The 121,896-nt window shown below is 35.7% G+C and overlaps 7 protein-coding genes, 1 long non-coding RNA gene and 2 pseudogenes across 11 annotated transcripts; 7 read left to right on the top strand and 3 right to left on the bottom strand.

Annotated features, from left to right (window-relative positions):
* The first annotated feature begins 1,332 nt into the window (after positions 1–1,332).
* LOC126703310 (exocyst complex component EXO70B1) lies at positions 1,333–30,659 on the top strand. Of its 3 annotated transcripts, XM_050402277.1 has the most exons (3): positions 1,333–2,797; positions 23,939–24,598; positions 30,196–30,659. In XM_050402277.1, exons 1-3 carry the CDS (start codon positions 1,685–1,687, stop codon positions 30,406–30,408), a joined length of 1,986 nt encoding a protein of 661 aa, XP_050258234.1. In that variant the 5' UTR covers positions 1,333–1,684; the 3' UTR covers positions 30,409–30,659. The 3 variants fall into 3 exon arrangements, with proteins under 3 accessions (XP_050258234.1, XP_050258233.1, XP_050258231.1); XM_050402276.1 differs by lacking the exon at positions 30,196–30,659 and having other exon boundaries at positions 23,939–25,197; XM_050402274.1 differs by lacking the exons at positions 23,939–24,598; positions 30,196–30,659 and having other exon boundaries at positions 1,340–3,919.
* A 3,269-nt stretch (positions 30,660–33,928) lies between these two features.
* LOC126704336 (SNF1-related protein kinase regulatory subunit gamma-1-like) lies at positions 33,929–37,371 on the bottom strand. The gene is made up of 4 exons (XM_050403327.1): positions 37,174–37,371; positions 36,648–36,923; positions 34,761–34,924; positions 33,929–34,226 (listed from the first exon to the last, which is right to left on the bottom strand). The coding sequence occupies exons 1-4, from the start codon at positions 37,369–37,371 to the stop codon at positions 33,929–33,931; spliced, it is 936 nt and encodes a 311-aa protein (XP_050259284.1).
* Positions 37,372–46,600: 9,229 nt separating this feature from the next.
* On the top strand, positions 46,601–47,950 carry LOC126703318 (uncharacterized). The gene is made up of 3 exons (XR_007648012.1): positions 46,601–46,711; positions 46,819–47,135; positions 47,247–47,950. It is a non-coding gene; the product is annotated as an uncharacterized LOC126703318 (long non-coding RNA).
* Positions 47,951–49,908: 1,958 nt separating this feature from the next.
* On the top strand, positions 49,909–86,121 carry LOC126703311 (exocyst complex component EXO70B1-like). Its single transcript, XM_050402278.1, has 3 exons — positions 49,909–50,562; positions 55,891–56,663; positions 85,385–86,121. Exons 1-3 carry the CDS (start codon positions 50,009–50,011, stop codon positions 85,924–85,926), a joined length of 1,869 nt encoding a protein of 622 aa, XP_050258235.1. The 5' UTR covers positions 49,909–50,008; the 3' UTR covers positions 85,927–86,121.
* On the bottom strand, positions 58,572–60,675 carry LOC126703317 (SNF1-related protein kinase regulatory subunit gamma-1-like). Its single transcript, XM_050402282.1, has 3 exons — positions 60,403–60,675; positions 59,618–59,781; positions 58,572–59,089 (listed from the first exon to the last, which is right to left on the bottom strand). Exons 1-3 carry the CDS (start codon positions 60,604–60,606, stop codon positions 58,792–58,794), a joined length of 666 nt encoding a protein of 221 aa, XP_050258239.1. The 5' UTR covers positions 60,607–60,675; the 3' UTR covers positions 58,572–58,791.
* Positions 74,294–77,085, top strand: LOC126703315 (conserved oligomeric Golgi complex subunit 7-like). 2 transcript variants are annotated; one of them, XR_007648011.1, is made up of 5 exons: positions 74,294–74,532; positions 76,037–76,147; positions 76,234–76,353; positions 76,449–76,550; positions 76,659–77,085. XR_007648011.1 is itself a non-coding variant. In XM_050402281.1 (5 exons), the coding sequence occupies exons 2-5, from the start codon at positions 76,100–76,102 to the stop codon at positions 76,776–76,778; spliced, it is 369 nt and encodes a 122-aa protein (XP_050258238.1). In that variant the 5' UTR covers positions 74,301–74,532; positions 76,037–76,099; the 3' UTR covers positions 76,779–77,085. The 2 variants fall into 2 exon arrangements, 1 of the variants encoding a protein (XP_050258238.1); XM_050402281.1 differs by having other exon boundaries at positions 74,301–74,532; positions 76,037–76,126.
* A 1,148-nt stretch (positions 86,122–87,269) lies between the features above and the next one.
* Positions 87,270–88,677, bottom strand: LOC126704335 (SNF1-related protein kinase regulatory subunit gamma-1-like). Its single transcript, XM_050403326.1, has 3 exons — positions 88,660–88,677; positions 88,314–88,477; positions 87,270–87,780 (listed from the first exon to the last, which is right to left on the bottom strand). Exons 1-3 carry the CDS (start codon positions 88,675–88,677, stop codon positions 87,483–87,485), a joined length of 480 nt encoding a protein of 159 aa, XP_050259283.1. The 3' UTR covers positions 87,270–87,482.
* Positions 88,678–90,913: 2,236 nt separating this feature from the next.
* On the top strand, positions 90,914–92,563 carry LOC126703314 (uncharacterized). Its single transcript, XM_050402280.1, has 4 exons — positions 90,914–91,079; positions 91,160–91,339; positions 91,413–91,810; positions 91,894–92,563. The coding sequence occupies exons 1-4, from the start codon at positions 91,013–91,015 to the stop codon at positions 92,425–92,427; spliced, it is 1,179 nt and encodes a 392-aa protein (XP_050258237.1). The 5' UTR covers positions 90,914–91,012; the 3' UTR covers positions 92,428–92,563.
* Positions 92,564–114,876: 22,313 nt separating this feature from the next.
* On the top strand, positions 114,877–117,060 carry LOC126704334 (exocyst complex component EXO70A1-like; annotated as a pseudogene).
* A 4,714-nt stretch (positions 117,061–121,774) lies between these two features.
* The window catches only part of LOC126703312 (exocyst complex component EXO70B1-like), a 2,321-nt pseudogene continuing 2,199 nt past the window's right edge, over positions 121,775–121,896 (top strand).

Raw genomic sequence — 121,896 nt, 5'->3', positions numbered from 1 at the left:
GTGTGGATTCCAATTAATTCAATTGGTAAAATTTTTTATAGTTAAATAAGAGATATGTGGTTCAATTCAATCCTCGTTTACATCAAAAACCAATTGATATCTTAGTTTGATAATAAAAAACTATTATAATTATGAGCAGACATCATATATTAAAACTTTCTAAAAAAATATTCACAAAGTTATTACTAACCAAAACAGGATAAACTTTAAGAACTCAAATATCACATAAAAAGGAGACCCATCTCCCCAGAGTTAAAAAAGAAGCTTCGAATTGCAAGTTTGCAACGCAAGGCAAGAATGAGATACCAACCATAACCAGAAACGAAAAAATAATTCACAATAAGACAACAGTAGATGAGTAAGCATGGGGCCCGACCCAATCCCATCCAACAATAGTTAATAAAACAGATATTTTTTGGTACCACTATCACTAGTAATCTAATACATCAGCTTCCACGCAGTTCAATTTGTAAAGTATTTGTAAACCGTCTTGGAGTTCAATTGTATTTCAAATGATTGGTACTTTGGTTTCAATACTCATTCTTTTCTTTATGTTTATTGACTTTTAGTAAAAGAAAAACACTAAAAATGTTAGTAGCACATTTTAAATTTGTCTGATTCATTTTAGACATTTATTTTAATTTTCATTTAATTGAGTCTTTTAAATATTAAATTTAGGTTTTTTTTTTGGATTCATTAAAAATTTGCCATTAAATATGCAATTAACTAATAAATTTTTCTTTTAAGAAAAACTCACATAAAAAATCTAACAAATATTTTTATTAATTATATATTTTTTCCATGTGAGATTTTTTTTTTAATAGAAAAATTGAAAAGAAAATCTGAATTGAATATATTTACATTTATATTTATTTATTTTGGAGAAATCTTCGTACGCATTCGACTTATAATCTCATTGACAAGTGATTCCAGTGAGACAAATGCTTCATAAACTTCATAAATTAGGCGCAAGAGGTACCTTTTCCTTCCTCTTTATCTTTGACTAATAAACGAGAGATTTAAAATACAAATTTAAACTTAAACCAAAAATCCAATACAATCTTTAACACTAAACCTATCTAAAATCAAATACAAAAACACAAATTAAAAAACCCACAAAAGAAAATCCTAACATTAAGAGTACGTTTGAGAAATGATAAAACTCCTAACTTACTTTTGCTACTATTTATCGGTCTTGTTACTCTTTTTAGTCTTATTCAACTAGCTTTTTAACTTCTTTTTTGGTTAACTAAAAAATTTCATTATCATCGTGTTGCTTCCGAACGGATTCCAAGCCTATCTATAAAATAAGTAGGACTATATATACAAAAACCCCACACGTTACTCCCGCATTCACTCACCACTTTCCTTTTTGTTGAAAATCACCACACAACACCTCACCTCTACCTTCCCAAACCCCCACAGCCGGCTCACCTCACTGCCTTTATTTTCTTCACAGTTCATTTCACTTCTTCAAAAACCCCAAAACACAACACACCAAAAAGAAAATTCAAAAAAAATGGCTTGGCTTTGTTCTACTTTTCTCTATTATTCTTTATTCTCTATTCCCAAATTTTTCTAACACTAAAAAAAATCCAAAACCATCTTTTCTTTTTCTTTCTCTCTATTTATATTATTTCTCTCTCTTTGACTCAAACCCTAAAATCCCAAAAAACTTTCAACAATGGCTACCACGACGACGACCAGCATCAACACCGGCGGCGAGGACCGAGTCCTCGCCACGGCACAGCAGATCGTGAACAGTTTGAACAACACGCCGAAGGAGGTCCGGCAGGACATGCTGTTGATTCTGTCGAGCTTCGACAATCGGCTCTCGAATATCACGAGCTTGATCGACGGCGACGGTGGGTCGAAGAGCGAGGAGGACCGGTTCGCTCTGGCGGAGAAGGTGATTCTGCGGTGGGATCCGAGCTCGGAGGGTTCGAGGAGGTCGTTGAATTGGGAGGACTCCGGTGACGAGTCCAACGAGTATTTGTCGGCGATTGACGAGATTTTGAATCTGATGGACGAGTTGTCGGTGAGGTCCGATTCGGAGATTGTGGATCGGGCTTATTCGGCGATTCAGCACGCGATGTCTCGGCTTGAGGATGAGTTTCGGCAAGTTTTGATTCGGAACACTGTTCCTCTTGACGCTGAGAGACTGTACGGTTCGATCCGCCGGTTTAGCCTTTCGTTCCCGGTCAGCGGTTCCCGAATTATCACCGGAGAAGATGATGATGAGGATGATGATGAAGACGGTGGTGAATTCGAGAGCTTTTCGGAGGATGATCGGAGCTCAAGGTTTCACGAGCGTGGTCCGAGCTTGGACGACAACGCTTCAGTCGATTTGATCGATCCCAAAGCTGTGGATGAGCTCAGAGAAATCGCGACTAGAATGATTAGGTCTGGCTTTGAGAAAGAGTGTATTCAAGTCTATAGTACTGTTCGTCGCGACGCTTTGGATGAGTGTCTCGTGATCTTAGGGATCGAGAAGTTGAGCATTGAAGAGGTTCAGAAAATCGAGTGGAACTCACTGGATGAGAAGATGAAGAAATGGATTCAAGCTGTGAAGATTGTCGTTAGGTTGATTCTCAGCGGTGAGAAGAGTCTCTGTGATCAGATATTCTGTGGCGCCGATGAAACCAAGGAGATTTGCTTCAACGAAACCGTGAAAGGTTCCGTGATGCAGCTGTTGAATTTCGGTGAAGCTGTTGCAATCGGGAGAAGATCGCCTGAGAAGCTCTTTAGAATACTCGACATGTATGATGTGATGGCTGAGGCGTTGGCGAGATTGGAGGTTTTGGTTACTGATGATGTCGTGATCAGTGAGGCGAGAGATGTGCTCTCCGGGCTTGGTGAGGCTGCTTGTGGGACATTTGCTGAGTTTGAGAACGCGGTTCAGAGTGAGACCTCAAAAAAGCCTATGCAGAGTGGTGAGATTCACCCACTGACACGGTACGTGATGAATTATGTGAAATTGATTGTGGATTATAGTGAAACTCTGAACTTGTTGTTGGAAATTCGTGAAGATGATGATCAATTAGTGCCTTTACGAAATGATGATAGTGATAGCTCAAGATTGACTCCAGTAGCTAGGCGGTTATTGGTGTTAATAACCTCTTTACATTCCAATCTTGAGGAGAAATCAAAGCTCTATGAGGATGGTGCACTGCAGTATATTTTTCTGATGAATAATATTCTGTACGTAGTGCAGAAGGTGAAAGGTTCTGATCTTGGTGGGCTATTAGGTGATAATTGGGTTCGGAAGCGACGTGGGCAGATAAGGCAATACGCTACAAGTTATCTTAGAGCTTCATGGACCAAGGTGTTGCATTGTTTGAAGGATGAAGGGATTGGTGGGAGCTCGAATAATGCCTCGAGGGTGGCTTTGAAGGAGAGATTTAAGAATTTCAACGCATGTTTTGAGGAAATCTATAGGGTTCAAACTGCTTGGAAGGTCCCTGATGCTCAACTCCGGGAAGAGCTTAGGATATCTGTATCAGAAAAGGTGATCCCGGCTTACCGCTCATTTATGGGAAGGTTTGGGAATCAAGTAGAGAGTGGAAGGCACGCTGGGAAATACATAAAGTACACAGCAGATGATTTAGAGAATTATTTGTTGGATTTGTTTGAGGGATCACCGCGAGTACTGCACCACATGAGGAGAAAAAGTACATAGGATAAAGGTGGACTCTTGTATCAGGTAAGAGCCCAGCTCTCATGAAGGACTAGATGGAGAAGAGTGTGCCTGTTAAATGTAGCTTGGTTGTATGATGCTTATTTTTGTTGTTGTTAATGTTATAGACATGGGTTTTTATGAATGTTAATTGTCGTCCATGCTATATACTGTAATAATTTATTGTACATGTACATGTGCTATAGATTTTAGTTTTTGTATGTGAATCCCCATTGCTCTGAAGTAACTGTGTCTATACTTTATTGGGCGTCCTGTGGGCTTCTTGACTGTATTCTTGCTGTTTTGGCATGTTTGTATTTTTATATCAATTTTGTTATTGCAATTGTATTGCTGAGTGTGTGCTAGTTAAAGAAAACCATTCATTATTGTGTAAAATGGGATTTCACAAAAATTTAGTACTGTAGAATGTAGATTACCTCTTCTTCTTCTTCAATGTAATTGAATGGGACATCTGGCTTATGATTGGAGCCAGGCGATAATAATCAAAATGCGCAATAATTTCGTATTATTTCCAGAAATATGAGATATTTGAACATTGATACTAATTAACAATTTATTGAATATGATATTAAATGAGTGCCGAACCAAGAAGGATAGAATAAGAGTTGGGTGATTTGTGAATTGTGTAGAGTAGCATTGACAAGATTTGAGGGAGTAGATTAGGAGGGTTTTGTCACGTGCAACAAAAGTTAATGATTGCATCGATACGGAAGTTATCTGACACAAGTTAAGGGCTCTCCCTGAATGAAAGGAAGGCCATTAGGTTAAGTTTGTGGGTAAAAATGAGGCTCACCTATTTAAGGTAAAAATGTTGTACACTACGATATGTAGGATATTTTTTTCAACAGTAATAAAAATCATGTTTAATTTTACTTTCTGCTTCCTAACTTGCACAATGTACTGGTAATGACAAATGTATCCATCTTCTAGTGTAATAGATATCCAACAGAAACAGATGCAATGCACTGTCCATCCATCTAAAATTTTCAAAGTTGCTGCTCAACACCAGATGCTCATGTTAAAACATTTTACTAGTTATTGTGTTGAGATTATGAGCTTTAAGTGCCTCAGATGCAGAATCAGTCTTGGAGTTTGTGGAAGAATCATTTATCTTAAATTTTTGTACTTCTTAAGGCATACTTGTTAAGCTTATTTAAGGCTCATAAGTACTAGTAAGAGGAGCATGAAGCCCTTTTGCATGTTGAGAAGATTTCTCAAGGGGTGTTGATGAATAAGGAAGCTCATAGGACTAACTACATAATTTTAAGTGGGTGAGGATAGCTTGGTAGACACTAGAAGAAACATCTGAAAATGATGGTGTGCCACTATGATTATGTCAATAGGAGATGATTTTTTAGCGATATGGTATTAGAAATTTTAATCTTGCCAGGATCGGACTTCATAAGCAACATGGATTTTTTGAAAGGGTTTACGTTTGGGGCTGCATGTGTTTTTCTCTAACGTGGATGGCATTCTCGTCAAAGTGGCGACCACAGGTGTTAAGTCTTGTGTCTGCAGAGGGATATAATTGTGTCCAAACTTGTATCTATAGGCAATTATGCATCCCTTGGGAATGGCTTATCTGTTAGTGAACAAATATGTCTTATCCTAGAATTGTAACCTTACCCAAAAGCTATATCTCTTTACGGAAACAAGACCACACCTAAGAAGCAACTCCATCTATCTAGTGGGTGTCATTAGATGCATGAGGGTACACCATATTATGCTGTGATCACCCATCAAGACCATACATCAACATGTACCATTGGGTTGCCTTCGAATTTTTTGATCGAGATCAAACTAACTTTTGAAGTTGCTTTCTATGGCGTTTGGATGGCACCAGTGATTATGAAAAGGTGGTATTAATTGAAGAAGCGTTTCTATGTTCTGTTCCAGAATATTTGAGTTATTCATGATAGATTTGATGTCAAGCAGTATTTTCAGAAAACTCAATAAAATAAGTATTAGGAGATAACTTCATTCTAATGGAATCCACTTGTTAAATATTCTCATCTATCTATAAGAGAAATCATTAGAAGTTACAAACCTAAATAGTTTCATAAACCAGTTTGTAGATGGGAAATTTAGTCAAAGGAGGAAAATGAAGGCAGTCAATACAAGTTACATGGAGAACAGAGGATTTGGTGAGGAGAACAAGTAATCAATATTTCCCACCTCAAGTTGATCTAGGTTTCTATTCTTTTCAACCTCTAATTACAGAAGTAAAAAATTACTAAATGTGCAGACTTGCTCCTACTTTGTAGTGTGGCTCATGAGGTGTAATATTTTCCTTGAGTTTGTGTGTGGGGTGTGTGGGTGTGTGTGTTTCACCTCTACTTACATAAGAAACAAAAAATCTAAATATGCAGAATTTCTTCTGCTTAGTGGTGCAAGTAGTGAGGTATAATTTTTTGTTCAGTTGTGTGTTATAATTTTTGTGGAGTTGTGCGTGCGTGTGCACATGCGTGTGCACTTGTTCTCCAGTATCCTCTAACTCAACAAGAATCTCCTCCTCTAATATCATTGTGAAGAGTGTAGTCGTTACTTTAAGACCTATCTGTTGACACAAACACTACACATGCCCTAAAATGGTCATGTATTGGTACAGAAGCATTGCCTGTGTGTAAATTATCAGTAAAAATTGTGTACACAATACACACATCTGATTTACACTAGAATTTTGAAGCTTGGGATAACCATCTAATCAACTACAAAGCAATCAACAAGGAGGAAATCCAATCCATTATTTGGTCTAAAAGTCAATGAGTATTCTTCTGTGTTAACAAAGTGCTTTAGTTATGAATGAATTGGACTTGCTCTACTATTTAAATCATGAAACCTTAGGTGTCACTACAGAAGCCGCCCCAAGCATATTTTAGCAGTGGATTATATGTATTTACTGTTTGATCTTATCCAATAGCTGTCCTTTTTGCCAGTTTTGGCGGGAAACTATGGCAAATATGTGGGATTGTTGTCGTTTACTAGTCATTGATTGATCTGCTCCTGTATGCAGTTTCAGTTGATGGAAGGTACAGTAGGAATGAAAGGCACATTTCCACCATTGGTTGTGGTTTAAATGCAAATTATGTTTCAGTTATTTAGAGGTAACTTTTTAAATGTAGCTCCACAACTTGCAAGTAATGCTGCTACTTTTGGATGGATCTAAATTTGGTGATGAAAGATGAGCGGGCTCTGTCCTGTAACTACTTCCCAGCTGACAGTGTTCCCAAGTGTTTGGAGCCAAATAACCCCACATGCTTCTAGACAAGCGTGATCTAAAATTTCCATGTCTGGTCTGAAACTCATGGATCTTATATGAGGGTTTGGACTTCAATGTTAGTTGTCGTAACTTAATTCGACATCTTATCTATTCATTATCTTTCCTAGCCATTAGCTATATTGCAGGGTCCGCATGGCATGACCCAAGGGGGCCTCCTTGCTGCATTTGGTGTTCCTTCCATTATTGTAGGACTAGGTTTGAGTCTACCAATTGTTTGCCTAACCATGAGCAATTACTAACATCTTATCTATTCATTATCATTCCTTGCCATTAGCCATATTGCATGGCCCGTATGGCTTGACCCAAGAGGGCCTCCTTGCTGCATTTGGTGTTCCATTATTGCAGGACTAGGTTTGAGTCTACCAATTGTCTGCCTAACCATGAGCAATTACTAACATCTTATCTATTCATTATCATTCCTAGCCATTAGCTATATTGCAGGGCCCGTATGGCTTGACCCAAGTGCATTAGGTGTTCCATTATTGCAGGACTAGGTTTGAATCTACCAATTGTCTACCTAACCATGAGCCATTACTAATCTCATGGACCACCCTCTCATATAGTGTTTGTTGAATTGTTCAATTGGGCTTAGGCAGAAGACCCTATTTTGGTCCTTATAAGAAACATAATTTTTTTTTTAAAGAAAAAGAAACATAATCTTAGTTGTTTTAGATAGATTAACGGTATAGTCTCTTGTTGTCGGTTTGAATACCATCTAGAAAATATGGTGATAGTAAAAACAATTATTTATAAGTTTTAAATTTTATAATATCTATTAAAAAAATTCAAATTTTAAAGCAATCAAATGATAGCCACCAACAAGGCATTATGAGGTCGTGGATTATATGCCCCTAATAATTAACAAAACACAAGGGAATGGTATGGAACTCAATTGTTGGTAGCCCCAGAAACTAATCCATCAGAGTTTTAGTCTATGTTAAAAGGACACAATTTCCTTCATCCACTTAAATGGCAACTTAAAAGACAATTCATGTGTATTATAGTCACATGACCAACTTAATGATCATGTAATGTGTTTAATTGTTTTAATGAATGTGATTTTAGTACACGAGAATGGTCTTATAAATTAACACATTATGGGTTGGAGGCTCAAACCCAATTTGGAGGAATTCTCAAGTGAAAGTTAAGTTTTGCCTTTTGGTATTAAGATGTCCATTGAATTTGACCATTAAACTCCTATAGCTAGACAAGCCCACCTTTTTAGGTTTCTATCAATTTAAAACCTTGGACAACAAAAATGTCCATTGAATTTGACCATTAAACTCCTATAGGTAGACAATCCCACTTTTTTTAGGTTTCTATCAATTTAAAACCTTGGACTAAAAAAATGTCCATTGAATTTGACCATTAAACTCCTATAGCTAGACAAGCCCACTTTTTTAGGTTTCTATAAATTTAGAACCTTGGACCAAAAAAAAAAAAGGCTGACTTTCATCTTCACGATATGGGTTACCCCATGAGGATATGTATTGTCTTTTATAATGATTATGAGCTAGGGTGTCCAATTTGTAAGGGAGAGAACTACGTTTGATGATAGTTTCCGTTGAAATTACGTTGTCTAGTTTGGTAGTTTCTAGTGCATGCCTTGCTTACTACCTAGCCTTAGAATGCAAATTATTAATTTCAAGCGAAACTCGATAACTAATTTTGCAACACAAACCACTGTTATTTCTTTGCAAATCAGAGTATGCTAACCTCATAACCCTCTCAAAGGAAGAGAATCTGTACTGATCATGAAATTCATAAGATAATTAGAAAGTCAAACTAAATTGTTTGGTTAGTAACTATTGATCATACATTTTTAGGTTGCATTGCTGCTAAATTAGAAGTGTGTTTTCTTCCACAACCAACAGAAGCATCATGAAACTTTTTAGAAATTACCTTCAAGAATAATCTTTCAATGCAACTGACATCCTCAAGTGCATCAACATCCTCAAATGAACCAAACCATGCCTATATGAAGGTCTGTGAGTGTTGAATGTTCCACAATGACCATGAACATAAATCATTGTTTATGAGCTAGTTCAAAACTTTGGTAAATCCGGTCTCCGCAAACTCAACAATGCAACTGAGATCATCAAGGGCATCAACATCCATCACTAGTGCATTAAGAAATTTGTGTTGGGCTATCACTATTATCTAGACACAAAAATTATGATGTACTTTCAGTACAAGAAACAAAAAAGAAAAAAGAAAAAAAAAAAAAAAGATACAAAATAATGGATACAACGAAAACATTCAAAGATCCATACTGTTACATTGACATCCAATTGTCTACAAAAAGCTCTGGAAGCCGGTAGCCCTCACAAATAATGGGCCAAGAATGCAAATAAAGCCCACACACCATAATAAACACCAAAAAAGAGAGATCCTCCAAGCACGAGGACTAGCATATACCCCCACAAGAAAGTTCCCTCGCTTTTTCGTTTTCTGTTTATTCTGAGTTCTGACTATGTCAAGTAAGACTAAAACCAAACCCCTGAAATTATTGCCAGGACCACGAATACTAGCATCAACAATGGTTGCGAGACCAACGCAGTCCCGCCACGGCTCATTAATTCCTCATTCTATTTCTATCTTCCAAAGCTTCCTTTCTCTTTCAACTTCTCTCTTTGACTCAAACCCCAAAAAAAGATCTCTACGACCCCCATGACTGACATCAACACTGCTCAGCACATCGTGCAGAGTTTGAACACTCCAGTGAGGGCCGATGAAGACAACGAGGACAATTTGATCGATCCAGAGGCTGTGGATGAGCTCAGAGAAATCGAGACTAGAATGGTTCGCCAAGTGTGTAGAGAAAGAAGTATGTCACTAGTAGCAGGGTCATTTTTTCCATCAGCAAAGTCGGAAGCTGGTAGTGGCAGTTGGGATTGGAATGAAACAAATCCAGATTCCCCTCTTTAACATTTCATCACTCTTCCCATCCAACAAGTCTGAGACTGATGATAGTAGTCCAGAATTCTCTCGTTCTAATTCTTATTCCATAATGTCAATCTTCTTACCAGCCACAACTCCAATAGATAGTCCCGAAAACCAGGGCCGGCTGAAGCTATAGGCGAGCTAGGCAACCGCCTAAGGCCCCAACTTCTAATAGGGCCCCCAAATAGTAATATAATATATTATATAATATTAATTTCCCATTTTTTTTAAATGGCCCCGTTTCTCACTCTGAACCTAACATGAAGGCAAAAAAAAAAAAGAAAAAAAGAAAAAAAGAGGCCTGTGAACTGACGTGAAGGCTAATCCCAATAGCCGTTTCTCACAATGAACTGACAATCCCAATTCCCATCATCTGAAAAAAATAAAAATAAATAAAAAAAAGTGCCGTTTCTCACACTGAAGTGACACTATTCCCATCCCCAAATCTTTTGCTTGCAGAAAAAAAGATTGCAAAAGGCAGAAATCTTTAGCTTATAGGCAAATCCGCAGAAAGAAGAAACAGATAAGAAAAGGCAGAAAAAAGAAAGAAGAAAAAAAAAAACTCTCACTCTCTGACTCTCTCTCCATCTTGATTCTAAAAAAAAAACACTGTTTTTAGTTAACTTACTCATCAATCGGTGTTAGCAATAGACTTGGTGTGTTCACAGAGCTTCATTTCAGGTTCTTTTCTGCTTTCTCTTCCTTTGCCTCTTTCGTCTTCTTCAGCTGCTGGGTGTTTGAGTTTTTTTTTTTTTTTGAAGAGGAGCTGCTGGGTTTTACTCTTTCTTTTTGGCTTTAGATCTTCTTTAGCTGATGGGTGTCTGAGTTTTTTTTTTTTTGAAGAGGAGCGGCTGAGTTTTTGCTCTTTCTTTTTGGCTTTAGATCTTCTTCAGCTGATGGGTGTCTGAGTTTTTTTTTGGAAGAGAAGCTGCTGGGTTTTTGCTCTTTCTTTTTGGCTACAGATTTCTCTAGAAGCCTATCTCTCTATGGAAGGGTCAGAGCCCTTAAAGATGTGAAGTATTGTTTTGCTTTCTTTTTTTTTGGTCAAATGGATACATTAAAAGAAAGACTAAGGCAGAGGGATAGTGGTCTCTAGCTTTTGATAAGGTAGAGGGATAGAAAGCTTTTGGCTTTACACGTTTTGTTTTATTCTTCTTTTTGGCTTTACACGTTTTTTTTTTTTTATTATTTTTATTATTTTTATTTTTTTTTTATTTAAGAAATCAGGTATTATTTTGATTTTGCTTTTGCTTTTGGTTTTGGCTTTACACGTTTTGTTCTATTCTTCTTTTTGGCTTTACACCTTTTTTTTTTTTTTTTTTTTTTTAAGAAATCAGATTTAGTGGAATGGAACCATGAGGGATAGTGGGCTCTAGGATAGTAGGATGGTCTTAGTTTTAGCGTGGATCAGGTTGGGTCTTACACATTTTGCTAGTGGGTTGGGCTTAGTAGATTCAATCTTTTGCAAAAAAAAAAGTTTAATGCTACACAAAAAAAAGAGTATTGATAAGTGATAACAAAATTATAAATTTAGAATAATTTACTTTGTATTAAAATTAATTTTAATCTTTTTTTTTTTTTTTTTTTATGCAGGTTTAAATTGTAAAGTGATCATATTAAGTAGAGCTACAATTGTGCTTTTGATAAATCAGGTTCTATTGTTTTATACATTAAATTTATATTATTCTAGTTAAATTGTTATTTTTTTTTTATTATGGATTGTGTTTCATTTATTCATAAATATTTTTTAATTACAAATGTCTACTAGAAAATATCCATCTGGATATGAAAAACTAAAAAAAAAAAGACAAAGAGAAGAATTAATTGAATCTCAAAAAGGAGCTATGGACAAATTTATTACTAGTAAAAAACAAAATTTTGTAGAAAATTTGAGTGAAGGTTTCATAAATGAACAAGAAATTCATCAAAAAGAGTTGGAAGATAATGAAAATATACAACAAAATGATAATAACGAATATAGTCATGATAATGTTCAAACATGTAATGTCACCATTCTTGATAATGAAGCTCAAAATAATTTAGAGGAGAGTGAAAATATTAATGATCAACCTAATTATATTCCTACAAATATTTTTGATCCAAGTCAATGGAAAACTATTGATATAAAATTGAGAGATTTGTTAGTAGAAAATGGTCCAATAAGAGTTGATGATCTAAACTTTCCTATAGATAAGAACTCTAGACATTTTTCTACTACGCATTATATTCGAAAATTACCAAATGGAGAGAAACATGATAGAAAATGGTTAGTGTATTCGAAAGATCTAGATAAAGTATTTTGTTTTTGTTGCAAGTTGTTTAATTCAAAATCTAATACAAATCAACTAGCTAATGGAGGAACTAAGGATTGGAAAAATATTAGTTCTATTCTTAAAAATCACGAAACAACCAATGAGCATATTACTAATATGAATACTTGGATTGATTTAGAACTAAGATTATTGAAGAATAAAACAATTGATAAAAATGTCCAAGAACAAATTAAGAAAGAGAAAGATCATTGGAAAAAAGTGTTACTAAGAATAATAGCGGTGGTAAAAAATCTTGGTAGAAATAATTTGGCATTCCGAGGAAAAAATGAAAAGATCTATCAAGAAAATAATGGAAATTTTTTAAGTATAATTGAAATGATTGCAGAATTTGATCCAATAATGCAAGAACATGTTCATCGTATTCAACATGGTGCAATCCATAATCATTATCTTGGACATAATATACAAAATGAAGTGATACAATTATTAGCAAATGAAATTAAAAGTAAAATTATAAAAAAGATTAAAGAAGCAAAATACTTTTCAATTATACTTGATTGTACCCCCGATGTAAGTCATCAAGAACAAATGACTCTCATACTAAGATGTGTGGATATTTCAGTAAGTCCGATAAAAATAGATGAACATTTTGTGGAATTTTTAAAGTAGATGATACTTCTGGAAAAGGTCTTTTCAATGAAATTATAAGTGCAATAGAAAATCTTGAACTTGATATTAATGATGTACGTGGACAAGGATATGATAATGGGTCTAATATGAAAGGGAAAAAACAAGGGGTACAAAAAAGAATTCTTGATATAAATCCTAAAGCATTTTACACACCATGTGGTTGTCATAATCTCAACCTTGTCTTATGTGATATGGCTAATTCTTGTCCTAAAGCTATATCTTTTTTTGGAGTAGTACAACGTATATACACACTATTTTCTTCTTCCACAAAGCGATGGAAAATTTTACAAGATAATGTGACAAGTTTAACTCTTAAGCCATTGTCACAAACGCGTTGGGAAAGTCGAATTGAAAGTGTGAAAGCAATAAAATTTCAAGTTCTAGAAATAAGAGATGCTTTGTTACAATTGGCAAACACAAGTGAAGATCCAAAAACAAAAAGTGAAGCTAATTGTTTAGCAACATATGAGATTGAAAGTTTTGAGTTTTTGCTAGCTATGACTATTTGGTATGACATATTATTTGCTGTTAACTCTGTTAGTAAAAATTTACAATCAAAAGACATGCATATTGATGTTGCTATAGATCAATTAAAAGGTCTCATGTCTTTTCTAAAAAAATATAGAGAAGATGGATTTACATCTACTATGAATTCATCCAAAGAAATTGCAACTAAAATGGAAATAGAGCCTATATTTCGTGAAAAACGTATAATTCGTAGGAAGAAACAGTTTGATGAGAATGTCAATGATGAGACAACACAATCCGTTGAAGAATATTTTAGAATTAATTATTTTTTATATATAGTAGATCAAGCTATTTCTTCAATTGAAAGTAGGTTTGAACAATTTCAAATATATGAAAATATTTTTGGTTTTTTATTTAATTTTGAAAAACTAAAATCACTAGATAATGATAGTTTGAAAAAAAATTGTCTTAATCTTGAATGTTTTTTTACACATGAAACTTATTCAGATATTGATGGCTTAGATTTATTTTCAGAACTAAAAGTTTTAAAAGAAGTTTTGCAAATAAATGATAACTCTCCAATTAATGTACTAAATTATATAAAGAAGTTAGAATCTTTTCCAAATGCATGTATTGCTTTTAGAATATTACTAACTATACCTATTACAGTTGCTTCTGCAGAAAGAAGTTTTTCAAAATTAAAACTAATAAAATCCTATTTAAGATCAACTATGTCACAAGAAAGATTAAGTGGATTAGTCATATTATCAATTGAAAAGGAAATGTTAGCGGAACTTGAATACAAAAATTTAATTAGTAATTTTGCCTCTCAAAAAGCAAGAAAAATAAATTTTAATTGAAAAAAATATATGAATTTATAATTAAATTAAATAAAAGGCCCCATTTAAAGTATTCGCCTAGGGCCCCCAAATTCATTGAGCCGGCCCTGCCGAAAACTATGAAATAATTGTTCGAAGTTGTTCCATACCCTCATATTCCATAATGTCAATCTTCCCACCCGCCATGTCTGAAATAGACAGCCCCGATAATTATGAAATAATATTTCGAAATCCTTCCATACCCTCATATTATCACTTCTTCCCACCAGACATGTCGGACACTGACAGTTATGGATCATCAACTCCTAATCATCAGCTTTCTATACCATCATTATATTTCCCACCCAATGATTCAGAGACTGATAATAGTAGTTCACTAGTTAATGGAATTTCTTTGGATGAGCGTGTTGTGATCTTAGAGATAATGAAGTTGAGCGTCAAAGAGGTGCAGAAAATCAAGTGGAATTTACTGGATAAGAAGATGGAGAAATGGATTCAAGCTGTGAAGATTTTGGTGAGGTTGATTCTCAGTGGCGAGAAGAGTCTGTCTGATTAGAGTTTCAGTGGCGCTGATGAAACCAAGAGATTCGCTTCAATGAAACCGTGAAAGGTTGTGTGTTGCGGTTATTGGATTTTGGTAAAGCTGTTACGAGTGGGAGAAGATTGCCTGAGAACCTCTTTAGGATACTGAAAATGTATGATGTGATGGCCAAGGCGCAATTGGAGGGGTTGATTAGTGACAATGCTGTGATCAAAGAGGCCGGAGACGTGTTCATGGAGCTTGGTGAAGCAGCCAGTTGGACATTTCCGGAGATTGAGAATGCAATGTGGAATGAGTCCTCGGTGAAAGGTATGCAAAGCGATGGGATTCACCCACTAACGCAGTACGTGATGAATTATGTGCAATTGATTCTGGATTATAGTGATACTATGAACTTGTTGGAAATTGGTGAAGATGATGATGATAGTGATAGCTTGAAATTGACTCCGGTGGCTAGGAGGGTGTTGGTGCTAATTTCATCTTTACAGTCAAATGTTGAGGAGAAATCGAAGCTCTATAAGGATCGTGGACTGCAGTATATCTTTCTGATGAATAATATTCTGTATATAGTAGAGGAGGTGAAGGGTTCGGATCTTATGAGTCTATTTGGAGATGATTGGGTTTGTGAGCGTTTGGGCAGATAAGGCAATACGTGATGAATTATCTAAGGGCTTCGTGGACCTACCCATTGTATTGTTTGAGGGATGAAGGGGTTGGTGGGAGCTCGAGTAATGCCTCGAGGGTGGCTATAAAGGAGAGATATAAGAATTTCAATTTGTGTTTTGAGAAAACCTACAGGGCTCAAATTGCATGGAAGGTACATGATGATCAACTCGCAGAAGAGCTTAGGCTATCTATATTGGAAAAGCTTATCCACGCTTACCGATCATTTATGGGAAGGTTTTGGTGTCATTCTACAAAATACGTAAAGTACAAACTAGAAGATTTAGAGAGGTATTTGTTGAATTTCTTTGCGGGATCAAAGCAAGTATTGCAGAAAAAGTACATAGGATAAAGGAGGACTAACTCGTATCAGGTAAGTGCCCAGCTCTAATGAAGGACTAATTGGAAAATAGTGTGCCTGTTAAATATAGCTTGATTGTATGATGTCCATACTTAGTTTTTTTTTTTGGTTGAGTATCCATACTTAGTTGGACACCCTATGGGCTACTTGATTGTATACTTGCTGTTCTACCATGTTTATATTTTTATATCAATTTTGTTCTTGCAATTCTATTGCTGAGTGTTTCTGTTAGTGTTTTCTTTCAATGGTGCATGTTTTCTTCCACAACCAACTAAAGCATCATGGAACTTTTTAAAGATCGTCCTCAAGAGAATAATCTTAGGGTTACTTTCTCTCTGTCCCCCTAAATGTGATGGGTTCACAATTAATCCCCATAAAACTATAAAATTAAGCAATGACGCAAAATTGATTGATGTGGGCAAAATACTCCATGTTGTTAACAATTTCCATCAATTTAAAAAATTTTAACAAAAATTTCTGAAATTGAGCAATGTCCAAATTGTGAATTTCTCCCATCAAGAGCTTGTGAATTTTCTGTTTAATTTTGTATTGGTAAAAATTGTTAATGGCATATCATCAATCAATCAGGAGGTTGATTTCTTTATAATAGTGTAGTGGGGGCTTGAAGTTGGCACCAAAGTTTTGGGGGGCAGAGCACAATTAACTAAAAATATTAAATATATAAATATATCAACCAAGTATTGAATGCTTGGTTTATTATTGGGATTATCCTATTAGTGACAACCTTGAAAACATTGCGTAATAATCTTTTTAGCATATATAGAAAATGAGTATGGAATATTGAGATTGAAATGTACAAATGCTGATGAAGAACACTCTACATGAAGCTCATGGATAACAGCAAAATATATATGTATATATATATATATATAAGTTATCTCAGTCACATTGGAGGAAAAAAATCTACATCCACAAAAATACTTGACAATATTTTTCATATCAATTGAGTACCTACTACTTACAATTTTTCACATTAGTATGTGTCAAATTTTTTGTGTCCCTAGATTTTCTTAGAAAATCTAGAAAATTAATTACAAGTGCATGCCTATATTACAATCACCATAATCAACCCATCTCCAAGAAACCAAAGGACAAGGGCAGAGATCATTACAAGTAAAAGAAAAATTAAAGTACCAAAAAAAGGTCAATCAATGTTATTTTTGATATTAAGGACCTGTTTGGTAATGTATTGTTTGTATTTTTTTGGAAATACGTGTGGGTGAATAAATATGTAAAAATACATGTAATGTTGTTTAAACATTGGAAACTAACAAACGGGCCTTAAATCCTATTTTTTGGGGGCAGTAGTAGAACACCATAAAAGAAATCGCCAATATATATCCTGTTGATCTTCTCGGAATCAAGAAGCTGAATCAATTCTTTATTTTGTGGTCTCTTTTGCACGTAATCTTGTCATTCACTAATGGAGAGTTCTCATGATGCTTCTCTAGCTAACTTCTAATATAATAGCTGTGAGAAAGTTCTTTGTTGTGATAGATATGTTATACATGACAAATGCAAGTCACAGGAGTCATCTTGATTGAACACTTTGATGCTAACTGATTCATAAAATAAAAAAACAAATTGACGAAATTGCATACTTCCCTAGCCTAATTCTTTTATCAATAACATCATATGAATGTTGATTTAGACAAGGACTTCTAATGAGGTAGAAGACTTATTATCAGTGGTGGCGACTTGAAATTTTTTTTTATTATTTGTTTACCCTTAAAAAAAAAATAGGACCACCCTCAACCAAAATTAAGAACACCTTCAAAAAGAAAAAAATATTTATTTGCTCTACTTTCAACTTTCAAGCAAAAAAAAAAAAAAAAGCCCATATAAAAATTTTGAACTAAAATCTAAAAAAAAAAAAATTTGTAACAGAACAAGCCCATCAGGAAAAAAAAAAAGCCCAACATCAATCTTAAACAGCAAATTACAAAACCAATCTAAAGAAAATAACAAGGTAAAGCAAACCCAACATGTTAGCAAACCTACGAATTCTCAAAAAAAAAAAAAAAAAAAAAAAAAAAAAAAAAAAAAAAACCAAAACCCAATATACTTATATACCCGATTACAACCTTACCTAAAGAAACAAGAGCATGGGTTTCTCTCATATAAGAACCTCAGGTCCTCTACAAAAGCGACTCAACAATGCTGCAACAACCACACCCAGAGCAGTTGACTGCGAGATCGAAGATTCCCTTGCCTAGATCGGAGATTGGCGATGGCGAGATCGGCATAAGAACTTCAGGCAACATCAAGGTATTTCAATTCTCTCTCTCTCTCTCTCTTTTTCTTTATCTCATCTTTGCTTTGAGTAGGAATGGCAACGGCTTGGGTTCGAGGCGGGTTTTTCTATGCCCGAACCCGACCCGCGGGTCTACCCTTGTGACCCGAACCCGACCTGTTTAATAAACAGGTTATTTTTTTCACCCCAAACCTGCCCCGTCAGGCCCCGTCCCCTCATGCCCGTCCCAGACTCAGAAACACAAATTACAAACGCACAAATCTCAAATTTATCATTTTCTAACCCAATATCACATACACAAACACAAATCCTAACACAAATCACAAACACAACTTTCAGATTTATAATTTTCCTTTTCAAAATCACAAACCAAACTCAAATTTCAGATTTATGATTTTCCCTTTCAAAATCACAAACACAAATCCTAACATAAACACAATCACAGAAATCATAAACACAAACACAAAGTCACATGATTGAGACGAACTGAACCTAGAAAAAAAAATGGAGAAAAAGGTGGAGCGAGGCCGTGAGAGGGAAGCTAAGCGAGGCCATGAGGGGGGTGGCTGAGTGAGGCCGTGAGAGGGTGGTTGACTAGCAAGGAATCGATGCGAGATGGGTGAGGGAAATGAGAGGGCTCAAGGTTGTGTGAGATCGGCGAGAACGAAACGGAGAACGATGAGAAAGTCAGAGAGCTGAGCTTGACTGCTTGTGGCCGTGTGAGTGAGAGAGCTGAGAGTTGAAGAGCAGCATGTGAGTGAGAGAGTTGAGCTGAGAGATGAAGAGGGAGAGGCGGCGTGTGAGAGTAGGGTGTTACAGAGTTTAGAATATATTTATATCTAGGGTAAGGGGTTTTAATTTTTTTTTAAAAAATATTATATATGTATACGGGTCAGGTCCGGGTCGGGTTTGCATAATACCCGAACTTGACACAAACCCATTTTGGGTTTTTTTATTAAAACCTAAACTCACCCCACTTGCTTCACGGATCGGGTAAAACTCACCCCATTAAAGTCGGGTCGGACCAGGTACCCGGGGTCGGGCCTATCTTGCCATCCCTAGCTCTGAGCCTCTAACTGAGAGTGGCGTTCTCTCTCTCTCTTTTTCTTTATCTCATTGTCTGCCTTGTGACTATTTTTTTTGATAATGCTGTGTATTGACTTAGACTTAGACTTACTGACTATTTTTTTGTCTTTTGAAATCTCTCTTTTTCTTTGCTTTGACTTAGACTTAGGCTTTCCTCTGGTTCTCTTTTGGCTATATTGGCTTTTTGTGTAAGTGTATATATGTAAATATGTAATTGTGTATTTGTGTTGACCGTTGATTGACTATTGTCTCTTGAGTGAGGGATGGGGGTGGGGCCGTGGCATTGGATTGAGGTAGTGGTCTTGGTCCACTTAAAAGCAACACCCAAAGCAACACATTATTAAAAGACCCAAAAAAAAAAAAAAAAAACTACGTTAGGCAGTGGGTTCAGTCAAGTGGATGATGTAGTGTATTTGTATTCTTTACATTGTGCAAAGCCAACTAAACAGTGAGGTGTGTGCTAGATTGCTTATTAATATTTCAAATAATTAATAATTAAACAAAAATAATTAATAATTTTACTAATATTTCAAATGAACTTATAATTTATTGTTTATTTTTTTGCTAGTTATTATTGACAAATATTTGATAAAGAAATCACATACCTAAGATTAATTTTTTGTGTAAGATTCATCTTCATCTTCTAAGCGGATTTGTGTTAACTTTAACTTAGAAAATCTTTGTTCAGATATGAATTTGCGTGTTTTTTGGTTGTTGTTGGCGTCAATATATGAATTTTTTTATTAGATTTTGTAATTTATCATTTTTAAGGAACACCCTGAAAAAAAATTCTTGGAGCCGCCACTACTTATTATGCACGGTAATAGACAAGAAGTCAGTTCATTAGCCACTCATGTGCGCAAAACAAAAGAACTAAACCATGCCATCTATATATGGAAGGTCGTGGATGTTGAAGGTTCCACAATGACTAAGAACATAATCAAGTTTTATTGTTTATAAGCTCGTTCAAAACTTTGGCAATCAATTCCCACAAACATAACGCCATATATTTATCAATCAAAATAGCATCCTCAGGTACATCAACATCCACCATGGTGCACTAGTAAGAGTTTTGTGTTGTGCTTACTATTTGAACAATATCATCATCTGGCCTAGCGTCAGATTTTATTTCTATAACTGGACACAAAATCAAGGGTGTACTAATGAAGAATTTTGTGATGGGCCAATACTATTTGAACAGCATCAGCTGGACTAGAAATTATGTACTTTTAAGTACAAGAAAAAAAAATGGTACAAAATAATGGATACAACGAAAACAATTCAATAAGAAAGCATCTCTAGTAGGCTCTTTAAACCCATCTTTATAGAGCAAGCCCCAAAAAAATCAGCTCTAACAGCCTCTTTAAAATTCAAACTTTTGCAAATTATTATTAGAGTTGCTACAGTAGACTATGAGAGCACTATTCACTCTCCGAACGATTTTCTCATCTTAAAAAAAAACTCCACGGTTGAATAAAATAAACAATTTTTTCTCTTTCCTCTCTCATCCTCTTTGTCTACTCTTTGCTTCTCATCCAGTCATCCTAACTCCTTTCTTTCTCTCTCTCAAATATATCTAAACGGAGAAGATGCACAATCAAAACACAACACAATCTTATTATCAAAAAACTAATTAAAAAGTAGAGAAGCCGATTTGACCCAATTCGGGCCACATGCACAGAGTTTCAACAAGTCAAACCAAAAGAACACGCTTCCACATGGACCACATCTCTGAAGACCTTCTCGATTTACTGTTGGAACTCGGAACTCGGACAACTCGACGTATTCGGAAAGCAAAACAAGCCCAATTGTCTACAAAGAGAATTGGTGGGAGCCTCACAATTAATGCGCCAAGAATGCAAATCAAACCCACAAATTATAGACCACTGAAATTTTTTTATCTCATTTATATGTCTGACTAAAGCAATACCTAACCCAATCCTTTCCAAAGGAAAGTTCCTGCGTGTTACTCCCTCGTTTCCTCACCATTTCCCTTTTGTTAAAAATCACCACACCAACCAATCAGTTCATTTCGCACCCTTTTCTGCTCAGCTTCCTCCGAAAGACCATTTATTCAGTATTAAACCATTACTCTCTACTTCCTTTCTCCTCCAATTTCTCTCCTTGATTCAAACCCAAAATCATGGCTACGACTACGACAACTATCATCAACACTGGCGGCATTGCGAACAGTCTCAACACACCGACGAGAGCCGATGAAGACGACGTTTCCGTCGATTGTGGAACGATTGGCTCAAGCAACGACGAAGGGTATATCCAAGTCTACAGAGAAAGAATACTAGTAGGAGGGTCATATTTTCCACCAGAAAACTCGGAATCTGGCAGTGACCGTTCGGAATGGAATGGAATGCTACATGACATTTCATCACTATTCCCAGCCACCAAGTCTGAGACTGATAGTAGTTCACTATTCTCTCGTCCCAATTCCAATTCCATAAAGGCAATCTTCCCACCACACAGGTCAATAGACGATAATGGAATGCAACATGACATTTCATCACTATTCCCAGCCACCAAGTCTGAGACTGATAGTAGTTCACTATTCTCTCGTCCCAATTCCAATTCCATAAAGGCAATCTTCCCACCACACAGGTCAATAGACGATAATGGAATGCAACATGACATTTCATCACTATTCCCAGCCACCAAGTCTGCGACTGATTGTAGTTCACTATTCTCTCGTCCCAATTCCAATTCCAATTCCATAATGGCAATGTTCCCACCACACAGGTCAACAGACGGTTCCGAAAATGATGAAAAAATTATAGCTCGAAATCCTTCCATTTCGTCATACTTTTCAGACACTGCCAGTTTGGATCGGGATTATTCGGCAATTCAGCACGCAATGTCTTGGCCAGAGGATGAGTTTCGGCATGTTTTGATTCGAAATACTGTCTGGAAGAGCCTTTGGTTTTCGAAATACTTGCTGAACTTGGACAACAACACTTCGGTCGATTTGATCGATCCCAAAGCTGTGGATGAGCTTAGAGAAATCGCGACTAGAATGATTAGGTCTGGCTTTAAGAAAGAGTGTATTCAAGTCTATAGTACTGTTCGTCGCGATGCTTTGGATAATTGTCTCGTGATCTTAGGGATCGAGAAGTTAAGCATTGAAGAGGTTCAGAAAATCGAGTGGAATTCACTGGATGAGAAGATAAAGAAATGGATTCAAGCTATGAAGATTGTCGTTAGGTTGATTCTCAGCGGTGAGAAGAGTCTCTGTGATCAGATTTTCTGTGGCGTCGATGAAACCAAAAAGATTTGCTTCAACGAAACCGTGAAAGGTTGCGTGATGCAGTTGTTGAATTTCGGTGAAGCTATTGCAATCGGGAGAAGATTGCCTGAGAAGCTCTTTAGAATACTCGACATGTATAATGTGATGGTTGAGGCGATGGTGAGATTGGAGGTGTTGGTTACTGATGATGTCGTGATCAATGAGGCAAGAGATGTGCTCTCCGAGCTTAGTAAGGCGGCTTGTGGGGCATTTGCTGAGTTTGAGAACGCGATTCAGAGTGAGAATTGGAAAAAGCCTATGCAGAGTGGTGAGATTCACCCACTGACACGGTACGTGATGAATTATGTGAAATTGATTGTGGATTATAGTGAAACTCTGTTGTTGGAAATTCGTGAAGATGAATGTGGTCCGAGCTTCAATGACAACGCTTCGGTCGATTTAACCAATCCCAAAGCCGTGGATGAGCTCAGAGAAATCGTGACTACAATGATTAGGTTTGGCTTTAAGAAAGAGTGTATTCAATTCTATAGTACTGTTCGTCGTGATGCTTTGGACGAGTGTCTCATGATCTTAGGGATCGAGAAGTTGAGCATTGAAGAGGTTCAGAAAATCGAGTGGAATTCAATGAATGAGAAGATGAAGAAATGGATTCAAGCTATGAAGATTGTCGTTAGGTTGATTCTCAACAATGAGAAGAGTCTCTGTGATCAGATATTCTGTGGAGCCAATGAAACCAAAGAGATTTGCTTCAATGAAACCGTGAAAGGTTGCATGATGCAATTGTTGAATTTTGGCAAAGCTGTTGCGATCGAGAGAAGATCCCATGAGAAGCTCTTTAGAATACTCGACATGTATAATGTGATGGCTGAGGCGATGGTGAGATTGGAGGTGTTGGTTACCGATGATGTCGTGATCAATGAGGCAAGAGATGTGCTCTCCGGGCTTAGTAAGGTGGCTTGTGGGGCATTTGCTGAGTTTGAGAACGCGATTCAGAGTGAGAATTGGAAAAAGCCTATGCAGAGTGGTGAGACTCTATTGATTGTGGATTATAGTGAAACTCTATTGTTGGAAATTCCTGAAGATGAGCGTGGTCCGAGCTTGGACGACAACGCTTCAGTCGATTTGATCGATCCCAAAGCTGTGGATAAGGTCAGAGAAATCGTGACTACAATGATTAGGTCTGGCTTTAAGAAAGAGTGTATTCAAGTCTATAGTACTATTCGTCGCAACGCTTTGGACGAGTGTCTCGTGATCTTAGGGATCGAGAAGTTGAGCATTGAAGAGGTTCAGAAAATCAAGTGGAATTCACTGAATGAGAAGATGAAGAAATGGATTCAAGCTGTAAAGATTGTCGTTAGGTTGATTCTCAGCAGTGAGAAGAGTCTTTGTGATCAGATTTTCTGTGGTAAAACCAAGGAGATTTGCTTCAACAAAACTGTGGAAGGTTGCATGATGCAATTGTTGAATTTTGGCAAAGCTGTTGCGATCGGAAGAAGATCCCCTGAGAAGCTCTTTAGAATACTCGACATGTATGATGTGATGGCTGAGGCGATGGCAAGATTAGAGGTGTTGGTTACTGATGATGTTGTGATCAATGAGGCGAGAGATGTGCTCTCCAAGCTTGGTGAGGCGGCTTGTGGGACATTTGCTGAGTTTGAGAATGCTGTGCAGAGTGAGACCTTGAAGGAGCCTATGCAAAGTGGTGAGATTCACCCACTGATGCGGTATGTGATGGATAATGTGAAATTGATTGTGGATTATAGTGATACTCTAAACTTTTTGTTGGAGATTCGTGAAGATGATGATCAATTAGAGACTTTACGAAATGATGATAGTGATAGCTTGAAATTGACTCCGGTAGCTAGGCGGTTATTGGTGTTAATAACCTCTTTACATTCCAATCTTGAGGAGAAATCAAAGCTCTATGAGGATGGTCCACTGCGGTATATTTTTCTGATGAATAATATTCTGTACGTAGTGCAGAAGGTGAAAGATTCGGATCTTGGTGGGCTATTTGGTAATAATTGGGTTCGTGAGCGACGTGGGCAGATGAGAATATATGCTTGGAATTATTTTTGGGCTTCATGGACCAAGGTGTCGCATTGTTTGAAGGATGACGAGATTGGTGGGAGCTCGAGTAATGCCTCAAGGGTGGCTTTGGAGGAGAAAATTAAGAATTTCAATGCATATTTTGAGGAAATCTATAGGGTTCAAACTGCTTGGAAGGTACCTGATGCTAAACTCCGGAAAGAGCTTAGGATATTTATATCAAAAAAGGTGATCCCAGATTACCGCTCATTTATGGGAAGGTTTGGGAATCAAGCAGAGAGTGGAAGGCACACTGGAAATTACATGAAGTACACAGCGGATGATTTAGAGAATTATTTGTTGGATTTGTTTGAGGGATCACCGCGAGTACTGCATGAGGAGAAAAAGTACATAGGATAAAGGTGGACTCTTGCATCTGGTAAGAGCCCAGCTTTCATGAAGGGTACTAGGTGGAGAATGAGTGTGATTGATTGTATGATATTTATTTTAGTAGTTGTTAATGTTAAAGATATGGGTTTTTATGAATGTTAATTACTTAATTGTCGTCCATGCTATATACTGTAATAATTTATTGTACATGTACATGTGCTATATTTTCTCAACCAAAAAAAAAAAAAAAAATGTACATGTGCTATAGATTTTAGTTTTTGTATGTGAATCCCCATTGCTCTCAAGTGACTTTGTGTCTATACTTTATTGGGCGTCCTATGGGATACTTGACTGTATACTTGCTGTTTTGGCATGTTTGTATTTTTATATCAATTTTGTTATTGCAATTCTATTGCTGAGTGTGTGCTAGTTCAAGAAAACCAGTCATTATTGTGTAAAATGTGATTTCACAAAAATTTAGTACTGTAGAATGTAGATTACCTCTTCTTCTTCAGTGTAATTGAATGGGACATCTGGCGTATGGTTCGAGCTAGGTGATAATAATCAAAATGCACAATAATTTCTTATTATTTCCAACAATATGAGATATCTGAACATTGATACTAATTAACAATTTATTGAATATGATATTAAATGAGCGCTGAAGCAAGAAGGCTAGAATAAGAGTTGGATGATTTGTGAATTGTGTAAGAGCATCCACATCAGTCCTTCTAAATTTTCTGTCTATTTTACACGAATAAACCTACTCTTTTTATTTTACACTATCACTTTTATAAAACACCCACATCAGTTTATCTATTTTACAATATATTTCAATAAAATATTTATTCTTCTCTATTTTTTTATTATTTCTCTCCACTCTGTTACCTATATACCGCGCGCTCTCTCTCTCTTTTCAGAACAGATCACCACTCTCTCTCTCTCTCTCTCTCTCACCTTCTCTCGTTCTTTCTCAAAAACAAACTCCGGTGATCCACGAACCAAGCTTCACGACTGGCCAATCCATGAACCAAGCTCCACAACCCGTTCCTTTCTTCACCGGCCGATCCACAAACCAAGCTCCGCCAACCCAGATCCTTTCTTCACCGGCCGATCCACGCTCCACAAGCACCAATCTATCTTTCCGATCCACAAGCAACGATCTATCTTTCCGGAGACCCAGATCCTTTCTTCACCGGCCGATCCACGCTCCACAAGCACCGATCTATCTTTCCGATCCACAAGCACCGATCTATCTCTCTGATCCACAAGCACCAATCAGTTAGTAACTCCGATCAGGCAAGACCCATACCCATGAGCTCCGATCAAGCGAGACCCACGAGCTCCGGTCATTCCAGTCAAGCACCGAACGTTCCGATAAGCACCGATCTCTCTTTGTTGTTTGTCCGTTTGGGTTTGTTTGTGTATTTCTGTGTTTTTTTTTTTTTTTTTTTTTTTGAGCAAGTGTATCTTTGTGTTGATTTGTCTGTGTGGATGTGTTTGGGTTAATTTTCAGTTGATTTTGGTTAATGCTCTGTGCTAGGGTGGTTATTCTGGCGCGCTAGTTGTTGTAATGGTTGAGAGAAGTAGTTTGATGGAAAGAGAAAATAAAATAAAAAAATCATTTACACGTGAACAGTAACCGTGTATATTTACACGGTTATTGTTGATTTGCACAGCCGGGTGTATATTTTGCACGATTTTAGTGGGTGTTTTTTTGGCCAAAATATGTAAAAAGGCCTGCTATATGTATTTTGCAAGAGTATCCATGGACTGACGTGGATGCTCAGGTAGCACTGACAAGATGTGAGGGATTAGATTAGGAGGGTTTTGTCACGTGCAACAAAAGTTAATGATTGCATCGATATGGAAGTTATCTGACACAAGTTAAGGGCTCTCCCTGAATGAAAGGAAGGCCATCAAGTTAAGTTTGTTGTGGGTAAATGTATCCATCTTATTCTAGTGTAATAGATTTCCAACAGAAATAGATGCAAAGGTTTGTCCATCTGTCTAAAATTTTCAAAGTTGCTGCTCAACACCAATTGCTCATGTTAAAACTTTTTTCTAGTTATTGTGTTGAGATTATGAGCTTTAAACGCCTCAGGTGCAGAATCAGTCTTGGATTTTGTGGAAGAATAATTTATCTTAAGATTTTGCACTTCTTAAGGCATACTTAGTAAGCTTATTTAAGGCTCAAAAGTACTAATAAGAGGAGCATGAAGCCCTTTTGCATGTTGAGAAGATTTCTCAAGGGGTGTTGATGAATAGGGAAGCTCATAGGACTAACTACATAATTTTATGTGGGTGTGCAGTGTGCCACTATGATTACGTCAATAGGAGATGATTTTTTAGGGATATGGTAATAGAAATTTTAATCTTGTCAGAATTGGAACTCATCTGCAACAAGAATTTTTTGGAAGGGTTTATGTTTGGGGCTGCATGTGTCGGTCCCAAATATGGAAGGCATTCTCGTCAGAGTGGTGATCACAGGCATTAAGTCTTACGTCTGCAGAGATATAATTGTGTCCAAACTTGTATTTATAGGCAATTATGCATCCCTTGGAAGTGGGTTATCTGTTAGTGAACAAATATGTCTTATCCTAGAATTAAAACCTTACTCAAAAGCTACCTCTCTTTACCGAAACAATACCACACCTATGAAGCAACTCCATATACCTAGTGGGTGTCATTACATGCATGAGGATGCACCGTATTATGTTGTGATCACCCATCATGACCATACATCGACATGTACCATTGGGTTGCCTTTGAATTTGTTGATTGAGATCAAACTGGCTTTTGAAGTTGCTTTCTATGGCGTTTGGATGGCACTGGTGATTATGAAAAGGTGGTATTAATTGGTTGCTCCTGCTTGGTGGTGCAAGTAGTGAACTGTGTGTGTGTGTTTTTTCTCCAATCTCCTCTAGCTTAAAAAGAATCTCATCTTGCAAGATCATTGTGAAACTCATGGATCTTATCTGAGGGATTGGACTTAAATGACAGTAATTGTAACTTATTTCGGTATCTTATGATCTTATCTATACATTTTTCTTTACTAGCCATTAGCTATATGGTAGCCTCCTTATTGCATTTGGTATTCCATCTTATCAATTCTACTCGACACAAAACTTATGATGTGCCTTTAGTACAATAAACAAAAAAAGTTATAAAATAATGGATACAACGAAAACAATACAATGATGCATATTATATTTGAAAAGTTACATGACTTACTTTTACTACCCAAAAAAAAAAAAAAAAAAAGGTTAAATGACTTACATCATGTGCAAATGCATCCATACTAGCAGGGCTTCCCTTACAAATAATGAGCCAAAAATTTAAATGAAGCCCATACACCATAAAAAATAAAAAATAAAATAAAATAACCACTAAGAAAGACCACAGAAATTTCTATCTCAATTTTTGACTAAAAGTGTGCCCAACCCAATCCCATTAAAAATATAATAATAATAATAATAATAATAATAAAGAAATCCTTTTAATACACACTATATAAGAAAGTTGCTGGGCAGTACTTCCTTATTTCCTCGAAGGTCACACTTCCTTTCTACTAAGCTTCCTCAAAACCCAAATCACCTAATTTTCTCTCTATTCGGACTTCTGACCATTTCCAAATAAGACTAAAACTATTACTATATTATATAAAATTATCACTATGATGACCGCGAGGACTAGCATCAACAGTGGTGGCGTCGGTCCTCCCCACGGCTCATTCCTCTTTCTATTTCTTTCTTCCAAACCCTCCTTTCTCTTTCAATTTCTCTCTTTGACTCAAACCCCAAAATTATGACTACGACCAACATGACTGGCATCAACACTGTTCAGCACATCGTGCAGAATTTGAACACGCCAGTGAGGGCCGATGAAGGCAACGAGGACAATTTGATCGATCCAAAGGCTGTGGTTGAGCTCAGAGAAATCGAGACTAGAATGGTTCGCCAAGTGTATAGAGAAAGAAGTGTGTCACTTGTAGCAGGGTCATTTTTTACATCAGCCAAGTCGGAAGCTAGCAGTGGCAGTTGGGAATGGAATGAAACAAATCCAGATTCCCCTCTTAACATTTCATCACTCTTCCCATCCAACAAGTCTGAGACTGATGATAGTAGTCCAGAATTCTCTCATTCTAATTCCGATTCCATAATGTCAATCTTCTTACCAGCCACATCTCCAATAGACAGTCCTGTAAACTATGAAATAATAGTTCGAAGTCGTTCCATACCCTCATATTCCATAATGTCAATCTTCCCACCAGCCACATCTCCGGTAGACAGTCCCGAAAACAATGTAATAACACTTCGAAGCCGTTCCATACCCTCATATTCCATAATGTCAATCTTCCCACCCGCCATGTCTGAAATAGACAGCCCCGATAATTATGAAATAACACTTCGAAGTCGTTTTATACCCTCATATTATCACTGCTTTCCACCCGACAGGTCGGACACTGACAGTTATGGATCATCACCTCCTATGCAGTTTTCCATACCATCGTTACATTTCCCACCCAACAAGTCAGAGACTATTAATAGTAGTTTAGTAATTAATGGAATTTCTTTGGAGGAGCGGATCTTAGGAGGGATCGAGAAGATGGATAAATGTATTCAAGCTATCGATATTCTCCAAAGCAATCGCGTCGTTGATATGATCAGCCTTACTGATGACGAAGAAGAGATTGGCTTCAACAGAACCTTGTTGAATTTCAGTCGAGCCGTTGCGCTTGGAGGAAGATCGCCTGAGAATCTCTTTATGATACTAGACGCGTATGATGAGATGGCCGAGGCGACGATGCTAGTGGCCCACAATCCTAAGTCCAATCAGGCAAGAGCGATGCTCACCGAGAGAAAGACACTTACCGATCTTGAGAACAAGAAGCAGAATGCGATGAAGAGTGGTGACATTCACCCACTGACGCAGACCATGATGAATTGTGTGAAATTGATTGTGGATTATAGTGATACTCAGAACTTGTTGGAAATTGGTGAAGATGATGATCAATTAGATGCTTTACGAAATCCTGATAGCAATAGCTTGAAAATGAATCCGCTAGCTAGCCAATTGTTGGTGTTAATAAACTTTCTAGAGTCCAATCTCGAGAAGGAATCGAAGGTCTATGGGGATGGGGAATTGCAGTATATTTTTCTGATGAATAATATTCTGTATATGAATGAGAAGATGAAAGATTTGGATCTTGGTGGGCTATTAGGTGATAATTGGGTTCGTAAGCAACATGTGCAGATAGCGCAATATGATATGAGTTATCTTAGGGCTTCATGGACCAAGGTGTTGGATTGTTTGAAGGATGAAGGGATTGGTGTTAGCTCGAGTAATGCCACGATGGTAGCTTTGACTCAAACTGCTTCTATAGGGTTCAAACTGCTTGGAAGGTCCCTGATGCTCAACTCCAGGAAGAGCTTAGGATATTTATATCAGAAAAGGTGATCCCGGATTACCGCTCATTTATAGGAAGGTTTGGGAATCAAGTAGAGAGAGGAAGTCACGCTTGGAAATACAAAGCAGATGATTTAGAGAATTATTTGTTGGATTTGTTTGAGGGAGTACCGCGAGTACTGCACCGCAGGAGGAGGAAAAGTACATAGGATAAAGGAGGACTCTCATGAAGGGCTAGTTGGAAAAGACTGCCTGTTTAATGTAGCTTAATTATATGATGTTGATTTTTTTTGTTGTTAATGTTATAAACTTGGGTTTTTATGAATGTTAGTTATCTTTCATGCTGTATACTGTAATAATTTATGTACATGTATGTGCTACAGATTCTAGTTTTTGTAAGTGAATCACCTTTACTCTGAAATATTTTTGTGTCCACACTTTATTGGGCACCCGTGGGCTACTTCACTGTATACTTGCTGTTCTGGAATGTATGTGTTTTTATATCAATCTAGCCGCGAACCCGCGTGTTGCGCGTGATAATTATTTTTATGGTGGTTTTATTAAATTTTTTTTTACAATTTAAACTAATCTAATAATTAGTAATATATTTCATAATTATATTTTTATTTATTATAGGAACAATCATAAATGTAATATAGGAACAATCCAAAACACCAAAAAAATGTAAACTAAAAAAAATTAATAAAACTTAACAATGATTAATTGAACCAATATTAGGATAAAATTTTGTTTTTGATAATCTATTAAGGTTATTTTCTTTGTAAAAATTATAATTTCAGCGACCCAAAACATATTATCAAATAAACAATTATTAGCAAAATCTAAAAATTAAATTTCTATACATGCATTGTTATAAAATAATAAAAATAAAAATAAAATTGCAAAAGTTAAAATTTATCACCTATCCGATTATTTTTGTTTGGCTAACCCTTGCTTTTCTTGAAATAAATGATATTATAAAGTACTTCTAATACAACTATTAAGAGTACTTTGTTTACCACAAAGGATTAGAAAATAAACAAAAATTAGTAAAGTCTCATAGTTTAACATCTAAATTGAGCACTATAAAAAATCATGCTATATAACAGAATAAATAACAAATTATCCAAATCATGCTATGTAATAGAATAATATTATATTTTTATATGCTATATTTAATTCTTTAGAACGCAATAGGATAACATTTAACAATCAAAGAGAATAAAAAATTAAAAAAACAACAACAACAATTTAAAAAACAAAACTAAATCACATTAACCCAAAATAGAGTTTTAAAGAATATAAAAAATTATCAACCTAAAGTAGAGATGCAAGAAAAATAAAAAAAATCCACCAAAAAATTTAGAGAGAGAGAGAGGGAACCCCTTTTTTTTTTTTTTTGTGAGGGAAAACTATGCATAGAATAAAAGAGATAGTGATAAATTTATAGTAAGAGGGTGTGAATAAGAAAAGACAAAAATAAAGGAAGATGAAGGGAAAGAGGAGGAATGATATTAATGTAGAGGGTAGTCGAGAGATGAAAAGATAAGGGAGGGAGAAAGATTGAAGAAGTAGTGGGGAGATGAAATGGTAAGGGAGAGAAATGTTGGAGAAGTGTAAATATTAAAAAATAAATGTTAAAAACAATTATAAGAAAATTGAAAAAAAAAAAAAAAAAAAAAAAAGCCCTAAAGCTTGAAAGGCTTCAATGTTTTTTTTTTTTTTTTAAATTTTTTTATTACTTTTACTTTAAGCTGAAAATGCTAAAGCAGAACTGAAAAGGCTTTGGGTTAGACTTGATAGTGGAACTAAATAAGTAAGAGGTGGGCTGGATTAATTATACATATTTATTATAAGATGATAGTGGAAGTAAATAAATAAGTAGTGGACTGAATTTATTATAAGGTGATAGTGGAAATAAATAAATAAGTAGTGGATTGCATTTATAGGGCTGAAAATTGTAAAAACCATTTTAAAATTGTAGGACAAATTATATTTTAAAAAAAAAAATGACGTGGCAGTTGATGTGGCGCAACGTGAGAGCAGCAGCATTAAACACTACGCTTCAGCTTTTAGTAATATATAGATTTGTTATTGCAGTTTGCAGTTCTATTGCTGAGTGGATGTGCTTGTTAAAAAACCAGTCATTATTGTGTAAAGTAGGATTTCACAAATATTTAGTATTGCAGAGTAGCTCTTCTTCTTCTGTTTAATTGAATAGGATATCTGGTGTATGATTGGAGCCAGGTTATAATAATCAAAATGCTCATTAATTCCATGTATTCGTTCAGAAATATGAGATATTTGAACATTGATAGTAATTAACAATTTATCAAATATGATATTAAATGGATGAATTGATGAGTGCTAAAGCAAGAAGGATACAATAAGAGTTGGATCATTTGTGAATTGTGTAAAGTAGCACTGACAAGATGTGAGGTAGTAGATTAAAAGGGTTTTGTTACTTCCAACAAAACTCAATGATTGCATCGTCATGGAAGTTATCTGACACAAGTTAAGGGCTCTCCCTGAATGAAAGGAAGGCCATTAGGTTAAATTCGTAGGTAGAGACAAGGATCACTTGTAAAATGTTGTACACTACGATATGTGGGTCATTTCTTTCAATAATAATAAACATCATGTTGATTCCACAATTTTCATTCACATGATAAACGTCATGTTTAATTTTTCTCTCTTCCTAAACGTGTACACCGTACCAGTTAAGACAAATGTATCCATCTTCTAGTGTAAAGTGTTATAGATTTCCAACAGAAACATATACAAAGCTTTGTCCATCCATCTAGAATTTTCAAAGTTGCTGTTCAACACCAATTGCTCATGTTAAAACTTTTTACTAGTTATTGTGTTGAGATTATGAGCTTTAAATGCCTCAGATGCAAAACTAGTCTTGGAGTTTGTGGAAGAATAGTTTGTCTTCTTAAATTTATGCACTTATTAAGGCAGATTTATTAAGCTATTATCAAGTGATCATCCTCCATAATAATCTTAAGAGTTGATTCCACTTTGCCACCTGAATTATGGGTTTAAATTTAATCCAACACTAAACTATAAAACTAAGCAATGAGTCACTAATTCATTGATGATAGGCAAAATACTCCATGTTGTTAACAATTTCTGTCGAACGAAAAAATCTGAAATCAAGCAATGTCCAAATTGTGAATTATGATCTTATGAATTTTCTATTAAAATTTTGGATTGGAAAAAAATTGTTTCATGGCACAAGGAATTTTGCATATTATCAATATGAGGAAATTGATTGCTCAATTTTATAGTCTGGTGGGGATGTTGAAGTTAACCCCATAGTTTAACTATGGGGGCAAAGCACAATTAACCCATAATCTTAAATACATAAATATATCAACCAAGTGATTGAAAGCTTGGTTTATCATTGGGATCAGCCTATTGATGACAACCATCAAAGCACTGTGGAATAATATTTTTAATGTAAAACATATCCACTGTCTAACAGAGTATTGAGATTAAATGGACAAATGTAGATGAAGAAGGGATCTCTTTATTAGATTGTAACACTGGGGGAAAATATACAGAAAAGTTAACTCAGTTACACTGGGATAAAATTAATTACAAGTGCTTGCCTATGTTACAATCACCATAATCAACCCATCTCCAAGAAACCAAAGGACGAGAGAGATCATTACAAGAAAACAAAACTAGCAAAAAAAATGTCAATCGATGTTATTCCTGATGTTAAACCCTGCTGTTTTGGGGCAGTGGCAGAACACTATCAAAGAAATCGTCAAAGTAGCCACGGGGCTCATGTACTAGCTTTGAGATGATGTCGCTCAGTGTGATAACTCCCTCCAGACTCCCATCATTATCGACTACATATATCCGGTGAATCTTCTTAGAATCAAGCAGCTGAATCAATTCTTTCATTGTGTGGTCCCTTTTGCACGTGATCATGCCTGTCACTAATGGGCAGTTCTCATGATTTTTCTCTAAGTAGCTTCTAACAGCTGTCGGGAAGTTCTTTGCCGTGATAGATCTGTTATACATGTCAAATGAGCGCAACAAGAGTCATATTGATTGAACACAGTATAGAACATAGAACTAAGAGCCTAAATTTTTTTGATGAAATTGCATCATTTCCTAGCCTAATTTTTTTTATCAACAACTTCGTATTAATGTTGATTTAAACATAGACTTACAATGAGAACAAGTTTTATGATGCACAAAATCGACAATTAGTCAAATTTATTAGCCAATCATGTACGCAAACAAATGAACTAAATCATGCCCCGCATATATCAAAGGATCATGGAGGTTGGCTGGTTTTGAGGGTTCCACAATGACCATGAACATGACTAAGTTTTATTGTTTATGAGCTCCTTCAAAACTTTGGCAATCAATTATGTTGTAATGTCATTAATTCTAGGGGTTGCAAGAGGGCAGGTAGAGTTATCCAAGTAGCCCATCTTACTGCCATCACTAATCATTTCCTTTAGAACTTCAAGGATCAAACATAAGACATAACAGTAACAAAACACGCACAATTTTGGATATTAGCTCAGCTACAAACCTATAATCATGGTAGATTTCTGGAGCAGTTAGCAAGAATTGAACATCTCTTAAGCTTATATTACCCACTGCCCTGCTACTACCCTTTTCAATAACAGGAATCCCTCCAATCCTCTTTTTCCTCATCAGCTTAAATGCCTGGAGCACCGGTTCATCCTCATGGACCTACATTAAAAATTAATCTTATAAGAGAATTTATTAAGATGTGAACATGCGTCTAGGCTAACCTTCATCCCAATAATTATCAAGTTTCCTGCCCATGAATATTTCTAATAGCTCAAATATCATTGATAAAACATAAAAGACATTTTCTTAGCAAATGACGGCAAGCAATCAAACCCTTTCTCACCATGGAGCATTTTCGTAGACCAAGTCAGGACAAAAATAAAATTGAAAATCCTCACAATTTATTTATTTTGTGACAAGTGCAGGTTATGGGACAAGAATGCATATTGAGCTAACACACCGTCCCATGAATGCATATTGAGCTAACAGACAGCATGGGCGACTTTACATTAAGGCCAGGGGGTTCAAATGATCCCCATGACCTGGCCCAAACAAAAATTTTATATATAAAATTTTTATTTTATTTTTTCATTTTGACCCCTAAAATAAAAATTTGAACACCCTAATTCTAAATTTTGTTTGAACCCAATTGAAATAAGCTTGAAGCTTGAATATGATCATCTTAATTTTAATTTCACAATATTTTTACAATAATATGAGGCAAATTGTAACTGCTTTTTATTAGGATCCACAACAAACAATATTTTTTTTTTATCTACCTTTAACAATTGACCACCTAGATTTTGTTGTGGAATTTTTTTGAAAGTATTGTGTCTGTTCCAAAAATTTTGCTTATTCATTAAAAAAAATTATATATATATATATATAAATATTCTTTCTATGATTTTGGCTTACTTTACAGTTGAAAACGAAGTAAAGTTGTTTTTCCTTGCACTTTTCTTCTTTATTAATAAAAAAAATTACATCACTGTTACAACCAACACATCTATACAAATTTGTATCTATATCTGTAATTTTTTCCTCATTCTCTTTATCTCAGTTTCTCCCTTCTATTTTTTTCTTAGTTTTTCTTTTTATCTCCAATTCAAAGAGAGTGACTATGTCTATGTGTATGTTTAAGAAGTCATCCACTTCAAATGCAAAAACTTATATCAATTACTATTTTATTTTCTTAGTTTCACATTTACTCCTAGTCCTACTCCTAAGTGTGTTACTAGTCTTCTCCTTCTTTATCATATATTTTTATATAATTGATATTACATATAAATATAATAAGTTATTATTAACTTGACAAAAATGTATGATTAGTAATTTAATTATATTAGTTTATGCATTCAATAGTTGTTGTCTTAACTATTTTATAACAGTTTTAGACTATTGTATAATATAGTTATATTGTATACTAAATTATATTTAGAATATTATTTTAAATTATTGTATATAATATGGAAATTTATCTATACAAAAAAAGATTAATCATTTAATTTTTTACTCACTCCTCATGACAAATGACAAATTCCTAACTTTGCCATTGCTGACCCCCCTAGAAAAAAATCCTGGAGTCACCACTGACAAACAGTAATAAACACTAACAAAGCACACAACAATTTCTATCTCATCTAGTTACATTGATCTGTTTTTAAAATCCTCATATATAACTTAAAGTTTAAATGTATCAACAAATACCTTAAAATAAATGTAACTTCCTATTCCAAATATAGATGTAATGTTTTAAGATTGTTCTCTTAATGCATAAAAATTTGTATAATTATGGATTTACAAGCAAAGGTTAAGCATTATGCAGTGAGAATGAACATAGCAAACTTAGTATCACAAACATAATCTGAGAAGAGAAATACACCTTGATAATACGATTTGGTGTCATCACAGGAAGTCCAAGCTCAGATAATCTCTTGGTACCCCAACTTTCAAACCACTGAAGTCCAGCACATTCTGCTAGCATATGAATGACAGCAGATTGTCTGATGATGTTTTCAATTTTACCTTCACCCAAATCAACCACAGGAACACTTTTCTTTTTATACTTCGAAAGCAGCAAGAGCATAGTAAGAAATGAGTAGGATGTTTGCAAAGCAAGAAATGGGGCCCAGCGGAATGACCCAGAGATGTCTCGAACCTGTATTAGCATAGTTAACAAGCATTCTGGGATTTTATGCACAAGAAGCAAAAAAGGAAAAACAAGTGGGATGGCCAAAGCTAGTGTGTGTGAGTAGCGAGGTGTAATATTTTCTTGAGTTTGTGTGTGTGTTTCATATCAAAATAAAACATATCAAAATAAAAGTACTTATTACAATGCCATAATATAATAAAAGAAAAATAATTAATTGGTATGGACATTTCCATCACCTATCAAATTTTCCATCAACATCCTCAAAGAAATCAGAGACATCAAGATGAGTCATATCCACTCCATTTGAAAGGTCAAGATAATTCATGGGATCTTCAAGATCATTATGATCAACAAAGTTTGTTTCAATTCCCTTTCGCTTTTCTTTTATGGAGGCTTGGTACAGATCTACCAAATGTTTAGGAGTATGACAGGTATGTGACCAACGACCTTCCATTCCACACCTATAACACTTATTTTCATGATCCTTTGACGGTTTTCGGCAACAGCTCATTATTTTGTTAAGCCATTAGAAGATAAAACATTAGTTCATAACACTTTATGAACATATGCATTCAATATTGCTACTGCAAGAGCACGTTCGAAACATGATATATGTGTCTTCTATTATATAATTTTAATTGTGGGCTAATTTTAAAGTGCCAGATTAATTCACTTGCACCTTTAGTTTATTACAACTTTAGTCATACTGAGCTTTTAGGATGATCAAGTTCTTCTAGAACATGTAATTCTCCTCAGGGGTCTTTTATAGTAAAGTACTCAGTTTTTTTGTATATAACAACAAATAAAAATTATTGCTTTTGAACAATCCTTTTGGGATACTTTGTTGCCATCCATAATAATATCTTCAGGATTTATTACATTAACATAGATCTCATCAAGATTCATTGCTTCCAGATGAAATCCTAGTATCAAGGATCCTACTGGATCCATGATAAGAAATGATTGCCTAAAATATATAATTACAAAAGAAATTAATTACATAATTACATAAGAAATTTAAACTTTGTAAAGTTTGACATCTATATCAAATATATAATTACAAAAGAAATTAAATAATTAATTTTTTTATGCACAATTTTAATGAAACAAAACTACACGTACATATTCAAAAGTTGATTGTAATGAAACAATACATACACATTCAAAATTTATCAATATACGTTACATATAACTATAGTTATAATTGAGTTGGTTTATCACTAATCATTTTAACAATATATATATATAGAGAGAGAGAGAGATAACGTGAGACCCATAATTTTTTTTTAATCAATTAAAATAATCACTAAAATTATAAGCATAAAATGTAGGCGAAAACCACATTTCCATCCCTACATTTTTACGCGATTTCCACTTTGATCCCTATCTTTTTTTTTTCCACCACTTTTAGTCCCTATTTAGAAAAACGTCTTTCATTTTAGTCCTTTCCGTTAGTGCCCTAACGGTAAAGTCCTACTTGGCAGACGAAACTATTAAAATAATAATAAAAAATTTTATTTTGGCATTAAAAAATGCCACATTAGCATCTAAATTAAAAAAAAAATTAATTTATTAATTTTAACTAAATTAAAAAAATTAAAAACATAAATAAAAACCAAAAATCACATTAATTGAGGTCTAAGGCTGCGTTTGTTTTGCCTTCAAATGATTTTAGGAAATCATTTTACACCAGCCTTTGTGTTTGGTAGCTACAAAAAATTGGGTCAAACGGAATTCATTTTCCGCGTTGACTGTAAAATACCCTACCTCACCTATAATTCATTTTTAGGTTTTATTTTACCTTTAAATGATTTCCACCCTAGGAAAATAGAATAGAGAGAGAGAAATAGCAAGGAGATCGCACCAAAAGCACCGGTCTCGTCGTACCCAGCATCGGCCCTAACCTTAGATCGCACTAGTCTCGCCACACCCCAGCAGCAGCTAGATCACACCACCTGAAGCACCGCCGAGATCGTGCTGCCTATAACACCACCGAGATCGCCTCCCAGCACCGGCGAGATCGCACCCTAGCGTCGGCGAGATTGCAACCATAATCGCTGCTGTAAGCTCATCGGTGCCGCCATCTAGATCGTCACCACCCAAAATCTATCTCGTCCTCGACCCAACCAAGACCGAGCTCATTCTTGACACACCAATCTTGTTCTCCCTCAGACAATAAACGTTGCCGATCTGGACACCATCGACCACCAACCCACTCCACTCTACCCCCAAACCCACCCGATTTGGCCGCCACTGTCCTCCATCCACTCTGACCTCTCTCTTTCCCGATCTATCTCTCTTTCCCTCAATCTGTCACTCTTTCTCCCTCCGATTTCACTCTTTCTTCCTCTTGCTCAATGTTTTTGTTTTGATTTTTGGTTGCGTTAAGTGTATATTTTGAAATTTTTTGTAATAAAATTTGTTTGGATGTTGAGAAAATGGCTAAGAAAATGTGAAAAATTTGTAGGAAAATAATATTTTTAGAATGTTACCAAACACTGAAAATCGTTTTTTGGACTATTTTCCATTGTAGAACCAAACACTTGGATTTCATTTTCCTTACGGGAATTCACTTTCCCCTGCATTCATTTCACATTCGGAATTTGATTTACATTGAACCAAACGCACCCTAAGTGTGTCTTAAACAAGAACAACAAGAACTCAAACCCAGATATAAGAATACAAAATTAAAATCCAAAAATCACAAATCCAGAAAATAAGAATAGAAAATTAAATTATAGATCCACATAAGAACACATGCCTAGATTTTCTAGCATTTTCTTGCCCTTTCTAGTCAACCAAAAACAAAAAATACAAACAAAAACTGATTTCCAGCAAGAACAAAAATACAAACACAAACCCAGCAACAGATCTTCCTTGTCAACCAAACACAAAAGCAACAAACACAAACCCAGTTAGAAGCAAACAATTAAAAACAGTTTCATCTCTCGTGCTTACCTCTCGTCCTTTTTTTTCCCCATTTCAAATCGTTGAAATAAATTATTTTTTTATTTCATAATTTATACGAGTCTCTGACTCTCCCTCTCACTCACGGACCACTGCTCTCTCTCTCTCTCTCTCTCTCTCTCACACACTCTTTGCTATCTTTCTCTCTTTCTCTCACGGCTTGAACCTCCATGGACAAACTCAAGCTATGCTACTCCTTCCTCAAACCACCGTTCACCATCTTTGGAGTTCATCATTGTGCATCACTGGCTTTATCTCTCTCTCCTATTTTTTTTTTTTTCTCCAAGGCCAAAATCACAGTCTTAGTCCATCGTTGTTGACCACCACCACTAGGAACGGTGTCGAATCTTGGTTTCTCCACTGTTGATTTCGAGTTTGAGAAAGAAACTGAGGTTTGTTATGGGTTTGTTTTATGGTGGGTTTGCTATGAAATTTCTTTGTATTTTTGGGTCTTAACTTTGTGGGTTTGGCCGGTGATTGGTGAGTTCAGTGGTGCAAGTGGGTTTGGCCAATGATTGATTGGTTCAGTGTGTGAGTGGGTTTCACCAGTGGGGTTGGTTGTGCAAATGGGTTTGGTGGTTGAAGAGTTAGGCTTTGGCAGTGCCAATAGGTTTCGCCTATGATTGGTGGTGATATTTGGTGGTGGCTGATGGGGTTGGTTGTTTGCTTCTAACTAGGTTTGTGTTTGTTGCTTTTGTGTTTGGTTGACAAGGAAGATCTGTTGCTTGGTTTGTGTTTGTGTTTTTGTTCTTGCTGGAAATCAGTTTGTGTTTGTGTTTTTGTGTTTGGTTGACAAGAAAGGGCAAGAAAATGCTAGAAAATCTAAGCATGTGTTCTTATGTGGATCTATAGTTTAATTTTCTGTTCTTATTTTCTGAGTTTGTGATTTTTGGATTTTAAATTTGGATTTGTGTTCTCGTTGTCCTTGTTCAAGACACACTTAGATCTCAATTAATGTGATTTTTGGTTTTTATTTCTGTTTTTAATTTTTTTTATTTAGTTAAAATTAATAAATTAATTTTTTTAATTTAGATACTGACGTGGCATTTCTTAAAGCCAAAATAAAATTTATTATTATTATTTTAATAGTTCCATCTGCCACGTAGGACTTTGCCATTAGAGCACTGACGGAAAGGACTAAAATGAAAGGCGTTTTTCTAAATAGGGACTAAAAGCGGTGAAAAAAAAAAAAAAAAGATAGAGACCAAAGTGGGAATTGCGTGAAAATGTAGAGACGAAAATGTGGTTTTCGCCTAAAATGTAATAACAAAGAGATAGGATAAACACTAATTCTTAGGAAGAAAAGAAAACTTACAGTAAGTTAAAAGGATAACACAAATAACCTTTGATGTTTTAAGAATAGTAGGATTACAGCTTCCTTTTGAAATTGGGTAGAGACTCGTGCTGATAATGTATTGTGAAATAACAAAAATAGATAAAACAAAGTAAGAAGAAAATAAGAAATATATATTGATAAACTCTTGGATTCAAGTGGTCATCCACAATCCTTTTGATATCTCTTAGATGTGTACAATAACAGTAAAGCAATCCTACATATATATAAGACTTTAGAATGTTTGTAGTGTTCATGGGATAAAGTTGCAATAATGAGTACAATTATGAATATATATCTCCCCTATAGATTTTACACATTTTAGACTTTACACATCTCAGATAACCCTTTTATTGCCTAGACTTTACACATCTCAGATAACCCTTTTATTGCCTAGACTTTACACATTCCAATCAGGCTTTATTTCTAACACACACACACACACACACACACACACACACATATATATATATATATATATACATACATAAAAGCAAATTGTGTACCTAGTTGTAATTGAATTCGTATTCCTTGATGATTCGGATTTCTAAGTGGCCTTTAATACATGATAAGCCATGTAAATAAATAAATAAAATCTATCTTTATCTACATTGAATTAAGGAGACATTAAGTCATCCAATTATTATGAAAAAATAAAAAAAAACAAAAAAAAACCACGCAACACTGAGGAGAATTTTCAACCAAATCACCATTAACGGGTTAGAAAATTCTCAATTCTAACTTTTCAAAAACGACAGGTTGGTTGAAAATTTGAATACTTTTAACTCAGTAAATTGGACAGATTAGGCATGTTAATTTTAATAAAGTGTTGTATATTTATACTAAATTTTTGAAAATTCTTATACCATTTACTTATAAATTTAATAAGTTGTATTTTTAAAAATCCTATAAACCTTTTGTATGAAATCACAGATACAGTTTTTTTAATTAAATTACAAAATTAGGGTCCAATTAACGAGTATTAAGGAAGACTTATAACTTAATTCTCTCAAAAATAACATTCATACACAATTGACCTTTCAAAGTAATAATTATGTTATACTTAGGCCGTATTTAGTAGTTAAGCTTGAATACACTTTTGAGCATTTTAAACAACATTACACATATTATGTTATGCTTAGACCCTATTTAGTAGCTAAGTTTGAACACACTTTTGAGCATTTTAAACAATATTACACATATTAGCATATACTTTTTCATCTATACGTATATCAAAAACACCCAAACAACGTTAATCAAACTCCGGTACCAAACAACTTTTTGTCCTATGTTTTGAGTTAAATCTAACGGAATTTAAGGTTGGGTCAAAAAAAATAAAAATAATTTAAAATAAATAAACAAATAAATAAAATGTGGTTTCAAAAAAAAAAAAAACAAATAAATGAAATGTGAGAAGTCCTTCAACTCACTCGGCGACTCAGAGTCGCCACCCATAGGACTGGGTCGACAACCACCTGGTCGATCTGGAGATGAAGCTCCAGATGGTCTCGGAGGAGATCGCCGCCTCGCTCGAGGAGCAGAGCGCCTCCGCTCTCCTCAGCGTGCCGCCTGCCAACCGCGACGTAGTCCGATTGCGCAACGACGCCACGCCACTTCGCTCCGCTCCGTCGCCGCCGGAATCCTTCAGAAGCTCAAGAAGTTGCATTTCTTGAATTTTTGTTTATTATATATACACACGAATGAATATATATGCATGACTATTTTATTCATTGTTCATTGGATTTTGTAGTGCCAGTCGCAATTGTTTGATTTTTGTTGTGGTATTGTTTGGTTACTGAGAATATGTTGCAAATCTTAGGAGAATTAGAGAATGCATTGTTATATTTGCGTTGCTTGGTGGATCGGACTGTATCATTGTTCAATTTGTGCCAATTACAGTTATAAATCAAAAAAAATTTATATTTTTGTCGCGGTATTGTTTGGTTACTGAGAAATGTGGCAATAAAAGTTTTGCATTATTAGATCTACGCTGTTAATGGTTGAGACTCTCAGTAACTTGAGAGTGTATAATTTTTCACTGAATTGTGCCAATTACGACGACTTTTTAAAATGTTATTGTGGTGGTAATGTTTAGTCACTGAGGAAATGTGCCAAATATACGGAGACTAAAGTTTGCATTTGTAATACCTCGATTTGATTTTATGATCATCACCGTCATTGCCATTATTAATATAGAGTTGAGGTACTATATGTGTGTGCATAGTAAGATGGGAGTAGACAATTTTGTGGTATTACAAAATAGGTGAGAAGATTAAAGTTTTAGTGCATACAATTTAGTACAGTAGTTAAAAAAATAAATAAATAAAAGAGAAATATATTTTGTGGGCCTCTTGGAGACTAATGAGATCAGTTTAAGTGGGTTGTAATCTACAGCCCACTACCCCACTAAGCCCACATCTTTGATGCGTCAAATAAAAGGTAGATGAAGAGATAAATTAGGGTTTTTTCATAGAAAGGGATTCTTCACTAAGGAGGCTAGGAGGTGTATTCTTTTCTTGGAGTTAATTAAAGAGGCAACCAAAGAATTCTAGATATGATTTCTCATTTGTTAGAATCAAAGAATTAAAAAGTTAGAACCTTATCATGGACTTGGTAGTGATGGGTAGATTGTTTAAAAGGGAATTGTTTACACTAGAATTATTCTTAATTCGTGTAGATAATTCGTGTAGATGATTTTACGTTCTTCATTGGGTTATATGCGTATTAATTCCTAGATTGCAAATCCTAATTCAAGGAAAACATGGCTTTTACGTTTCCTGGTGGTTATATAGATTATATTTGCTTAATGTTTTTTTTACTTTGGGATTATAAAGCCACAGATTAAGAAACTCAGTTGATTTATATAGCTTTACATCTTCATTGGTTTATATATATATATATATATATATATATATATATATATATATATATTTGGATCTAATAGAGTATTTCAGGGCAGCCTAGAGTATTAATTGTGGTTATAGAAATTTGTTTGAACTCTAGGAGTATAGATTAGTTTGGGGGAAATATTGTTGCGGTGAGACTTTGATAAGGAATATTAAATTGCTTAATTCAATGGTATATACGAAAGTAGTTTTCAGACCTGATTTTTGAAGGACAGTAGGAAAGAAAAGGGTTGTAAGGATTAGATTCCATGCTTACTGATTACAACATTCTTTTGTTTAGAGCCTACAGAAGACTAAAGTGTTTAACTGTGTTCAGAAGTATTAGCAAGAGAGGTAAGTAATTATGCATAATATGCACAAGTTTTGTTCTTTAGGCTCTTAGAAGTCAAAAGTTTTCAAAAGTCATGTTCTTAAGCTTACTTTTTCAAAAGTTTATCAAAAACCATTTTTACATCATTGAAAGAGAAATTTCGACTTTTAAATGATGTTTTAAAGAAAAACTTTGAATTTTAAATAAAGTCTTGAACATCTGAATTTCATCTAAAAGATGATTTCTAAACTAAACTATTTTCATAAAAGAATTGAGTTTCAATGTAAGTTTTCTAAAAAGGTTCTTGTTCTTTAAACTTGGTAAAACCAAATGATTACATAGACATATTCTTATTTTCCAAATGGTATTTAAGATGTTTCTTTTAGCAAATTGGGTTTTCAGACTTATTCGAGAATTGTAAAAATATTTATATAAACTCTTCGGTTCTTATCCATTCCCTAAGAGAGTCAAACATCCTTTGATTTATATTTCAATTTAATATTGAGATATTCGATATGCCTTTATTGTTGGAATAATTGCTACTATTAAGAAAATTATTCTATTTCGTATAGATTTTGTTTTGTGATATGTGACTCAAATAAATGTTTTTAGAATTGATCAGATATATGTGTAAATCCACTCATAGGATTGTATGTGAGAATATGTGTTGATCCCTCACCAGTAGGGGTTAGATGTTGGTATCCGCTCACAGGATTGTACGTGAGAATGTGATGTGTATATGTGACATTATGCTCTGATCAATTATATGTATGTGTTTTCTAATGATTTTAAGATGTGATTATATATATGTATTAAGTGATTCATTATGTGTTTTGAAATAATTATTTTGATATTATTGAATGAGTTTGTGAAAAATCAAAATACTCGTGCTTTGCTTGACTCTATTCCGTTGTGTATTCTGTATAATTACTTACTAGATGTGTGGCTCACCTCATCAATTACTGTTTTCAAATTAAAGTGTAGTTGGAAATATAAAACCTTTGGATCGCTTTGTAATGTGTAAGGTAGAGCGTGGAAATTGTAGGCAACTCCAGTATTACTTGAAGACTTACAGAATTTTAGATACCTTTATTTTGTAATTGACGTTTTATATAGTGGAGATTATTTCCAATTTGTGGAGTTTAGATTTTTGTAAGAGGTCTTTTTTTTTTAAGAGTATTGTTCCTTTGGAGTTTTAATTTATTTTTGGATTAGTTATGTTTATTGAGCTATATGAGTTCAGCAAGTTAGTCATGCATCTAAATTCACGTTCCATGGATTTGGGTCATGACAGCATTATTAGATTTGCAATGTTCAGTGGATTAGAGTGTATAATTGGTCACCGAATTATGCCAATTAGAACTTCTTGTGTATATTTTATCAGGTATTGTTTGGTTATTGGGGAAATGTGGCAAATTTAAGGAGATTAGAGCTTCGGTAGATGAGTGTATCATTGCTCTTTGAATTTATTCGCTAAATTTTGCCTATACAACCATTTGATCTCATTTCTTCTTAACAAATCTAAAGGTGGGTGTTATAGATTTGTTAGAATGCTGTTAGTTTAGTTTGACCGATGAGGAAATGTGACCAAAAGGAAGGCATTGAGGCACTCGGGTTTTTATTATTTGGGAGTTGAGAATATGCATGTGCTATGTATTGTAATTGGGGCTCAGTTTAGGCAACCTTCTAATTATAGGAAAACTCAAGGAAAATGAACATGGGATTAGAAATTAGAAATTGAAATATCTCATTTCTAGATCTTTATGAAATTGAAGCCATCTTGGCATTTAATTTCTGGACATACCAAAAAACGTTAATTGAGTTCTTCAACATAGCAATATCATGAGAAGGGCAAGTGACAGCTTGCAGAATCTCTAAATTCTTAAGAGGAGATTGTGAATAATATCATCATCAAGTTTTTGGGTTCTTTGCCTGTCTTTGAGTAGTTTCATCATAGCACAGGGATACAACATGCGCTTAACAGTGACTTTCTCTTGTATAATATATTTATTTTGGCTTGAGTTTGTTTTTGTAATTTTTTTTCTACATTTATTTACATTGTGCTACTGATCCTTTCTGGTGGATAGCATCTGCCAGCAAGGTATCAAATTTACCCAAATTTAGATGGATATTACATGCCAAGATGCTCTCTCTCTCTCTCTTACAACCATTTTGTTGTCATCTTCAGGCAGAGGGAAGCTTGGCAGAATCTATAGCTGCCCTTGCTAAAGTTGATTCTGTCAAACAGAGAATGGAAGCCGCGTATGAGACTTTGCAGGTAGAATAATCCTGGTTTCTTGTATGTGGTAGTCATAGGAGTTGATAAAGTGTAGCAAACGAAGATTGTTTGTTTAATTAGGTATGCTTATTTGCATGTAAGAACAGAATGCTGCTGGGTTAACTCAACTAAGTTCTACTGTGGAAGATGTTTTTGCCAGTGGTGATCTTCCTCGGGCTGCAGAAACCTTGGCTAATATGAGGCATTGCTTGTCTGCTGTTGGGGAAGTAACACTTTTTTCTTAGTGTTACATCAAGTAGTGGGTTTGATATTCATGAAGTTTCACCATTTGACTTTTTCTCCTTCAACTCCTTCATTTTAGGTCGCTGAATTTGCTAATGTTAGGAAGCAACTTGAGGTCTTAGAAGATAGATTAGATTCAATGGTACAGCCTCGTATAACAGATGCTGTATCCAACTGCAAGGTCAGATCTTCCTGCAGAACCTTGTCTTGTCATTTGTAGTTATCTTTTTCTCAACTCCTTGTCTTACACATGATAGATTATTTTGTGTTTCCACTTATTATTATTATGCAGGTTGACTTTGCGCAAGATTTGCGTGGAATCCTCATTCGAATTGGAAGATTCAAGTCTTTAGAGCTACATTATTCAAAAGTTCACTTAAAGTCCATAAAGCAGCTCTGGGAAGATTTTGACTCAAGACAGCGAACTAGTAAGCTTTCTAGTGAGAGGAATGAAGTGGAAAGGCTATCAAGTAGTAACGAGTTTCAATCAAGTTCACCTTCAATTTCTTTCTCCAGTTGGTTGCCAAGTTTCTATGACGAGTTGCTACTTTATCTTAAGCAAGAATGGAAGTGGTACAGTTCATTCTTCTTTAGAAGCCTAAATATTTAGTCTCATTTTGTGAAGAGTTGTTTGTTCAAAAGTATAGAAATAGACTGATTATTTCTTTACAAATTTCATGATAACATCACATTAAAATTGGTTGCCATTAACAGCTGAAGCTAGTTATTTTTGTGAGGAAAAGGATTGCATCCATTTTTCTTTTAAATGAACATGGTCTATTTCATGATCATGTTTTAGTTTTTAAAAATCTAAAGGTGAACATAGTGTCAGGTCATTTAAAGTTAGTTATCATTCCTTATTTGGTGGGCCCAATCTTAAATAATGTGGCACCTTGTACTCTTAGATTTCTTCTCAATATGTCATTATGAGAGGATCTGATTCTCTTCACAATTTTCAATAGAAAGTGTGTTCGCTTTTGATCGACACTTGCTTTATGTGAGAAAGTTCGCCGTAGTCCTATTTAGTGGTAGTTTGAACTTCTAATCTTCCACCCTCTCATATGGTGTTTGTTGCATGGTTCAATTGGGCTTAGGCAGAAGACCCTATTTTGGTCCTCGGAAGAAACATAATTTTTTTTAAGAGAAGAAACATAATCTTAGCTACCCCAAATCTGTTAATAATCATATTTTTGGGTTTCAGATAGATTAATGGTATAGTCTCTTGTTGTTGGTTTGAATACCATCTAAAAAATATGGTGATAGTAAAAACAATTATTTATAAGTTTTAAATTTGAGAATATCTATTAAAAAAATTCCAAATTTAAAGCAATCAAATGAGAACCACCAACAAGGCATTATGAGGTCGTGGATTACATGCTCCTAATAATTAACAAAACACAAGGGAATGGTATGGAACTCAATTGTTGGTAGTCCCAGACAACAACCCATCAGAATTTTAGTCAAAGATATAAGGACATAATTTCCTTCCATCCACTTAAAAAGACAATTCACGTGTATTTATAGTCACATGACCAACTTAATGAACATGTAATTTGTTCAAGTGTTTTAATGCATGTGATTTAATACACAAGAATGGAGGCTCAAACCCAATTTGGAGGAATTCTCAAGTTAAAGTTGAGTTTTTCCTTTTCGTATCAAGATGTCCATTGAATTTGACCATTAAACTCCTACAGCTAGACAAGCCCACTTTTTTAGGTTTCTATCAATTTGGAACCTTGGACAAAAAAAATGGCTGACTTTCATTTTCATGATATGTGTTACCTCATGAGGATACGTATTGTCTTTTATAATGATTATGAGCTAGGGTGTAGAATTGGTAAGGGAGAGAACTATGTTTGATGCAAATTTCTGTTGAAATTACGTTGTCTAGTTTGGTAGTCTCTAATGCATGCCTTGATTACTACTTAGCCTTAGAATGCAGATTATTAATTTCGAGCGAAACTCAAGAACTAATTTTGCAACACATGCCACTCTTATTCATTTGCAGATTAGAGTGTGCTAACCTCATAACCTTCTCAAAGGAATATAATTTGTACTGATCATGAAATTCATAAGATAATTAGAAAGTCAAACTAAATTGTTTGAGGAGTAATTGCTAATCATACATTTTTAGGTTGCTGCTAAATCAAAAGTGTGTGCTTTATTCCACAACCAATGAAAGCATAATAAAACTTGTTAAGAGATAATCCTCAAGAATAATCTATCAATGCAACTGACATCCTCAAGTGCATCAACATCCTCAAATGTACCAAACCAAGCCTATATGGAGGTCTGTGAGTGTTGGAAGTTCCACAATGACCATGAACATAAATAATTGTTTATGAACTAGTTCAAAACTTTGGCAAATCAATCCTTGCAAACTTAACAATGCAACTGAGATCCTCAGGTGCATCAACATCCAGCACGGGCACATTAAGAATTTTGTGTTGGGCTATTACTATTATCTAGACACAAAAATTATGATGACTTTTAGTACTAGAAAAAAATAAATAAATAAATAAATAAATAATGGATACAACGAAAACATTCAAATATGCATACTGTTAACATTGACATCCAATTGTTTATAAAAAGCTTTGGAAGCAGGGCAGCCCTCGCAAATAATGGGCCAAGAATGCAAATGAAGCCCACACACCATAATAAACACTAAAAAACAACACAGAAATTTATATCTCAATGTTTCACTAAAACTGTGTCCAACCCAATCCCATAAAAAATAATAATAATAATAAAAAAGAGAAACTTTTAATACACACTATATAATAAAGTTCCTGGGCGTTACTTCCTCATTTCTTGGAAGGTCACACTTCCTTTCTAGTTTCTACTTAGCTTCCTCTAAACCCAAAAACCAATTTTCTCTCTATTCTGAGTTCTGACTATTTCCAAATAAGACTAAACCGCGAGGATTGCATCAACAATGGTAGCGAGGACCGGGTCGATCGGCCCTCCCCACGGCTCATTTCTCTTTCTATTTCTCTCTTCCAAACCTTCCTTTCTCTTTCAATTTCTCTCTTCGACTCAAACCCCAAAATCATGTCTACGACCTCCATGACTGGCATCAACATTGCTCAGCACATCGTGCAGAATTTGAACACACCAGTGAAGGCCGATGAAGACAACGAGGACAATTTGATCGATCCAAAGGCTGTGGTTGAGCTCAGAGAAATCGAGACTAGAATGGTTCGCCAAGTGTATAGAGAAAGTAGTGTGTCACTAGTAGCAGGGTCATTTTTTCCATCAGCCAAGTCGGAAGCTGGCAGTGGCAGTTGGGATTGGGATGAAACAAATCCAGACTCCCCTCTTAACATTTCATCACTCTTCCCATCCAACAAGTCTGAGACTGAGAGCAGTCCAGAATTCTCTCGTTCTAATTCTGATTCCATAATGTCAATCTTCTTACCAGCCACATCTCCAATAGACAGTCCTGAAAACTATGAAATAATAGTTCGAAGTCGTTCCATACCCTCATATTCCATAATGTCAATCTTCCCACCCGCCATGTCTGAAACAGACAGCCCCGATAATTATGAAATAATATTTCGAAATCCTTCCATACCCTCATATTATCACTTCTTCCCACCAGACATGTCAGACACTGACAGTTATGGATCATCAACTCCTAATCATCAGCTTTCCATACCCTCATATTATCACTACTTTCCACCCAACAGGTCGGACACTGACAGTTATGGATCATCAACTCCTAATCATCAGCTTTCCATACCATCATTATATTTCCCACCCAATGATTCAGAGACTGACAATAGTAGTTCACTAGTTAATGGAATTTCTTTGGATGAGCGTGTCGTGATCTTAGAGATTAAGAAGTTGAGTGTCAAAGAGGTGCAAAAAATCAAGTGGAATTTACTGGACAAGAAGATGGAGAAATGGATTCAAGCTGTGAAGATTTTGGTTAGGTTGATTCTCAGCGGCGAGAAGAGTCTGTCTGATCAGATTTTCAGTGGCACTGATGAAACTAAAGAGATTCGCTTCAATGAAACCGTGAAAGGTTGTGTGATGCGGCTATTGGATTTTGGTAAAGCCGTCGCGAGTGGGAGAAGATTGCCTGAGAACCTCTTTAGGATACTTGAAATGTATGATGTGATGGCCAAGGCATTGGCGCAATTGGAGGGGTTGATTACTGACGATGTCATGATCAATGAGGCCAGAGAGGTGCTCGCGGAGCTTGGTGAGGCAGCCAGCTGGACATTTTCGGAGCTTGAGAACGCAATGCAGAATGAGTCCTCGGTGAAAGGTATGCAAAGCGGTGGGATTCAACCACTAACACAGTACGTAATGAATTATGTGCAATTGATTCTGGATTATAGTGATTCTACGAACTTGTTGGAAATTGGTGAAGATGATGATAGTGATGATCACTTGAAATTGACTCCGGTGGCTAGGTGAGCGTTGGTGCTAATAACATCTTTACTGTCTAATCTTGAGGAGAAATCAAAGGTCTATAAGGATCGTGCATTGCAGTATATCTTTCTGATGAATAATATTCTGTATATAGTAAAGGAGGTGAAGGGTTCGGATGATCTTATGAGTCTATTTGGTGATGATTGGGTTTGTGAGCGTTTTGGGCAGATAAGGCAATACGTGATGAATTATCTAAGGGCATCGTGGACCTACCTATTGTATTGTTTGAAGAATGAAGGGATTGGGAACTCGAGTTATCCCTCGAGGGTGGTTTTAAACGAGAGATTTAAGAATTTCAATTTGTGTTTTGAGGAAACCTACAAGGTTCAAACTGCATGGATGGTACCTGATGATCAACTCTGAGAAGAGCTTTGGATATCTATATCGGAAAAGGTAATCCCAGCTTACCGATCATTTATGGGAAGGTTTCAGAATCATGCTGGGAAATACATAAAGTACACAGCAGAAGATTTAGAGAGTTATTTGTTGGATTTGTTTGAGGGATCACCACGAGTACTGCAGAAAAAGTACATAGGATAAAGGAGGACTCTTGCTTTAATGAAGGACTAGTTGGAAAGGAGTGTGCCTCTTAAATGTAGCTTGATTGTATGATGTCCATTTTTGTTGTTGTTAATGTTATAAACATGGGGTTATAATATGTGCTATAGATTTTAGTTTTTGTAGGTAAATCACCATTTTCTACGAAGTAACTTTGAGTCCATATATACTTAGTTGGACACCCTATGGGCTACTTGATTGTATACTAGCTAGTAGCTATTCTAGCATGTTTATATTTTTATATCAATTTTGTTCTTGCAATTCTATTGCTGAGTGTATCTGCTAGTGTTTTCTTCCAAAGGTGCATGTTTTCATCCACAACCAACCGATGCATCATGAAACTTTTTAGAGGTCATCCTCAAGAATAATCTTAGTTAATTTCTCTCTGTCCCCCTAAATGATAGGTTCACATTTAATCCCCACAAAATACATCATGCTGTCAACAAAAAATTCTGTAATCAAGCAATGTCCAAATAGTGAATTTCTCCCATCATGAGCTTGTGAATTTTCTGTTTAATTTTGAATTGGCAAAAATTGTTAATGGCATATCACAATCAATCAGGAGGTTGATTTCTTTATAATAGTGTAGTGGGGCCTTGAAGTTGGCCCCATAGTTTTGGGGGGCAGAGCACAATTAACCAAAAATATTAGATACATAAATATATCAACTATGTATTGAATGCTTAGTTAATTATTGGGATTATCCTATTGATGACAACCTTGAAAGCATTGAGTAATAACCTTTTTAGTATATATAGAAAATGTGCATAGAATATTGAGATTAAAATGTACAAATGCTGATGAAGAACACTCAGCATGAAGCTCATGGATACAGCAAAAAAATAAATAAGTTATCTCAGTCACATTGGAGGAAAAAAGTCTACATACATAAAAAAAAAAAAAAAAAAAAAAAAAAAAAAAAAAAAAAAAAAAAAAAAAAAAAAAAAAAACTTGACAATATTTTTCACATCAATTGAGTACCTATCATTTACAATCTGTCATATTATTTAGTATGTGTAAAATGTGATTTCACAAAAATTTAGTACTGTAGAATGTAGATTACCTCTTCTTCTTCAATGTAATTGAATGGGACATCTGGCGTATGGTTTGAGCCAGGTGATAATAATCAAAATGCACAATAATTTCTTATTATTTCCAACAATATGAGATATTTGAACATTGATACTAATTAACAATTTATTGAATATGATATTAAATGAGTGCTGAAGCAAGAAGGCTAGAATAAGAGTTGGATGATTTGTGAATTGTGTAAGGTAGCACTGACAAGATGTGAGGGATTAGATTAGGAGGGTTTTGTCACGTGCAACAAAAGTTAATGATTGCATCGATATGGAAGTTATCTGACACAAGTTAAGGGCTCTCCCTGAATGAAAGGAAGGCCATCAGGTTAAGTTTGTTGTGGGTAAATGTATCCATCTTATTCTAGTGTAATAGATTTCCAACAGAAATAGATGCAAAGGTTTGTCCATCTGTCTAAAATTTTCAAAGTTGCTGCTCAACACCAATTGCTCATGTTAAAACTTTTTTCTAGTTATTGTGTTGAGATTATGAGCTTTAAACGCCTCAGGTGCAGAATCAGTCTTGGATTTTGTGGAAGAATAATTTATCTTAAGATTTTGCACTTCTTAAGGCATACTTAGTAAGCTTATTTAAGGCTCAAAAGTACTAATAAGAGGAGCATGAAGCCCTTTTGCATGTTGAGAAGATTTCTCAAGGGGTGTTGATGAATAGGGAAGCTCATAGGACTAACTACATAATTTTATGTGGGTGAGCAGTGTGCCACTATGATTACGTCAATAGGAGATGATTTTTTAGGGATATGGTAATAGAAATTTTAATCTTGTCAGAATTGGACCTCATCTGCAACAAGAATTTTTTGGAAGGGTTTATGTTTGGGGCTGCATGTGTCGGTCCCAAATATGGAAGGCATTCTCGTCAGAGTGGTGATCACAGGCATTAAGTCTTACGTCTGCAGAGATATAATTGTGTCCAAACTTGTATTTATAGGCAATTATGCATCCCTTGGAAGTGGGTTATCTGTTAGTGAACAAATATGTCTTATCCTAGAATTAAAACCTTACTCAAAAGCTACCTCTCTTTACCGAAACAATACCACACCTATGAAGCAACTCCATATACCTAGTGGGTGTCATTACATGCATGAGGATGCACCGTATTATGTTGTGATCACCCATCATGACCATACATCGACATGTACCATTGGGTTGCCTTTGAATTTGTTGATTGAGATCAAACTGGCTTTTGAAGTTGCTTTCTATGGCGTTTGGATGGCACTGGTGATTATGAAAAGGTGGTATTAATTGGTTGCTCCTGCTTGGTGGTGCAAGTAGTGAACTATGTGTGTGTGTTTTTTCTCCAATCTCCTCTAGCTTAAAAAGAATCTCATCTTGCAAGATCATTGTGAAACTCATGGATCTTATCTGAGGGATTGGACTTAAATGACAGTAATTGTAACTTATTTCGGTATCTTATGATCTTATCTATACATTTTTCTTTACTAGCCAATAGCTATATGGTAGCCTCCTTATTGCATTTGGTATTCCATCTTATCAATTCTACTCGACACAAAACTTATGATGTGCCTTTAGTACAATAAACAAAAAAAGTTACAAAATAATGGATACAACGAAAACAATACAATGATGCATATTATATTTGAAAAGTTACATGACTTACTTTTACTACCCAAAAAAAAAAAAAAAAAGGTTAAATGACTTACATCATGTGCAAATGCATCCATACTAGCAGGGCTTCCCTTACAAATAATGAGCCAAAAATTTAAATGAAGCCCATACACCATAAAAAATAAAAAATAAAATAAAATAACCACTAAGAAAGACCACAGAAATTTCTATCTCAATTTTTGACTAAAACTGTGCCCAACCCAATCCCATTAAAAATATATAATAATAATAATAATAATAAAGAAATCCTTTTAATACACACTATATAAGAAAGTTGCTGGGCATTACTTCCTTATTTCCTCGAAGGTCACACTTCCTTTCTACTAAGCTTCCTCAAAACCCAAATCACCTAATTTTCTCTCTATTCGGACTTCTGACCATTTCCAAATAAGACTAAAACTATTACTATATTATATAAAATTATCACTATGATGACCGCGAGGACTAGCATCAACAGTGGTGGCGTCGGTCCTCCCCACGGCTCATTCCTCTCTCTATTTCTTTCTTCCAAACCCTCCTTTCTCTTTCAATTTCTCTCTTTGACTCAAACCCCAAAATTATGACTACGACCAACATGACTGGCAAGTCTGGCATCAACACTGTTCAGCACATCGTGCAGAATTTGAACACGCCAGTGAGGGCCGATGAAGGCAACGAGGACAATTTGATCGATCCAAAGGCTGTGGTTGAGCTCAGAGAAATCGAGACTAGAATGGTTCGCCAAGTGTATAGAGAAAGAAGTGTGTCACTTGTAGCAGGGTCATTTTTTACATCAGCCAAGTCGGAAGCTGGCAGTGGCAGTTGGGAATGGAATGAAACAAATCCAGATTCCCCTCTTAACATTTCATCACTCTTCCCATCCAACAAGTCTGAGACTGATGATAGTAGTCCAGAATTCTCTCATTCTAATTCCGATTCCATAATGTCAATCTTCTTACCAGCCACATCTCCAATAGACAGTCCTGAAAACTATGAAATAATAGTTCGAAGTTGTTCCATACCCTCATATTCCATAATGTCAATCTTCCCACCCGCCATGTCTGAAACAGACAGCCCCGATAATTATGAAATAATATTTCGAAATCCTTCCATACCCTCATATTATCACTTCTTCCCACCAGACATGTCGGACACTGACAGTTATGGATCATCAACTCCTAATCATCAGCTTTCCATACCCTCATATTATCACTGCTTTCCACCCGACAGGTCGGACACTGACAGTTATGGATCATCACCTCCTATGCAGTTTTCCATACCATCGTTACATTTCCCACCCAACAAGTCAGAGACTATTAATAGTAGTTTAGTAATTAATGGAATTTCTTTGGAGGAGCGGATCTTAGGAGGGATCGAGAAGATGGATAAATGTATTCAAGCTATCGATATTCTCCAAAGCAATCGCGTCGTTGATCTGATGTTCATACGCACTGATGATGAAGAAGAGATTGGCTTCAACAGAACCTTGTTGAATTTCAGTCGAGCCGTTGCGCTTAGACGAGGAAGATCGCCTGAGAATCTCTTTATGATACTAGACGCGTATGATGAGATGGCCGAGGCGATGAAGCTATTGGCCCACGATCCTAAGTCCAATCAGGCAAGAGCGATGCTCACCGAGAGAGAGACACTTATCGATCTTGAGAACAAGAAGCAGAATGCGATGCAGAGTGGTGACATTCACCCACTGACGCAGACCATGATGAATTGTGTGAAATTGATTGTGGATTATAGTGATACTCAGAACTTGTTGGAAATTGGTGAAGATGATGCTCAATTAGATGCTTTACGAAATCATGATAGCAATAGCTTGAAAATGAATCCGCTAGCTAGCCAATTGTTGGTGTTAATAAACTTTTTGGAGTCCAATCTCGAGAAGGAATCGAAGCTCTATGGGGATGGTGTATTGCAGTATATTTTTCTGATGAATAATATTCTGTATATGAATCAGAAGATGAAAGATTGGGATCTTGGTGGGCTATTAGGTGATAATTGGGTTCGTAAGCAACATGTGCAGATAGCGCAATATGCTATGAGTTATCTTAGGGCTTCATGGACCAAGGTGTTGGCTTATTTGAACGATGAAGGCATTGGTGTTAGCTTGAGTAATGCCACGAGGGTAGCTTTGAAGGAGAGATTTAAGAATTTCAATGCATGTTTTGAGGAAATCTATAGGGTTCAAACTGCTTGGAAGGTCCCCGATGCTCAACTCCGGGAAGAACTTAGGATACTTATATCACCAAAGGTGATCCTGGCTTACCGCTCATTTGTGGGAAGGTTTGGGAAACGTGTAGAGAGTGGATGGTTCGCTGGGAAATACATAAAGTACACAGCAGATGATTTAGAGAATTATTTGTTCAATTTGTTTGAGGGAGTACCGCGAGTACTGGAAAAGTACATGGGATAAAGGGGGACTCTCATGAAGGGCTAGTTGGAAAAGACTCTGCCTGTTTAATGTAGCTTAATTATATGATGTTGATTTTTGTTGTTTTTAATGTTATAAACTTGGGTTTTTATGAATGTTAATTATCTTTCATGCTGTATACTGTAATAATTTATGTACATGTACGTGCTATAGATTTTGGCGTTTGTAATTGAATCACCAATAATATTGCTCTGAAATATCTGTGTCCACACTTTATTAGGCGCCCGTGGGCTACTTGATTGTATACTTGCTGTTCTGGCATGTTTGTGTTTTCATATCAGTTTTGTAATTGCAGTTCCATTGTTGAGTATATGTGTTGGTTAAAAAACCAGTCATTATTGTGTAAAGTGGGATTTCACAAATATTTAGTACTGTAGATTAGCTATTCTTCTTCTGTTTAATTGAATAGGATATCTAGTGTATGATTGGAGCCAGGTTATATTAATCAAAATGCGCATTGATTCCATATATTCTTTCAGAAATATGAGATATTTGAACATTGATAGTAATTAACAATTTATCAAATATGATATTAAATGGATGAATTGATGAGCGAGCGCTGAAGCAAGAAGGATACAATCAGAGTTGGATCATTTGTGAATTGTGCAGGTCATTGTTTTTCAATAATAATAAACATCATGTTTAATTTTCTCTCTCTTAAACGAGCACACTGTACCAGTTAAGACAAATGTATCCATCTTCTAGTGTTATAGATTTCCAACAGAAACATATACAAAGCTTTGTCCATCCATCTAGAATTTTCAAAGTTGCCATTCAACACGAATTGCTCATGTTAAAACTTGTTACTAGTTATTGTGTTGAGATTATGAGCTTTGGATGCCTCAGATGCAGAACTAGTCTTGGAGTTTGTGGAAGAATCGTTTGTCTTATTAAATTTATGCACTTATTAAGGCAGAATTATTAAGTTATTATCAAGAGATCATCCTCAATAATAATCTTAAGAGTAATATCCACTTTACCACCTGAATTATGGCTTTAAATTTAATCCAACACTAAACTATAAAACTAAGCAATGAGTAACTAATTGATCGATGATAGGCAAAATACTCCATATTGTTAACAATTTCTGTCAAACGAAAAATTTTGAAATCACGCAATGTCCAAATGGTGAATTATGATCTTATGAATTTTCTATTAAAATTTTGGATTGGAAAAAAAATTGTTTCATGGCACAAAGAATTTTGCATATTATCAGTATGAGGAAATTGATTGCTCAATTTTATAGTCTGGTGGGGAGGTTGAAGTTAACCCCATAGTTTAACTATGGGAGCAAAGCACAATTAACTCATAATCTTAAATACATAAATATATGAACCAAGTGATTGAATGCTTGGTTTATCATTGGGATCAGGCTATTGATGATAACCATCAAAGCACAGTGGAATAATCTTTTTAATATAAAACATATCCGTTGTCTAACAGAGTATTGAGATTAAATGGACAAATGTAGATGAAGAAGGGATCTCTTTATTAGATTGTAACACTGGGGGAAAATATACCGAAAAGTTAACTCAGTCACACTAAGGTAAAATTAATCACAAGTGCTTGCCTATGTTACAATCACCGTAATCAACCCATCTCCAAGAAACCAAAGGACAAGGAGAGGTCATTACAAGAAAACAAAACTAGCAACAACAAAAAAATGTCAATCGATGTTATTCCTGATGTTAAACCCTGCTGTTTTGGGGCAGTGGCAGAACACCATCAAAGAAATCGCCAAAGTAGCCATGGGGCTCATGTACTAGCTTTGAGATAATGTCTCTCAGTGTGATAACTCCCTCTAGATTCCCATCATTATTGACAACATATATCCGGTGAATCTTCTCAGAATCAAGAAGCTGAATCAATTCTTTCATTGTGTGGTCCCTTTTGCACGTGATCATGCCAGTCACTAATGGGCAGTTCTCATGATTTTTCTCTAAGTAGCTTCTAACGGCTGTCAGGTAGTTCTTAGCCGTGATAGATCTGTTATACATGTCAAATGAGTGCCACAAGAGTCTTATTGATTTAACACTGTATGGACCATAGAACTAAGAGCCTAAATTTTTTTGATGAAATTGCATACTTTCCTAGCCTAATTTTTTTTTTATCAACAACTTCGTATTAATGTTGATTTAAACATGGACTTACAATGAGAACAAGATTTATGATGCACAAAATATAGTCAAATTTATAAGCCAGTCATGTACGCAAACAAATGAACTAAATCATGCCGCATATATCAAAGGATCATGGAGGTTGGCTAGTTTTGAGGGTTCCACAAGGACCATGAATATGACTGAGTTTTATTGTTTATGAGCTCCTTCAAAACTTTGGCAATCAATTTTGTTGTAATGTCATTAATTCTAGGGATTGCAAGAGGGCAGGTAGAGTTATCCAAGTAATCCATCTTACTGCCATCACTAATTATTTCCTTTAGAACTTCAAGGATCAAACATAAGACATAACAGTAACAAAAGATACACAATTTTGGAAATTAGCTCAGCTACAAACCTATAATCATGGTAGATTTCTGGAGCAGTTAGCAAGAACTGAACATCTCTTAAGCTTATATTACCCACTGCCCTGCTACTCCCCTTTTCAATAACAGGAATCCCTCCAATCCACCTTTTCCTCATCAACTTAAATGCCTGGAGCACCGGTTCATCCTCATGGACCTACATTAAAAATTAATCTTATAAGAGAATTTATTAAGATGCGAACATGCGTCTAGGCTAATCTTCATCCCAATAACTATCAAGTTTCCTGCCCATGAATATCTCTAATAGCTCAAATATCATTGATAAAACATAAAAGACATTTTCTTAGCAAATGACGGCAAGCAATCAAACCCTTTTTCACCACGGAGCTTTTTGGTAGACCAAGTCAGGATAAAAATAAAATTGAAAATCCTCACAATTTATTTATTTTGTGACAAGTGCAGGTTATGGGACAAGAATGCATATTGAGCTAACACACCATCCCAAGAATGTATATAGAGCTAACACACCATAATAAACACTAACAAAGCACACAGCAATTTCTATTTAATCTAGTTAAATTGATCTGTTTTTAAAATCCACACAATATATATAGCTTAAAGGTTAAATGTATCAACAAAAATACCTTAAAATAAATGCAACTTCCAATTCCAAATATAGATGTATGTTTTAAGATTGATCTCTTAATGCATAAAAACTTTGTATAATTATGGCTTTACAAGCAAAGGTTAAACATTATGGTGAGAATGAACATAACAAACTTAGTATCACAAACATAAACTGAGAAGAGAAATACACCTTGATAATACTATTTGGTGTCATCACTGGAAGTCTGAGCTCAGATAATCTCTTGGTTCCCCAATTTTCAAACCATTGAAGTGCAGCACATTCTGCTAGCATATGAATGACAGCAGATTGTATGATGATGTTTTCAATTTTACCTTCACCCAAATCAACCACAGGAACACTTTTCATTTTATACTTTGAAAGCAGCAAGAGCATAGTAAGAAATGAGTTGGATGTTTGCAAAGCAAGAAATGGGGCCCAGCAAAATGACCCAGAGATGTCTCGAACCTGTATGCTAAATAGTTAATAAGCATTCTAGGATTTTATGCACAAGAAACAAAAAAGGAAAAACAAGTTGGGATGGCCAAAGCTAGTGTGTGTGAGTAGTGAGGTGTAATATTTTTCTTGAGTTTGGGTGTGTGTGTGTGTGCGCGTTTCACCTCTACTTACAAAAGAAATAAAAAATCTAAATATGTAGAACTGCTCCTACTGTGCGAATAGTGAGGTATAATTTTTTGTTGAGTTGTGCGTGTACACGCTCATGTTCTTCAATCTCCTCTAACACAAAAAAAAAAAAAAAAATAAATAAAAATAAATAAATAAATAAATAAAATAAAATAAAATAAAATTCCCCTTTTAAGATAATTGTGAAGAGTGTGGTTAGTTTAAGTCTAAAGACCCATCACTTCTGTGAGTGTAATGAGATTGGCTTGACACAAACACTACATGGTGCTAAAATGGTCATGCGTCGGTCTAGCACTGGACGGAAGCATTGCCTGTGTGTAACATATCAGTAAAAAGTTATGTACGCAATACACACGCATACAAAACGGTCTGATTTAGATTATAATTTTGAAGCTTGGGATAACCATCTAATCAACTACAAAGCAATCAACAAAGAGGAGGTAATTCAATCCTTTATTTTATGTAAAATTCAACAAGTCAATGTGGGAGATTCTGCCGTGTGTTAACAAAGATTGAGTTCTGAATGAATCGTACATTCTCTGCCATTTAAATTATGAAACCTATTAGGTGTCCCAACAGAAGCTGCTCCTAGCATACTTTAGCAATGAGTTGTATGTATCAATTGTTTCATCTGATCCAGTAGCAAGGTCCTTTTTGCTAGTTTGGGCTGGAAATTATGACAAATACGTGGGATTTTTGCCGTATACTAGTCATTCATGGATTTTTATTGTTCTATCATTATCAGTTGAAGGAAGGTACTGTAGGAATCACAAGCCACATTTCTACCTTTATTTAAATGCCAATTTTGTTCAAGTTATTTTGAGTAACTTGTAAATGTAGTTCAACAACTTGAAAGTAAAGTCGCAAAGCACCAAGTGAAAGATAGACGGGTTCTGTCTTGTAACTACTGATCCCCCACATGCTTTTAGACAATTGTGACCCAAAAAGTGCCATGCCTGTTCCTGAAACTCTTGGATCTATATGATTCTTATGTGAGGGATTGGACATTAATGTCAGTTGTACTTTGTAACTTAATTCGACATTTCATCCATTCATAATCTTTCGTAGCCATTAGCTATATTGCAAGGCCCATATGACTTGATCAGTTGATCCAAGACGGCCTCCTTGCTACGTTTGGTATTCCATTACTGCATGTACAGGTTTTAGTCTTCCAATTGTGAGACTATATCCATTAGCAATTATCAGTCTCATGGACCACTCATACCACTCATATGAGGAGGTATATATATATATATGATGCATAGGATGCATAAGTCCTCCTTATCACATCTTATGGGGTATACCTTCATGTGAGAAGCAAGACTCATCTATATATATATATATATATATAAAACCGAAAACTTTGTTGGCACCACAATTTTCCACGTTAGCACAATATTTAAAAAATAAAAAATAAAAAAAAATTATAACTCCTCAAAACCCTAGCAACCTTACCTCTCTTTCAAGTTAAGAAATATAAAGCCATGATTTCTACAAACTCTCTCTCTCTCTAGACGCAGGAAGCCTTAAAGCATTCAAGATCTACAAAACCCTAGCAACCTTACCCCTCTCTCAAGTTAAGAAATATAAAACCACGGTTTCTGCAAACTCTCTCTCTCCAGACGTAGGAAGCCCTAAAACATTCAATATCTACAATGCACGGTATAGATTTTAGCTTATAAAGTTCAGATTTTGTAAGGTTAGTTTTGTTTATATATTAATTAATACATAGTACTTTGTTCACCATTGAATACTCATATAATCAATTTCCAATTTAGTGTTCAAGAATTAAACCAAAATTATAACTGCGCTATCATAAAATATTATAATTAGTATGAATTTTATGGAGCTGCGGTGTTCAAGAATTAAACCAAAATTCTTTTAAATTATCTATAATATTTTGTCTTCCGAAAATTTTATCTCTTTGATTTTAGTATATTGTGTTTCTTAAGCTATAAAGAAATTTTCTTTGGTTTCTGCAAACTCTCTCTCTCCAGATGTAGGAAGCCCTAAACGCACGGTATAACATTCAAGATCTACAACTCACGGTATAGATTTTAGCTTATAAAGTTCATTTTTTGTAAGGTTAGTTTGTTTATATATTTTGATAGAGAAACATGTTCAATGTGATACGGCTTAATAATCGCATTAATAGCCAATAGTTAATATATACCATTTGCAAATTCAATTCATGGAGTTGTAATTTTCATTAAATCGTTCTATGGCTTGAAGCACTTGCATTTTATCAAATTAGACATGTCTTTAAAGTCCTTTTATTTCTTTAGGGAAAAAAAAAGAAAAAAAAAAAAAGCAGAGGATATGTTAAAACTTGGCATCATCAACTTATAAGAGAGGATATGTTCTTAGATGGTAGGAATAGGAAAAAATAGTTACACATTTGTTACGCCTGACTACCAAAAATTGCTCATAAAGATGTATGCACATGATTTACTTCCCTTTGCTTTTAGTGAAAGATTAAATGCACGCCAATGTTGAGATCAACCACTCTAAAAAAAATAGTCTGTGCAATCATAAAATATTATTATTAGTATGAATTTTATGGAGTTGCGGTGTTCAGGAATTAAACCAAAATTCTTTTAAATTATCTATAATATTTTGTCCCCTGAAAATTTTCTCTCTTTAATTTTATTATATTGTGTTTCTTAAGCTATAGAGAGATTTTCTTCTTTATTTTAAATTTTATAGGATGTAAAGAGATCTTTGATTTCGTGAAATAATTTATACTCTCTCCTTCTTTGATTTGATTTACTTACTATCTTTGGCACTTGCCACCGGCAATTACTCAGGGCCACTCTTATGGACTAAATCAACTTATTCTCCAGTCACCATCATTGATAAATGAGAAATCAAATCAAGGTTATAGTTTTTCTATTTGGTTGCTAGGGTTTTTGTTCATGAAATTGCTATTTTCTATTTAAAAATTGCACCTGTAGATCAATATTTATATTTCTTAACTTGGCATTTTGCACCTATGGCTAAAATTTGTGTGGATCTTTGGAAGTTCAAAAATCTTTTCTCCATTCACCATGGTTTTTTATTGAGTAATTTCTTTCTCTCCTACTTCTCTTGACGAGTTTTGTTTTTGACTAGAAGAAAGCTTTTTTGTTTTGAAGGTCATGCGACACCTGTCTCATTTTATTTGTCCTCACCACCAAAAAAAAAAAAAAACATCTAGGTAAGGCAAATAATCTATTTTAAAGTTTGAATGGAAATTACCAAGTACAAGAGGTAAATCTTTAAGGGATGAGCTTAATTGTTTCTTATTTTCAATAATAAATCATTTTATTGCAATACCGGGTTTGAGAAATCCAATATGTTCATATCTATATAGAATAGAGAATAGTAGAAGCCAATTTTATTACAACTATTTAAATTGAGTTGACTTAATTCTGTACAATTACAAAGTATAGCATGAAAGATAATGGAATTAGTTGTTGTAATTTTTATTTTATTTCCATATTTTGAATTTCCTCTATATTATTATTACAATTGAGCAAAGATTGAGAAAGTAACATTACTACTCTAATTTGAAGTTTAATGTCCTTCTCAAGTCATGGTCATTATTTATATATTTGTAGTTTATATTTCTAACCGTTGATGAGAAATTAAGGTTTAGTTGCGCAATATGTGTAAATTCCTCAGAAAGCTACTTTAAATAGTAAGTCAATGTGTATCTTACATTTGGATATTAGTTAGAATTGTCTTCAAATGATTGTACCAATAAAGGTGAATGTGTATAAATTTTGTTTGACTATCCCGTGCATCGCACGGGTTAGCGACTAGTATATCCAATACATGAGGTATTTTTCCCTCTCGTACATTGTTTGTCAAATCATACAATTGGAATTCGGGCTAAAAATCCTATTTTGGTCCTAAAAAAAAACATAATCTTTTAGTTATCCCAAATCAACTTATGATCAAATTTATGGGTTTCAATTAAATTGATGGATAAAATCTCTTGTGTGCGGTTTGAAACCCACTTTTATATTTTATATTCACCTTTAAGACCAAAAACAAACAAAATAATTTATCTTTGACTATTCAACACTACTCATTCCTATCAAGGAAGTCAATACTGTACTAGTACCAATTGTACCAGACATTAAACCAGTATTGGTACTCTTATAAAATGTACCCGATGAAATACCAGGTTGTACATACAGTAATAGGATGTTTCCGGTGTTTTGGCTAGTACAATAAAAAAAAATTGTAAAAAAAAAGTGTTATTTAAGCTAATATATTTTATTAAAATACTTAAGTTATATTTAGGGTAGTCATAAAAAAAAGTTATATTTAGGCTCATAAATATGTGGATTTTAAATTTCTATGTTGATAAACATAAAAATTAATAATTTCATACTTACATAAATAATACAAATATATATATATATATATATATATATATATAAATGTATAGAATTATATAAATAGTGGAAATTCTAAAAATATACATTGGTATCGAAATATTTTATTCCCTTGGCCAAACCCAAATGACCTACGGTACGAAATTGACTTTCTTTCTTCCTATAAAGATTGAGATTATCATGCAATTACCACCCATGTGAGTTATAAAGTTGATAAGATAAAAAAGTTTAAAAGGCTAAAACATTTTACCCAATTAACTTTTACATCTCAAGTGGGGGTGATAATTATATGGTGCAAAAACCCTAGTAACTGCATTAGGAAAAAAAAAAAAACTTTTTTTTTTTTTTTTTTGTATTATCCCAGAGAAAACACTACATTAATGCATATTATATGCATCATGCATGCAAGCATCGATACTATAACATTAACATCCAATGCAAATTAAAATATGCAGATTGATAGTTTACCGATTGGGCCAATTAATCAATTCTCTCTCTCTCTCTCTCTCTCTTTATATATATATATATATATATATATATATATATATATATATATATATATCTTATGCAAGAGCACATGAGAATCTATCATGTGGCGCATTCCTTGAGATTTTATTTAATTAGTCTTCTACCTCAACAAATGTTGAATTTATATTAAAGTATTAGCTTTTGGATTAGCCAATGGAATAATGCATATATTAATTAATCATAGTTGTGCATTAGTTATGCATATTAGAGGGATTATATGATTATTTTTATAAATTTTATATAATGAATTATTTTTATTTGTGATTACTAATAGGATAAACACTTTTATTTTATTATATTAATTATGTTAAGTGGTGCATTAATTATTTAATTATAATGAAATTCTACTGTCATTTTTCTAAGATTTGTATGAGAAACAATTAATCTGAAATATGATATTCTTACTCAAATTTAATTACTTTTGCAACAATTGAAATAAGTCCATAAAAAAATAGTATTAACACACAATCAAGAATGTAAAGAAAATAATTGAAGGATATTCGCATTTTGATTTTATCAAAACAACATTTGCATTCTTTTTTTCTTTTTTTGAGAAGTATATTTGCATTCTTAGTATGAATGAAACTTGCCTATCTATATCAGCCACCATATCATATGATTTTCAAATCTATAAATACATATAGTATGAACATATCACTACGGCACCCTATTTGTCTTTTTATTTTGTCTATAAGATAGATTACAAAATATTATAATTTTTTGAAAGGAAAATTGTTGAAATGTTGCAGGAAACTAGTAACAAGATTCACGCACATTATCCAAGAAATTGGTAATTTTGATTTCATAAGCAAAGGTCGAGCAATAATTTGAAGTCTCTTGATAAGTGATTCAACTAAACCATTTTGAGTATATGTATGGGCAGCAGGATGTTCAACATCAATTTCAATTGACATGCAATAGTCATCAAAAGATTGAGATGTGAATTTACCAGCATTATCTAAACGAATTTTCCTAATTGGATAATCAGGAAACTGTGCTCGCAACCTAATTATTTGAGTAAAAAGCCTAGCAAATGCAACATTTCTAGTAGAAAGTAAACATACATGTGACCATCTGGTTGATGCATCAATTAAAACCATAAAAATACTTGAATGGACCACAAGGTGGGTGTATTGGTCCACATATATCACCCTAAATTCTTTCTAAAAAAGATGGACATTCAACAAAAATCTTTGAATGTGATGGTTTGGTAATTAATTTACACCTTGAGAACATGCACTACATGGATAATTACTAGATAAAAGAATCTTTTGGTTCTTTAAGGGATATCTGTGAGAGTTTTCAATAGTTCGACACATCATTATTGTACCTGGATGTCCAAGACGATCATGCCAAAGCATAAAAACCTTTGGATTTGAACGATTATTGCAACATTTGTTTCAACTATTCTCATTGTAGTATTGTTAGGATTAGTGCCCTTAAATCCTATTGTATGATGCTATGTAAAATATTATGTATGACATGATGTATGGCTTAATATTGTAATTAATAAAGTTGTTTTATTATCATCTGAAATAATGGTAACATGAATATTCGGACATTATCATATAGTCCATAAGATGCATAGTATATGATTTGTGTGAAAAGTCACAGAAGATATAAATCACAAGTTCTTTGTAAACTCAGAATTTAATTCGTAATCGGTGATGAAATTGGGCGTTTCATCTGTGAAAACTATAACATATTAACTAAGATGATTTTTCTTGATCATGGAAGTGGTGACTTCTAGTTGATATGTTGATATGTTTTAAGAGTTAAAACATATTGAACTGGACCGTTATGAGATTTATTATTCTCCTAATGACTGTCAATTGAATAATAAATCTCACGACTTATAATTACATGAACTTTTAATCCTGAGAGAATAATAGACCTGATCATGAAGTGTAGGTTACTTTAATGTATCAAGAGTGAGATCTAAAGTAACGGTCAAAATCTCAGTATGTTGGGCAGCTACATTTAGTGTTAATGGAACATATATTATCATAGTCTCTTAATGGAGGTACAAAATATTTCCTTGAGATAAGTTTAATGGGTTGTTATTTAGAATGTTAGGCCTAACTACTTTAGTAAATAGTTACTAAAGTATATATTTATGAAATTGGATTTCATAAATATATGTTGAATAACTTAAAGGATTAAACCGAGTACTCAATGATTAAGATGTAGTAATTCACAAAGTGACAGTCTTCATTCTTGACTTTGTATTACTATGAATATTTTATGAAGGGGTTTGCATGTACAATAAAGTCTTGGAATATAATTTATTAATAAGGCCTAGAGTGCAATTATATTTATATAGTGGTATTAAATATAATTAATGGTAACTTTGGACTTGTCAAGAGTTGACAAAAAAGCCCAAGGCCCATTAGAGTTAGGTTCTTATTTGTTCCCTTTTGGTCCCACTCCAAGCCACACACTAAATCCCAATTGGAAATGCCCAAAAGGCTAACCCAATTAGATAATCAAATATGTGGAGAGAAACATACAAAATTTTATGAACATGAAATGGTTTGTATGTTGGTAAGACACTTCTTCATTCTCTCTAAAAAAAACATACACACGTAACTGATTGAGAGACCACACTTCTTGGGTATCAAGTGGAATTAGAGTGAAAATTAAAAGTATTCCCAAGTACTCTTCATCTTTGGTTTTGAATTTCACCCCATCAAGGGACACTCTCTTGTTCTTATGTTCTGAAATTTACATAGTACATGTTATCAATTGTGAATGAAGTAGATCCGTTAATTTTCTGCTACGTATGTTTTGTATGCGATACAAACATGTATATTTGCAACAAATATAACCCAAAAGAGAAAACAGGCAATTTTTCTAATATGAGCTTCTAACCCGATACTATTGAAATAATATAAAGAAATTTTTCACTACCTTTGTTATTGGTTTCAATATGATAATCATTATAATGTATATCCTTAAAGATGAGTAAATTTCTGCTTGATTAAGAAGAATATAAAGCATCATCAATACAAAGTTTTGTGCCATTTGGCAACATGATAACCGCTCTTCTAGAGTCTTCAATTAAGTTCAATGAACCAAATAGGTATTGACATTGGCTTTGCACAATTTTAAATTTTGAAAATATTTTTTATCTTTAAGGATTGTATGAGTTGTTGCATTGTTTACTAGACAAAAGTCTTCTCTAGTCATCTTGGAATTGATTTTACCAATAGGACCCATGCATCTTCATAAATGCAAAACATAAATTAAACTTTATTACTTCAAACGTAAATAAAACATATCAAAATAAAAATACTTATTACAATGCCATAATATTAAAAAAAGAAAAATAATTAATTGGTATGGATATTTCCATCACCAATCAAATTATCAAATTTTCCATCAACATCCTTAAAGAAATCAGAGACATCAGATGAGTCATATCCACTCCATTTGAAAGGTCAAGATAATTCATGGGATCTTCAAGATCATTATGATCAACAAAGTTTGTTTCAATTCCCTTTCCCTTTTCTTTTATTGAGGCTTGGTACAGATCTACCAAATGTTTAGGAGTACGACAGGTACGTGACCAATGACCTTCCATTCTACACCTATAACAATTATTTTCATGATCCTTTGACGATTTTCAGCAACAACTCATTAATTTGTTAAGCCATTAGAAGACATAACATTAGTTCATAACATATGCATTCAATATTGCTACTGCAGGAAGACATTCAAAACATGATATATGTGTCTTCTATTATATAATTTTAATTGTGGGCTGATTTTAAAGTGCCAGATTAATTCACTTGCACCTTTAGTTTATTACAACTTTAGTCATACTGAGCTTTTAGGATGATCAAGTTCTTCTAGAACTTATAATTCTCCTAAGGGGTCTTTTATAGTAAAGCACTCAGTTTTTATGTATATAACAACAAATAAAAATTATTGCTTTTGAACAATCCTTCTGGGATACTCTGTTGCAATCCATAATAATATCTTCAAGATTTATTACATCAACATAGATCTCATCAAGATTCATTACTTCCAGATGAAATCTTAGTATCAAAGATCCTGCATAGGGTTGTAAATGAACCAAGCCGATCATGAACAACTCGGGCTCGGCTTGATAAAAAGCTTGTTCATGTTTGTTTGTTTATAAATAAGCCAAGCTTGAGCCTTAGTTTTAGGCTCGTTTAATAAACAAGCCGAGCCCAAGTAAAAAAATTTGTTCACGAACAAGCTCGTAAGTTATTAGGCTTGATACACAACAATTCAAGCATAGACTCATTTATAAGTTTATATGTGTTAGCTAAATATACTAATTACACATATCTTAATAATGACATGGCCAACAAGAGACCACTACCTATATTACCTTAATTTTTTCCTTCCCTTTAAACTAATAAAGCACCACTTTAGACTATAGTTACATTTAAAAATAAATAAATAATTAAGTAGGCCACATATGATTCTTCCCTATCAATCATCTAAAGTAAAGTTATAAAACATGCTAGTATTTTCTCATTCATAATAGTTACAAACAGGTATTTTTCTAGTCCTTCACCATCTAACATGAATGTAAAAATTGTATTTTGAACAATTACTGAATCTGTAAATAAGGGATGATGAATGAATGAATTTAATTACGTAAATTATTAATTTGAATAATAGCTAATCATAAGTAAGACTAGATGCATGATAAAATAAGTATACAATTTTCTTTTTTCTTAATTTTAGAGATTTAAGCATTTAATAATGTAATTTTTTTAGATCTCAAGCTCAAAAACTTGACTTGAGCTCAAGTTTGAGCTTGATATTAAGCTTGGGTTTGGCTTGACTAATTAAACAAGTTAAGCCAAGCCAAGCTCAAACTTTTTGGCTTTCTCGCGAGCTCAAGCTCAAATACTATTTTTAGGCTTGTCACAAGTTCAAGCCAAGCTCGAGTTTTTTATTTTTCCTGACAAGCCAAGCTTGAACATGCACTACTCGACAAAACTCGACTCTTTTACAGCTGGATCTATGATAAGAAATGATTGCCTAAAATATATAATTACAAAAGAAATTAATTACATAATTACATAAGAAATTTAAACTTTGTAAGGTTTGACATCTATATCAAATATATAATTACAAAAGAAATTAATAACTAATTTTTTTTATACATAATTTTAATAAAACAATACTACACATACATATTCAAAAGTTGATTGTAATGAAACAATACATTCACATTCAAAATTTATCAATATACGTTATGTAGGGACACGATTTATTTAACGACCCAAGAGTGATGTTGGGCTCGTATGCAAAGGGCCCCAACAATATGATTTGTAGAGAGTGGGTCACAGAACTAGGTCTTGACAGCATGAACGTAGTTATAGATAAGCCATGCACCCAGTTGAATGTGGGGATATTCCATTTAGCTTCCTGGGTTACCAGTTTGTGGGACTGTGTCTTATGCTTCGTTTCAGAACTCCTTTTTCTTTCTCTCTTTTTCTTCCTTTCTTCTCCTTTTTTCTCCTCTTTTTCGATCCCCTTGTCATGGGGATTTTTTCCTCTTATATAGCATCCTTCGAACGAGCATGACCCTACACTTGTTGATCATCTGGGCCTCTACTTGAGTGCCTGTCCCATAGGACATCCTCCTTCTTTTCTGTGAGTTGCACTGGCCAAGATAATACTGTTCTCCTGTCCTCTCCACATTAATGCGGCTGAAAAAGTAGCTTCCTTGCATTTAATGCGGCAGTTGTGGTTGCCCCCCTGAGCGTCTTGCATTTTCCCTTGATTTTGGATGACCTTTCACCACGTAAAGGGTGTGAATCGGACTCCCGTTTGATGCGTCCGAGGAGGTACTCCTCCTCGGACGCCCTTTAAGCAAGCCCGGCCCAATATGATTGGGCTGGGGGGTCCTCTGCCTGTGTCTTCGCTTCCTATTATGGTTGGGCTTCGTACGAGTACCATGGCCCACGTTGACTGGCAAATTTTACCCCCACGCGTTACATATAGCTATAGCTATAATTGAGTTGGTTTATCACTAATCATTTTAACAAAATATATATATATATATATATATATATAGAGAGAGAGAGAGAGAGAGAGAGAGAGAGAGAGAGAGAGAGAGAGAGAGAGAGAGAGAGAGAGAGAGAGAGAGAGAATATGTGAGACCCATAAATTTTTTTTTTAACCAATTAAAATAATCACTAAAATTATAGGCATAAAATGTAATAACAAAGAGATAGGATAAACACTAATTCTTAGGAAGAAAAGAAAACTTATAGTAAGTTAAGAGGACAACACAAATAACCTATGATGTTTCAAGAACAATAAGATTACAACTTCCTTTTGAAATTGGGTAGATACTCATGCTTATAATGTGTTGTGAAATAATAGAAATAGATAAAACAAAGAAAATAAGAAATATATATTGATAAACTCTTGTATTCAAGTGGTCATCCACAATCCTTTTGATATCTCTTAAATGTGTACAATAACAGTAAAACAATTCCACATATATATAAGATCTTAAAATGCTTGTAGTGTTTATGGGATAAGATTTCAATAATGAGTACAATTATGAATATACATCTCCCTTATAGACTTTAAATATTTCAGACTTTACACAACCCAAATAACCATTTCATTGCCCAAACTTTACACATTCCAATCAGACTTTATTTCTAACATCTATATATATATATATATATATATATAAGCAAATTGTGGACCTAGTTGTAATCGAATTCGTATTCCTTGATGATTTGGATTTCCAAGTGGCCTTTAATACAAGATAAGCCATGTAATTCTTTAATCTTCTCAGACTTTACACATCCCAAATAACCATTTCATTGCCCAAACTTTATACATTCCAATCAAACTTTATTTCTAACATATATATATATATATATATATATATATAAAAGCAAATTGTAGACCTAGTTGTAATCGAATTCATATTCCTTGATGATTTGGATTTCCAAGTGGCCTTTAATACATGATAAGCCATGTAATTCTTTAATCTTCTCAAATAAATAAATAAAATCTATCTTTATCTGCATTGAATTAAGGAGACATCAGGTCATCCAATTATTATGAAAAAATAAAAAACCACGCATCATTGAGGAGAATTTTCAACCAAATCACCATTAACGGGTTAGAAAATTTTCAATTCTAACTTTTCAAAAACAACAAAATTGGTTGAAAATTTGAATACTTCTAACTTAGTAAATTGAATGGGTTAGGCATGTTAACTTTAATAAAGTGCTGTACATTTTGTCCGTTTGCGTTTTAGAATCACGGCTGTCTGCATCTGGGTTTTTTTTTTTTTTTTTTTTTTTCCCCTTCCTTTGACCAGCGTCTCTTATATCGTTCATGGGACATGAATAGTCTCTTATATCGTTCATGGGACATAAATAGTATATTAAAGTAAATAAATGGCCAAAATGGCCCAATACCATGTTTTTTTGAAATTTTTAGCAACAGAGCACTGTTTCGGAAATAATTTGGGATCTACCACTTTTTGTGGTACTCGAGCTTGGTGAGTTCGAGTACCATCTTTTCATTGGTCAATATCTTCTCAAAAAAAAAAAAAAAAAAAAAAAAACAGTTGCCCGAAAACGTCACTATAGGGCTTAAAAACGCCATTATAGGGCCCCTTAAACCTGGTATGGGGACTTATAAAAATTTTTTGCAGGAAAACGCCGCTATAGGGCCCGAAAACATCACTATAGGGCTTAAAAACGCCACTATAGGGATCCCAGAACAGAGCGATTACCCTTATAAAAAATTTTGCAGGAAAACGCCGCTATAGGGCTTTAAAACGTCACTACAGGGCTTAAAAACGCCACTATAGGGCACCCAGAATATGGGCCAATCACACTTTTAAAAAAATTTGCAGGAAAACGCTGCTATAGGACTTTAAAACGTCACTATAGGGCTTAAAAACGCCACTATAGGGCTCCTTGAATATGGGGCGACGGTGGAATGGAAGAATGTGGTACTCGAACTCACCAAGCTCGAGTACCACAAAAAGTGGTAGATCCCAAATTATTTCCGAAACAGTGCTCTGTTGCTAAAAATTTCATAAAAAACATGGTATTGGGCCATTTTGGCCTAAATAAATAGTATTTTGTGAAGGTAAACAGTAATCAAAAATTTTTTTTTTTATTGTTTACGGTTTTTAGTTTTCAACAAAATAAGCAGTATTTAAATGCACACTTATACTAAATTTTTTTAAATTCTTTTATCATTTACTTATAAATTTAATAAGTTGTACTTTTAAAAATCCTGTAAACCATCTGTATGAAATCCTAGATACACTTTTCTAATTCAATTACAAAATTAGGGTCCAATTAACGGATGTTAAGGATTGACCTCCCAAAGTAACCACATAACATACATACTAATTAGAACTTAATTCTCTCAAAAATGACATTCATATACGATTGACCTCCAAAGTAATAATTATGTAAGACTTAACTTTTTGTCCTATGTTTTGAATTAAATCTAACGGAATTTAAGCTTGGGTTAAAAAAATAAAAATAATTTAAAATAAATAAATAAAATGTGAGAAGTCCTTCAGCTCACTCGGCGACTCAGAGTCGCGACCCACAGGACTCGCTCGAAAACCACCTGGTCGATCTGGAGATGAAGCTCCAGATGGTCTCCGAGGAGATCGCCGCCTCGCTTGAGGAGCAGAGCGCGACGTCGTCCGATTGCGCGACGACGCCACGCCGCTTCGCTCCGTTCCGTCGCCGCCGGAATCCTCCAGAAGCTCAAGAAGGTGCATTTCTTGACTTTTTGTTTATTTTATATATATATATATATAGAATCCTCCAGAAGCTCAAGAAGGTGCATTTCTTGACTTTTTGTTTATTTTATATATATATATATATATATATATACACACACGAATGAATATTCGGTTCGGTTTTTTGAACAAGTTAGAGAGTTTTGCATTGTGAGATTTGCGTGACTTTTCTATTCATTGTTCCCTGGATTTTGTAGTGCCAATCGCAGTTGTTTGATTTTTGTTGTGGTATTGTTTGGTTACTGAGAAAATGTGCCAAATCTTAGGAGAATTAGAGAATGCATGGTTATATTTGCGTTGCTTGGTGGATCGGACTGTATCATTGTTCAGTTTGTGCCAATTACAGTTATAAATCAAAAAAATTTATATTTTTGTCACGGTATTGTTTGGTTACTGAGAAATGTGGCAAATTAGAGTTTTGCATTATTAGATCTGCGCTGTTAATGGTTGAGAGTGTATAATTTTTCACTGAATTGTGCCAATTACGACGACTTTTTAAAATGTTATTGTGGTGGTAATATTTAGTCACTGAGGAAATGTGCCAAATATACGGAGACTAGAGTTTGCATTATTAGATTTGCAATGTTCGGTGGATTAGAGTGTATAATTGGTCACCGAATTATGCCATTTAGAACTTCTTGTGTATATTTTATCAGGTATTGTTTGGTTATTGGGGAAATGTGGCAAATTTAAGGAGATTAGAGCTTCAGTAGATGAGTGTATCATTGCTCTTTGAACTTATTCGCTAAATTTTGCCTATACAACCATTTGATCTCATTTCTCCTTAACAAATCTAAAGGTGGGTGTTATAGATTTGTGTTAGAATGCTGTTAGTTTAGTTTGACCGATGAGGAAATGTGACTAAAAGGGGAGGCATTGAGGCACTGGGGTTTTTATTATTTGGGAGTTGAGAATATGCATGTGCTATGTATAATGAGGGTAATAGAATTGGGGCTCGGTTTAGGCAACCTTCTAATTATAGGAAAACTCAAGGAAAATAAACATGGGATTAGAAATTAGAAATTGAAATATCTCATTTTCTAGATCTTTTTGAAATTGATGCCATCTTGGCATTTAATTTCTGGACATATCAAAAAACGTTAATTGAGTTCTTCAACATAGCAATATCATGAGAAGGGCAAGTGACAGCTTGCAGAATCTCTAAATTCTTAAGAGGAGATTGTGAATAATATCATCATCAAGTTTTTGGGTTCTTTGCCTGGCTTTGAGTAGTTTCATCATAGCACATGGATACAACATGTGCTTAACAGTGACTTTCTCTTATATAATATATTTATTTTGGCTTAAGTTTGTTTTTGTAATTTTTTTTCTACGTTTATTTACATTGTGCTACTGCTCCTTTCTGGTGGATAGCATCTGCCAGCAAGCTATCAAATTTATCCAAATTTAGATGGATATTACATGGCAAGATGCTCTCTCTCTCTCTCTCTTACAACCATTTTGTTGTCATCTTCAGGCCGAGGGAAGCTCAGCAGAATCTATAGCTGCCCTCGCTATAGTTGATACCGTCAAACGGAGAATGGAAGCTGCGTATGAGACTTTGCTGGTAGAATAATCCTGGTTTCTTGTATGTGTTAGTCATAGGAGTTGATAAAGTGTAGCAAATGAAGATTGTTTGTTTAATTAGGTATACTTATTTGCATGTAAGAACAGGATGCTGCTGGGTTAACTCAACTAAGTTCTACTGTGGAAGATGTTTTTGCCAGTGGTGATCTTCCTCTGGCTGCAGAAACCTTGGCTAATATGAGGCATTGCTTGTCTGCTGTTAAGGAGGTAACATTTTTTTCTGAGTGTTACATCAAGTAGTGGGTTTGATATTCATGAAGTTTTACCATTTGACTTTTTCTCCTTCAACTCCTTCATTTTAGATCGCTGAATTTGCTAATGTTAGGAAGCAACTTGAGGTCTTAGAAGATAGATTAGATTCAATGGTACAGCCTCGTCTAACAGATGCCATATCCAACTGCAAGGTCAGATCTTCCTGCAGAACCTTGTCTTCTCATTTGTAGCTATCTGTTTCTCAACTACTTGTCTTACACATGATAGATTATTTTGTGTTTCCACTTATTATTATGCAGGTTGATGTTGCTCAAGATTTGCATGGAATCCTCATTCGAATTGGAAGATTCAAGTCTTTAGAGCTACATTATTCAAAAGTTCACTTAAAAGTCCATAAAGCAGCTCTGGGAAGATTTTGACTCAAGACAGCGAACTAGTAAGCTTTCTAGTGAGAGGAATGAAGTGGAAAGGCTATCAAGTAGTAACGAGTTTCAATCAAGTTCACCTTCAATTTCTTTCTCCAGTTGGTTGCCAAGTTTCTATGACGAGTTGCTACTTTATCTTGAGCAAGAATGGAAGTGGTACAGTTCATTCTTCTTTAGAAGCCTTAATATTTAGTCACATTTTGTGAAGAGTTGTTTGTTCAAAAGTATAGAAATAGACTGATTATTTCTTTATAAATTTCATGATAACATCACATAAAATTGGTTGCCATTAACAGCTGAAGCTAGTTATTTTTGTGAGGAAAAGGATTGTATCCATTTTTCTTTTAAATGAACATGGTCTATTAAATGATCATGTTTTTAGTTTTTAAAAATCTAAAGGTGTACATGGTGTCAGGTCATTTAAAGTTAGTTATAATTCCTTTTTTGGTGGGTCCAATCTTAAATAATGTGGCACCTTCTCTTAGATTTCTTCTCAATATGTCATTATGAGCAAGGTTGTCAAAATCGGGATCCTACATAGGATCGTGGAAGGTAGGTGGGATCGTGGATCGTAGGATCGGATCGTGGATCGTAAGATCCTACATTATTTGAGACAAAAACAAAAAATACACATTGGTATGTTAAATAATCACATAAATTATACATTCATTGATATAATTACCATACATTACTACATTCATTTGTAGCATTATTTAAAGATGCCAAAAATCTCAAAATGTGACACTCTATTGGAATATTTTTTATTTGAGTCTAACTGATACTCTCTCTATATTAGAGTGGAAAAACTTGATCTATTGGGATTTATTTTTCATTTGGGTCCAACTAAGCCTTCTATCAAGTTAAAGAAGATTACAAGAAACCAAGGTTGTTTGAGATTGTCAGAATCGTACGATCCTACCAATCCTGAACGATCGCAAAGATCCTTGAAAGATTTAGATCGTTTTGGGTAGGTGAGATCGTAAAATCGTAGGATCGTAAGATCCAGATCGGGATTTTGACAACCATGATTATGAGAGTATATGATTCTCTTCGCAATTTTCAATAGAATGTGCGTTCCCTTTTGATTGACACTTGCTATATGTGAGAAAGTTCGCCGTAGTCCTATTTAGTGGTAGTTTTTTTTTTTTTTTTTTGGCTAAACCCTATCTAGTGGTAGTTTGAACTACTAATCTTCCACCCTTTCATGTAGTGTTTGTTGCATGGTTCAATTGGGCTTAGGCAGAAGACCCTATTTTGGTCCTTGGAAGAAACATAATTTTTTTTAAGAGAAGAAACATAATCTCAGCTACCCCAAATCTGTTAGTAACTTAATAATCATATTTTTGGGTTTCAGATAGATTAATGGTATAGTCTCTTGTCGTTGGTTTGAATACCATCTAAAAGATATGGTGATAGTAAAAATAATTATTTTTTGCTAAACCCTATAGTGGTAGTTTGAACTACTAATCTTCCACCCTTTCATATAGTGTTTGTTGCATGGTTCAATTGGGCTTAGGCAGAAGACCCTATTTTGGTCCTTGGAAGAAACATAATTTTTTTAAGAGAAGAAACATAATTTTTTTTAAGAGAAGAAACATAATCTTAGCTACCCCAAATCTGTTAATAATCATATATTTGGGTTTCAGATAGATTAATGGTATAGTCTCTTGTTGTTGGTTTGAATACCTTCTAAAAGATATGGTGATAGTAAAAAAAATTATTTATAAGTTTTAAATATGATAATATCTATTAAAAAAATTCAAAATTTAAAGCAATCGAATGAGAACCACCAACAAGGCATTATGAGGTCGTGGATTACATGCTCCTAATAATTAACAAAACACAAGGGAATGGTATGGAACTCAATTGTTGGTAGTCCCAGACAACAACCCATCAGAATTTTAGTCAAAGTTAAAAGGACAGAATTTCCTTCCATCCACTTAAATGGCAACTTAAAAGACAATTCACGTGTATTTATAGTCACATGACCAACTTAATGATCATGTCATTTGCTTAAGTGTTTTAATGCATGTGATATAATACACGAGAATGGAGGCTCAAACCCAATTTGGAGGAATTCTCAAGTTAAAGCTTAGTTTTGCCTTTTTGTATTAAGATGTCCATTGAATTTGATCATTAAACTCCTATAGCTAGACAAGCTCACTTTTTTAGGTTTCTATCAATTTGGAACCTTTGACCAAAAAAAAAAAAAAAAATGACTGATTTTCATTTTCACGATATGTGTTACCCTATGAGGATATGTATTGTCTTTTATAATAACTAGTCGCCAACCCGTGCTATACACGGGAACCTACCTATTTATGTGGTAAACTAAATTGATTTTATAAAACTTTAAATTGATTAAGAAACTATATTATTGCATGAATTGCTCTTGTATAACTTCAATTTGTGTTACAATTTGATAAAGAAGTCATTGTTTGAACGTGCAATGACTTACGAAAAATATTAAAGAATAGTTCATGACTATAAACTTATAACTATTGAAAAGAATCAAAAGATTAAGAGCTTAAAAATTATAAAAATATATGTGTGTGTGACTACACAACAGAGAAATATAAGAGAAAAATTTGTTACACTCAAAATAATAATTCATGGTTATAATTATTGAAATTTTCCAGATAGTTTTGGATATTACAAAAATATAACTCAAAAAGTCAGATGTTAAAACTTCCGAAAGGCCAAAAAATATTAAGGAATCATAAGATTTACATCCTATAAATTATTGAAACAAAACTATATATATATATATATATATATGATTTTATAACAGAGAAATATAAAAGAAAAATTGATTACCTTCAAAAGAATAATATATGGTATAGTTGTTGAAATCTGCAAAACATGTTCAAATATTGCAAAAACTAACACAAAATATATGACTATTCAAAAGAGAAAAATAAGAAGAAGAAAAAAGTACATGAACCTATAAAGTAATTAGTTTTAAATTTTAATGGGTCTAAACTTTAAACAATGAAAAAAAATCACATGTTAGGTTGTGTTCCTAGCAACCTTGAAAGTAAAAGTAAAGGGAAAAAAAAAACCATGAAATACCATCAGCCAATAAGTTTTAATGGGTTTAAACTACAAACAATGAACAAAAATAATCATAAACAATCATAGGTGCAGGGTTTGGTTACCAAGATCAGATGGTTGTAAAACACAACATTTCAACATTGATTTAGGGTTATGCAGAAGGCAACATAAATGACAGAAAATTGTTTTTACGTTGTCTGCTATGCCAACCATCTAAATATATTAATTCCAAAAGAAATTAAATAAAATAATTCCTAGAATTATATGAGATAATTAAGAAGAACATCAAGCCCTTGCGTGGATGTTATTTGTGGACGGCTGTCCATCACTGCAATTTATAGACTTTGTTGTTAATAAGACAATCGAGTTCAAAACTAAAAGCAATTAGGTGGCCTTTGTACTACAGGATTTGTTCTCGTTGAAGAATCAACTTGCTTCCTGTTATGGCTTCAATTTGATATGTGTGTTTTCTTTGTGAAAATTTGAGTGAGTATGAAGGGTTTCGACCTTGGCAGAAGTTTATATTTGTGAAAATTTTTGTTATAGAATTTTAGTTGAAATAGAATTTTCAAGCTTTTGAAACATATATCTAATAGAATTTTATTTAAACTAAACTATTGTAATACTTGATAAGATATAAAACTAAAAATAAAAAGAATCTAAAAGAAAAAGAAAAAGAAAATAGTAATGACGTGGAAAATTGTGGGAGCTCCAAAGGCTATTTTCAAGCTTTTGAAACATATATCTAATAGAATTTTATTTAAACTAAACTATTGTAATACTTGATAAGATATAAAACCAAAAATAAAAAGAATCCAAAATAAAAAGAAAAAGAAAAAGAAAATAGTGATGACGTGGAAAATTGTGGGAGCTCCAAAGGTTTCGGTAATATATATATATATATATATATATATTAGCCACAAACCTGTGCGTTGCGCATGATAATTATTTTTATGGTAATTTTATTAAATTTTTTTTATACAATTTAAACTAATTTAATAAAGAGTAATGTATTTTGTAATTATATTTTTATTCATTATAAGAATAATCATAAATGTAATATAGAAACAATCATAAATTTAATAATTTTTGTCGTACTAAAATGAAAAAAAAAAATACAATTTTTCTCAAAAATTCAAAAGGCAATTTAACGAAAATATTTATTTTTTAATAAAAGTTATTTATAACATTTTGTGAATCATTAAAAAGAAAATAAAATTTAGAAATTATTCTTTTAGTTTTAAACAAACTTTCTCAAACTTATTTTTTCTGCCTACAATCCAAAACACTGAAAAAAGTAACTAAAAAAATTAATAAAACTTAACTATGATTAATTGAACCAATTAGGAAAAAAATTGTTATTTATAATCTACTAAGGTTATTTTCTTTGTGGAAATTGTAATTTCGTCCACCCAAAACATATTATCAAATAATCAATTATTAGCAAAATCTAAGAATTAAATTTTTATATATGCATTGTTATAAAATAATAATAATAATAATTAAAGTAAAATTGCGAAAGATAAAATTTGTCTCTCATCCAATAACTTTTGTTTAGCCAACCTTTGCTTTTCTCTAAATAAATTGCATTATAGAGTACTTTGTCTACCACAAAGGATTAAAAAATAAACAAAAATGATTAAAGTCTCATAGTTTAACATCTAAATTGAGCATTATAAAAATCATGCTATCAAATTACAGTAGCTACCAAATTAAATTATCCAAATCATGCTATGTATTAGAATAATATTATATTTTTATATTTAATCCTTTATAATGCAATAGGATAACATTTAACAATCAAAGAGAGAGAGAGAGAGAGAGAGAACTGAATCGCATTAAGCTAAAGTAGATTAAAGAATATAAAAAATTATCAACCTAAAGCGAAGATGCAAGAAAAATAAAAAATGAAAATCAACTCAAAAATTGTGTGTGTGTGTGTGTGAGAGAGAGAGAGAGAGAGAGAGAACCTTTTTTTTGTAAGGAAAAACTATGCATGGAATGAATGAGATAGTGACAAATTTATAGTAAGAAAGTGTGAATAAGAAAAGACAAAAATAGAGGAAGATGAAGGGAAAGATGAAGAATGATATTAATGTGGAGAGTAGTGGGGAGATGAGAAGGTGAGAGAATGAGAGAAGGAGAAAGGCTAGAGAAGTAGTGGGGAAATGAAAAGGTAAGGGAGGAAGAAAGGTTGGAAAAGTGTAAATATGAAATAAAAAAAAATTATAAATAATTATAAGAAAATGAAAAAAAAAAGAAAAAAAAAAAATAAAGATGATGACGTGGATGTTGACGTGACTCAACGTGAGCGTAACAGCATTAAACGCTACACTTCAACTTTTAGTAATATATTGATTGATTGATTATGAGCTAGGGTGTACAATTGGTAAAGGAGAGAACTACGGTTTGATGCAAGTTTTCGTTGAAATTACATTATCTAGTTTGGTAGTCTCTAATGCATGCCTTGATTATTGATTAGCCTTAGAATGCAAATTATTAATTTGGAGCAAAACTCAAGAACTAATTTTGCAACACAAACCACTCTTATTCATTTGCAAATCAGAGTGTGCTAACCTCATACCCCTCTCAAAGGAATAGAATTTGTACTAATCATGAAATTCATAAGATAATTAGAAAGTCAAACTAAATTGTTTGAGGAGTAACTATTGATCATACATTTTTAGGTTGCGTTGTTGCTAATTCAAAAGTGTGTGCTTTCTTCCACAACCAAGGAAAGCATAATGAAACTTGTTAGAGATTATCCTCAAGAATAATCTATCAATGCAACTAACATCCTCAAGTGCATCAACATCCTCAAATGTACCAAACCAAGCCTATATGGAGGTCTGTGAGTCTTGGAAGTTCCACAATGACCATGAACATAAATCATTGTTTATGAGCTCGTTCAAAACTTTGGCAAATCAATCCCCGCAAACTCAACAATGCAATTGAGATCCTCAGGTGCATCAACATTCATCACGGGCACATTAAGAATTTTGTGTTGGGCTATTACTATTATCCACACACAAAAATTATGATGTACTTTTAGTACAAGAAAGAAAAAAAAAATACAAAATAATGGATACAATGAAACATTCAAAGATGCATACTGTTAACATTGACATCCAATTGTCTACAAAAAGCTTTGGAGGCAGGGTACCCCTAACAAATAATGGGCCAAGAATGCAAATAAAGTCCTCTAAGCGACTAGCATATACCCCCAGAAGAAAGTTTTCCCGCTTTTTCGTTTTCTGTTTATTCTGAGTTCTTTCTATTTCAAATAAAACTAGGATATATTTGGATACTATTTGTTATTGATAATTGAAAATTAAAAACTAAAAATATTATAGTAAAATAATCTTTAAATATATGAATAGTAGTGTGAGACTTAATTTTAAAGTTTTTTTTGCTAAAAAATATACTTGTGAGTCTTATAAACAGCATAGGAGATCCACTATTTTTCAGTCACACACAAGAATGCATGGAAAATGTGCGAAATGCATATAAGGGTCCATTTAAATACAGCTGAAAACTAAAAATACTGTAGTAAAATAATTTTTAAATATATAAATAATATTATGAAACTTATTTTTAATAAAAAAATTACTGAAAAGTGAAATTTATAGAGCTCATAAACAGTGCATAAAACCCACCGATAGGTTGAAAAGGAGCCAAAAAGTCAAAAAAAAAAAAAAAAAAAAAAAAAAAAACTGTAACAGTAAAAGTTGTCTCCGAAACGCGTGAAAAAAAAAAAAAAAAAAAGCGCTGGAAGCCTGGAAACGCAGACGTGGGACCACGATTACTAGCTTCAACAATGGCGGCGAGACCAAGTCAGTCCTGCCACGGCTCATTAAACACCACAGAAATTTCTATCTCAGTGTTTGACTAAAACTGAACTGTGTCCAACCCAATCCCATAAAAAATAATAATAATAAGAAAGAGATACTTTTAAGAAAGTTTCTGGGCGTTACTTCCTCATTTGCTGGAATGTCACACTTCTTTTTCTGCTTAAGCTTACTCATTTTCTGGGCGCTACTTCCTCAATCCCACAGCTCATTCCTCTTTCTATTTCTCTCTTCCATACCTTCCTTTCTCTTTCGGTTTCTCTCTGTCTCAAACCCTAAAATCATGTCTACGACCACCATGACTGGCATCAACACTGCTCAACACATCGTGCAGAGTTTGAACTCACCAGTGAGGGCCGATGAAGACAACGAGGACAATTTGATCGATCCAGAGGCTGTGGATGAGCTCAGAGAAATTGAGACGAGAATGGTTCGCCAAGTGTATGTAGAAAGAAGTTTGTCACTAGTAGCAGGGTCATTTTTTCCATCAGCCAAGTCGGAAGCTGGCAGTGGCAGTGGCAGTCGGGAATGGAATGAAACAAATCCAGACTCCCCTCTTAACATTTCATCACTCTTCCCATCCAACAAGTCTGAGACTGATAGTAGTCCAGAATTCTCTCGTTCCAATTCCGATTCCATGATGTCAATCTTCTTACCAGCCACGTCTCCAATAGACAGCCCCGAAAACTATGAAATAATTGTTCGAAGTCGTTCCATACCCTCATATTCCATAATGTCAATCTTCCCACCCGCCATGTCTGAAATAGACAGTCCAGATAATTATGAAATCATATTTCGAAATCCTTCCATACCCTCATATTATCACTTCTTCCCACCAGACATGTCGGACACTGACAGTTATGGATCATCAACTCCTAATCATCAGCTTTCCATACCGTCATATTATCACTGCTTTCCACCCGACAGGTCAGACACTGACAGTTATAGATCATCAACTCCTAATCAGCTTTCCATACCATCATTATATGTCCCACCCAACAAGTCAGAGACTATTAATAGTAGTTTAGTAATTAATGGAATTTCTTTGGATGAGCGGATCTTAGGAGGGATTGTGGGCATTGACTCACTGGATGAGAAGATTAAGAAATGTATTCAAGCTGTCAAGATTCTCCGCAGCAAGAGCGTCTATGATCTGATGTTCACTTGCACTGATTCAGACTTAGAGATTCACTTCAACAAAGCCTTGTTGAATTTCAGGGAAGCCGTTGCGCTTGGAGGAATATCGCCTGAGAATCTCTTTAGGATACTAGACACGTATGATGTGATGGCCAAGGTGAGATTGAAAGCAACAATACTAGACAATCTTGAGATCAATCAGGCAAGAGCAATGCTCACCGGGAAGACAGACACCTACCGATCTTGAGCACAAGCAGAATAGGATCTTGAAGAAACTGATGCAGAGTAGTCACATTCACCCACTGACGGAGACCATGATGAATTATGTGAAATTGATTGTGGATGATGATCAATTAGATGCTTTACGAAATCATGATAGCAATAGCTTGAAAATGAATCCGCTAGCTAGCCAATTGTTGGAGTTAATAAACCTTTTGGAGTTCAGGTTTGAGAAGGAATCGAAGTTCTATGGAAAAGGTGGATTGCAGTATATTTTTCTGATGAATAATATTCTTTATATAGACCAGAAGGTGAAAGATTTGGATCTTGGTGGCCTATTAGGTGATAATTGGGATCGTAAGCAACATAAGCAGACAAGGCAATACGCTATGAGTTATCTTAGGGCTTCATGGACCAAGGTGTTGGATTGTTTGAATGATAGAGGGATACCTAGGAGCTCGAGTAGTAAAGCCTCGACGGTGGCTTTGCAGAAGAGATTGAAGAAATTCAATACATGTTTTGAGAAAATCTATAGGGTTCAAACTGCTTGGAAGGTCCCCGATGCTCAACTCCGGGAAGAGCTTAGAACATCTATATCAGAAATGGTGATCCCAACTTACCGCTCATTTATGGGAAGGTTTGGGAATCAAGAAAAGAGTGGAAGGCACGCTGAGAAATACATAGAGTACACAGCAGATGATTTAGAGAGTTATTTGTTCAATTTGTTTGAGGGAGTACCGCGAGTACTGCACCGCAGGAGGAGGAAAGTACATAGGATAAAGCAGGACTCTCATGAAGGGCTAGAACTACGCACCCTTGTATCTATTAAGCCCCCTGTTATGGGTAGAGTGAAAAGAGTACTGATTCAGTTTAATAAAGCTTAATTATATGATGTTGATTTTTGTTGTTAATGTTATAAACTTGGGTTTGTATGAATGTTAATTATCTTTCATGCTGTATACTGTAATAATTTATGTACATGTATGTGCTATAGATATTAGCATTTGTAAGTGAATCACCATTGCTCTGAAATATCTCTGTCCACACTTTATTGGGCGCCCGTGGGCTACTTGACTGTATACTTGCTGTTCTGGCATGTTTATGTTTTTATATCAATTTTGTATTTTTGCAGTTTCATTGCTGACTGTATGAGCTGGTTAAAAAACCAGTCATTATTGTGTAAAGTGGGATTTCACAAATATTTAGTACTGTAGATTAGCTCTTCTTCTTCTCTTTAATTGAATAGGATATCTGGTGTATGATTGGAGCCAGGTTATAATAATCAAAATGCACACTGATTCTATATATTCTTTCAGAAATATGAGATATTTGAACGTTGATAGTAATTAACAATTTATCAAATATGACGTTAAATGGATGAATTGATGAGTGCTGAAGCAAGAAGGATACAATCAGAGTTGGATCGTTTGTGAATTGTGTAGGTCATTGTTTTTCAATAATAATAAACATCATGTTTAATTTTCTCTCTTAAACGAGCACACTGTACCAGTTAAGACAAACGTATCCATCTTCTAGTGTTATAGATTTCCAACAGAAACATATACAAAGCTTTGTCCATCCATCTAGAATTTTCAAAGTTGCCGTTCAATACCAATTGCTCATGTTAAAACTTGTTACTAGTTATTGTGTTGAGATTACGAGCTTTGAATGCCTCAGATGAAGAACTAGTCTTGGAGTTTGTGGAAGAATCGTTTGTCTTCTTAGATTTATGCACTTATTAAGGCAGAATTATTAAGATATTATCAAGAGATCATCCTCAATAATAATCTTAAAGAGTAATATCCACTTTGCCACCTGAATTATTGCTTTAAATTTAATCCAACACTAAACTATAAAACTAAGCAATGAGTCACTAATTGATTGATGATAGGCAAAATACTCGATGTTGTTAACAATTTCTGTCAAACGAAAAATTCTGAAATCAAGCAATGTCCAAATGGTGAATTATGATCTTATGAATTTTCTATTAAAATTTTGGATTGGAAAAAATTGTTTCATGGCACAAGGAATTTTGCATTAACTATGGGGGCAAAGCACAATTAACCCATACTCTTAAATACATAAATATATCAACCAAGTGATTGAATGCTTGGTCTATCATTGGGATCAGGCTATTGATGATAACCATCAAAGCACAGTGGAATAATCTTTTTAATATAAAACATATCCACTGTCTAACAGAGTATTGAGATTAAATGGACAAATGTAGATGAAGAAGGGATCTCTTTATTAGATTGTAACACTGGAAAAATATACAGAAAAGTTAACTCAGTCACACTGGGGTAAAATTAATTACAAGTGCTTGCCTATGTTACAATCAACATAATCAACCCATCTACAAGAAACCAAAGGACAAGGAGAGATCATTACAAGAAAACAAAACTAGCAAAAAAGGTGTCAATCGATGTTATTCTTGATGTTAAACCCTGCTGTTTTGGGGCAGTGGCAGAACACCATCAAAGAAATCGCCAAAGTAGCCACGGGGCTCATGTACTAGCTTTGAGATAATGTCTCTCAGTGTGATAACTCCCTCCAGATTCCCATCATTATCGACTACATATATCCAGTGAATCTTCTCAGAATCAAGAAGCTGAATCAATTCTTTCATTGTGTGGTCCCTTTTGCATGTGATCATGCCAGTCACTAATGGGCAGTTCTCATGATTTTTCTCTAAGTAGCTTCTAACGGCTGTCAGGAAGTTCTTTGCCGTGATAGATCTGTTAAACATGTCAAAGGAGTGCCACAAGAGTCATAATGATTGAACACTGTATGGACCATAAAACTAAGAGCCGAAATTTTTTAGATGAAATTGCATACTTTCCTAGCCTAATTTTTTTTTATCAACTACTTCATATTAATGTTGATTTAAACATGGACTTTCAATTAGAATAAGATTTACGATGCACAAAATAGACAATTAGTCAAATTTATAAGCCAATCATGTACGCAAACAGATGAATGAAATCATGCCGCACGTATCAAAGGATCATGGAGGTTGGCTGGTTTTGAGGGTTCCACAATGACCATGAACATGACTGAGTTTTATTGTTTATGAGCTCCTTCAAAACTTTGGCAATCAATTTTGTTGTAATGTCATTATTTCTAGGGATTGCAAGAGGGCAGGTAGAGTTATCCAAGTAACCCATCTTACTGCCATCACAAATTATTTCCTTTAGAACTTCAAGGATCAAACATTAGACATAACAGTAACAAAAGACGCACAATTTTGGAAATTAGCTCGGCTACAAACCTATAATCATGGTAGATTTCTGGAGCAGTTAGCAAGAACTGAACATCTCTTAAGCTTATATTACCCACTGCCTTGCTACTACCCTTTTCAATAACAGGAATCCCTCCAATCCCCTTTTTCCTCATCAGCTTAATTGCCTGGAACACCAGTCCATCCTCATGGACCTACATTAAAAATTAATCTTATAAGAGAATTTATTATGATGTGAACATGCGTCTAGGCTAATCTTCATCCCAATAATTATCAAGTTTCCTGACCATGAATATTTCTAATAGCTCAAAGCCTCAAATATCATTGATAAAACATAAAAGACATTTTCTTAGCAAATGAAGGCAAGCAATCAAACCCTTTTCACCATAGGCATTTTTGTAGACCAAGTCAGGACAAAAATAAAATTGAAAATCCTCACAATTTATTTATTTTATGAAAAGTGCAAGTTATGGGACAAGAATGCATATTGAGCTAACACACCATCCCAAGAATGTATATAGAGCTAACACACCATAATAAACACTAACAAAGCACACAACAATTTCTATTTAATCTAGTTACATTTATCTGTTTTTAAAATCCTCGCAATTTATATAACTTAAAGGCAAAAATGCCTTAAAATAAATGTAACTTCCAATTCCAAATATAGATGTATGTTTTAAGATTGATCTCTTAATGCATAAAAACTTTGTATAATTATGGCTTTACAAGCAAAGGTTAATCATTATGCAGTGAGAATGAACATAACAAACTTAGTATCACAAACATAAACTGAGAAGAGAAATACACCTTGATAATACGATTTGGTGTCATCACTGGAAGTCTGAGCTCAAATAATCTCTTGGTTCCCCAACTTTCAAACCACTGAAGTGCAGCACATTCTGCTAGCATATGAATGACAGCAGATTGTGTGATGATGTTTTCAATTTTACCTTCACCCAAATCAACCACAGGAACACTTTCATTTTATACTTTGTGATGACGTCGAAAACCGTCACCAATGGGTCACACCGTACTCGCGACTCGAATCGAACCTGCACGACGAAACAAACAAAAGAATCCTTCAGAGAAGCACCGGTGTGGTGCCGGCCGAAGGCTCTCCGACGGTCAAGTTAGAATTCCTTTGTTTTACTTAGTGCGTTAGAGAGGGTTCATAAAAGCATACCTCGGTTTCTGTGGGTATTACGCCTTTTTATAGTGATAAGGGGTTGACTTTCCCTTTTTGGTTTCCACATCTTTTCAATGTGGGACTCTATTCCCAATTCTTCCAAACGTGGTGAGCAAGGATTCCCATTTCCGGATCATGGGCCCTCGCTGCGTCAGCAGTGATGGGCCTTCAAAGCTGGGACCATACTTACGCAGGCCCAAGAGACCCAATCCGTCAGGCCCATTAAAGTAAGCCCATCATGCCCAATATTTTATCATCTTCAGTTGCCCCCTTCACCCCAATGATCCGTCATCTTTAAGGACAAAGGATCAATGGGGTGACGGTCCTTATGTATGGCTATGACGGATTCATGCAGAATAGGATGACGGTCCCAGATGGATCAACTCTTCAAAGGAAGAATCATCAAGTTGACGGTTACATGACGGGTACAAATCTGTTGGTACGTACTGACAGGTTGTCAGCATTTATTAAGCATGCCACGTGTCACTCTCTGAATGGTCGTTGTATAGGATCGAAGCGTCGCTTCGTCTTCCGTGCACTTCCTATATATATAAGGCGCCTCACTCTTTCATTTTTCAATTTTCACTCAGAAAACATTTGTCAGAGCGAAGCCGTCAACCTTGTCAGAGAAATCCGTCGAGGACGAATATTTGCTGATTACACCAACCGTCACCTATCCTCTGCTAAGTTCGGTAAGTGCTTCTAATTTACTATAGTCAAGTTACATTTTTGTCCATGCATTGTTGTTAGGCTTTCCATACCCGTCAACACTTTCAAACCCGTCAGTCTTAGGTTTTATTGTCAATTGTAGGAAATGTCTAGTGCGTCAAGTAACCAGTCGGTGGTTCGTGATGGGACGGAATACGAGGATGTATACCCGTCCGGTCATAAAGACCAAGAGAGCCCCGGCGAAAGTAGGAGTCCGTCTGCCTCCTCTTCATCCTCAACAGATGAGGATGTGGAGATAGTTGAAGTAGATGGTTCCGACGATGACGGGGATCGAGCACTGGAGTCCGTCGTAGGTGCTGATGGACTAAGGCAGTTCATTATGTTACCAGAGTGGACGGTGCATAGGTTTACATCCGTCATTAGAGAAAAACACTTCAGCACCTTCAGAACCAACTTTCAAATCCCTGACTATGTTTCCATCCGTCTACCACATGTGTCGGAGAAGTGTTACTATGAGGGGGTAGACGGTGTCGGAGTGTACGAGCAGGCGTTGAAGGCTGGACTTCGATTCCCGCTTTCTACACTTCATAGGGAACTCTTACAGTATCTGGGGTTGTCCGTCACCCAGATATCCCCTAACGCCTGGAGGGTCTTCATAGCCATGGAGATTCTTTACGGTGCAATGTCGAACGGGGAAAGGAAATTGACGGTCCGTGAATTTCTTCACTGTTACCGTCCAGACGAGATTTCCTGATCAAGGGGGATGTACAGTTTTGCTAGTCGGAGCTCCTTGTTGAAGGTGATTTTTGAGACCCCAGACTCAAATAGAGACTGGAAGAGTCGGTACTTCTTCCTGGAGGGTGACAGATGGATGAACCATCCAGGGGAGACGGAGTACATGCCCGTCGACACAACTTGGGCAGTAATAAATCAGACACGTATGCATCCGTCTTAATTTTATACTGCTATTCATATCCGTCCATTTTTATGTCTATATCTTGATCACCTTTCTCTGCAGGTAGACGGCGCCCACAAGTCAGCCTTGAGGAGTTTAGTTTCCTTGAAAAGATTTGCAGGAAAACTACGCCGGAGGAAAGGACTTGGGCTAAGTTGGTGAACCCAAGGACCATACATTGGTACTGTGACGGTCCTGAGCCCACCCAAGAAGCAATTAGATACGACGAACGAGTTCATAAACGTAAGCCCGTCAACTTTACTTTGTCATCTAACTGCCCTTACGTAGTTTTAATTTCATCCGTCATTATTTGCAGAGATGGATGACGCAAAAAGGAGAGCTTTGATCAAATCCCAAGCCGTCAAGAAGAGGGAATCCGGCGAGGTGGTTCCTAAGGTGTCGGCTTCAGCACCTAAGAGGAAACCAACATCAAAATCTGACCGTCCGTTTAAGCAACCAAAAGTCTCCCTTGAGCCCGTGGTTGGTTTGATGGCAGAGGGTGTCAAGACCGTCACCCCAGCTAAGAAGGGGACGGGTAAAGGACTGATGACGGCCCCAGAGGGTAAGCAAGAGAGACCTCCTTCCCTTCTCCGTGATGACTCCAAGTATGCATTGGAGAAGCTGTCGTCCATCATCACGGCAGAAGACTATGAAGACCTGGGAAACCATTCGACGGAGGCCATGGGGGAGACGGGCCTCTTCTCCGTCGCTCAGGTTGGTTATGTTTGTCAAATAAGTTTTTATTTTTCTTTCTTCTTGTTACCTACATTATGTGACGGTCTCTTGTCTATTTGCAGTCCTTGGTCATGATGAAGGGACTACTTGACCGGTGTCTCAACCGTGAGAGTACCTTGGACCGGGTGCGCGCGAAGGCGCAGCAGACGGAGGAAGAGCTCGGACAACTTCAGAGATGGAGGTCCAAGATGGAGAAGAAGCTGGAGCTTTCTGAGCAGGCGAGGAAGGAGCTGGAGGAGAAGACGGCCACTTCGCTGACGGTCATAGAGAATAAAGAGGCTGAGATCAAACAACTGAAAGAAGATCTCCGTCAGGCTAAAGTGGCAGCCGTCGAGGAATACCGATGCTCGGAGTCCTGTTTGAGTGAGCTGTCGGACTCCTTCCTCCAAGGCTTCGATGATTCCCTCCGTCAAGTCAAGAAGGCTTATCCAGAGCTGGACTTGACAATGGTCAAACTTGAGGACCAAGCCCAGACTTCTGCCCTCCCCGTCGCCTCCGAAAACACGGAGGACCTTTTTGGCGACGGTGCTGCTCAAGGAGACGGAGAGTCCGCCCCGTCGAAGGATGTCCCAGTTGCTGAAGAAAAGAAAGATTGATGCCTATGTACTTTATTTTGTGAACAATCCGTCCCTCTTTTTTATTCATTTTTTAAGACAATCCGTCCTTTTTAATTGTATTAAACATTTGCCTTTGGGGCTTTTGGCTTAAAGTTCACATATGCTTTTTATAATTGTTTGGTACTCTGTTTAAAGCTCCGTCTACCTTCTTGAGGGAGTATTTTTGTGAGAATATTTTGTTTGTCCGTCCATATTGAGGACTTATTTTTTTTTTATTGAGCACTTACAATTGGGGATCCGTTCATTCTGTGGTGTTGTATGACACTTTTGAACGGACTTATAAAAATTGACGTTGCTAGTGGTCCGTCCACTTTGCGTACATGCTCTTTTATTATCCTTGTGGGGTAGTCCGTCCACTGTGTGGAATTATTTTCACCTTAGTGATCCGTCCACTGTGGACTTCTGTGTAATCACCTTGGTAGTCCGTCCATTGTGTATGTTTCATCGCATTAGTGATCCGTCCACTGTGTGGGATTATGTTCAACTAAGTGATCCGTCCATTTTGTGGCCTTGTATTTTTAATCACCATAGTGATTCGTCCACTTTGTGGACTTATGTTTCTTCACCTTAGTGATCCGTCCACTTTGTGGACTTACGTTTCATCGCCATAGTGATCCGTCCACTTTGTGGACTTACGTTTCATCACCTTAGTGATCCGTCCACTTTGTGGACTTACGTTTCATCACCTAAGTGATCCGTCCACTTTGTGGACTTTCGTTTCATCACCTTAGTGATCCGTCCACTTTGTGGACTTTCGTTTCATCCCCTTAGTGATCCGTCCACTTTGTGGACTTTCGTTTCATCGCCTTAGTGATCCGTCCACTTTGTGGACTTATGTTTCATCACCTTAGTGATCCGTCACCTTAGTGATCCGTCCACTTTGTGGACTTACGTTTCATCACCTTAGTGATCCGTCCACTTTGTGGACTTACGTTTCATCACCTTAGTGATCCGTCCACTTTGTGGACTTTCGTTTCATCACCTTAGTGATCCGTCCGCTTTGTGGACTTACGTTTCATCACTTTAGTGATCCGTCCACCTTGTGGAAGTGATAATCCTTGTAGGCTTATCCGTCCATCCTGCGGACTTGTCTGTCCATCCTGCGGACATCAAGTGATCATCCATTTGAAGGATCCGTCCATCTTATGGACTTTATTTTGCATCCGTATATTTGGTGGAACTCAGTTACTTTGTGGGCGACATTCAAGTAGAAAATCTAAGTTGATAGAAATGTGTAAAGGAAAAGTGCCTGCCCCCCCGGGCTTAAAAAGGCACGACAAGATTGTAGCAAAAATAGTTAAACAGTTGATGGAAAAGTTAATAATGTCAAAAAGTCTTAAAGGAAAAACTGGTTGTCGTGTCGCTATCACTGGTAGTATTTCCTCAAGTGCTCAGCATTCCACGGATGCGGCAGCTTTTCTCCGTCTACTGTCTCCAGGTGGTATGTTCCCTTCCTTTTCCACGACGCAACTCTGTAAGGTCCTTCCCAGTTGGGGCCGAGTTTTCCCTGTGTAGGGTCTCTTGTTGCACCCATGACCCTCCTGAGTACGAGGTCTCCTACTTGGAAGCTTCTTTGTCGGACCCGGGAGTTGAAATGTCTGGACATGCGATCCTGGTATCTAGCGATCCTCTGCTCTGCAGCCGACCTGACCTCATCTATAAGGTCCAGCTGTAGCCTCGTGGATTCGTCATTCCTGCCCTCGTCGTGGTTGTGAACCCTGTAGCTTGTGAGCCCAACTTCTGCTGGGATGACTGCCTCGCTCCCGTATGTCAGTCGAAACGGTGTCTCTCCTGTCGGAGTCCTCGCCGTTGTCCTATACGCCCACAGTATGCTTGGCAATTCTTCTGGCCATATGCCCTTTGCCCCCTCGAGCCGAGTCTTGATAATCTTTAGTAGGGATCGGTTTGTGACCTCAACCTGACCGTTAGCCTGAGGATGGGCGGGTGATGAGTAGTGGTTTTTTATTCCTAGTTGTGTGCAGAAATCACGGAAGGGGCCGTTATCGAATTGCCTCCCGTTATCTGAGACAAGGACTCTAGGAATACCAAACCTACATACTATGTTCCGCCAGACAAAACTTCTAATGTTCTTTTCTGTAATGGTGGCCAAGGCTTCTGCTTCTACCCATTTCGTGAAGTAGTCAATACCCACTACCAAGAACTTTAACTGCCTTATCGCCGTTGGGAAAGGTCCCATGATGTCCAGTCCCCACTGAGCGAACGGCCATGGAGCCGTTATGGGGGTTAGCTCTTCAGCTGACTGTCCGATAAAATTGCTGAACCTCTGGCATTTGTCGCATCTTTTAACGTAGGACTCAGCATCCTTTTGCATGGTCGGCCAGTAATACCCAGCTCGTAGCAGTTTGTGCACCAACGACCGCGATCCAGAATGATTCCCGCATATTCCTTCGTGTACTTCCCTCATCACGTAGTCTGCCTCTTCAACCCCGAGACATCTTAGGTAAGGACGGGAGAAACCTCTCTTGTAAAGAATGTCTTTTATCAAGACGAACCTTGCCGCTCGGACTTTTAACTTTCTCGCTGCCTCCTTCTCTTCAGGCAATATCCCGTCCTTTAGGTATGAAGTTATCTGCGTAGTCCAGTTTCTTTCGGAGCGTATCTCCTGCATGTTGTCGGGGTCTATTAGCGGAAAGATTTGAACAAAGGAAAGCACATTACCCGGTGTTATCATATGTTCTGCTGAAGCGGCTTTGGCTAGCCGATCAGCGGGCTCATTGTCTCCCCTGGGGATCTGGACGAATATTGCTTTTAGCCCGTCGACTCTAGCCCTCACTTGATCAAGATATCTCTTCAACCTTTCCCCTTTGCATTCATAATCTCCGTTTACTTGATTGGTCACGACTTGAGAGTCGCAATGCACGACCACACTTTCAGCTCCGGCGGCTTTGACTAGGTCGAGTCCTGCTGCTACCGCTTCGTATTCTGCTTCGTTGTTGGTAATGGGGAAGTCGAGACGGACCATAGATTCAATCTCGTCTCCTTCAGGTGACAGCAATATTATGCCGGCTCCTCCAACTCGCTTATTGGATGATCCGTCGGTGTAGATGTTCCACTGGGGGGGTTCTTCTGCCCCCTTGTCCGCGTCATGCGTAAACTCTGCTATGAAGTCGGCTACAGCTTGTCCTTTAATGGCCACACGTGGGCGGTATTTGATGTCAAACTCACTCAATTCTATTGCCCACAGCGTCAGTCGACCTGCGGCCTCAGGATTACTTAATGCCCTTCGCAAGGGCTTGTCGGTCATTACGTTCACGGTATGGGCTTGAAAGTAGGGCTTGAGCTTGCGAGCCGCCGTGACCAACGCAAAAGCGAGTTTCACCATAGGTTGGTATCTTTCCTCGGCACCACGGAGCGCCCGGCTGGCGTAGTACACGGGCTTCTGTGCCCTGTCCTCCTCTCTGATTAAGGCCGCGCTGACGGCCACAGTGGAGACGGCCAAATAGAGGAAGAGCTCTTCACCTGGTTGCGAGGGGCTCAGTAGAGGTGGTGAAGATAGATAGGTTTTTAACTCCTCGAATGCTCGTTGACACTCGTCCGTCCACTCGAATGACTTTTTCAATGTTCGGAAGAAAGGTAAACATTTGTCCGTCGCTCTCGACACGAATCTATTCAATGCCGCTACCTTGCCGTTAAGGCTCTGTACTTCCTTCACGTTTCTCGGGGGGGCCATCTCCATTATGGCTCGGATTTTGTCCGGGTTAGCTTCAATCCCCCTTTGAGATACCATGAATCCTAGGAATTTTCCTGCCGTTACGCCAAACGCGCACTTTCCTGGATTGAGCTTCATGTTGTAGGATCGAAGTGTGCCGAATGTTTCCTTGAGATCTTCCAAATGGTCTTCCTCCTTCCGGCTCTTCACCAGCATGTCGTCGACATAAACTTGGACGTTCCTCCCGATTTGCTGTGCGAACATCTTGTTCATTAGTCTCTGGTATGTTGCCCCTGCATTCTTCAGACCGAATGGCATTACTTTGTAACAGAAGAGACCTTGACTGGTTACAAACGAAGTCTTCTCCTGGTCGTCCTCGTGCATGCGGATCTGGTTATAACCCGAGAAAGCATCCATGAAGCTTAGCAATTGGTGTTGAGCCGTCGAGTCCACTAGGATGTCGACCCTTGGAAGGGGATAGCTATCTTTGGGGCATGCTTTGTTAAGATCGGTGAAGTCCACGCACATCCGCCATTTGCCACTCGTTTTCTTCACCATTACCACGTTCGCCAGCCAATCGGGGTAGTAGACTTCCCTGATGAAGCTTGCATCTTGGAGTTTGCGGACCTCTTCCGCTATTGCTTGGTCTCGTTCCGGGGCGAATACTCTCTTCTTTTGTCGGACGGGTGGAAACGAGGGCAACACGTTCAACTTATGTACCATGACCGAGGGATCGATTCCTGGCATATCGTCATGGCTCCAGGCGAACACATCCTTATTGCTTCTCAAGAAAGCCACGAGCTCTTGACGGATTGCGGGTTTTGCAAGCGTTCCGATCCTGGTGGTTCGGTCTGGATTGGAACCGTCGAGAGTTATCTCCTCTAGCTTCTCTGTAGGTTATGTCGTCGTTCAGTGTTCTTCTATGTTCAAAGCCTGGATCTGGTCTTCCACCTCCATCATAGCTACGTAGCATTCTCGTGCGGCAATTTGACTTCCGCGTAGCTCTCCTACCCCATACTCTGTTGGGAACTTGATCATCAGGTGGTAAGTTGATGTTGCCGCCTTCCACGAGTTGAGCGTGGGTCGCCCAATAATAGCATTGTAGGCTGACGAGCAATCGACCACCAAGAATGTTACGTCCTTGGTGATTTGTTGTGGGTAATCTCCTACCGTCACCGATAACGTGACTGCGCCCAAAGGGAATATTCTACTCCCTCCGAAACCAACGAGCGGGGCGTTTGTTGGTATCAGCAGCTCCCTATCAATCCTCATTTGTTGGAACGCCGGATAATACAAGATGTCGGCCGAACTACCGTTGTCGACCAACACTCGGTGGATGTTGTAATCGCCTGCCCGCAAGGTGACGACGAGGGCATCGTCGTGTGGATGGTGTAGGCGCCTTGCATCCTCTTCCGAGAACCCGATAATAGGGCCTTCCCTTCTTGCCATCTTTGGCACTGTGCCTGCTAATTGGACATTCTGTACCATCCGAAGATATGTTTTGCGAGCCTTTTTTGACGATCCGGCCGCACCTGTTCCTCCAATTATCATCCTTATGTCCCCCAATGGGGGCCTTGGTCGCTCGTTCTCTCGGCGGGGGTGTTGTTCTTGTGGGGGTTGATCCGTTCTCTCCTTACTGACGAACTTCTTCAATTTCCCTTGTCGGATAAGGGTTTCGATTTGTTGCTTCAAATCATAGCAGTCGGTCGTGTCGTGACCATGGTCACGGTGGAAGCGGCAGTATTTGTCTCTGGACCTTTTGTTGGGATCACTCTTCAGCTTTCCCGGAAACGTTAGGGATCCTTCGTCCTTAATCTGCATTAGGACTTGGTCTATCGGGGCGGTCAACGGAGTGAAACTTGTGAACCTTCCGCCCATTGGTTTTGGGCGTCTCTCCTCCCTTCGATCTCCCATCCGTCCTCTCTTTCGCCCCTGGTCCTGTCGGGGGTCCTCTTGTCTGTCCCTTTTCTTGGGTCTGTCTTCTCGGGCTAACAATGCGTCTTCAGCGTTCATGTACTTGGTGGCCCTGTAAAGCACCTCTGACATGGTCTTTGGGTCGTTTTTGTATAGGGAGAACAAAAACTTACCCCCCTTCAGCCCGTTCGTGAATGCTGCCACCAATATCTTGTCGTCGGCTTCGTCGATCGTGAGCGCTTCTTTATTGAAGCGTGATATGTAGGCTCGTAACGTCTCCTCCTCTCTCTGCTTGATATTCATTAAACAAGCTGTGAACTTCTTATACCGATGTCCTCCGATGAAGTGCGTAGTGAACTGAGCGCTCAGCTCCCTGAAGGTGCCGATGGAGTTTGGTGTCAGCCGGCTGAACCAAATCCTTGCCGCGCCCTTCAGGGTTGTAGGGAATGCCCTACACATAATTGCGTCCGCCACTCCCTGAAGGTGCATCAGGGTCTTGAAGGTCTCTAGGTGATCGAGGGGGTCCTTGATTCCGTCATAACTGTCCATGCTCGGCATGCGGAACTTACTCGGCAGGGGGAAGGAGTTGACGGACGCCGTAAATGGCGAGTCAGTCCGGTTGACAAGGTCGTCAAGATCGCTGGACACTCGCCCCTTGAGAGCGTTCATCAGGACTTCCATCTGTTCCTTCATCGCCTGCATCTCCGCGATGATGGGTTGTGGAGCTGTGTCCGTCACTGAGGGGATGCTAGCGTCCCGTCGCACTTGTTTGCTCGGGGCGTTACTCTCCTGTGGTCCGTCATTATTTCTCCTTTCCTCACTGTTCCCTTCTTGATCTTCTCCTTGGCTATTCACGGCTGCACTCTTTTGATTCAGCTGCTCCGTCAGGTCGTGGTTTTGTTTGGTGAGGCGCTCCACGGCTGCGGCGAGCGTCTTGACCTGTCTCTCAAGGGCAGTCGTAGGGGCTTCTTCTTGGACGTCATTTGTGGTTGCCATCGAGCGCGTGAGTACCATGTAACTCCTTTATCTAGGAAATGTTACCGTACCCGGTCGTATTCCCACAGACGGCGCCAACTGATGACGTCGAAAACCGTCACCAATGGGTCACACCGTACTCGCGACTCGAATCGAACCTGCACGACGAAACAAACAAAAGAATCCTTCAGAGAAGCACCGGTGTGGTGCCTGCCGAAGGCTCTCCGACGGTCAAGTTAGAATTCCTTTGTTTTACTTAGTGCGTTAGAGAGGGTTCATAAAAGCATACCTCGGTTTCTGTGGGTATTACGCCTTTTTATAGTGATAAGGGGTTGACTTTCCCTTTTTGGTTTCCACATCTTTTCAATGTGGGACTCTATTCCCAATTCTTCCAAACGTGGTGAGCAAGGATTCCCATTTCCGGATCATGGGCCCTCGCTGCGTCAGCAGTGATGGGCCTTCAAAGCTGGGACCATACTTACGCAGGCCCAAGAGACCCAATCCGTCAGGCCCATTAAAGTAAGCCCATCATGCCCAATATTTTATCATCTTCACTTTGAAAGCAGAAAGAGCATAGTAAGAAATGAGTTGGATGTTTGCAAAGCAAGAAATGGGGCCCAGCGGAATGACCCAGAGATGTCTCGAACCTTTATGCTAAATAGTTAATAAGCATTCTGGGATTTTATGCACAAGAAGAAAAAAAAAGGAAAAACAAGTTGGGATGGCCAAAGCTAGTGTGTGTGTGTAGCGAGGTGTAATATTTTTCTTGAGTTTGTGTGTGTGTTTCACCTCTACTTACAAAAGAAACAAAAAATCTAAATATGTAGAACTGCTCCTGCTATGTGATTAGTGAGGTCTAATTTTTTGTTGAGTTGTATGTGTAAATTATAAGTAAAAAGTGTGTACACAATACACACATCTGATTTACACTAGAATTTTGAAGCTTGGGATAATCATCTAATCAACTACAAAGCAATCAACAAGGAGGAAATCCAGTCCTTTATTTGGCCTAAAATTTAATGAGTGCTCTGCTGTGTTAACAAAGTGCTTTAGTTATAAATGAATTGGACTTGCTCTACTATTTAAATCATGAAACCTTAGGTGTCACTACAAAAGCTGCTCCAAGCATATTTTAGTAGTGGATTATATGTATCTACCATTTGATCTTATCCAATAGCAATGTCGTCTTTGCCAGTTTTGGCGGGAAACTATGGCAAATATGTAGGATTGTTGTCATTTACTAGTCATTGATTGTTCTGCCTCTATATGCAGTTTCAGTTGAAGGAAGGTACTGTAAGAATGAAAGGCACATTTCCACCATTGTTTGTGGTTTAAATGTCAATTATGTTTCAGTTATTTAGAGATAACTTTGAAAATGTAGCTCCACAACTTGCAAGTAATGCCTCTACTTTTGGATAGATTTAAATTTGGTGATGAAAAATGAGCGGGCTCTGTCCTGTAACTACTTCTCAGCTGACAGTGTTCCCAAGTGATTGGAGCCAACGAACCCCACATGCTTCTAGACAAGCGTGACCCTAAAATTTCCATGTCTGCTCTGAAACTCATGGATCTTCTATGAGGGATTGGAGTTCAATGTTAGTTGTTGTAACTTAATTCAACATCTTATCTATTCATTATCTTTCCTAGCCATTAGCTATATTGCAGGGCCTGTATGGCTTGAGTGCTTGACCCAAGAGAGCCTCCTTGCTGCATTTGGTGTTCCATTGTTGCAGGACTAGGTTTGAGTCTACCAATTGTCTACATAACCATGACCAATTAGTAAGGGAAATTACACTTTATCACCCTAAACTATACATCAGATTACACTTTGTACTATAAACTATTTGAATGCACACTTTGCACCCTAAACTATCACACTTATCACACTTTGCACCCTAGTATTACTTTTACGGTTAAATTAGATAGAAATTAATAGCATATGACTCGCACATGATTTTTACTTAAGAGACACACTGTTTAAAGACCAAAACACCCTTTTCACAAACCATTAAAAACAAATGCTTTTTATTTTTTTATTTTTTTTCAGGTCTCTCTCGCCCAACAGCTCTTCCCCTCTCTCTCGCCTAGCTCTTCTCCTCTTTCTCATTGTTCAGTTGCTCCTCTCCCCCAAATCAAACATACAAGTTATCTCTAAGTCCAAAACAAAATCATCAACGGTACCAAAACAAAATATGATATATAAGAAACGCTCCATAACACAGATCAATATGGTTCCGTACGTTTTGGGTAAAAGCTTTAGTTGTTGGGCCATGCTTGAAAGGTCGAATAGTTGCAAAATCAAGATCACATACGAACTGGGCCACTACGAGTTCAACATGACGAATAGTAGGAACCGATTAACCGAAGAATGAAGATTGAATCACTACACTATTAGAAGATTACACAAGTCGTATTAAGTATTAACAATCCTAGTGGTTAACTTGGTTCCCAAACTCATTAAGGCTTTGGTATCTACCTGGTTGACTGGTAATCTGCTGAATATTATGTTTTGGATGGTTTTACTATTTGGCCATTACGGAAATTAAGATGCAAGGCAGCCATGGAAGGTGATATAGTTTCATCAACTACTATGCTTAGAAAGGGTCCCATTTTGTTGGGTTTAGATATAACTTTTAAGTTTGATTTGGGGAAAGGAGCAACTGGGCAATGAGAAAGAGGAGAAGAGTTGTTGGACGAGAAAGAGAGAGACCTGGAAAAAAAGAAAGGAAAGAAAGCATTTGTTTTTATTTGTGGGAGATTCTAGCCTTTTGCCCTTAATTTTTAAAAAATTTAGCAATATGCCCCTATTTCGAAACTATATAGGAATATGCCCTTGTTTCGATACTCGATTAACTTAAAATCGAGTTTCAATGAAATACTCGATTCATAGAAAAACGAGTTACGCCGAATAAAACTAAAAAAAAAAAAAAAAAAAAAGCAGCATGGAACTCGATTTTAGGGAAGTCAAGTTCCAAAACGTCACTATAGGGCTTAAAAACGTCACTATAGGGCCCCTTGAACCTGGTATGGGGACTTATAAAAAAATTTTGCAGGAAAACGCCGCTATAAGGCCCTAAAACGTCATTATAGGGCTTAAAAACGCCACTATAGGACTCCTAGAACAGAGCGATACCCTTATAAAAAAAATTTGCAGGAAAACGCCGCTATAGGGCTTTAAAACGTCACTACAGGGCTTAAAAACACCACTATAGGGCACCCTGAATATGGGCCAATCACACTTTTAAAAAAATTTGCAGGAAAACGCTGCTATAGGACTTTAAAACGTCACTATAGGGCTTAAAAACGCCACTATAGAGCTCCTTGAATATGGGGTGATCACACTTATGAAATTTTTTTTCGCATGGAACTCGATTTCCTGAAACTCGAGTTCCATGCAATTTTTTTTTTTACTCGATTTTCTACAAATCGAGTATTTAATTGAACTCGATTTTAGGATAATCGAGTATCGAAACAGGGGCACGCTCCTATATAGTTTGCAAACAGGGGCATACTGCCAATTTTTTTAAAAATTAAGGGTAAAAGGCCAGAATCTCCTTTATTTGTGTGTGAAAAGGGTGTTTTGGTCTTTAAAATGTGTGCTATCTAAGTAAAAATCAATTGCAAGTCATGTGCTATTAATTTATGTCTAACTTAATAGTAAAAGTAATATCGGAGTGCAAAGTGTGAAAAATGTGATAATTTATGGTGCAAAATGTAATTTGGTGTATAGTTTAAGATGATAAAGTGTAATTTTTCCTAATTTCTAACATCTTATCTATTCATTATCTTTCCTAGCCATTAGCTACATTGCAGGGCCCATATGGCTTGACCCAAAAGGTCCTCCTTGCTGCATTTGGTGTTCCATTATTGCAGGACTAGGTTTAAGTCTACCAATTGTCTGCCTAACCATGAGCAATTAATAATCTTGATGTAGGACACGGTTTCTTTAAATTTTATAATTATTTAATTTTAGTCTTTTTAAGACCCAAATGGGAGCCTCCTCCTCCGCAACTTCTGAATATTAATTTCAATGGGGCAGTGTTTATTGATACGGAGGAAGCAGGAGTGGGAGTGGTAGTCCGTGACTCTCAAGGGAAGATGATTGCTTCTGCGGCGGAGAAAATCAAGCTCCCATCCTCATCAAATGAAGTCGAAGCTGTAGCAGCAGTTCGAGCTATCACATTGGCTATGGACCTCAACCTACCCTCTTTTATTGTCAAGGGAGATTCAGAGGTGGTGATCTCTGCCTTAAGAAAGGAAGAGGAGTCTTTTTCATCTTTTGGCTATTTAATCTCATCTATTAAACATTATTTACCCTTTTGCAATTGTGTTTCCTTTTCTCACACCCGTAGGTCAGGTAACTCAATTGCTTATTTTTTAGCAAAACATGCAAGACTTATTGATGATTTTTCTGCATGGATGGAGGATGTTCCACCACAAGTAGTTGATGTACTTTTAGTCGATTTTGGCTGATTTCGGTGTTTATTAATGAAGCAGGTTTCTAAAAAAAAAAAAAAGGTTATTTATTTCCTTATTTTTAGATGCTTTTAATGTTTTTTAGTCAAATTAGAGTTTTATATGCTTTCGTAGCCACTTTAGGGTTTCTAGTTGCCTAGGTTTTGTTTTTACTATTTAAACGCATTATAGCCTCCAAAGGCGATTCAGTTTTTCAGACTATTATCAATAAACACAAACTTTTGTCAAATTCTTTCTCTGGTGGATTCCAGTTTATCTCCATGTGAATTCAGAGAAACCCCTTGTGGATTCAAGGTTTACTACTAGAAACTAATAGTTTAGTTTCTATTCTATCAAGAGAGTATCGTGTATGCTTTCTTTTAGCTTCTGTGACATCAAATCCCATGGACCACCCTCTCATATAGTGTTTGTTGCATGGTTCAATTGGGCCTAGGCAGAAGACCATATTTTGGTCCTTAGAAGAAATACAATTTTTTAAGAGAAAAGAAACATAATCTTAGTTCCCCCAAATCAGTTAATAATCATATTTTTGGGATTCAGGTAGATTAATGGTATAGTCTCTGGTTGTCGGTTTGAATACCATATAAAAAATATGGTGATAGTAAAAACAATTATTTATAAGGGAAAAAATTGGCCTTTGCCCTTTTTAAAAAAACAATCCAGCATTTTGCCCTCTTTCTCAAACTAATTAGGAAAATGCCCCTCTTTTGAAATTCGATTTTCTCAAAATCAAGTTAAGCCCTATAGTGGCATTTTTAAGGAGTCTATAGTGACGTTTTAAAGACCTATAGTAGCATTTTGTAATTCGATCTCGATGAAGTCGAGTTATAGGTAAAAAAAAGAAAAAAAAATTGCATGTAACTCGACTTCATAGAGATTGAGTTACAAAACGCCACTATAGGTCCTTAAAAAATCACTATAGGCTCCTTAAGACGCCACTATAGGGTTCCATAATTTTTTTTTTATAACTCGATTTTGAGAAAATCGAGTTTCAAAATAGGGGCATTTCTCTAATTAATTTGGGAAAGGGGGCAAAATGTTGGATTTTTTTTTTTTTTTTAAATGGGCATTTGCCCATTTTCTCCTATTTATAAGTTTTTAATTTTATAATATCTATTAAAAAAATTCAAGTTTTAAAGCAATCAAATGAGAACCACCAACAAGGCATTATGAGGTCGTCGATTACAAGCTCCTAAGTCCTAATAATTAACAAAACAGAAGGGAAAGGGATGGAACTCAATTGTTGGTAGCCCTAGAGAACAACCCATCAGATTTTTAGCCAAGTTAAAAGGGTAGAATTTCCTTCCACCCACTTAAATGGCAACCTAAAAGACAATTCACTTTTATTTATAGTCACATGACCAACTAGATGATCATGCAATTTGTTTCAATGTTTTAATGCATGTGATTTAATACATGAGAATGGTCTTATAATTAACACAACATGGGTTGGAGGCTCAAACCCAATTTGGAGGAATTCTCAAGTTAAAGCTGAGTTTCGCCTTTCAATCAAGATGTCCATTGAATTTGAGCACCGGAAGTCCTATAGCTAGACAATCCCACTTTTTTAGGTGCCTATCGATTTGGTCCTTGAACTACATTTGATGCTAGTCTCCGTTGAAATTATATGTTGTCTAGTTTGGTAGTCTCTAATGCATACCTTGCTTACTGCTTAGCCTTAGAATGCAGATTATAAATTTCTGAGCCAAACTCGAGAATTAATTTTGCAACACTAACCACTCTTATTTCATTGCAGATCAGAGTGTGTTAACCCCATCCCTCTAATAGAAATAGAACTTGTACAGATCATAGAATTCATAAAGATAATTAGAAAGCTTCCACAATCAACAGAAGCATCATGAAACTTTTTAGAGATCACCCTAAAAAATAATCTATCAATGCAACTGACATAAGTGCATCAGCATCCTCAATGAACCAAACCATGCCTATTTGGAGGTCTGTGAGTGTTGGAAGTTCCACAATGACCATGAACATAAATCATTGTTTATGAGCTCGTTCAAAACTTTGGCAAATCAATCCCCGCAAACTCAACAATGCAACTGAGATCCTTAGGTGCATCAACATCCATCATGGGCACATTAAGAATTTTGTGTTGGGCTATTACTATTATCTAGACACAAAAATTATGATGTACTTTTAGTACAAGAAACAAAAACAAAAAAAGATACAAAATAATGGATAAAACGAAAACATTAAAAGATCCAGACTGTTAACATTGACATCTAATTGCCTACAAAAAGCTTTAAAAGCAGGGTAGCCCCCACAAATAATGGGCCAAGAATGCAAATGAAGCCCCCACACAATAATAAACACTAAAAAAGACCACAGAAATTTCTATCTCAATGTTTGACTAAAACTGTGCCCAGCCCAATCCCATAAAAAAAAAAATAATAATAATAATAATAAAAAAGAGATATTTTTTTTATAAGAAAAAAAGAGATACTTTTAAGGGATTTATTAACGTATGCTCTTAGGGCATACATTAGTAAACTATTTTAGAAATTTTTTTATGAAAAAATAATTAACTGTTTTGACAATTTTTTAAATTTTTTATAAAAAATTTCTCAAAATGAATGGTTAACCTAACCTACTTTTAATACACATTATATAAGAAAGTTCCTAGGCGCTACTTCCTCATCAATCAATATTCAATATATTACTAAAAGCTGAAGCGTAGTGTTTAATTCTACTGCTCTCACGTTGCGCCACATCAGCTGTCACGTCATTTTCTTTAAAAAAAAAAAAATTCCTTCAATTTTTAAATGGTTTTTATAATTTACAGCCCTATAAATCCCAGCCCACTACTTATTTATTTACTCCCACTATCACCCTATAATAAATTTGTATAATTAATCCAGCCCACCTTTTATTTATTTAGTTCCACTATCAAGCCCAACCCAACGCCTTTTCAGTTCAGCTTAAGGGGAAAAAAAAGGGAGGCTTAAAGGGAGGATAATATTGCGTTCAGGGTTAGGTTTCAGAAAAAATATTGCGTTCAGGGTTTTGAAGATATCAAACATTCATGCCGGTTTGAAAAAAAAAAGGAAAAAAGAAAAAAAAGGGAAGCTTAAAGGGAGGATAATATTGCGTTCAGGGTTTTAAATATGTAACATGGAGGGGAGATTAAAGGGAAAAAAAAAATCAAAGAAAAGGGAAGCGTTCAGGGTTTTGAAATATTGTGTTCAAGGTTTTGAAATATGTAACGTAGAGGGAAGCTTAAAGGGGAAAAACAAAAAAACAAAACAAAACGTTGAAGCCTTCAGGTATTGCTTGAGAAAACAGAGAGTTTGAAAGCTACCCACCTTCCTGCTCTACCGTTTCTCAGTAACGGCTGCCTATCTGATTTCCTTCCTCCCTTTATTCCTTTCCACACGGTTTATAACTGTTGACAGAACCTCCCTGCTTTGGTTGAGGTATCTCTACATCTCAATTCTTTTTTTGGGTGCAAAACTTTTATTCTCTGTTTCAATTCTTTTTTTTGGGTGCAAAACTTTTATGCTCTATTTATATTAATATGAGATGCTTTTATTTTTATTTTATTTTTTTTCGTTTATTCGTGTTTATGTTTATATTATTTGAGCATCCTTGGCATGCCATTGATGTGTTTGTGAGATTGCCTAAAGGTCGTTTCAATAGTGCTATAATTTTACTGCCCAAAAAAGTATTTTATTTTACCTTGGTTTATTTGGAAATATCTTAGGTGTCATTTTTTAAATGTGTTGTGGCTTATTAGAAGAATGTAAGACTCTAAAGTAGTGAAGTATAAAGTGTTGGTGGCATGTCTCATCCATTCCAAGGGGATTTAAAGGTGAGTTTTCAACTCTCTCGATTGCTTATATTCCATGACTGAGGGAAGTAGTTTGATAATATTCCAGATATATATATATATATATTTTTTTTTTTTTGGTTTTCCAGAAATAGAGGTATACATTTTTTTTTTAGGTTCAAGGCCACCATCAACTTTAATGGTGAGGAGTTGTTAGATGCCGAGCCGTTGATATCTACAAGGTTTGTATATCAAGTTGAGGCAGGCTGTGTATGTTTACTATTTTGTCATACAAACTAATTGAATGTTCCCTTTGCCTGAATGTTGGATATTGGTTGAAACTACATAGGACTTAGTATCATCATAAGACAAAATTCCAGATAAAATTTCACAATGTGACACCTTTGACGGTTGAACCAATTGTTACTTGCTGCCGACAAGGGCAATCTTTTAAACAATTGAGTGAAAAAGATTGTTTTGACTTCAATGAGATAATGTAGAAGAGTATAAAATATTAAAAAAAAAAATTCCTATTTTGTAAAAAGTTTTTCTTCCTTCACCCATTGGTACACATAATGCATCCAGCCAAAAAAAAAAAAAAAAAGTACACATGATGTAGCTATAGGGTCCCCAAAAGAGAGAGAGAGAGAGAGACATTGTTTAAAATTTCACTGACGGCTAATTTTTGGAGCAAATTATTGTTGGGGTACATAAAATAATGACAAAAAAAAAGGAAAAAAAAATTAATGAATTGCTTCAAACTACAACTCAATATGATGAAAAGATATGGTTTGAATGCATTATTCATGACCTAATCAAATCCATAATTTCTATCATAATAGGAGAAGTATAAACTGCTTGAACTACTAGAAATTGACAAATTGACAAGGTGTGTGAGGCTACGTGCATTTGATATGGAGTGTAATTTGTGTTTCATACATTTATTAGATAATTGAGAAATTCTGAGATTGATATCCTAATGTACTATCAAAGAGGAAAAGGAAAAGAATTGTTTACATCTTCAAATATGTTAAATATTTTTACAGATTTAGTAGACTATTGGTGGTGGGATTGGTATTGAACTTGGACTTGGTCTTAATGTTTTGGTATTTAACTTTTGAAGACAATTTCAGGTTTTGCAAATAGGATAGGTTTAAATGGTAGAAAGGAGATGAATTGAATCACAATGGTCTTTGAGATTATGCATTTGAAAGTTTATGGGATATTGAGAAGAAGGTTTGATTTTTTAATGATTTATACCAGACAATAGTAGTGGCTGCCACTACTGCATAAGATTGGTTTACAAAACTAAGGGGGCCATTGGAAGTTGTTACGGTTTTTAGTGCATAAAATTGTACATTCATGTTGCTAAACTCATCTAAATAGAGATTGTAGTAATGCATGTCAATGACTACATGATTGAAGTTTCTAGCAAACCTGGGTTTGGTAGATCCAAATTTTGCTACTAAAGTTGGGATTTTTTTTTTTTTTTTTTTTTTTTTTCCATTTGGAAAGGTTGGGGAGGGGGGCATTCATGTTGAGATGAATTTTCTTTGATATTTAGGTAGCTTGGATCTCAGTTGGATAATATTATTGTTTCAAGTATATTACAAAGTGCTATATAATAGTGTGACAATCATGTAGTGCAAAATTAGGCAATATTGTAGTAGCTAGAGAAAATTTCCCAATACAGCCCTATAATTCCTTTTTTTTTTTTTTTTTTTTGCTACTAAAGTTGAAAATCCTTTTTTTATTTTTTTTTTTACCTTGGCTCTTATTAATTGTCATTGCAAAACATATTGAAATTGGGAAATGTCGTCTCTTCAAGAGGAATGGCCATTTTGACTCACTTGGAGACAATGTGATTCTTGGGGCATTCCTCTACAATTCAAGCAAGAAATATCAGCTGAAAAAAGAATCCCACAAAATAGAAGAACAATCAAGGAAATAACATCCTTGGAATGGACGCCAGATGATTAGGTAATCAACATTTTTTCCCAATAACGTTAGACCAATAATATATTTAGTTCTCAATAAGCTTAATACTAAATACATTTCTTTTTTTCTTTTATATTGTAGGAAAATGTCTTCACATGCCTTGCAACAATTGAAAATATTGAAAAAAACTTTGGATGGTACTATATCGGATGCGCAAAGTGCAACAAAAAAGTTAAATCTGAAAATGATTTTTGGTGTAGCCATTGCAAAAGTAACTCTAATTTTCCAATTCCAAGGTAAAATATAAATTATCAATTTTAAAATCATTCAATATATGTAAACATGAAACAATATATATATATATATATATATATATATATATATTTATCAAACAAAAATGATACAAATTATATATTTATACATGCAGGTATAGACTTCAACTCAACGTTGATGATGGAACAGAGCGTGCCGTATTTATTTTGTTTGACAAGGAAGCTGAAAAATTACTTCACACAATAGCAAGAGAACTATCAAACAAATATGCAACTGTAAGATCATACAATTAGCATATATAATCTTTCGTTTAATTTGAAAAGAATATACAAATTTACATTTAATATTTTATCAGATGAATGCAAATTCCAACCTACCAAATGAAATAGAGATGCTCATTGGAAAAACATTTGTGTTCCAACTAAAGCTTAACGACTATAATTGGAAGGAAGGATGGGAATTATATACAATTGAAAAGGTGTTTGACAACATTTCAAATGACGAAACGGCAATGAAACTTGATCATATTGCAACAGTAAGTTGTCAACTATTAAAAACTTAAGCCTATTTGCAAATCCAAATATTATGTTTTAAACCACATATTGTGTTTTAGGAACCACTGCAAGATGGTGAAATCAAGGAAACTCCATATCAGACTTCTGACAAAAACACATTTGAAATATTTGATACAAAACCATCCACAGGCGCAAATAATGATCCAGCTGACCCACCCAAAAAAAAACCAAATGGTGATATCACAATAGTAAGCTTTCTACTTCTACATTTATTTGCAAATTCATTCAAAAAAAATATCTACTATGTACTTTAATAAACATTCTTTGGTGTAGGAAGCATTGGAGAATTATGAAGTCAAGAAAAACGTAGCCCAAACTTCTGAGAAAAACAAATTTGAAGTTCTGGATACAAAACCATTAACAAGCACAAATAATGATGAAAAAGGATCAAAACAAGAACACAATAATGGTGCCATCCCATCAATGAGTTCTGCCTCTAATGTTGAAAATGCGGAAACAAGTGACGATAACATGTTCCTTCGAGATCTAATCAATCATCGAAGAGCTACAAAACACAAGTCATCAAAAAGAAGAAGCTTCAAAGATGCAAATGATATTGGACTTTTATATTTTCTTCCCTTTATGAACTTATTTCAAGGTTCTATTATATCTTCATATTGTCCCAAAAAAATCAAATAAAATACTTTGCTTCATTAATAATAAAAGTTGTTTGGAAAATCAAATTGGTGTCCAATTAAGCACAACCACTAATAAAATCAATACTAGCCACCACCTATAGCTACTCTTATTACATGAAATTCACTTATTTAAGTTTAATTACAAAGTGACCTTATGTTTCCAAAAAGCATAATACAATAAAATTTCCTCATCCTATTTATAATACTAATCTCTATCTTTAAAGGAATAGATCTTTTTTTACAAGTTCACACAGGCTGGAATATTTCTTCAGATCTCTCTAAAATGAAATTCTTAGCTAAAATAGTCCTCATATTATTGGTAGGGTGTTCATGTTATCCACTAGTTATTTCAAATGATCTTTTACCATAATGACGGTTAGTAAATGGAGGTTGGCAGGTACTATGGAATCATGTCAGCAGCTATGGTGTCTATCTTTCAATATGAAATTTTACTGAATTACATTCCCACGATACAAAAGAATATAAAACCCAGGCAAGTTGGGAAAATGAGGAAATTTTATAAATAAAATATGTTCCAAATATTCTAGAACCACATGATATTCAAATTTTGAGATAACTGTTGTTGACTACACATATTTTTTACATAGGCTGCCAGTGGACTCTAATTATCACAATTACGTATTATCTTAAAAACACCCTCTTTCTTTTTGAATCATTGTGTGCAAGTTTGTAATTTTTTTTTTTTTTGGAATAATTTCGGTTTGCTTTGCTATTGCATCGACCCATAACAAACATGACTTTAATTTTGTTTAATCACCCCCAAATGATGAATTCATGAATTAAATAGAAATAAATAATAGGGAATTAAGTATCAAGTTTGCTGTTTTTCGTTTGATCAATAATTGGTAATAATTGAAAGCATGAATAGTTTTAATTTTTCATAGAACCTACAAAAAATTCTTCATCTAAATAACTAGCATAACAACTGGTCCATTCCCACAAATATTTAATTTCCATTCAACCGTTGTTTTAAAATTGACAAAATATCTCTTTATCGCTTTCACAGTTTTTCTTATTTATATTGAATGTTTTTTATGTTCCTATGATGACACTTTATTAATAGACAAAACATTAGGCACTTATCTTAAACCAAAAAAAAAAAACCTACTACAGTCTCAAAAAAAATTATAAACTGAAGGAAGAATCTCTTATGCCACATACGAAGACCATCAGTCATGTAGTAAACCAATAAGTGAAATGGCACCTTCTATGGTTGTAAGAATAACGTGTGTAAGGATTTTACATATTCATGTATTTCATTTTTATATTTAACAAGTTCATCTACTTAATTTAGACATTAATAACTAAACAATTAAATAATAATTCACACAAAATTAAAAACTACAAAAATTGTCTATACATATTCATCATGGATGGTTTTAAATTTACATTTAACTTTGCATTTATGTATTCTTATGCTTTAATTTACATATTTATAACTAAACATTGAAAATTATGAAGAAAATAATTACAGTAGTTCTTTTTTCTAGTCTTTAAAAAGTCACAAATTTTCTGTTTTTTTTTTTTTTTTTTTTTAATGATTTCGGTTTGCCTTGCTATTGCATCGACCCATAACAAATATGACTTTAATTCTGTTTAATGACTTGCTGACTCCATACTTGGAAATGAGGCAAAATTTTGGTTGAGTTAGTGTGGCGTTAGAGCATCTTCAACAGCCACGCTCACTACAACAAACTTGACTTGTTTCAACCCACTTTTCTCAAGGGTTGACTAAAAAGTGCCAAAACCATCACTACAAATTGGGGCGTGTGGGTAAGCTGGATTAGCTTTATTCCGAGGGTCATTAAAATCCATGAAATAAACCTAGTTTTTACGCTCCAGCACTAATTTTAGCTCCAAATTTAAACATTTTTCAACGCATCCTATTAGGTGTAGCTCGAAATTGACTCCAGAAGCCAGGCGGTTATTGGTGTTAATAACCTCTTTACATTCCAATCTTAAGGAGAAATCGAAGCTCTATGAGGATGGTGCACTGCAATATATTTTTCTGATGAATAATATTTTGTATGTAGTGCAAAAGGTGAAAGATTCGGATCTTGGTGGGCTATTAGGTGATAATTGGGTTCGGAAGCGATGTGGGCAGATAAGGCAATACGCTACAAGTTATCTTAAGGCTTCATGGACCAAGGTGTTGCATTGTTTGAAGGATGAAGGGATTGGTGGGAGCTCGAATAATGCCTCGAGGGTGGCTTTGAAGGAGAGATTAAGAATTTCAACGCATGTTTTGAGGAAATCTATAGGGTTCAAACTGCTTGGAAGGTCCCTGATGCTCAACTCCGGGAAGAGCTTAGGATATCTATATTAGAAAAGGTGATCCTGGCTTACCGCTCATTTATGGGAAGGTTTGGGAATCAAGTAGAGAGTGGAAGGCACGCTGGGAAATACATAAAGTACACATCAGATGATTTAGAGAATTATTTGTTGGATTTGTTTGAGGGATCACCGTGAGTACTGCACCACTTGAGGAGAAAAAGTACATAGGATAAAGGTGGACTCTTGTATCAGGTAAGAGCCCAGCTCTCATGAAGGACTAGATGGAGAAGAGTGTGCCTGTTAAATGTAGCTTGATTGTATGATGCTTAGTTCTGTTGTTAATGTTATAGACATGGGTTTTTATGAATGTTAATTGTCGTCCATGCTATGTACTGTAATAATTTATTGTACATGTACATGTGCTATAGATTTTAGTTTTTGTATGTGAATCCCCATTGCTCTGAAGTAACTGTGTCTATACTTTATTGGGCGTCCTATGGGCTACTTGACCGTATTCTTGCTATTTTGGTATGTTCGTATTTTTATATCAATTTTGTTATTGCAATTCTATTGCTGAGTGTGTGCTAGTTAAAGAAAACCAGTCATTATTGTGTAAAATGGGATTTCACAAAAATTTAGTACTGTAGAATATAGATTACCTCTTCTTCTTCTTCAGTGTAATTGAATGGAACATCTGGCGTATGATTGGAGCCAGATGATAATAATCAAAATGCACAATAATTTCTTATTATTTCCAGAAATATGAGATATTTGCACATTGATACTAATTAACAATTTATTGAATATGATATTAAATGAGTGCTGAACCAAGAAGAATAGAATAAGAGTTGGGTGATTTGTGAATTGTGTAGAGTAGCATTGACAAGATTTGAGGGAGTAGATTAGGAGGGTTTTATCACGTGCAACATAAGTTAATGATTGCATCGATATGGATGTTATCTGACACAAGTTAAGGGCTCTCCCTGAATGAAAGGAAGGCCATTAGGTTAAGTTTGTGGGTAAAAATGAGGCTCACCTATTTAAGGTAAAAATGTTGTACACTATGATACGTAGGTTATTTTTTTCAACAGTAATAAAAATCATGTTTAGTTTTACTTTTTGCTTCCTAACTTGCACAATGTACTGGTAATGACAAATGTATCCATCTTCTAGTGTAATAGATTTCCAACAGAAACAGATGCAATGCACCGTCCATCCATCTAAAATTTTCAAAGTTGCTACTCAACACCAGATGCTCATGTTAAAACTTTTTACTAGTTATTGTGTTGAGATTATGAGCTTTAAGTGCCTCAGATGCAGAATCAGTCTTGGAGTTTGTGGAAGAATCATTTATCTTAAATTTTTGTACTTCTTAAGGCATACTTGTTAAGCTTATTTAAGGCTCATTAGTACTAGTTAGAGGAGCATGAAGCCCTTTTGCATGTTGAGAAAATTTCTCAAGGGGTGTTGATGAGTAAGGAAGCTTATAGGACTAACTACATAATTTTAAGTGGGTGTGGATAGCTTGGTAGACACTAGAAGAAACATCTGAAAATGATGGTGTGCGGTGTGCCACTATGATTACGTCAATAGGAGATGATTTTTTAGTGATATGGTATTAGAAATTTTAATCTTGTCAGGATCGGACTTCATCAGCAACATGGATTTTTTGAAAGGGTTTACGTTTGGGGCTGCATGTGTTTTTCTCTAATGTGGATGGCATTCTCGTCAGAGTGGCGACCACAGGTGTTAAGTCTTGTATCTGCAGAGAGATATAATTGTGTCCAAACTTGTATCTATAGGCAATTATGCATCCCTTGGGGATGGCTTATCTGTTATAGGCAATTATGCATCCCTTGGGGATGGCTTATCTGTTAGTGAACAAATATGTCTTATCCTAGAATTATAACCTTACCCAAAAGCTACATCTCTTTACGGAAACAAGACCACACCTCAGAGGAACTCCATCTATCTAGTGGGTGCCATTACGTGCATGAGGGTGCACCGTATTATGTTGTGATCACCCATCAGGACCATACATCAACATGTACCATTGGGTTGCCTTCGAATTTGTTGATCGAGATTAAACTGACTTTTGAAGTTGCTTTCTATGGCGTTTGGATGGCACCAGTGATTATGAAAAGGTGGTATTCATTGGTTAAGGATGAGCTCAGAGAAATCGAGACTAGAATGGTTCGCCAAGTGTATAGAGAAAGAAGTATGTCATTAGTAGCAGTGGCAGTTGGGAATGGAATGAAACAAATCCAAATTCCCCTATTAACATTTCATCAATCTTCCCATCCACCATGTCTGAGACTGATGATGGTAGTCCAAAATTCTCTCGTTCCAATTCCGTTCCATAATGTCAATCTTCTTACCAACCACATCTCCAATAGACAGTCCCAAAAACTATGAAATAATTGTTCGCAATCTTCCATACCCTCGTATTATCACTTCTTCCCACCAGACATCTCGGACACTGACAGTTATGGATCATCAACTCCCAATCATCAGCTTTCCATACCAGCATTGTATTTCCCAACCAAGAATTCAGAGACTGACAATAGTAGTTCCCTAGTTAATGGAATTTCTTTGGATGAGCGCGTCGTGATCTTAGAGATTAAGAAGTTGAACGTCAAAGAGGTGCAAAAACTCAAGTGGAATTTACTGGATAAGAAGATGGAGAATTGGATTCAAGCTGTGAAGATTTTGGTTAGGTTGATTCTCAGCGGGGAGAAGAGTCTGTCTGATCAGATTTTCAGTGGCACTGATGAAATCAAAGAGATTCAATGAAACCGTGAAAGGTTGTGTGATGAGGCTATTGGATTTTGGTAAAGCCGTTGCAAGTGGGAGAAGATTGCCTAAGAACCTCTTTAGGATACTCGAAATGTATGATGTGATGGCCAAGGCATTGGCGCAATTGGAAGGGTTGATTACTGACGATGTCATGATCAATGAGGCCAGAGAGGTGCTCGCGGAGCTTGGTGAGGCAGCTAGCTGGACATTTCCGGAGCTTGAGAACGCAATGCAGAATGAGTCCTCGGTGAAAGGTATGCAAAGCGGTGGGATTCACCCACTAACACAGTACGTAATGAATTATGTGCAATTGATTCTGGATTATAGTGATTCTATGAACTTGTTGGAAATTGGTGAAGATGATGATAGTGATGATCACTTGAAATTGACTCTGGTGGCTAGGCGGGTGTTGGTGCTAATAACATCTTTACTGTCTAATCTTGAGGAGAAATCGAAGCTCTATAAGGATCGTGCATTGCAGTATATCTTTCTGATGAATAATATTCTGTATATAGTAGAGGAGGTGAAGGATTCGGATGATCTTATGAGTCTATTTGGTGATGATTGGGTTTGTGAGCGTTTTGGTCAAATAAGGCAATACGTGATGAATTATCTAAGGGCTTCATGGACCTACCCATTGTATTGTTTGAAGAATGAAGGGATTGGGAACTCGAGTTATCCCTCGAGGGTGGCTTTAAAGGAGAGATTTAAGAATTTCAATTTGTGTTTTGAGGAAACCTACAGGGTTCAAACTGCATGGAAGGTACCTGATGATCAACTCCAAGAAGAGCTTAGGATATCTATATCCGAAAAGGTAATCCCAGCTTACCGATCATTTATGGGAAGGTTTCGGAATCTAGTAGAGAGTGGAAGGCATGCTGGGAAATACATAAAGTACACAGCAGAAGATTTAGAGAGTTATTTGTTGGATTTGTTCGAGGGATCACCACGAGTACTGCAGAAAAAGTACATAGGATAAAGGAGGACTCTTGCTCTAATGAAGGACTAGTTGGAAAGGAGTGTGCCTGTTAAATGTAGCTTGATTGTATGATGTCCATTTTTGTTGTTGTTAATGTTATAAACAAGGGTTTATAATATGTGCTATAGATTTTAGTTTTTGTAGGTAAATCACCATTTTTTACGAAGTAACTTTGAGTCCATATATACTTAGTTGGACAACCTATGGGCTACTTGATTGTATACTAGCTAGTAGCTATTCTAGCATGTTTATATTTTTATATCAATTTGGTTCTTGCAATTCTATTGCTGAGTGTATCTGCTAGTATTTTCTTCCAAAGGTGCATGTTTTCATCCACAACCAACTGAAGCATCATGGAACTTTTTAGAGATCATCCTCAAGAATAATCTTAAGCGTTAATTTCTCTCTGTCCCCCTAAATGATAGGTTCACATTTAATCCCCACAAAATACATCATGCTGTTAACAAAAAATTCTGTAATCAAGCAATGTCCAAATAGTGAATTTCTCCCATCACGAGCTTGTGAATTTTCTGATTAATTTTGAATTGGCAAAAATTGTTAATGGCATATCATAATCAATCAGAAGGTTGATTTCTTTATAATAGTGTAGTGGGGCCTTGAAGTTGGCCCCACAGTTTTGGGGGGGGCAGAGCACAGTTAACCAAAAATATTAAATACATAAATATATCAACTAAGTATTGAATGCTTGGTTAATTATTGGGATTATCCTATTGATGACAACCTTGAAAGCATTGAGGAATAATCTTTTTAGTATATATAGAAAATGAGCATGGAATATTGAGATTAAAATGTACAAATGCTGATGAAGAACACTCTGCATGAAGCTCATGGATACAGCAAAATAAAAAATAAAAATAAAAAAGTTATCTCAGTCACATTGGAGGAAATACTTAAAAAAAACTTGACAATATTTTTCACATCAATTGAGTACCTACCACTTACAATCTGTCATATTAGTTAGTATGTGTAAAATGTGATTTCACAAAAATTTAGTACTGTAGAATGTAGATTACCTATTCTTCTTCAGTGTAATTGAATGGGACATCTGGCATATTGTTGGAGCCAGGTGATAATAATCAAAATGCACAATAATTTCTTATTATTTCCAAAAATACGAGATATTTGAGCATTCATACTAATTAACAATTTATTGAATATGATATTAATTGAGTGCTGAAGCAAGAAGGCTAGAATAAGAGTTGGATGATTTGTGAATTGTGTAAGGTAGCACTGACAAGATGTGAGGGAGTAGATAAGGAGGGTTTTGTCACATGCAGCAGAAGTTAATGATTGCATCGATATGGAAGTTATCCGACACAAGTTAAGGGCTCTCCTTGAATGAAAGGAAGGCCATTAGGTTGAGTTTGTGGGCAAACGTATCCATCTTATTCTAGTGTAATAGATTTCCAACAGAAACAGATACAAAGGTTTGTCCATCTGTCTAAAATTTTCAAAGTTGCTGATCAACACCAATTGCTCATGTTAAAACTTTTTACTAGTTATTGGATTGAGATTATGAGCTTTAAATGCCTCAGATGCAGAATCAGTCTTGGATTTTGTGGAAGAATAATTTATCTTAAATTTTTGCACTGCTTAAGGCATACTTAGTAAGCTTATTTAAGGCTCAAAAGTACTAATAAGAGGAGCATGAAGCCCTTTTGTATGTTGAGAAGATTTCTCAACGGGTGTTGATGAATAAGGAAGCTCATAAGACTTAACTACATAATTTTATGTGGGTGTGCAGTGTGCCACTATGATTACGTCAATAGGAGATGATTTTTTAGGGATATGGTAATAGAAATTTTAATCTTGTCAGAATTGGACTTCATCTGCAACAAGAATTTTTTGGAAGGGTTTATGTTTGGGGCTGCATGTGTCGGTCCCAAATGCGGATGGCATTCTCGTCAGAGTGGTGATCACAGGCGTTAAGTCTTACGTCTGCAGAGATATAATCGTGTCCAAACTTGTATTATAGGCAATTATGCATCCCTTGGGAATGGCTTATCTGTTAGTGAACAAATATGTCTTATCCTAGAATTATAACTTTGCCCAAAAACTACAGCTCTTTACCGAAACAATACCACACCTATGAAGCAACTCCATCTACCTAGTGGGTGTCATTACATGCATGAGGGTGCACCATATTATGTTGTGTTGACCAATCAGGACGGTACATCAACACGGGGTTACCCTTGAATTTGTTGATCAAGATCGAACTGGCTTTTGAAGTTGCTTTCTATTGCGTTTGGATGGCACTGGTGATTATGAAAAGGGGTATTAATTGGTTGCTTCTATCGTGAAAAGTGTTTCTATGTTCTATTCCAGAATATTTGAGATGATTCATAATAGATTTGATGTCGAGCAGTATTTTCAGAAGACTCAACAAAATACGTATTAGGAGATAACTTCATTGTAATGGAATCCACTTGCTAAATATTCTCATCTGTCTATAAGAGAAATCATTAGAAGTAAGAAACCTACATAGTTTCATAAACTAGTTTGTAGATGGGAAATTTAGTCAAAGGAGGGAAATGAGGGCAGTCAATATAAGTTACATGGAGAACAGAGCATTTGTTGAGGAGAACAAGTAATCAATATTTCGCACCTCAACTTGATCTAGTTTCCTATTTTTTCGACCTATAATTACAGAAGAAAAAAATTACTAAATGTACAGACCTGCTCCTCTTTGTAGTGTGAGTAGTGAGGTGTACTATTTTTCTTGAGTTTGTGTGTTGGGTGTGTGGGTGTGTGGGTATGTGTGTGTTTCACCTCTACTTACATAAGAAACAAAAAATCTAAATATGCAGAACTGCTCCTGCTTAGTGGTGCAAGTAGTGAACTATGTGTGTGTGTGTGTGTTCTCCAATCTCCTCTAGCTCAAAAAGAATATTGTCTTGTGAGATCATTGTGAAGAGTGTGGTTGTTTGTTTAAGACCCATCAATTGTGCGTGTGTGTAATGGGAATGGCTTGAGTCACTGTGAGATATTCAGCTGTGCTAACAAAGTGGTTTGGGTTCTGAATGAATCGTACTTGCTCTGCTATTTAAATTATGAAACCTCTTAGGTGTAACAGCAGAAGCTGCTCCAAACACATTTTAGCAGTGGATTGTATAAATCAACCTTTTGATCTGATCTACTAGCTATGACCTTTTTGCTAGTTTGTGCGAGAAAATTTCAAAAAAAATGTGGGATTGTTGTCGTTTACTAGTTATTCATGGATTCTTATTGTTATGTTTTAGTATGCACTATCAGTTGAAGGATGGTACTGTAGGACTGAGCCACATTTCCACCTTTGGTTGTGGTTTAAATGCCTATTATGTTTCTGTTATTTAGAGGTAGCTTTGTGAATATAGTTCCACAACTTGCAAGTAATGCCTTTGTTTTTTGGGTAGATCTTAATTTGGTAATCACCAAGTGGAAGATGGAAGAGTTTTTTCCTGTAACCACTTCCCACCTGACATTGTTCCTGGGTGATTGGAGCAAATAACCCCACATGCTTTTAGACAAGTGTTACACAAAAAGTGCCATATCTGGTCCTGAAACTCATGGATCTTATCTGAGGGATTGGACTTCAATGCCAGTAATTGTAACTTCGGTATCTTATCTATTCATTCAGCATCGGTCAATACAAGTTACATGGAGAGCAGAGCATTTGGCGAGGAGAACAAGTGATCAATATTTCCCACCTCAACTTGATATAGTTTCCTATTCTTTTCCACCTCTAATTACAGAAGAAATAAAAACTACTAAATGTGAAGACCTGCTCCTACTTTGTAGCATGAGAAGTGAGGTGTAATATTCTTCTCGAGTTTGTGTGCGCATTTCACCTCTACTTACATAAGAACTGCTCCTGCTTGGTGGTGCAAGTAGTGAGCTATGTGTGTGTGTTTTTTCTCCAATCTCCTCTAGCTCAAAAAGAATCTCATCTTGTAAGATCATTGTGAAACTCATGGATCTTATCTGAGGGATTGGACTTAAATGACAGTAATTGTAACTTATTTCGGTATCTTATGATCTTATCTATACATTTTTCTTTTACTAGCCATTAACTATATGGTAGCCTCCTTATTGCATTTGGTATTCCATCTATCAATTCTACTCGACACAAAACTTATGATGTGCTTTTTAGTACAATAATAATAAAATCCTTTTAAAACACGCTATATAAGAAAGTTGTTGCCGTTACTTCCTTATTTCCTCGAAGGTCACACTTCCTTCTACTAAGCTTCCTCAAAACCCAAATCACCAAATTTTCTCTCTATTCCGACTTCTGACCATTTCCAAATAAGACTAAAACTATTACTATATTATATAAAATTATCACTATGATGACCGCGAGGACTAGCATCAACAGTGGTGGCGTCGGTCCTCCCCACGGCTCATTCCTCTTTCTATTTCTTTCTTCCAAACCTTCCTTTCTCTTTCAATTTCTCTCTTTGACTCAAACCCCAAAATTATGTCTACGACCAACATGACTGGCATCAACACTGTTCAGCACATCGTGCACAATTTGAACACGCTAGTGAGGGCCGATGAAGGCAACGAGGACAATTTGGCATGGTTTGTCTTCCACATCTTAAAAGTCTTCAGCCTCTCTCTATTACAATGTCTATGCACATGGTCTGTCTTCCACAAGCATGCCTATTTCAATTAAGTAGGCTGCAATATTACACTGTACTCTTTAATTTTAACCGGTTATTTTTTGTTATTTATAATGAGAGGAGTTTAAACAGTATTATAGCAGTGCCAAACAACATAACTTATCGCTTTAAGTGGCAGAATTTTAAGCTATCGCTTTAAGTGGCAGAATTTTAAGTGGTCATTTTTTCTACATGGCAGTACGTTCTTAATTGCAGAAAGAGATTTCTAATATTATATATAGTATATGATATATTAGAAATAAAAAAGAAATCTTTTTGTTCCATCCAATACAGAGGTAAAAGAAAGTTCGTTACTTCCTCGTTCCTTCACCATTTCCTTTTTCTTTTTGTTGAAAATCACCCACCACGCTGACATGGTCCACTCCTGGCTTCACCAAACAGTCCGCGTGGACACAGTTTCATTTCACTTCCTTCCGACCCACAGTTTCCTCAAATCCCAGAAGACCAATT

Source organism: Quercus robur, chromosome 10, assembly GCF_932294415.1.
Source record: "Quercus robur chromosome 10, dhQueRobu3.1, whole genome shotgun sequence".
Taxonomy (NCBI): Eukaryota; Viridiplantae; Streptophyta; class Magnoliopsida; order Fagales; family Fagaceae; genus Quercus; species Quercus robur.
The sequence above is the reverse complement of the archived record's forward strand: the minus strand, read 5'-3'. Positions and strand labels throughout refer to the sequence as shown.

What these genes read in the sequence shown, in the direction of transcription:
- LOC126703310 (XM_050402276.1), top strand. Translation starts at nt 1,685, where the DNA reads ATGGCTACCACGACGACGACCAGCATCAACACCGGCGGCGAGGACCGA. An exon ending in AGGCGTTGGCGAGATTGGAG is followed by an intron (nt 2,798 to 23,938) that starts GTTTTGGTTACT and finishes GCAAGATTAGAG; the next exon opens with GTGTTGGTTACTGATGATGT.
- LOC126704336 (XM_050403327.1), bottom strand. Translation starts at nt 37,371, where the DNA reads ATGGAAGGTCGTTGGTCACATACCTGTCATACTCCTAAACATTTGGTA. An exon ending in CACCAAATCGTATTATCAAG is followed by an intron (nt 34,925 to 36,647) that starts GTGTATTTCTCT and finishes TTTTTAATGTAG; the next exon opens with GTCCATGAGGATGAACCGGT. An exon ending in GAAATCTACCATGATTATAG is followed by an intron (nt 34,227 to 34,760) that starts GTTTGTAGCTGA and finishes CATGTATAACAG; the next exon opens with ATCTATCACGGCAAAGAACT.
- LOC126703311 (XM_050402278.1), top strand. Translation starts at nt 50,009, where the DNA reads ATGTCTACGACCTCCATGACTGGCATCAACATTGCTCAGCACATCGTG. An exon ending in CACTTCTTCCCACCAGACAT is followed by an intron (nt 50,563 to 55,890) that starts GTCAGACACTGA and finishes TCCACCCGACAG; the next exon opens with GTCGGACACTGACAGTTATG. An exon ending in GGATCTTGGTGGGCTATTAG is followed by an intron (nt 56,664 to 85,384) that starts GTGATAATTGGG and finishes GTGGCCTATTAG; the next exon opens with GTGATAATTGGGATCGTAAG.
- LOC126703317 (XM_050402282.1), bottom strand. Translation starts at nt 60,606, where the DNA reads ATGCTCTTGCTGCTTTCAAAGTATAAAATGAAAAGTGTTCCTGTGGTT. An exon ending in CACCAAATAGTATTATCAAG is followed by an intron (nt 59,782 to 60,402) that starts GTGTATTTCTCT and finishes TTTTTAATGTAG; the next exon opens with GTCCATGAGGATGAACCGGT. An exon ending in GAAATCTACCATGATTATAG is followed by an intron (nt 59,090 to 59,617) that starts GTTTGTAGCTGA and finishes CATGTATAACAG; the next exon opens with ATCTATCACGGCTAAGAACT.
- LOC126703315 (XM_050402281.1), top strand. Translation starts at nt 76,100, where the DNA reads ATGGAAGCTGCGTATGAGACTTTGCTG. An exon ending in CTGCGTATGAGACTTTGCTG is followed by an intron (nt 76,127 to 76,233) that starts GTAGAATAATCC and finishes ATGTAAGAACAG; the next exon opens with GATGCTGCTGGGTTAACTCA. An exon ending in GCTTGTCTGCTGTTAAGGAG is followed by an intron (nt 76,354 to 76,448) that starts GTAACATTTTTT and finishes CCTTCATTTTAG; the next exon opens with ATCGCTGAATTTGCTAATGT.
- LOC126704335 (XM_050403326.1), bottom strand. An exon ending in GAAATCTACCATGATTATAG is followed by an intron (nt 87,781 to 88,313) that starts GTTTGTAGCCGA and finishes CATGTTTAACAG; the next exon opens with ATCTATCACGGCAAAGAACT.
- LOC126703314 (XM_050402280.1), top strand. Translation starts at nt 91,013, where the DNA reads ATGAACCATCCAGGGGAGACGGAGTACATGCCCGTCGACACAACTTGG. An exon ending in CGACGAACGAGTTCATAAAC is followed by an intron (nt 91,340 to 91,412) that starts GTAAGCCCGTCA and finishes CATTATTTGCAG; the next exon opens with AGATGGATGACGCAAAAAGG. An exon ending in GCCTCTTCTCCGTCGCTCAG is followed by an intron (nt 91,811 to 91,893) that starts GTTGGTTATGTT and finishes GTCTATTTGCAG; the next exon opens with TCCTTGGTCATGATGAAGGG.